The sequence below is a fragment of the Equus przewalskii genome, chromosome 8, assembly GCF_037783145.1.
Source record: "Equus przewalskii isolate Varuska chromosome 8, EquPr2, whole genome shotgun sequence".
NCBI classification, from domain to species: domain Eukaryota; kingdom Metazoa; phylum Chordata; class Mammalia; order Perissodactyla; family Equidae; genus Equus; species Equus przewalskii.
In genome coordinates, this window is record NC_091838.1 from 40,606,214 (window position 1) to 40,750,392 (window position 144,179).

Consider the following 144,179-nt stretch of genomic DNA (forward strand, 5'->3'; position numbering starts at 1 on the left):
CTACATTTGATTTGTGACCCTGATGGCATGACTGGCCTTAGTGTCACCCTTCATGCTGAAGCAACAGAGCCAGACACTGTTAACTGTCCTCGTTGGAGGGGATTTGAGGGCTGACTTTCACTCACTCCAGTTAGGAGGAAGCCAGTGAATGGAGGAAAAGATGGTCTGGAGAGATTAACTGAATACTTTATACTCAAAGAAAAGACCAGTTTAGACACATAACCAGAGATGTAGACATGAGTCCAGTCACAAATATGGGTTCCAAGAAAGCAAAGAGACCTGCGAGACACAAGCCAAACACATTTCGGAAAGCTGTGTGCTTTGGATGCGGAAATACACCTTCCCACATGGATGGCAAGGCGCTCTCAGGCATAGAAAGAGTGATTGTCACCACCTAGGCTTTGACTCTTTGAACACCGGTGGAGAGCCCAGAAAAGGAGTTGAGAGCTGTGTTGGAAGGGGCCCTCTACTGGTTTGCTAGGGCTGCCAGAACAAAGTACCACAAACTGGGAGGCTTACATAACAGAAATGTATTGACTCATAGTTCTGGAGGCTGGAAGTCTGAAATCGAGGTGTTCACAGGATTGGTCCTTCTAAAAGCTGTGAGACAAGGATCTGTTCCAGGCCTCTCTCCTCAGCTTGTAGATGACCATGTTCATGTGCACATGGCATTCTCCACGTATGTGAATCTATCTCCAAATTTCCCCCTTTTTTGAGGATACCAGTCACATGGCACTAGAGCCCACCCTAAGAACCGCATTCTAACTTCATTATCTCTACAAAAACCCTACCTCCAAATAAGGTCACATTCTAAGGCACTGGGGACTTGAACATATTAATTTGGGGGAACATAATGTGACCCATAGTATGTGCCTAAAGGAATTTACCTAACCAAGTGTATATGGAAAGAAAAAGTTCTCACTAGTCAGAGGGGAAATGATCGGGTGTTGCTGCAATGGAGGGAGGTTAGGTCAGAAAGATCTGGTGTGAGGCAGACCGCCAGTCTTTGAGGCAGGTGTAGGTATGAGGTCACAGGCATAATGAAGACCAGGCATGAGGGGCACAAACTGCTGGCAGAGCTGAAGTAAAAGCAGGCAACAGAATGAAGGGCCACCAACTGAGAAGACAGACTTTGGGGTCCCAGACAACATCAGTGGACAGCGTGGAGCTAGGCTCTGAAGTGACACAGAAAGACATGGGAATCTTTTTTGATGGAAATCAGAGCATTTTAATACCCTTTGGTTTACCCGGCTCAGATCTCCATTAGTCAACCCCTTAAAGGACAGGGTTGGTCATACGTGCCCTGACCCTGCATGGGGGCAGCAGTCCCTACCCACCCAGAGTCTTCAGGGTTAGTGCCTCTGCAGGTTAGGCATTTTACCAGGAGGATCTGATTTTCCATAAACTGGGTAGGAAGCTCCTTCAAATCCTCAAGATTAGACTCCTGGAGGTACTTCTCTGGAAAGCCTCTGGCTTTCCTGGGCAGAAGGCAAAAGACTGGGACATGGATCCTTGGACGAGATTTTGACAGTACCATTACAAATTAGGGGTGATATCGTCGTAGAAATATTTGACACTCTTACTCTGGAGATAATTTAGAAACCCTGAATTATGGGAGAGAGGAGGAGGAAGATGGGGAAAAACAGAACAACTTTGCAAGGAAAGGAAGGAAAATGCAATCACCTCCTAGGGTTTGTCCCCTTCCATCCCTAATAATTAAATTTGAATAAAATAGTATATTTTCAGTTATTTTTTCTGAAATATTGTCTTGATAACTCACTAGGAAAATAGAGATATAACACATATCTCACCTTCAAACTAGAGACTTCTCAACAACTGTTTTCTAGATAAGGAAAATATGCCAAAGGAGTTTTTTTTTTTTTCCCAGAAAATGAATGATCCTGTTTTCATTAACTTGTAACTTTTTTAAACGTCCTTTAGGACTTAAAAGTGCTTATTGTTGCCTCTTCCCAAAGGTGTTTTGGGAGTTTGAAGTTGAGATTTGAGCTTAAATCATTTCAGCCGTTAAATGTTAAAGAGAAATATAATTCCTGCTTTTGGTATAAAGCATTTTTTTTAGTAGCTCAAGTAACTAAAGCATCTAAATTTGAGAACCTGGAACCTTGCTTGTCTATGGTACTTCATGAAAAAGAAATTCTACTCAAGTTTGAAGGTATCGGAGTGGACATTTTTATGATTGAAATATTATAAGGTGAATGACTGAGCATGTGAGTCAAGCATTTCTCTAAGCTTTACGTATTTTTTACTCTGGGATAGATTCAGGGCACACATGTGGCCTGCAACCAAGCTCTTATTTCTTTGAACAGGAAATTAATAGAACGGGAAATACATTAATTGGAAAAGAAAAATCATGGGCAAAAGTACGATTATTTGGCAAAATGATTCATCCCACCAGAAAAAAAAACTCTAGATATAAATCCACAAATAAATTCTCATTTATGTATTAATTCAACTTACTGCTGCTACATTTTAATATCGTTATTATTAGGCACCTAATGTGGGCTTAATAAGCTTGGTAAGCATACTGATAAACTTGATAAACCCTGTCACATAACATTATTCCAAATTTTCTTTACAACCACCCTACAAGGTAGATAGTATCATTCCCAATTTGAAGATATGATTGAGGCCCAAAGGGGCTCTGTGGCATGACCAGGAGTGTCTCACAGGTATGCAACCTGCACAGTCACGCTGGGCCCTGCACTGAAAAGAACCCTGTGCTTGGTTCAGTGATCTGATGCTACCATCTTAAAATTTCTACTAAATTTTGAAAAATAGCTCATTTTGCACTGGGCCCCACAAATTATACAGCTGGTCTTAACCAAGGTCCCACAAGTCTTAGGGGAGTGAAATCAGGATTCAAAACCAAGTCGGCATGACACCAGAGTACTCCAGCATTCTGCTTTTATCTTGCTGTGTTAGATCTTCTTACCATTATCATTTTTCCAGGCAGGACTTAGTGATAGAGTGATTTGCTGGAAATGAATAAAGGTTTCATTCATATGTATAAAACAATTTGAATGCCAAGTTATAAGTGTTATGACAAATTGTATTTTCCACAGATGCCCACAACAATACTTCTCGTTCCACATATTCTTCTGCAGTGACCTTGCCACTCCCTTATCATGGAGTGCAATCTAATTTTCCTCCCCTTAAATTTAGGTTGACCTTACTGACTTGTCTTTGACCAATAAAATGCAGCAAAAATGACATCCTGAGACTGAAGTGAGGTGAGGTCAGGAGGAGATTTGCAGCTACAATCCTTGAAATGCTAGCTCTTGGGGTGCTTCTTTCGGGAGTCCAACTTCCAAGGCTGTGAGAAACTCAAACCACATGGAGAGGCCACTAGAACATGTGTGGGTGCTCCAGTTGACAAATCCAAGCTTGTAGCCGAGGGACACCATCAACTGCCAACCACATGAGTGAGTCAACCTGGTCATGCCTTTAGATGAGAAAAACTCAAGAGCAGACCATTCAACTGAGCCCAGTCAACCCACAGAACCGTGAGAGAGAATAATAAATTATCTTGGGGGTGGTTGGTACATAACATCAGACAACCAGAACAAGTATTAGGACTCAAACAAATGATGTGATTCGTGATTTGTTATTCGTGTTTTTATTGACTGGACTTTTTTCCACTGACTCACGAGTAGTCAGTCTGTGGATAGCAAGTCAGTTTATTGAGCAATAAAAGGAGTTATTTTAACTCCTCCAGGCCATTAAGTTTCCATTTAGATGCTATTAACTTAGTACTAGATAAACGTGTTCACTGCTAACCACTCATCTGAAAGAGCTAACATATTTCTAAAGGTTCCTAACATAGTCTTCAAGTAACACAATCTGGGAAGAGATATTCCACCAGTAAACCCAGTTAAGTTCTAGTTCTCAAAATTTGACTTAACAACATCACCCATCTAAGAGTTGTCTCTCACAATTTCATTTCTTTAGACTCATTCTAAGAATTAAGACATCTCTTCAAACTCTTTGTAGTCCTCAGAGAAGCACAGACGTATTTGTCGCACAATTATATGCATGTATCTGCCCACTTGAGAAGTTGTTTCCACAGAGAAATTAACAGCAAAAAAGCTGATGAAAGGATGGTAATGCACACAATCGATTACTAGGCATTAGTATTATTTTTCCTGTGTTCTTTTTGAATCCTTACTTAGCAAACAAGCAGCAAATCCACATAAGATATTAAAATAGCCAGTTCCCATCTATCCACCTAACTCCACAAATTACCATCTGTGCCACACACACATGTACAAACTCATATACATGAAAGTAGTGTGTACATGGTATCTGGGATAAAGTCAGGCTCTACAAAATATGTATTGAACAGATAAAGAACAAAAAGTCATTGATGCTTCCAAAAGGAAAAAATCCTTAGAAAATAATCTGATCATAAACCAAAAATGTTCATCTGATGTTCTATAACACAAAATAAACAAAACCAATCTGTAAATTCTGGTAAATTTTATCAACTCTCCTATATCTTATGTTTGCCCACCCTGTTTCTCTCAATTATCAAAAGGTATACGTTGGTCTTTTGGTAGAGCATGCTATGTTTTGGTAGAATTTCCTGTGAGGTTCAGTTATGTTCTGTGTTAGGAAAATCATTAGAGCTCATTTTTCTAAGCTACCTTCCTTCCAACTTAGCCGTCTTTTTCCCTGCTTTTTTTTTTCTCCCCAAATCCCCCCAAGTACATAGTTGTATATTTTAGTTGTGGGTCCCTCTAGTTGTGGCATGAGGGATGCCGCCTCAACATGGCCTAATGAGCAGTGCCATGTCTGCTCCCAGGATGGGAAGCCTGGGCGGCCGAAGAGGAGCACGCGAACTCAACCACTCGGCCATGGGGCCAGCCCCCCAACATAACCATCTTTATAAAATATTCCATTTAGAGGTTATCCAGATTCTACTAACCTCGATTATTTTTACATCACATACACTCTCCTTCTCTCTGTCTCTATCATATGCACACACACACATATTTCACAAATAACCTTTCAATGCATTTTCTTTACATTTCTGGTTTCTTACTGTCTATGGGAATTTGTGTCTGGTATTAGGACCATTCACCATGAACTCACAAACAGCTTACAAGTTCCCCAAGTCAGCAACTATGAGATTTGTTGCAGAAATCCTACCAGACATGATTTTTCTGGAGGACAGCCAAGAGGGCTGAGAATCTGTTGTTAGTTAGCCAGACTGTTTCCACTGAGCACATCTGACTCTGCTAACATTTAAGATCATGTATCTCCCTAACCCAGAGCTTGTGACATGCCAGCAGGCATAAATAGGACAGCACAGGCCCTGAGCCTGGGCCCAAGGGTTATGGTTTCTGAACAGAATCAAATCATGGACTTGGCCTTTCCTTCCTCCTAAGGGATAAAAATGATTCAGACCGAAGGAGCTGAGACATATGGAAATCACTGGCAGTCTACACTGTACACAACAACCAAAGTATTAAGAACTCTTAGTAAACAAAATGACAAGCATTTCTGATCCCCCAAGGTCCCCGAACTGAGAAACATGGCTGAGAGGACACTTAGCCATCCCCCGATCCTGTTCTCTCCTTCTGTAGGTCAGGAGGAGAGCACTCCAGCGACCCACCACAAACGAGATCCGGATCTCCTCCCCCTTGCCCAGCGATGTCTCCACCACTAAATGCTCATTCCTCTCTTCCAACTGCTTCCCAAAGCACCACTTCTGGCCTTTTTTCCCCTGTTGTCTTGGATTCTACCCACAGCATAATACCAGAGATAAGGATGACCATGTGTTAAATTGGGCGAGAGGAGAACTACTGTTTTCTTACTGTCTTTTCTTCTTTTCTGACTGCTTTGCTTCATAAAGCCATTTTAACATTAATAGGGGCTGCTATATCCATACTAGCCTTCCAATTAATTGATTAATATGGAAAAGAGGATTTATCAGTCCACTGATCTCTAGAGATCATCTGCTCTTCTCCATGGGGGCTACTAACCCTCCCCAAAAGGTGACCATCAGACATGAATAGGAACATTTCATTGGTTGCCACAATGACTAGGAAACACTACCAGCATTTTGTGGGTGAGACCATGAGTGCCAGACATTTTGCAATGCTCAGGACAGTTCCCCGCAGCAAGTCATCCCACCTAAAACGTCAATAACACGCCACTGAGAAACACTGACACTGCTGGCTAGCTAAGTACAAAGCTCTTCTCCCTCTCTGCTGAATGCCTTGGTCAGACTGGGGAGGCAGTATGGAAGGGAAAAAGCATGAGAGTCTGGGTAGAGGGCAAAGGTTCCCAACACAGCTCCCCCAGCGACAAATGGACTTGGACAAATCATAACATTTCTGAGTCTGTTTTTTCATCATAAAATGAGGACAAAACATCAAATTCATAGAGTGATTGTAAGGATTAAATGACAATGTACATAAAACTGTTAAGCCCCTATTAGTGTAGAAATGTACAAGATTTTATTCCCAGATTTCCAAAGAAAGAAAAACAGAGGAGAATGATGCCACTTCACGGGGAAGCTGCAAGAAGAAGGTATCCCAGTGGGGGTTCACACTTGGACTTTTAGAAGACGTCCTGAGTGTGTGTGATGTTAGGTGTCTGGGGCTAGGGAGCAGTGGAAGGGGAAAGTGAGTTTGAGGGCCAACTGCTAACAAGATACTAGCAAAATATTGTTAATTGTGCAATGTGACCCCCAAACCTTTAGGATGAGTACTAGAAAAACATGCTATTGTGAGGTTAGATATCTTGTAGAAACTTGCAGGGGGTAAATTTTGCATCAAGTCAGCTCAGAAACAGAATCTTCGTGGAGGCAGGATGTGAAAACTTGGGGTCGGAAGAGATATTAGCCAGGTTGTAGAGCTGGTGATTCCAAACTTGTTGATCCAGATTTCAAAGATATAGAGAAATGGCAAGTCACAGTTGGATCAAGCAGGTACTGAAAATATATATATACATTTTGTGTGTGTGAGGGAGATTGGCCCTGACCTAACATTTGTTGCCAATCTTCCTCCTTTTGCTTGAGGAAGATAGTTGCTGAGTTGATACCTGTGCCAACCTTCCTCTATTTTACACGGGATGTCACCACAGTGTGGCCTGATGGGTGAGCAGTGCTAGGTCTGGGCCTGTGAACCCGCAGCTGCCAAAGCAGAGCATACCAACTAAACTACTACGCCACCAGGCTGGCCCAAAAGCTATTTTTAAATCTGAATTAAAGCGCAACCGTCCCATTCCCCATCCCACTCTGCCACAGAGCCTCAAACTTATAATTGACCAGTACATGTTTATTGAAAACTTAACCATGGACAAAACATTGCAGGGACTATAAACAAGTAAAAAATGGAGTCATGCCCTCAGGTATAGTGGTTTAAAGAATGTGCTCTGTGGTCAAATACACCTGCATGCAATCTAGTTCTGTCATTTCCTTGCAGCCTCAGCTTGGGCATGTCATTTTCACTCGTGACTCCCATTATCCTCATCTGTAAAATGGCAACAAATATAGTACCTACCTCAGAGGAATGTAATGAGAAGGACAGAAGATAATCCGTGCAAATGTACACTATTGTTAACGGTACTTCATGGAGCATGTGACTAAATGTGTCCACTAAAGTAAAAGGAATAAAAGTGAATCAAAACTTTCATGTGTTTGTCCCTTTGGAGCAATTGCAGTTGCATACAGCAGTCACCTATGACGTAGCTAAGTCAGAGTAGATCATGAGACACGAAAGCCTGGTTTTGTAAGCTCATCACTTCCTTGATTTTTTTACTGAAATCCCAACATAACATTTTTTGGAAATGAGAAACAGGATCCCATTAGAAGAATTTTTTGTGATCATGTAAATTCACAGAACCATACTACTCTCAAGCTACCGAAAACAGTCTCCTCCTGGGGAATCAAGCAGGTTCAATGCTTCCAAAATCCTGCCAGTATCTGAAGTAACATGGGTGCCGCATGAATGTTTGCAGAATGAACACTTTAAATGGCTACTCGAGCTACTGAGATACTCGATGCTGATGAGTCTGCTTCCTGGTGTTTATATGCTGAGATGTATCCGTTCTATTTTGAAGCAGGTATGACAGAAAAGTCCAGATAAAATGAGCTGACAGTTTGTGGGACTGAAATATGTGATAATATGACCTTAAAGACTCCTCCTTCCTCTAATGGATGGAATTGTGTCGTCAAACATGAATCCAGCCATTAAATTACTTAACATGAACATAGAAAATTCCCTTTGCATGATGAGAATAGAAAAGTAAAGAGAAGCTTTGGCACCTAAAAAACAAATGTTCTCTCAACCCATTTATCCATCCCTGTAGGCTTCATCAACAGTGGTCTCTTAGTGAGAAAAACGATTTTGTGGAGATGACCACTATCATATAAACAGGGCACTAAAACATCCCCCATTCTTAGTCATCGGGCAACTTGCTTAGACTGTCAACTCCATGAGGGTCGCTGTATATGGTATCTCTTTTGTCCATTATTGTATCCTCAATGGCCAGCACAGTGTCTGGAAAGTAGGAGGTATGCAATAAGTATTTTTAGAATAACTAGTTCCAGAACTCCAGCGTAATTAGTTTGAAAAGCACCTAAGCAGACAATTTAGGTGGGGACATAGCCTCCTCACCAGAGTTTTCAGGCAGCTGCCACCTAATGTCACTGTCAAGGTGTTTAGCACTTTGGCTTTCGGGAAAGGAAGAGCAATGACTATTTTCAAACCCCACCCTCAAGAAGCCTTGATATGTTTGAAAGATGAAAAGGAAGATGCCAAGCAGTAAAAAGCAGTAATAATGCCAGGCAGTCACTTTTCTTTCTGAGCAGGGATCTTCATTTAATTTACGTCAGTGAAGGCTGAGTAATTTGTGCAGAGGAACTCCATTCAGACTTTCAGCTGCATTTCAGACTGAAAGGGTGCTGCAGGGTCATGAAGACCCTAACGTGGACAGTTGCGAGAGAATAGTCAACATGTTTTGTGCTCTTTATTGCTTAGAGCATTACCCCATGAATACCAATAATAATAGTATGAAACAATAATGACAATGAACACACAGAGCACTCCGCTACTTTTTTCACACGTACTGTTCCGCTTAATACTCACTAAGAACTACTATCCCCATTTTTTCAATTGCAAAATCTCACCATTCGGAGAGCATAATGGCTCCAGGAAGGTCTCACATGTGCTAAGAGATGGAGTCAGGATTGACATCCAGTCTGCCTGATTCCAAAAGGTCTTGTCCACTAGATGAATTTCTAGTCAAGTAATATCTCAGGATTTGTCTCCATCTTCTTTCTGCAAACTTAGATGAAGACTTAGAAAATGATAAGAGCAATCTGGATTTTGCTGTGTCTGTTTTTCTTTATTCATTTCTACCATAAGTATTAGCATAATCTAGACCATGAGAAGTTCCAGCTGCAGTGATGTCCCAGGACCCATCTCACACCACATCTCAGGGTGGGCAGACCAGAGTGGGATAGCCGTGTTCAAAAAGTAAAAGCTTTCCTGGGCCGGCCCGGTGGCACAGCGGTTAAATTCCAACGTTCCACTTCTCGGCAGCCGGGGATTCACCAGTTCAGATCCCGGGTGTGGACATGGCACCGCTTGGCAAAAGCTATGTCCCCACCTAAATTGTCTGCTTAGGTGCTTTTCAAACTAATTGAAAAGCACGTGGTTGGCATCCCATATATAAAGTAGAGGAAGATGGGCACGGATGTTAGCTCAGGGCCAGTCTTCCTCAGCAAAAAGAAGAGGATTGGTAGCAGTTAGCTCAGGGCTAATCTTCCTCAAAAAAAAAAAAAAAAAAGGTAAGCACTTTCCTTCATCTGCCAGCTGACAAACTGTTAAGCTGTTAATTCATTTGCTATTGGAAGACTTAGGAAAGTTATTCCCCTCTCTCAGCCTCCTTCAGGAGAAAGAGCACAAGCTTTGGATTCACACAGACAGATGGAAGGACTCCTGGGAATCCACCAGAAACAGAGCCAGTAAGCTATAATTCTTTGACCACTCCGTCTACTACAATGGAGTCATCAGGTGTTCCTATATTCATTCGTGTTGTGCAGAGAAGGTCTAGATCTTTGCTGTCCAATGCAAAAGCCACTAATCACATGCGGCTATTTAAATTTAAATTAAAAGTAAATAAAAGTAAAAATTCAGTTCCCCAGTTGCACCAGCCGCTTTATAAGTGCTCAGTAGTGCATATGGCTAATGGCTACTGTATTAGACAGTGCAGACCTTGACCATTTCTTGAACATCCCAATCATCACAGAAAGTACTATTGGACAGCACTAGTCTAAATAAAACAAAAAAGAGAGCAAACCCTGGCTGGTCAAATGATTGTTGTTTAAGGGGAGAGGGACTATGTGCTTTGATTTTAGCGTTAGTTTGATGGTTTTTTTTTTTTTTTTTCTTGTAGGTTGTATTAGTCAGGACTCATTCAGTTACAAGGGGAAAAATCCAACACAAAAATAGCTTGAGCAAAAATAGAGAATTTATTTGTTCTTATACCTAAAAGATCGAGGAATAAAGGTCAGCTGGATCCAGGAGTTCAAATCTCTCGTTAAACCTGTGTCTCCGCATCTCTCAGCCCTGCTCTCTTCTATGTTGGCTGTCTTCTTGGGCTGGCTGGACTCATATGGGGCAAAGGTGGGCCCAGGCGGATTCAGGCTCATATAATTCTTAGTATGTACAATCTCAAATTTGACCTTCCGTATCAGTCTCTGATTGGCTTGACCCTGATCTATCCCTAAGGCCAATCGTATGGCATATCCGACTTGGCAAAGACTTGGTACCAGGGTTAGGGTAAGGGGGCAAGGGGAAGGTCACACTAACCCCAATCACATAGACTAAGAGTGGAAATAGGGTGGTTCCTCCAAAGACATCTGAAGCAAGCAAGCAAACAGACAGATACACCCCACTTACCTACTACAGCTACCTAATCATTTGGAGTTCCTATCATTCCTAACAATAATAGTGGTATTAGGTGGTAGTATTAAGGTGGAAGTGCCTCCAGAGTAGTTTTTGGTGAAACATAGGAATGTTTATTAGGGACTACTATTCATCACAGAGAGTTTACTGACTACTGTCCCATCATAATAGGAGAAGAGACGTTGTCTTTACATACATACATACGTAAGTGTCCAAACACACCTGGTTCCAGTCCAGACTCTGACTCATGAGCTGTATGACCTTGGGCAAACACTAACCCTAATTTCTCTATGCCTTAATTTTCTCATCCTAAAATGTGGATAATAATGTCAACCTTATGAGGTCCATTTTGAGGATAAATGGGACAATCCATATACATTCATACACCTCATAACGACGTTTCAGTCAGTGATGGACTGCATACACCATGGTGGTCCCATAAGATTAGTACCATATAGCCTAGGTGTGTAGTAGGCTATACCATCTAAGTTTGTGTAAGAGTACCCTATGATGTTTACACAACAACGAAATCGCCAAATGATGCATTTCTCAGAATATATCCCTGTTGTTAAGTGATGCAGGACTGTAAAGTGCTGAGCACAGTGTGAAACAAATAATCACACTAGACATGCTAGCTATTGTTATCACTGTTATTAACCATCCAGGGCAGTATAGGATAAATGTCCAATGAATAGTGAAAACACCTCATGTTCCAGGAACTAGGAAAGCAAGCAATCCCTGTGAGCTGGTGTGTCCCAGGAGGGTGTCACAGAGAGTATGGGACATGACTGAGTTTTTAAGTATGGGCACACAGGCAGAGGGAAGGATGTAGAGCATTTCTCATTGCAGTGCCCAAAAAACTCATGCCTATGTCTCTGAAGTTGTTTATCACTAGGATAGGGTGCAGGTAGGAGTTTTTCTTTAACCATCATCTGCAGACAAAATTGAAACGCAGCATGATTTTTTTTAACATTAATAAAAAGAGTACAGCAGAACTGAATCAGAGAAGCCTGACGTGTCCCCTGTGCCATTATTGTACTGAGCTCTCCGTGCTGCAATGGCTGATGGTGATGAGGTCTTCCCGGAAGGACAAGCCTGAGCAGACTGTCTGGTAGGGCTTGGTGCATCTTCTGAATGCCTCTGTCTATCCAGAGGGGTGGAGGCTTCCAAACAGCTGCTGCACTGCTTTGTAAACAAGTGGGGGACATACTTCTTTAACCTGGAGTGCTGCAGCTGAAAAATATGTTTACCTCTCCAAGGATTTGGTTGGAAATGCTTCAAAGATTTCTGCTCATCCCAGAAAGCTGGAGCTCAGTATAAAGTGATGAGCTTCATCTCTGAGAACAGTGCTTTCCTTGGGTGAGAAGAATGGTATTTTCCAGTTTGACAGTAAATAACTTTCTGACTTGGGCAAGAGCACAGGACCAGATTGCCTCAGAGGTAGACGAATGAAGTTTAGCTCATGTGCAAAGTAACTGTGAAGAAAAAGTTCCCATCAGAGGTGGGGCCAGCACTGCGCAGGAGAAAGCCACATGGGGAGACATTTCCAGGGCATGCTGTGAGGACTGGATCATTTCCAGAGACCAATGCCAAGGCAGGCCTCTGGGCAGCTGCAGCTTTAGTACAGCTTTATCATTCCCCTCGCCCTCTCCCCCAACCCCACAGCCTTGTATGAGTATGCTTATGTGTGTGTGTGTGTGTGTGCAAGCATGCACCAGCCAAAAACTGTGCTTTTGTGTATTACACCTTAAAAGCCATCAGGGCAGCTGTTGTCTAGAAGCCAGGGAACTAAATTCAAGTCACAGCTCTGTCATTTGGCCAGACTACCTCTGCCAGTTCACCTCACCCCTCTGAGCTTCAATTTCTTCATTTGTAAATGCAGATGATACTATCTGAACCAATTAACTCAGGGTTTTGATGAAGAGCCAAACTGAAACAAGATGAGGCATAGGAAATTCTTCTGCAAGGTCTAAAGACCTGCTTTTCCAGTTCTAGAGCACAGAAGAGCAGCACTGACTTCACCTGGGAGCTTGTTAGAAATGCAGCTTCACGGGCTCCACCTCAAACCTGCTGAATCAGAACCTGCATTTTAACACGATCCCCAAGGTAATTAATATGCGCATTCAAATTTGAGAAACACTGCTCTAAAACACTATAAAAATGGATATACAGCATAGTTGCAAAATTGATTGAAACCCATCCCATTCTTGGCTACCAAAATTCAGCCACACAACTGACTTCCTGAGTCAGCCCTGCTTCCTCGGTGGATCACACATTCCCAGAGAGCAGCAACACTGTCATTTATCAATTCTCAGAGATACCCTGTGCAATGTGCATAAGGCTTCCCTCGTAATAGCATGACAAACAGCATTCTTATACAAGATTTATGACTGTATATCTTACATATTGAAAAAAAAAAACTTACCCTGTCTTGAAAAGCCCTACGGAATCATCTGGCCTCCATTACTGACTGCATCTACTACCCCCGCCCCCACAGCTTGCTCCTTTCACTGCCACCATAGTGGCCTCGCTGCTGGTCTTCAACCATGGCTTTGCACTGCTATTCCCTCTGCCTGGAATGCTCTTCCCATTGATAGCCACAGAGCTCAGACCCTAGTCTCCTTGAAGTCTGTGCTCAAATGTCACCTCCTTGATGATGCCTTCCCCAACCCTTCTGTTTGAAATTGCAACACCTCCTTTTACCTGGATTTATTTTTCTCCATTGCATTTATCACTTCCTAGCACACTATATAAATTACTTACTTATTATGTTTTATTATCTTACCCTTTTCCATACCAAAATAGAATATAAGTTCACAAAGCAGGGATTTTTGTCCATTTTATTCACTGCTATATCCCCAGCTCCTGGAATACTCCTGGCACACAACTGCTTGACACTTCTTGAGTGGATGAATGAACATGCAGGACAATGGCCTTGAACACGGGCTCTCTACAGATTGACCTGGGCTTGAATTTCAGTTTGTCACCATTAGCTGTCTGATGCTAAGCAAATAGTGCACGTTAACAGTCCTGGTACTGTATCCAGCATATATGAAAAAGGTCTATATGTATTAACTATCATCATTAAAACATAATTATGTTTATTATCTTTGAATATAAGCCTACTTCTCCCAAGAGAATGATTAAAAATTATCATTTATTTTAACAAATATCAAACTTTCAAAGAACGTATCACATCAACCAAACAGAGCTAAGGACTGGAACTCATTTCTCAGCTGTGAATTCTTCTTGCATCAATAAAAAAATAAAAATTTGCCTGGATGAACATACATCGCTTAAAAAATAAAGCCCCCTATCTTCTTTTGAGGGGCAGGTCAGGAAATATTGGTTTCTATTATGCAGTCATGCAGCCGCATAACAACATTTTGTCATCGACAGTGTTCCCATAGGATTACTACTATATAGCCCAGGTGTATAGCAGGCCACACCATCTAGGCTTGTGTAAGTACACTCTATGATGTTCATACAACCACAGAATCACCTAACGATGTGCTTCTCAGAATGTATCCCTGTCGTTAACAATGTGTGGCTGCATTTCCAAAAGAAATACAACATCTGACATTGGACAAGTGAAAATTTGGGCTGACTTTCAAGGAACCATTTTACAGTGTCATTAGACCGTGAAACTGAGCAGATGAGGAGGTGTCTCTCCCAACTGATGAACCCCTTAAACATACAAGAAAAGGAACTGAAAACCTTTTCCTACATTCTACATCTTTTTCCTACATCCTACAATATTTTACAAATATTGCAAATATTTATAAAGTAAATGGCAAGTTCCTCATAATAGTTATTCCAAGTATTTCTCTTAGAGGTAAGAATTAAATATAAATAGATTATAGTTAATTCCATTGGTTCATCCTCTGGCCTTGAATAGCATTCATTTATTTACCTATAGTAAAGCAACTATTTGTGTGGGTAAATCATCTCACCTCTTGAAACCTCAGTTCCGTTTTCTCTAAAATGGGGAGTTGAACCAGGTAGCATCTAAGGTTCCTTCTGGCTCTAACAGAGACTCAATGACTTACAGCATCTCATTTTCCTACATCCCTCACCCCAGCTCCATCCAACCCACCACTAAGTCCTACGATCTGGCTCTAAAATATACTTTAAATCTATTCACCTCTACAGGGACCACCCTGATATTTTCTCACCTGGACTAACTTGAGACTTTCCTAATTGGTCCTTCACTCTTCTAGCTCTCCAACCTGTTGCTCCCACAGAATAGCTAGAGTAATCCTTTTAAGATAAAAATTTGATTCTATTTATTCCTCTGCTTAAAATCCTTTAATAGTTTCGCTTTTCACTTAAAATAACATCTCAAATCCCTAACGTAGACAATAAGATGATGTACCACCCGGCAGGGACCCTCCCTGGCTCCTTCCTCTGCTAATTTTGCAACACTCTCCCCTCTCACTACCATCAAGCCGCCCCCTCTGCTTTGCAGGTTCTCAGCGGCATTCTAGTCATTCACATGTGTTGATTCATCAGCCTAACTCACACGCTTCAATACCGCAACAAATGTCTCTTTCTCAAAGAGGCCTCCTTGGATTCCTCATTGTAAACTGTGTCCCTCTCAATACTTTTGCTTCATAACACTTAGCATAATCTGCAGGTATGCATCCCTTTATGTGTGTCTTGGCTTTATGTCTGCATCTTGTTTTAAACTCTAAGTTCCTTGAGGAAAAAGACTTCGATTTGTTCATACAATATGCTCAGCACCCAGCGGAGCTCCTGTCATACAGCTGTCAATCAACAAATATTTGTGGAATAAATGAATGGATGAATGAAGCGTATTATCAACTCCATCCATGAAGGGAAAGACAAGAATATCAGTGTTCTTTTCCTTACCATCTTACGAAGTTACTTAAAATCATACATACAAAGCAATTTGAATCCATAAGGAAATAATTTTCAAAATTCAAGGCATTATTTTTTGCCATTATATTCTTAAGATAATTGTTCATAGATTTACTCATTGGTAGGGTCTTACTTGGGAAAAATACCTTAAGTTATACTTAAATTTTTACACAACAATAGATTTATAGACCAAATAAAAACTTAGTATCAAAAATATGGATTCATGTTCTAACAACTCACATACTATGATCACAATATTATTGAACCTGTGACTTTAACCAAATCACTTAATAAATAACTATGTGTTTAATATCCGTCTTGTGTAATTTGATAAACAGTGATTGAGAATATATTTAAAACATGTATATTTCCTGTTTTATTGGAGTTAGCAGCCAACAGAAGAGAGTAGGTTGGGCTGTCTGAAATGAACACAATACCAAAAGGGAAACTTGAAATTGCAGTAGCTTTAAATATCTGTTATGGGAAAAGAGTTAACTAGCATTATGATTATTATCAGGAAACTGACCTAAAATTCAGTTTTTATAGTTTTTTACCTTTTTTATTCCATTTTGGTTAGGTTCTCTGAATTCCTGGGGCAATGAGTTATACAATGAATAAGTTACAAAATTTTCTTATATAAGATTGGGAATGTGACGTGACTAGTAGAAGGGAAGAAAACTAAGCAAAGGCTTGGAGACTGAAAAAACTGAGGAAGGAGTAGGAATGCACTTAGACATGAAGATGCAGCCATAGGGTGTGGCATGACAAAGAGGATAAACAGGTAGGCACATTTCCATGCCCAGGTAGCTGAAAAATAGAGATAATGATCTTTTGGCCCTAGCAGCCAATGAGGAATATTGTGAGAATAAATTAGATACAGGTTTCCTTTGGAGGAAAAGCACTATATAATTTATGATATTGTTATTATAATCATTAGTCATCTTTGTCTAGATTTATGGGATGACTCATCCTAAATTAAGCCTTTGGAACAATGAGAAGAGGGAAATTTATGAGACCTACAATGATTTTCTAGTCTCATAAAAGATTGTAGCACTTTATTCTTGAGATGTTGAAATATCTCTGCCTCTTAACATGAGGCTACAGGGACCATCCTTTGATTCATTATTTGATAAGTCTTTCAGGTTTCCATCCTCTTGCTCCTCGGGGACTAATAATTCAGCAAGCATTTTAACAGTCACCTTGGCTGTCAATAAATTATTTTAACTTACCTTTAGAGTGTCTGTTATTTCTATCCCCTTCCTGTGAGAATAATAATTGTTACTTTATTTCCCATAATTTCTCTGTATATTCATTTAATATTTTTGAGCACCTATAACATCCAAAACAATGAGCTAGATGTAAAGACATAAGGGAAATAAGATGCAGTCCATCCCTCAAAGAGTTTGTAATCTTGTAGGGGAATATACCCAAGAGGAGCAGATCTGAGGGCTAAATTAAGGAAGAATGATCAGGCCACAGGGATTGGACACAGTGTGAAAAAGAGGGGAGAGGACAGAAAAGGCCAAGTTTTCTCTGTTGGAAGACTGGGTGGAAAATGATGCCACTAGCCAACTAGGGAGCAGATTTGGGAAGAGACTATCAGCTTTGTTTTAGGCACATTGAGGTGAGGATGAGTAAGATATCCAGCTAGAAGCTTGACCCATGGATCTGGAGCTTGAGAAAGAGGCCAAGACCAGAGACTCAGGTTTGGATTTCACTCAAAGACAAATCCTGAGAATGAGGGAGATACTTAGTGAGAGAATATGAAACCAAGGAACACAAGGGAGTTTGCCAGATAAAAATGAAAGAAGGAAAGAGATGACTAAGCAATTTTTTGGAAGAGATAAACAGGATCAGAAGGGCTAATGAAAAGAAAATAAAGGAGAGGAAAAGATAGAAAATGGCAGAGAGAAGAGGGAGGAAGAGGAGTCGCAATGAGGAGCACAGATTGGAAGAGTGATCCTTGAAAAGGAGGCTCCTTCTCTGTCTAAGCAGGAGTCAGTGAAAAGTGGAGAAATGCAGACATATTTTGAGATAGGATATAGTAGACTCCAAAGAGGGAGAAACTGTTGATTGAAAAATCAAAGGCTGAATTAAAAAAGGTTGTGATGCTGAGAGAAAAATGACAACATAGAGAGAAAAGAGCATTGACTTTGGAATCAACCAGACCTGGATTCAAATCCCAGCTCTTACACTTACTATCATGAGACTTTGTGCCTCAGTTTTGTGTTCTGTGGAAAGGGCAAGTAACAAAGAAATATTCCATAAGGTTGTTCTGAGGATTAAGAAGGAGAATGTGTGTGAAAGCATCTAACTCTGGCCTGGGCTTCAGGGCAAAATGAATGGTGGGGATAATCTGGACCAAAAGACAGAGCGGGAGTACTCACACTTGAATGTGCATCAGAATCGGCTGGAGGGCTCATCCAAACACAGATTTCTAGGCCTCGTGCAGTTTCTGATTCAGTAGGTCTGGGATGGGGCTTGAAAAACGTGCATTTCTAATAAGTTCCCAGGTAAGGCTGATGCTGCCGGTGCAGGAACTGCACTTCAAAGACCCCTGAGGTACAGAAAATATCGATGGAGTGGGAGACTTTGTTGGCACCAGAGCACAGGTTTCAGAAGAAGATGACTACATCTCTTTTTAGAGTTTATTTTCCATTAATGCACTTCATCATTTTGTCTCCAGAACCTTGGCCATCCTGTCTTAAGTAGGCACTTTCTTTCACCTCAGATTCCCAAGAGCTGGGCACAGTACCTGAAGTTAACAGGAACTCATCCATCTGAGTGGCTGGAGTGGTGGATGCAGAGAGAAAGGGTAACTCTAGGTTGCCTAAAGAGAGAGGTAAAGGAACAGCTGGCGATTCTCATGTTTCCTCCAAGGGCTTCGATCAAGGGCCACCGGGAAGGTGGCAGTAGTTTGGGAGCCAGTCTGAGGCAACATGGCTTTTAAAAGAAGTGGAAACTGTCAAAGTTTATATATTATTTTAATTTTGCTCTGTCTTTTCAATATTACATGGCCCAAGTGTTTAATATTTCACGTTTCTCTTTTTCCCTCTTAAAGTACTTTTTATTTTTCTTATTCTTTTCCCAGGCCCCAAAGTACCTTTATTGCTAAAAATGGTAGTTTATAACCCTTTGCCATGGATCAGATTATCTCTGAGCACTTTCTTTTCCCTTTATTTGCTCCTAATTTCTTCTCATTGTATTATTCAGTTATTCCATTCTATTGCATCCATTATTCACTACTTTTTTTTTGCAAAAATTGATTCTGCAGAAATCGAACACCCTCATTTTTCATTTCTTGGTTGGAGTTACTTTGTAGAAACTCAACTAGATTATGGCTCCTAATGCACTAATGCTCTGCTGAGCGCACGTTGCCTGGCATTTTTATAAGTTCCGAATACAAAGTCAAGTCAAACCCTATTCCTTTTCAAGATTCTTCTTTCATATATCATTTAAGAAAATTGCTCAACCATCTAGCTCGCTTCTACTTAGTCCCTGACTCATTTCCTCACTGCTGAATGCCCCATCATCTTTCCTACATTTATATTTTCTGTCAAGGAAAGAGCAAAGTTAACCTGACATTTAGTTGCAGAGTGTCACTTAAGCTGTGTTCTGCAGCTGGGGTCTGGGAATAGCAGGGCCATGAGGACAATGCTGGTCAGGACATTAGTCAGGTGTCTTTCTGATCCTTTTCTCCTCTCTTCATCCACTGTCACACCACCTCAGCTGTAGATCTCTTTCATCAACAAACTTTTGAAATTATTCTCAGCTTCCTTAAACATATAGTGCTTAATCTCTTGCTTTGTGCATGGTAAACACTCTAACCCTGAATGGATGAATGATTGAATTACAAATGAATGAAACACAGACCCAATACAGCCTGGTCCTGTCTACTTGTTTAGCTACTATCTTATCATTATCTGCCTTTTCTGGAGATATGCTATTCTGAACTCCTTGCGGTTCCCTAAATGTTCCATGCTGCTCGAATCTCAAAATCATTGCATGGGTCACTCCCTTCCCACCCTGCTTTCTCTGACTATCTTGGCATCCCTTCCTTCTCCAGAAAATCACCCCAAACCTCTGCCTGCATTGGTAGGCCTACCTATGTGTGCTGAAAATGTCTTGGCTTCTTTGCTCTAAAATGGTACTTACATGGTCAGCTTGCTTGTCCTGCTCCATAACTAGACTAAGGCCAACTTAAAAGCAGGGACTGTGTCTCATGCATAGTTGCAATCCCAGCTCCTCCCTTAATGCTCAAATGGTGGTGTTTGGAATGAAGGAGGATATGCTGACGTCCAGGAGAAAGGCAGGGGGATTTCAGTATGGACAGTTGTCATGGGCATGGAGAGGAGTAGAAACGTATGAGAACAACTCATGAGATGCAAGGCAATGGGAAGGGAAAAGCAAAACATGGCAGCTGAGAGACTGGGAGGGTATGTTCCCATCTGCCACAAAGGATTTCAGTTGCCCGTAACAGAGGCCTAAAAATTTAAATTTCCTTAACCAGACAATGGTAGCTCTACACCATACAGCCTATTTACTAGTGTTTTTAATAGGGAAGTGTATTATTTACTGGAACAAGACAAGAAAGTAGCTAAGTTAACTTTTAAAAATTCTAAATACTACAAAGCAATTTATGGGTAGTTTAAAAATAGTGTTCTCAAACCAAAGAGGGAGGACAAGTGATGCCATTCACAATAGCGTTATATCCTCATTTTCTCTTTTCTTTACCTTCTTTCTTTCAAGCTGTAGTCCAGTACAGGTACTCCTTTTCCAGGCTTCTTTCCAGCTGTTAAGCAGGTGAATTTACACCTATTAAACACTGTTGTAACATTTTCTTAAGCCTTCTAAGAGCAACTCAAAGTCCCAAGACTTATTTTCTCCTTTTTGGAGTAATTAGCACTCCCCACATCCTCATCGATCTGTCTCATTCTCTCCCTCCTCTCCTTCTCTCATTTCATATTTGTTCCTACCATCTGAGATGTCTTCACATGGATGGAAATATATTATATAGTAACACCTCCTAGTTCTCATCCCTTCCTATTCTGTTTGGTGAAAGATACCCTGTGACTTAGTACTGGTTCCTAACTGCAACAGCATACGATAGGGGCTGGAAGATTTTGAACTCTTTGCCTGTCTCATGATTCTTCCTTCTCTGAATCAATGTAAATCATACTTTTCCTTCCAGTTCTGGCATCTAATTCACGTCACTCAGCTAAGGAATCCTCCCCTTAATTCTTAGTGCACATATTTTCCGTAACAATAAAAAATAAGTGCTTGTCTCCTACATCTTCCATGGATGGTTCCTTGGAGCTAGCGCTGGCTTTCCCCTGGCAGTGTCCGGGATGAGATAGCGCTCAGTAGACTCAATAACTTCTTGTTGCAGTTGAAAGACTGCCTCTGTGTTTCAAGCAACAACTTCACTCTAGTTTGGAATAAATATTTGGCAATGTTTCTGAGAACATTCCACAAGAAATAGAAGTTAGTCCCCGTACAAGAAAGGTGCTTCCTACCGTATAGTTTTGACTTGGATTCTGGTCCTACCTAGCTAGAGAGCTAAGTGGTCTGTGTTTTCTCATCTTGCTGTGTAAGATAGCCCATTACTCTTCATATAAGAAGACGTCATGCACTCCCAGGAGCCCAGTATATTAGAAGGCAACAGCACAATGATAAGCAAAGACTCAGTCTCCTGCCCTTTTCTCCCGAGTCCCTCACAGAACACTCTCATGTGGGAAGTAAGCAGCCTAGCCTGCTGCTGAGCTATGTAAGCGGCCCAAGCTAGCGGTGAGCTGGGAGGAGCTAGAGCCGAGGGTTAGTGCCCGCTGCCTCTGCCGCTCCACGCACTGCCGCGCTGGAGCCAAGTGCAGATGCTGGAGGACTGGCGCCTGCGAGGGTGATTACCTTCATCATGGAACCTGCCAGGCAACTTCAGCACATTCTATGGCCCATAAACTGCCAAGAAAGAACACTGCCAGCAGTGTCATTTCTAGCGAAGGGGGAAACAATGTATGAAGCAGAATAAAAAGACAGAAACCCAGCCACCCAGGCTGTACCCTAAATATACTGGAAGAAGTCTGTGCCTTTTCTCCCCTCCTCACTCCTTGTGGCAGCAAGACGTCCCAGAGGGGCCCTGATATTAGCACAGATTGACATTGGAGGCCAAGGATTAGAAAAAGTAGAAACCACATAATTGTCAAACCCTGGAAAGCTAGATAGATGCTACTCAACTCCATCTACTTCCTGACTGCCATTATTTTTTGTCCATAATTTTCATATAAATATATGAAAATTTATATAGAGATTATATATAATTTATATTAATATACATACAAAATTTATCCTGAGAGTATCAGGTACCACATTCAGTTATTTTTTTTTCTTTTTTGGTTTGTTTGTTTTAATTCACCTATTTTATGATCAAAAACATCTTGGCAAAAGGAATTTTATAGCCTTTGCAAATATTTTGAGATAGTGGAAAGTTAATTTTTTAAATAAAGTTGGTAAAGTAGTAAGGACATGGCAACACATACTGGTTATATGTGGTTATATGTGTGGTTATAATACATATATTGGCAACATATATATTGGCACACATATATTGCAACATATATTGGAATGTGGCATGTGGCAAATAATAAAGCAAAATGCATTCTATGGTGTAGCTGCTCCCTCTGGAAGCCCTACCCGTGGTAACAAACACCCTTCTCTCCTAAACTTCCTCACTGAACACCCCTCTGCCTGCCCATCTTCATTGAAATCCGGCTCTCACATGAGGCCACCCCATCCCCTGGTGCCTTTTCAGATGAGTGTGTTCATTCTCCTACATTCCACACGCTTTAGAGGATTCAGGAAGTGGGCTTCATATCCTCCCTGTCCCCCAACTGTCCCTCACTCTCTGTCAGCAAAACTGCCCCATGTTAATAGCACTTCTGGAACAAGACATGTTTTCTGCTTATGTTTCTGCTTATGTTGGGGTGGAATGGGAAACCTTCCTCTCCTCCATAATTCTCATTCTTTAACAATTCTCAATTATTCCAGTTCTTGGATTTATGAACTTTGTCTTTCTTCCCTAAACGTATTAGTCTGTTTTTAATCTTATAGTACTGTTATGTTTATTCTAGTAACCGAAGCAAGCCCCCCTTTAAAAAGATGACACATTCATTGTCTATGCAAAGGCATGCAAGTTTCTTGTATGCAGCTTTCAGATTGCTATTTGAATATGGTCAAAAAGAAATGGGATTTTCTGTGTATGCCTGATTTCCTTGCATGCATACTTTTGTCAAAATTTTTTTCTTTTAAAGATTTTATTTTACTTTTTCCTTTTTCTCCCCAAAGCCTCCCAGCACATAGTTGTATATTCTTCTTTGCGGGTCCTTCTAGTTGTGGCATGTGGGACGCTGCCTCACCATGGTTTGATGAGCAGTGCCATGTCCACGCCCAGGATTCGAACCAACGAAACACTGGGCCACCTGCAGCGGAGCACGCGAACTTAACCACTCAGCCACGGGGCCAACCCCTGTCAAAATTTTGACACAGTAAATACAGACTTCCTCCATATGAACCCCAATTGATTAATTGAAAGGGAGATTCTTTGCAAAACTGCCAGCAGCTGTCGGCTGGAACAGAGGCTGGGGAGTCACACACCAAAAAGGCTAGCAATGGAACAGGACCATTTCTAGAGGATGTGTCAGAATTTTGTAGAAAGTGAGTTCTACTTCCCAATCAGAGCCTTATTTTATTCCAAGGACTATTTACAATATTTAATTTATTTTCCATTTAAAAACAAGCAATTCACATTAAACTTTTTCCCCCATTTTCTTTATTTCTCTTTTTTAGACCAAGGATAAGGAAATGCATGGCAAGATACATCGTTCAATACCACGACTTTTCATCAGCATTGAAAGGCACGTGCAAGACGTGCAATTCACTCAGTACAAGACCTTGGTCAAGTCTACAGAGGGAGAGAAAGCTAAGACAACCCATTTGCAAGCTCTCTGAGCCATGCAATCGCATACTCTGAGTTCTGCCATTGTGGGGGACTGGAATTGGCCACCCCAAGATATGTCTCTTGGCATGAGGATTATTTTTGGCTGGTTACCTTTAAAAACCGCAGACAAGGGCTGGCCCTGTGGCGCAGCAGTTAAGTTCGCACATTCGGCTATTCCGCGGCCCAGGGTTCGCTGGTTCGGATCCCAGGTGTGGACATGGCACCACTTGGCAAAAGCTATGCTGTGGTAGGCATCCCACATATAAAGTAGAGGAAGATGAGCATGGATGTTAGCTCAGGGCCGGTCTTCATCAGCAAAAAGAGGAGGATTAGCAGTAGTTCGCTCAGGGCTAATTTCCTCAAAAATAAATAAATAAATAAAAATAAAAACTGCAGACAGGAGAGAAACTCTGAAAAGTAGAATTTACTTACCCTTTATAAGAGACATTTGCATTTGTAAGGGAACTCTCCATCTGTAAAAGTGTCTCCCTGTCTGTACCAGGAAGAAGGGAGAATGACCTTACCTCTAAATTCTTATCAATGCAGAAGGCAAGGGCTTAAATCTGCATAATAACCTTACTCTTGTTTACTGTGCTTTTCTGGTAACCTCCCATAGCTGACTCCCCTGACCCCCAACATCCTCCTTTGTCTTTAGCTGAGGATGGTATTTAAGGTGAGAGCTTCCGCCATTTTGGTGAGCTGCTCAGTTTTCCTGGATCTCTCCCGTGTATACGTGTTATAAAGCTTTGTTTAATTTTCTCCTGTTATTCTGTCTCGTGTCAATTTAATTCATTGTCCAGCCAAAAGGACTTCTGCTTCTAACAAATATCAAAAGCAAAGGATATCAACAATAAGGGTTCAGTCCACAGGCATAATTAGAGATTGTGGCAAGGCAGAAGGGGAAGAAGTCAGCAGCAGTGCTGAGCTTCACAGGAGAAATGGTTCAGAAGTGTAAACTCTCTAATAAGTCACGGCAGTAACAATTCCTAAAGGTACTTCCTGATCCTCTCACAAAAGCTAAAGTTGAAATTTTCTCCATCTGCACTCTACCTTGCCAAGAGCTCGTAAATCTGGGCTTTGACCTAACCATGATGGAGAACTCAGCTGGGAGAACAGACTATCCCTTGAGCTGCTGCACACGGCACCAGGGGCCACCTGTGAGTCACAGCCTGTGGGAGGTTGGGGAACATCTGGTCAAGTTCATCTCCCACCACCACCACGGGTCTGCCTCTATGTTACTTGTTTCTGTTTTAAATGTACCTCTCTCTCCAACACAGCATCTTTGGAACATCAGGATGTTGCATAATGACCGAGTGGAATCCAAGAACCAAGCCACACATGCAGAACTATGAGAAACCACATGTGGGAGAGAAAAATAACCTCAGCTTGAATATTATTTTTCTTCTCAAAGCAGTAAATGTATTGGAGGCCACAGTGAATATTTGATACAGACTGACAAAGGACGTGCATGTGCTGTGCTTATAAGCGTCTGTACTAACGGGACTTGGAGTGTATTTTCAAAATAGTCTTAATAGCTACAATTCATTGAGTGCCTACTAAGTGTCAGACACCTAATAAACACTATCTCTGATTATCCAATGTGGCCACAAAGTGGTTATTATGATGCTCATTTTTCTAATTAGAAAACTAACTGCTGAAATAATAAATGACTCATCAAGTTTCCATAACGGGTAAAGTGAAAAGATAGATTCAGATATTTTCTTTTGTCTCCAATGCCTATAGTCCTCCTACTCATTATGCTGTCTTACCTACTGATCTAGAAATGCTAAAAGTGACAAGCACATTGACTCCCAAATTAGCTCAACTCCATTCGTGGGGCAGAATGTAGCCAGGGGCTGTGTCATTCACTGTATCTTATGTGCCACCAATGCACGCCCACTCCCTGGGAAGAGAGGATCTGAATCCTTTCCATTAGACAAGCCTATTTTGATGCAGGTCTATGATAAAGCACAGAGAATTTCCATATCGTGAGTCCATTTTTATGTGAATGAAATAAGGTTAAAATAAACATTTGTGACTCTCCTTAAAAGACCTAAGCCCCAGGGGCCAGCCCAGTGGCACGACAGTTAAGTTTGCACGTTCCGCTTCGGTGGCCCGGGGTTCACCAGTTCAGACCCCAGGTATGGACATGGCACCACTTGGCAAGCCATGCTGGGGTAGGTGTCCCACATATAAAGTAGAGGAAGATGGGCACGGATGTTAGCTTAGGGCCACTCTTCCTCAGCAAAGAGACAAGGATTGGCAGCAGATGTTAGCTCAGGGCTAATATTCCTCAAAAAAAAAAAAAAACACTTAAGCCCTAAAGAACAAAAGTGGAGATCGAGAGGCAGAGGGAAGACTATAGCATCCACCTTGCCTTGATGCTGTAGGGGATCTCATGGGGTGACTATAAATATGGTAAGAGTAACTACTAAGAGTCAGAAAGACCTGGGTTCCTTATTAATTGTTAATAGTAAATAGCAATTCCATTCCTGATTAATTGGGTAACTTTGAAATGAGTGCCTTGTCTCTCTGTACCCCCATTTCTACATACAATTTATACGTATAATAATAGTATCTACTCTGTACCTACCCTGCCCATGTGCTTTTTGATGTAAGAATTTTATGTTTAATTTTTGCCCACTTATTGTTAAAATTTTCAAAAGTGTGGGAAAATTGAAAGAATAGTACAATATATGTTTCACCTAGGTTTGCCAATTAACATTTTGACACATTTGCTTTCATTCTGTGTGTGCATGTGTGTGTATTATTTTGGAAAACCATTTGAAAGATGCAGATATCATGACACTTTGATACCGGCCCTGATATCAGTTTCCCTACATTAAACCCAGCATATGTGGGGTTAAAACTAAAGCACTCTTTCCCTGCTTACTCCCTGGCTTCCTGGCTCCAGAATCCACTATCCTCCATGGAGACAAATGGCCAAGGACAACCACCTGGATTTGTTATCTTCTCCCCACAAGGAAACACAGGCTGTTGGGAAAGCTGCTGACCAGCAAGGTCACAGGCTCCCTCTTCTCTGCAAGTAGTCTCAAGGCCAAAGACAGGCTGATGGGAAAGCTCTGACCAGCAAGGCCATTTCCTCCCCCTACCCTATCTAAAACCCCAAATAAAAACCCTTCCTTTTAGCTTTTTGGGGAGTTTGGGATTTCAGTGTCAGTTGCCCTTTCTCCTTGCTCAGCACTGTGCAATAAGAAAATTCCTACTTTCTCCCACTACCCCTGGTGTCAGAGATTGGCTTGCTGCATAGCAGGTGAGCTAATTCACTTCAGGTTCGATATCAACTTCACCCTTAAATACTTCAGCAAGTAACTCCTAAAAATGAGGTGTTGTGAGGCAGCAATATTTCACATCAAGAGGCAATTAATGTCAGGTTGTCCCACTCTTGTAGATGCCTACCCTTCTCACTTTTAAAATGCTGAATTGTGCTTTAGCCAGAGCATTGAGTGACTATTGTTTCCAAACCACACAGCAAATCCAAGTCCGAGACATCAATAAGGATTCCTTTTCTTCATGGAGCTCATTGATTCTTAACCACGGTGGGTAATAATTCACAAAACTTGTAGCAGCAGCATCTGCTGTCAAAAAATTACCTCAACTTACTCTTAAGCAGTCTACTAAATCCTATAGGAAAACTAAGAAGCGACAGCACCATCAGCTTGAATCTTTCCCGCCTCCCTTCCTCTTCTTCTTTTTACCTTGTTCCAACCCTCAAGGGCTCAGAAATCACAGCTGGCAAGACTAGGGAGAATAAACAGGTATGCAAAGGAAAGAAAACAGAGGCCAATCAAAACCCCTACCTAGTCATAAACTTTGGGCCTCCAATCTGAAAGAGACCCAGGCTCCAGCTCCACATTTTGAGGAGAAAGAAGTTAACATTAAACCAAGGTCAGAGTTTTTTTATTATTATAACGCTATACTTGATATATTATGAATTTGTTTAATACTATGTTTGGGACCGAATAGGACTAACGGAACTTCTATTACCCAAAATTGACTGGAAACTATAAATACTGAAGTGGATACATGGGATGTGAACTCTCCACAAACGATTTGGTCAATACCAAAGAAGACTGAATGGGAGAATATTCCAGGCCAAATAAGCGTGATTGGACTCCTTTTTACCTCTTAGCCAAGAGTTCTTAACTTGAGGCCTACAGTGCTCTAAAAAGAACAAGCAACATTTTATGTATGTATGTACACATGCCTTTTTCTGAAGAAAGAATCCACAGCTTTTATCAGAGTCACAAAAAAAGTTTAAATTATTCCCAAATCAGAGAACTTCTAGAAGCCCAGGACTTTGAAACTTAGCTTTGAAACTTAGCTTTGAAACTTAGGATGCATTTTTCTAGGTTGTAGAAACTTATGTCTTTTGAGACCTTGGTAGCTTATTGAGGCCACCTATGCTCTGACTACAGTTTGACTCTTTTCAGTGAGTTGTGATATACATGTTTTTTGAATCTGTGTTTTGACATAAAGTGCATTCCCAAGTAGTTTGCTTTCCTGATGTTCAGTCCTTGGCTACTGGCCTTCTAAGTTCTTGGCCTCTATCTAGTGTCCACAATTGGATTAGGTGATGCCTGTTCTAGCAGCTTCCTGGAAGGTAATCCTAGCTCAAAGCATCACGTATTAACCAAGCTAGTAGCCCTACTACCCCTACTTACCCAAATCATAGGTACTTTCCCCCCATTTGAGAGGCTATCTCATTGGTGTCCCTAGCCATCACAACACCAGCCAGCTAACACAGAAAGTGAGTTATCAGCATCTCAAGCTAGAATTTAAGAAATGCTTTCATAGAACATCATAGGATATGGTTAATTAGATACATGGCAAAGTAATTGGAAAAACATTAACTTTCTTTTAAGAATTAAGCAGAAATAATAAAAGTTAAATTGATCTATAGAGGAAATCAATTAGCTGCTAGAAATAGTATTTTACAGTCAGTTCTCAACTATTCATATTTATAAAAAGTGGCGCAGATAATCAAAGACAGAGATAATTTTTAAATAATTCGTTTGTGGCTTTAGAACCCTTTATTTATTTATTTGCATAAAGTTACCTTTCTAATAATGTTTTGATTATATTAACATTTAAATGAGGATGCAGCTCCCTAGCAAGCAGCAACTGAATGCAGAAGGAGACAACCCATATCCATGCTTGGTAAGGGTAGAAAGTCAAATGAGAGATTACTCTGCATTAAATTTTCCAAACTCAAACAATTGAGAATGAGCTCTAATCTTCTAGAATGTGATCTCTTCAGAAACTGCTGTCTCATCTTCCAGTTAAACACTCCCTTGTGTGCTTCTCAATACTCTGTAGTTCTTCATAACACTTACCAAACCTTCACATACAATTATTTGTTCAATCTCTGTTGTCCACACTAAAGTGTGAACTCCAAGGAGGTAGGAACACTCTGTCCTGTTCTACATTTCTTCCCAACATCTAGAAAATTCATTTGTACATTTTATGTGTTCAACAAATGTTCATTCAAGGAATGAATAGAATCTGCATCATTCTTCTAAATTATCCATGAAGGATGAGAAAGATTTATTTAATGTTACACAGAATATGTGATAAGGTCTCCAAGAGAAAGCTTGATCCAGGGATGGAAGCTCCATGAGCCATGGACCCCATTAGTCCTGCTGACTGCTGTACATCACCTTTGGGTGCAGTACTTGATATATTGTGGGTTCTCAGCAAATTTAATCAAGCTAGTAGCCCTACCACTCTCACTGACTGAAATCATAGGTGCTTTTTACCCATTCGAGAGGCTATCTCCATTGTGTCTCCATTGCAGCATCAGCCAGCTAACAGTCACAGAAACTGCCTGGGACAATGAATAAGAATAACCAAGAAAAAGTTACAAGCCTCTGACTATGCATAGCTTTCCCAACAAGCTGCAGAGAGACAAAAGGGAGATGTGACAGTTTGAACTTTAGAGAGCGCTGGTAGGTCTGAGAGTTAGTATAGCTTTGCCCAACCGGGAACAGAACCTAGGGTTTCTGATGTTATCTCTATGGTAAAGACATTAGCCTTTCTCTCACTCTCTCACTCTCCGCTCTCTCTCTCTCTCTCTCCCCCTCTCCCTCTCCTCCCCCACCCCTCTTTCTTTCTCTCTCTCCAGTTGGCCTAATCTCTGTTCATCTACACTTCAGCCATCTTCCTTGGGTACATCAGGACTTCTGAATCTGTGCAGCCAATCTATAAAGTATTCTTTTTAAAAAATATTTTGTTACTATCCCACTCTAATGTTTCCTCACGTGGAGTGTTCAGAACCGTAACTTTGACATCAGAATAAGGATAGTTTGCGTATACATACTTTTGCTTTGGAATTTAGGGATGGAGGAAACAGTGGGGAACCTGGAAACAAGTCAATACAGGGCCCACAACACAGGCTTACAGAGCAAAATGAATGGGCATGCATCATAACTTTGAAGACCACCTAGTGCAGAGACCTCAATTCATAAATAAGGGAAACCGAGGCCTGGAGAGGCAAAATGACCATAAAATCTCAGAGTTCACATGAGATCCTAAGAGTCTTCTGGGTAGCAAGGGAAACATTTTCTCTTTGTGCCTATACTCTAACTCAACAGATGGCTCCTTTCTCTCAGCGTGTAAATAAGCAAATGTCTACCCAATATTGAAAAAGTAAAGTACAAAAAGACGAAAACCTTAACCTAGCTTCTGCCTCTAGTTACCATCCTCTGAAATCTAACTTTCATAACCAAACTTCCAGAAATAGAATTTCGCATTTATTGATTTTATTCTCTCCCTTCCATCTGTGCCCCTATACAGGAATGCCTATTCGGAATCTACCCTCCTCTCCCAACTCTTGTCCAGCTGCTCAGCGATTTGCTCCAGATCCTGGTGTGTAATTTATTCCCTGTCCTTCAAGATATGTGAATTCACTATTCTTCTTGGGGTGTTTGCCAAAAGCCTAAGTAACAATCCTAACAATTAACTATTATCTTAATCCTCTCATTAAGATAATAGTTATGGCTCCTAACCTAAAGGACCCTTATTTCAACAGGAATACAGATGGGGCCCAAGTGACAGCGGACTCAGCAGATTGGTGGAGTCTTGACAAATCATCTTCTTCTTTGTGGTGTTTGAACAGCCCCATTCTCCTGCCATTTGCAGCCAAGAAAGCTAAGTCAGAGCCTGGTGCCCTAGTGATGAGCTGGCATATTGATCTTGAGTTCTCGTTCCCAAAATGAATAGCAATTTCTTTACTCAAGTCAGCTTTATAACTTTTGCAGAGCAGACAAGATGTCAGTCTAAATGAATCCTGGCCCACTATTCATGTCATTCAAATCGTGTGACATGTTTGCCTTATCAATTGCCATGAAGTTGGGAGGGAGAGGACAGGTCAGCTATTAACTAGAAAAGTCTGGGCTTTGCTATTGATAGTGCCATGATCACCAGCATCCTAAGTAGACATGGAAGATAAACAAATGTCTCAGCTTGGGTTCTGTTGAAAGCAGAGCTGGGACAGGTGCTTATTTGAAGGTGGAGTCTCAAGGCAGTAAGAGCTAATGAAAGGAGAAGTGTGACAGGGAAGGTTGAAGAGCCATAGCATGTCATTGCAATGGCCACTGCTTTACCAAGAGCCTCAAAGACACACATCTGGTCACTCAGCAGGTGCAGCCACTTAGCCACCTGGGATGTCTCCAGACGGGCTGTTCAGAGAATCTGCTCAAAGCAGTCCCTTCAAGGAGGAAGGAGGAGGAACCTATCTGCATGGCTCCTTCCCATCTCCAGTCTCCCAGGCTCACCACATAGGTAGCTCCTTTCCCCAAATTCCAAGTCATGTTACCCAACTCCCTCAATAGGTGCTGAAGAAGCCCATCCCAGGGCTGCAGTGTCCAGCTGCATCCAAGCCTGAAAGTGGCTGGAGGAGCCGAAGACCCAGGAGTACACTGGGTCAGCCTCAGGTGGCAAAATTGCCCACAGAGGACAAATTAGTCTCTGTGGCAGCTGAGGGCCTGGAAAGTAGGTGAGGCTTTGAGCATCTAATGAGGTGTATAAGATTATAGCATACAACAGGAGTTAGGATTAAAATCATATCCAAAGCACAGAAGTATATCCTCTTTCTTCAACTTTTCCCAAATATCTTTGTGCTGAGAACCTGGACTATGTCCCTTACAACAAAAGTATAGTAGACATGCCAACCCAGGAATTCCAAAGTCTTCAGGCAGAATTATATGGTATTTATCTGGTGTGGGAAAGTGTTTGTGTGCATGCTAACTCCTTGAAAAAGACCCGTGATCTACTACAAAGGCCATCAGTGAGCTCCTAAGCACCCAATCCAGTGAGTCCCTTTCAAAGTTTACTCAACTTGACAGCTTTACAATACTTCCCACAGTGGAATATTTCTTAATCTGAAACTTTTTCCTCCCTTGGATTCCAAACATGGATCTCTTCTGATTCTCCTCCTCCTTTTCAGGCTCCTTTGGTGGGTACTTTTCCTCTGCTAACCCTGTGAAGGCTGATCTTCCCGGGGCTCGTTTCTCAGCCTGATGCCCTTTTTAGTCTACACGTTCTTCCTGGGGACCTTCATCTCTATCGCTGCCTAAAACCCTTCCTCTGTGCTGAGGATTCCCAAAGCTCCAGACTTATGAATAAGACATGATCCTGGCCCTCTGTGGGAACAAGGCAAAAGTATCAACTGTGATGACAGAGTGTAGGAAATGCTATGCTGAAAGTGCTATGATAGCATTTGCACATGGAGCACACTCAGCCTGAAGAATTTGCTTAAACTAATTCTGAAAGAATCGAGTTGCTTTGAAAGATGAAAAAAGAGAGAAAATTCCAGGAAAAAAAAAACCCAAGGAACGGAAGCCTAAGAAAGCATGGGATCAGAGAATAAGCAGTGGATCTGAAAGGACAGCATGAACAATCTATAGAGATGTGACTGGAAAGGCAGGCGAGGGAGGTCATAAAAGGCCTTACAAGCCAGGCCACAGCATCTGGACTTCATCCTGATGGCAGGATCAAGACAGGGTCAGCATTCCATTTTATAAATATTCCTTTGTGGAGACTGTGGTTTGGAGGTTATGCCACTGGAGGATGGAAACCAATTAGGAGGTTGTTGCCACAACCCAAGCAAGACACTGTAAACCGTTAAGAGTTTGGTAACAATGACCTTTGGTGTTCCCATCTAAAGTAACTTGCACAAGTTAAATCCTGAGCTAATTCCAATATTTTTGTCTATATATTTATGGAACAATGAATTGCTTTCTTTTTTTTATTGCAGTAACATTGGATTATAACATTATATAGCTTTCAGATGTACATCGTAATATATTTTGAATTCTCTGTAGATTACATCATGTTCACCACCCAAAAACTAATTATAGTCCATCCCCTCACATGTGAGCCGAATCACCCCTTTTGCCCTCCCCTCTCCCCGCTTTCCCTATGGTAACCACCAATCCAATCTCTGTTGCTACGTGTTTGTTTGTCATTGTTTTTATCTTCTACTTATGAGTGAGATCATACAGTATTTGACTTTCTCCCTCTAACTTATTTCACTTAGCATAATACCCTCAAGGTTCATCCATGTTGTCACAAATGGCAGGATTTCATAATTTCTTATGGTTGAGTAGTATTCCATTGTGTATATATACCACATCTTCTTTATCCATTTGTCCCTTGATGGGCACCAAGGTTGCTTCCAAGTCTTGGCTATTGTTTATAAAGCTTCAATGAACATAGGTGTGCATGTATCTTTATGCATTTGTGTTTCCAAGTTCTTTGGATAAATAGCCAGCAGTGGAATAGCTGGATTGTATGGTAGATCTATTCTTAATTTTCTGGGGATACTCCATACTGCTTTCCATAGTGGCTGCACCAGTTTACACTCCCATCAGCAGTGTACAAGGGTTCCCTTCTCTCCACATCCTCTCCAACACTTGTTTCCTGTCTTGTTAATTATAGCCATTCAGACCAGAGTGAGGTGATACCTCATTGTAGTTTTGATTTGCATTTCCCTGATAGCTAATGATGTTGAGCATCTTTTCATATGCCTGTTGGCCATCCGTATATCTTCTTTGGAGAAACCTCTGTTCAGACTTTTTGCCCATTTTTTAATTGGGTTGTTGGTTTATTTGTTGTTGAGCTATATGAGTTCTTTGTATATTTTGGATATTAACCCCTTATTGTTAGGTTGTCTTTTCGTTTTGTTGATGGTTTCCTTTGCTGTGCAGAAGGTTTTAGTTTCATGTAATCCCATTTGTTCATTTTTTCTTGTTTCCCTTGCCCGGTCAGAGATGGTACTTGAAAATATGCTGCTCAGACCAATGTCAAAGAGCGTACTGCCTATGTTTTCTTCTAAAAGTTTCGTGGTTTCATGTCTTATATTCAAGTCTTTAATCCATTTTGAGTTGATTTTTGTGTGTGGTATAAGGTAATGGTCTACTTTCATTCTTCTGTACGTGGCTGACAAGTTTTCCCAATACTATTTATTGAAGAGACTCTCCTTTCTCCATCGTATGCTCTTAGCTCCCTTGTCGAATATTAGCTGTCCCTAAATGTGTGGGTTTATTTCTGGGCTCTTGATTCTGTTCCATTGATCTCTGTATCTGCTTTTGTGCCAGTATCGCTCTGTTTTGGTTACTATAGCTTTGTAGTATATTTTGAAATCAGGGAGTGTGATACCTCCAGCTTTGTTCTTTTTTCTCAGGAATCCTTTGGCTATTTGGGGTCTTCTGTTGTTCCATATAAATTTTAGGATTCTTTGTTCTATTTCTGTGAACAATGTTGTTGGAAGTTTGATAGGGATTGTGTTGAATCTATACATTGCTTTAGGAAGTATGGACATTTTAACAATGTTAATTCTTCCAATCCAAGAGCACGGAATATCTTTCGATTTATTTGTGTCTTCTTCGATTTCTTTCAACAATGTTTTATAGTTTTCGGTGTACAGATCTTTCACTTCCTTGGTTAAGTTTTTTCTTGGGTATTTTATTCTTTTTGTTGTAATTGTAAATGAGATTGTATTCTTAATTTCTCTTTCTGCTACTTTGTTGTTAGTATATAGAAACGCAACTGATTTTTGTATGTTGATTTTGTATCTGCGACCGGACTGTATTCATTTATGATTTCTAAAAGTTTTTTAGTGGATTCTTTAGGGTTTTCTAGAAATAAAATCATGTTGTCTGCAAAGAGTGACAGTTTCACTTCTTCTTTTCCAATATGGATCCCTTTTATTTCCTTTTCCTTGCCTGATTGCTCTGTCTAGGACTTTCAATACTATGTTAAATAAGAGTGGTGACAGTGGGCATCCTTGTCTGGTTCCTGTTCTTAGAGGGATAGCTTTCGATTTTTCTCCATTGAGAATGATATTTGCTGTGGGTTTGTCATGTATGGCCTTTATTATGTTGAGGTCTTATCCTTCTACACCCATTTTATTTAGAATTTTTATCATAAATGGATGCTGTATCTTGTCCAATGCTTTCTCTGCATCTATTGAGATGATCCTGTGATTTTTACTCTTCATTTTGTTAAATGTGGTGTATCACGTTGATAGATTGGGTTGATAGATAGGGCTGTTGAACCATCCCTGCATCCCTGGAATGAAACCCACTTGATCATAACGTATGGTCTTTTTAATGTATTGTTGTATTCGATTTGCTAGTATTTTCTTGAGGATTTTTGCATCAATGTTCATTAGTGATATTGGCCTATAATTTTCTTTTTTTGTGTTGTCCTTGTCTTGTTTTGGTATCAAGATAATGTTGGCTTCATAGAATGAGTTAGGAAGCCTCCCCTCCTCTTGAATTTTTTGAAAGAGTTTGAGAAGGATAGGTGTTAAGGCTTCTTTGAATGTTTGGCAGAATTCACCAGGGAAGCCATCTGGTCCTGGACTTTTATTTTTGGGGAGGCTTTTGATTTCTGTTTCGATCTCCTTACTGGTGATTGGTCTATTCAAATTCTCTACTTCTTCTTGATCCAGTTTTGGAAAGTTGGATGTTTCTAAGAATTTATCCATTTCCTGTACATTATCCAATTTGTTGGCGTATAGCTTTTCGTAGTATTCTCTTTTTATCTTTTGTACTTCTGAAGTATCCATTGTAATCTCTCCTCTTTCATTTCTGATTTTATTTATTTGAACCTTCTCTCTTTTTTTCTTGGTGAGTCTAGCTAACGGTTCGTCAATGTTGTTTATCTTTCAAAGAACCAGCTCTTGGTTTCATTAATTTTTTCTATTTTTTTAGTCTTTATTTCATTTATTTCTGCTTTGATTTTTATTATTTCCTTCCTTCTGCTGATTTTGGGCTTTGTTAGTTCTTCTTTTTCCAGTACCTTTAGATACGCTGTTAGATTATTTATTTGGGATTTTTCTTCTCTGTTGAGGTAGGCCTGAATTGCTATAAACTTCCCTCCTAGAACCACTTTTGCTATATTCCATAGCTTTTGACATGTCATATTTTCATTTTCATTTGTCTCCAGGAATTTTTTTATTTCTCCTTTGATTTCTTCATTGACCCAATCGTTGTTCAGTAGCATTTTGTTTAATCTCCACATTTTTGTGGCTTTTCCGATTTCTTTCTGTAGTTGATTTCTAGTTTCATACCTTTGTGGTCAGAAAAGATGCATGGTATTATTTCAGTCTTCTTAAATTTATTGAGACTTGTTTTGTGGCCTAATATGTGGTCAATCCTGGGGAATGTTCCATGTGCATTTGAAGTCCATCAACTAAGTCCAGCTGGTCAAATGTGTTGTTTAAGGCCAATGTTTCCTTATTGATCTTCTGTTTGGATGATCTACCTGTTGATGTAAGTTGAGTGTTAAAGTCCCCTACTATTATTCTGTTACTGTCTATTTCTCCTTTTCTGTCTGTTAATAATTGCTTTTATATACTTAGGTGCTCCTATGTAGGTGCATAGGTGTTTACAAGTGTTATATCTTCTTGTTAGTTTGTTCCCTTTATCATTATGTATTGCCCTTCTTTGTCTCTTGTTGCAGTTTTTGTTTTCAAGGCTATTTTGTAGATATAAGTATTGCTACCCCCACTTTCTTTTCTTTGCCATTTGCATGGAATATCTTTTTCCATCCTTTCACTTTCAGTTTGTGAGTGTCTTTAGATCTAAACTGTGTCTCTTGTATGCGGCATATATATGGGTCTTGTTTTTTGTCCAATTGGCCACCCTATGACTTTTGATTGGAGCATTTAGTTCATTGACATTTAAAGTAGCTATTAATAAATGTATGTTTATTGCCATTTTGTTACTTTTTTTTCCGGGTGTTTTAATAGTTCTTCTCTGTTCCTTTCTTCTTCTCTTGCTCTCTTCCCTTGTAGTTTGACAGCTTTCTTTAGTAATACATTTCATTTCTTTTGTCTTACTTATTTGCTTACTTATTATAACTTTCTGAGTTGTGATTACATGAGGATCCTATATAATATTCTATGTATATAATAGTCAATATTGAGTTGAGAGACTCTTTAGCTTGACCTCTTTCTAAATGCTCTACTTTTTCACTCCCCTCTTCCCACATTTTATGTTTTTGAAATCATATCTAATCTCTTGTTTTGTGTGTGTCTATCCATTACCCTCTTATCATTGAAATAGGTAATTTTAGTCCTTTTGTCTTTTAACCTTCATATTATCTTCACAGGTGGTTGATTTGCTACCTTTACTATATTTTTCCCTTTACCAGTGATTTTATTGCCTGGTTTTTTGGGGGGTTTTGCTGATAATTTTTTATTCCTATTTATGGTCATTGCTTTCCCACTTAAATAAGTCCCTTCAGCATTTCTTGTAGAACTGGTTTCTTAGTGATAAACTCCTTTAATTTTTGCTTGTCTGGGAAGCTCTTTGTCTCTCCTTCCATTCTGAATGACAACATTGATGGATAGAATATTCTTGGCTGTAGGTTTTTTCCTTTTAGCACTGTGAATATGTCATGCCATTCGCTTCTCACCTGTAGGGTTTCAGCTGAGAAGTCCGCTGATAGCCTTATGGGCTTTCCTTTGTATGTCATTGTTGCCTTCCTTTACTCCTTTTAGGATTCTCTCTTTATCTTTAATTTTGGACATTTTAATTATATCATGTCTTGGTATGGCCCTCTTTGTGTTTATCTTGTTTGCTGCTCTCTGTACTTCTTATACTTGGATGTCTGTTTCCTTCCTTAGGTTAGGAAAATTTTCCACTTTTATTTCTTCAAATAAATTTTCTGCCCATTTATCTCTCTCTTCTCCTTCTGGGACACCTATAATATGAATGTTAGTGCACTTAATATTGTCCCAGAGTTCCCTTAGACTGTTCTTCTTTTATCTAATTCTTTTTTCTTTTGTCTGTTCAGCTTGGATGATTTCCTCTAGCCTTTAGTTTAGCTTGTTGATCCATTCTTCTGCATCACTCTGCTATTGAGTCCTCTAGTGAATTTTTCATTTCCAGCATTGTATTCTTCGTTTCTGATTGGTTCTTTTTTATATTTTCTAGTTCTTTGTCAATGGGCTCATTATGTTCATCCAGTCTTCTCCCAATATCTGTGAGCATCCTTATGAGTTTTTGTTTGAACTCTCTCTCAGGTAGGTCACTTATTTCTATTTCATTTAGTTCTTTTTCTGGGGTTTTGTCCTGTTCCTTTGCTTGGAATGTATTCCTTTGTCTCCTCATTATGCCTCTTTCTCTGTGCTTATTTCTATGTATTAGGTGAGTCAGCTATGTGTCCTATCTTGGAGAAGTGGCCTTATGTAAGAGATGCCTTTTGAGACCCAGCAGTGTGCTTCCCTCTCATCACTAGTCCAAAAGATCCAAGAGTGACCCCTTTATGGGTTACTTGGGTCCTTCTGCTATGGCAGGGGTGCTCTTAATGCAGGTACCCAGGGAGTCTAGTCTTTCCTTCCCTGGCCAGCTGTTTGTAAATCCAGTTTGGGGAGCCTCAGCACTGTTTTCAGTCTATCAGCACACTCCTATTGCAGTTTTCCTCTTAATTGGGTAGGTACCCAGTGCAGCTGGTTGCTAGGCTCAGGGGCTTACAGTTGCTATAGGCCTCAGGCCTACAAGGCTGTAGTCAGTTCTCTTAGGAGTGCAGCTGAGTGTGACTGGCCCTAGGCAAAGGGAGCACTCAATTGTTTCAGGTTTTAGAAAGTGGGGCTGATCCTTTTTATGACTATTTGTGAAACACAGGTCTTCTGCCACTGATAAGCCTCCCCCCCCCCGCCCCCCCCCCACAGGACCACACACACGGTCAACACAGTCCTGGTCCATGTACACTTCCCAAACCCCTGGCGTATACCCCAACGCCCCACTGCAGAGGCTCCTACCTCTCCACCAATGCTCCCCACAGTTCACCTGGTCCTCACACAGGCCCTGCCCCACAGAGGTGGATCCTCCCGCCTGCCTGTAGAGGATCAAGGCACCCAGTCAATGCAGGCCGACAAGTAGCCTAAGGGCTTGCTGTTGGGTGGGGCCAGTCTCTAGGGTGGGCTGCAAGCCCTGGCTGAATTGGATTAAATCTGTGCTCTAGTGGATGTGGCAGACCCCTAGGCTGCTGGGGGTCTGTATCAGCATGCTTGGACTAGGTGACAACAATGGCCACCACCAATGGCTCAGTCTCCGGAGAAGTCTCTCCCTCATGGAGATGCACCCAGAGCCCACCAGGTGAGTTTCTTTTCACCAAAGGACTGTCAGCCTTCTCTATGGTTATTTTAGTTTGCTGAGACAGGTGAGTTTATGCATGGGCCCTTTAAGACCCGGGTCTTTTTGGCTTTCATACAATAGCTTTTCTGGGGGTATTCCCCACTGCAGTTAATAACCAGCAGAGCCGGATAGTAAGACCCTTATCTCTGTCGTGCTGAGTCTGAAGGATGCTTATAGCAGTAACTGGCCCCCGCTCCAGACCTCACTCCTCCAGGGAGGGCTGCGTACCTTAGGGAGGCTCCCGCCCTGCTGGCTGAGGAAATCTGCTGCTCCTGAAGGTGGCTTTTTTTCTCTCCAGAAGGAATTTCTGCCTCTTCTGCCTTAGTCAGGACTGTCCCTTGTTGTGGGGGTTCTTTTTATCCAGTTTTCAGTTTTCTTTCCAGGGTAATTTTTCCAACACTAGTTGTAACCTGGCTGTGTTCATGGGAGGAGATGAGTTCAGAGTCTGCTTATGCCGCCATCTTGACACTGAATTGCTTTCTTGATTCTCAAATATTTAATTGATTTCTGGGTGTTCCAGGCAACTATTCATTCAGTGTTTTCCAGCAAATCTGGGAAATTAAAATTATTTTGTAAATGTCCAAATCAACTTTTTCTCTAGAAGGTCCTCATGATGTTTTTTTTATTAATTAAATAATGTTTATTGAAAAGCTAAAAGAGAAAAAGTCTCCAATCAGTTACCATGAGTTGTACAAAGATGACTAAGACATAAGTCCCCAGTAAGTCACAGTCCAGTGGGAGACAGTCAGAAAAGCATCAGGTGTGAAACAAGACAAATGAAACAGGGACAAGATAGAGGCTCCAGCAGTATGATATGCATGACTGCAGAGGAAGAAGTAGGTAACTGTGTTTGGGAATTCTGGGTTAGGCAGGGCCTTGAAATGACTAGGATCTCAGTTAGGCAGGGATGAGAGGACAGTCATCTCTAACAAAGTCTCAGGGGCTTCATATCACTGTTGAGTGGCTAGGCTTCGTCAAAGTTGCAGCTGTGTAGAGGGATATTTCAGAGGAAAGAAAAATGGTGGACAGATCAGGAAGATCTTAAGATCCAGGTTGAGGCAGTAGCAGCTGAGCCGTTTAAGCAGACATCTTCTGGGGCATCTGCGAGTCACCTTGAGGGCATTACCCAAAGCCATTTGAAGTGTACTGACTTAGCAAATTATGCCTACAACTGCAAACTGAATCCATCTTCACTTCAACAGCACTGCCTTCCTCTTATTAACCCAAAGAAGATGAGTTTCCTCACAAGTAGCAGCTTTCTGAGCAAGTACCTTGGTGCATCCTCAAACATTACCAATTCCCTCATGGTACCTGGATACGAGCCAGTTCAAGTGAGCTGGCAGTGTCGTCTAGATATTTATTTCTTTTCACTTAGCTTTAGACTCTAGAGGAAAGGGCTGCTATTTTATGAAGCCTGTGTGCAGTCAAACTTCCCTGATAACACGTCAATATGTAATCTACTTAGATCCCTGGGATCAAAAGCTAAAATGCACTAGTTAAGAGGCAAGTTAAGTTGAACTAACTTCCTAAATTGAATTTACTGAGAAGACCCAGAAATAAGAGCAAGAAGGCTCATTCCCTTTAAGAAAACCCTGAGGAAGCCCACCTCCAACGTATGGCTAAAGAGACAAAAAGAGAGAGAAAGAGAACTAGGGACCAAGAACAAAGTCTCTGACTTCGATAAGGGTCAAAGCACTATCTTATACTCCAAACAGTTCCAGACAGAAAAATAATCTGTCCAAAATTAAATGATGTTATGCAGTCATTGTTGTGTATCTTTATACAGCAACTTTGGCAAGACACAGAGAGAAATACTTTATCTCCTAATTTGATGGTATAATCTATCTAATTCAACAAATGTTAAGGTTGTGAAAAAGGTCACATTACTCTTTCACTGTTGGTTTATATCTCTGCTGACTTTGTGTCTGTTCTTTTGGTTTTGTTCATGTGTTTGTTTTTCAAGGTTTCTTAATCTATACACCATAATTGTACATTCTTGTCAAATAAGAGTTCTCACTACTTTCAGTTTATTCCTTGCTTCCAATTCCTTCCTGTGTCTCTCTTGTCCTCTTCCCAAGGCCAAAATGGTGCACAAAAGGCAAGTAAAGAGGAAGCAAGGAGACAGATTGTGGGGAGCACGTGACTAGAAATGGTTCCCATTTCTCCTCACCCAAAAACTAAAGATAGCTTAATAATCTGGCATTTGGAGTTAGAACTACCCTCTCCATCTTTGCTGTCACCTCCAATGTGTTATTATCACCTCACTTGAGTGCAGAATGAGACACAGAGGATGAGCAGGTCTAGACCGTGTTCTGCATAGCGCACAGCTTTGTTCTTTCATATGTAGGAGCCATAGGAGTTAAAGGTTCCTGTATTAGTGTCCTGTGGCTACTGCAACAAATTACCACAAACTGGTTGGCTTAAAAGAATAGGAAATTCTTCTCTCACAGTTCTAGAAGCCAGAAGTCCCAAATCAAGGTGTCCGCCAAGTCACACCGCCTCAAAGGCTCTCGGGGAGCCTCTTCTACCTTCTGGCGGCTGCTGGTGTTTCTTGGCTTCCTGGGCTTGTAGCCACATCATTCCAATCTCTTCTTTGTCTTCACATTGCCTTAATCTCTGTGTCTTCTCTTCTGTTTGTCTCAAATCTCCCTCTGGCCTTCTCTTAAAGGATATTCATCATTGGCCCTTGGGCCCACCAGATAGTCCAAGATGATCTTTTCATCGCAAGATCCTTAGTTTACTTACATCTGCAAGGATCCTTTTTCCAAATAAGGTAATATCCACAGGTTCTAGGAATTCGGAAGTGAGCATATCTTTTGGAGGACCACCGTTCAAAGGACTACAGTGCCCACATAAATAGAGATAACCTTCATGATGGCTACCAGAACCCTGCCTCAGAAAATCAACCGCTCTCCCAAGCCAACCAGGGCCCACGAATATTATTCCAAGTCTGAGTCAAAACACCAAACTTGTTGGGGCTGGCCTGGTAGCACAGCAGTTAAGTACGCACGTTCTGCTTCTTGGTGGCCCGGGGCTCATGGGTTGGGATCCCAGGTGGGGACATGGCACCACGTGGCAAGCCATGCTGTCGTAGGCATCCCATGTATAAAGTAGAGGAAGATGGGCATGGATGCGAGCTCAGGGCCAGTCCTCCTCAGAAAACAGAGGAGGATTAGCAGATGTTAGCGTAGGGCTAATCTTCCTCGGGGGGGAAAAAGAAACACCAAACTTGTTAAATGTGTTTCCAAGAAAAAACAAATGGCAATCTGGTCCTATGTGAGAATTTAGACACAGGCTGTGAAACATCTGATGAGCTATTCTTTCAGCAGAAGGTAAAAACACTGTTGAACTCTAAGTTTTGGGTACTTTATTTACATGTCACTTATAAACTATTTTAATATGTACAGACTATTGTTGATGTGAAGTATTTTGGAACAAAATATGCTCAAAATGGTAACATTTTACCTTAGAAATCACATAGAACCCTTTGCCTTCATGTACATTACATTTGGAAGGAAGGTAAATATTATGCTGTCTTGTAACAAATGCCCTTAAGATTTTTTTTTTTTTTTGAGGAAGACTAGCCCTGAGCTAACTGCTGCCAATCCTCCTCTTTTTGCTGAGGAAGACTGGCCCTGAGCTAACATCCCTGCCCATCTTCCTCTACTTTATATGTGGGATGCCTACCACAGCATGGCGTGCAAGCGGTGCCATGTCCGCACCTGGGATCTGAACCGGGCAACCCCAAGCCGCCAAAGTGGAACGTGTGCACTTAACCGCTGCACCACTGGGCTGGCCCCAAGGTTTTTTGTTTTTTTAAACTGTAATATAAAACATCTTTTTCTCTGGCTCTAATCCAATTTCTTTGAGTGATGTGTAAACCTTAAAATGGTTTGTAGTTCTGTGTCAGTATCCATTACTTTTGAAATGACCCCTACATTTCACACGCTATATAACATTTTCCTGTCTTCTCTGGGATTTGCAGAAGATCCTTCATACACACTAATTGCTTGTGACACCCGCAGTCTTTTTGAACACTGGCTTTTTCTTGGTGAATCAGTAAATACTCTGTTATTTGGAGGGGACATCGTTGCAAAACACTTTCCCTGAATCTCGCTTTCTACTTAAACATCATAATCACACAGGGCTGAGTTACAGTTTCGCTGCTGCCCGTGCATATTGTACTCAGTATGGATTTGGTGTTACAGTAGCTTCAGAAACCACTCAGTCCATCAAGGTCCCAGTAATGATTCCTTTTGTGGGTATATTAATCTCGCAGAAACTGAGCACTACATTGTAGACAATAAAGCTTGCAGAAGACCTGTCAAATCTATATATTTTTAAATGCTCTGCATTATGTTCTTCCAAAACACACCCGACTCCACTGACCTTTAAGCACATTAACCTCGGCAGGGAAATTTCTTAAATCCACATTGTGTGCATAAACTCTCTCATTCAGTATTTAGTGAGGAAAATAGATTGTAGTTAGCACTAAAATGTCAGCACATCATCCACATCTGACAGTAGATTTGCTGAATGACAAAGAATAGCTTTAAACTTGTCTTGAAAGAAAATGCAGCGTGGCTAAAAACACTGATAGATCCAAGGCAAATGTTCAAAGAATAGGTACACTTCAACACACAATATCTGATTCACAAAGATTCCCAACTATAAGTCACAGGTTGCGATCTGTCACCAGCATCAAGCACTATCACTCTGCTCAGTGCTGTTTGCCCCCAACCTGGCCGCAGTCTTCTGGTTTCTCCTTCCTGCCCATGAGATAAACACCTTTATTTCCCCAACCTTTTCTCCCCACTCTCCTGTTTCTTGCATTTCACCCCTCACAACTTGGTGGATTTCAGACAGATCTTCTTTCGGTTTTTTTTGTTGAAATAAATTTGACACATAACGTGTAAGTTTAAGGTGTATGACTCATTGGTTTGATACATATATAGACAGCAATACGATTGCCCTGGTAGCATTAGCTAACACCTCCATCACGTCACATAATTATCATTTCTTTCTTGTGGTGGGAATACACCTGGTCTCTTAGCAAGTTTGATGTTTATAACACAATATTGTTGTCTATAATCACTATGCTGTACATTAGATCTCCAGGACTTACCTATCTACTAGTCGCATGCCAAGTCTTCTTTCTGAAGTGTCCACACACCCCATCTCCCTCAACTCCCTCCTTCTTCCCAACCCATCTCCAACTCTTTCTCTATTACTTCAGAAGATGCTCATGTTCTTTTTTCTCCTCTTTACTTTGTCCCGTTTATGAGTCAAATAAAATGAGGATAGTCATAACTGAGCAGCATAAGCATAGCATTCACACTATGGGTAAACCAAGGGAAAGGACAGCTATACGCTTAGAAGTGAAATATGGCGTAATAACGGACTGTCACCTCCATCCCTGAGCCCTTCAAAACACCGGCAAAAGCTTCTCTCTCTGACTCAGCATCGTGTGTTCCTCTGGTTTAACCAATTTGCTTCAGGCACTGACATTCAAAATAAATTCAGAACTATTTCTAACTTATTTTTAAGTTTTGAGTTTTGTTTATTTACTAGCCTTGTACAAGTATTGTTTTCTCTCTTTTGTCTTAATTTTAAATATATAGTGACTAGTTTCATTTCACTAATAAGGCTATGAGAGCTTTCAAATTAGTTCCATCACATTTGAGATCTTTTCCTAACAATATACTCAATCAAGATACAAATGAATGTCTAAATTGTGACCCACTGTAAGTATATAACTATATCCTCCAGCGTTTCCCCCATGTACAAACCTCATCTGTTTGATGCTATATCTAACACCAAGAATTGCTCATTTTTGTGTCTAGATTTTCTGCCCTCAAAATTGAAGGAGTTAACGATTTCAAAGATTCAGAATTTTCTAAGCCCCTTTCCATTCATTTTCTCTTCCTCGTTTCCATGAGGGAAACCAAATGCTCCAAACCTACTTAAAAGATGATACTAAATCAGAAATCTTGGCATTTGGGGGAAAGAAAATGTATGGGTAATTTGGTGAACCTAAAGTTTCCCATTTTATAACCCACGTCTCTATTCAACATCTCTCTTAGTCATTTATCTGCTTCGTTGTTGCCTCTCCCACTAAGCAGTGAGCCCCAGAAGAGCAGGATCCTGTCTGTTTGTTTCCCTCAGTGTCCCCAGTGCCTAGACCTGGCATCATGTTGATATTCAAGAAACAGTTGTTGAATGGATAAAATTCTTAATTAATCAGTTAATTATTTTGATTATTTAGGTTCTGGTTGGTTTTGCTTTTACTTATTCATCATTCAAAAAGGAAAAAGAAAAGCTGAGCATGTGTGTATCATAGATTTAGAATCCTAGAAATTAGAGCTGGAAAAGATCCTAGAAATTACATTATTGAAAATATTAATTTTATAGCTGAGGAAACTAGGGTTCCAACAATCTAAGTAATATGATGCTCAAGGTCCATCACAGCTGGTGTCCTAACCCTTTAACCACTCATATCTCGGAGAATTAGGCTCCTTGGGTGAGACAAAACTTACCCTGCCTATATAAGGAGCTCTTTGGGGGATCCTTAGTGCGCTCTTGTTGGCTACACGTATACACAAATTATAGAATATAAATAGCTTATAGAATATAAATAGATCTCTACCTATAAAACAAAACAAACAAAAAAATGAGATAAAGGATTGCATGACAGAAACAGAAGAATATTATCTTGCATTATTTTCATTTAGCCAACAAACTTTTATTGCCTGGGGACAGTGGCTTATGGGACAATTGGAACAAAGAGCACAAGCACCGCCGTGTTTGCTAGCCTTGACCTGTCCGGACCTTAGACACATTGGAGCTTGTGAGAGAACTTGGGGCTCAAACACATGTGCATAGCATATTCCAGTAGACAAAGTGTTTTCACTGTCATTGTTTCACTTCATCTTCACGACTACCCTGTAAGGAATCAGAGAAGATATTATGCTAATTTTACAAATAAGGAAACTGAAGGTGAAAATAGTTTGGTAAACTGCTCAAAGTCATACAGGTAGTTGGTGACAAGAGACAGAATTAAGTCCTCCTACTGCATGACAACTCAATGTATTGTTTTCACCACTCAAAGGCATGTACTTTCTTGGCCTCAAATTGTCTCTTTTTCTGTGAATTAGTGGGATTTATACCTCCTTTTTCCTGCCTATCCCTCCTGTCCCCAGATCAGGACCTGAGCTCTTGGCTAAGATGTTTATATGTTAACTCTTCATTTTTTGTCTGAAAAAAATAATTTCTTCTCCTGTGTGCTCCACACAGGGAATGCAGTTTTCTTTTTACGAGTCTTTGAATGGTTGAGAAGTATCATAAACCCTAGAAGAACATGCAGCCTCAAGATTCTGTAGTGTCAAGATATCCATTGAGGAATATGAATTGTGCTTTCCCCTCCTCTTTCCTCCCTCTGCTACCCACAACCACGTATATACACAGTGTGATGACACTACATTCTCCTTCCACCTGAAATTTTCATCATCAAAAGCACTAGTGGATTAGACTAAGGCAAAGAGAACAGATGCCATGTGTGGGACTGAAGTGGAAGATCATCAGAGATAACGCCACAAGAAAAAACCTGAATGGGTGGTGGAGAGGATGGAGGTATTGTGTGATGGCTGAATCACGAAGTGGGGACATTGCCAGACAAGGAATACGCAAATAGGAGAGGCCATAGGAGATGCTAAAATAAGGAACAAGTTGCTGAAACCAGAACTAAGGTAGAATAAATGGGGGGATTATCCCTTGTTGATTCTGATAATCTTAGCAGTAAAATGTCAAGTGAGTGTTTTAGTTTCTGAAGAAAACAGAAAATTGGCGAGAAGGCAAATTGCATTTCCAGTGCATTTTGTTAGGGACCCAGACACAGCTCCATCTCCTGGTGTGGCCATGACCATGGTTAGCTGCAGCAGCTTAGCAAGCCAATGGGTAAAAGAGTACAAATAGAGGCTCCCTAACTGTGTGGCCAGCTTCAGTTTTCCCAGCTGCTTCCCTATCATTTGGCCCCCTGAGAGGCCTGAGTATATGCCACATGTCTAAGCTCCATTCACCCCCAGTGTTTACTCCCCCTCCATAAACAGCCACCCACTATATATCCCCTCAGATCATGGGTACACGTACCCATAGCACTATATTCCACTCTTGTAGGACAAACTGTAGCCTTGAAAGCCAGCTCACAGGTTTAAGCAGGAATTTTGAGGTCCCATGTCCCCAGAGCATGGTCTAGAAGAAAAGTCTAGGCTCTGGTTGGGCGCATCCCCTTGACCATCTCCCCACTGTCTCCTCTCCCCAGGAAGAGCACCAGAATATGTCCATGAGCAATGTGGGACCAAGGCATGACCCTGGCTGCTTGGGTCTAGGAGTGACATTGAAGCTTGAAGCCATATGGGCAATAAGAAACCAGTAGGAAATCCTGATGCCATCTTCACAAAACCAGTAGTTGTGACTGCAGGATTTCTGACCCTGCCCGGCTTCCTTCTGATATGATGAGAAAAAGCATCATAAAAATTGTATAGGGTATGCTAAACCTATGAACAGCACACGTCTTTTGGACGTAGACATGGAATAGGGCATGAATATATCCCCAAAATTAAAATAGATGTTTTAGACAATCATAGCCTGAATTAAATAATCTCCCCAGCTTTATTATTGCATGCTTCTATTTCATATTAATTTGAAGAGAAACTTTCAACTTTGCATTGTAGAACAATCACGAGGACAGTGGATGCTTCCCTTGGTTTTTCCCTGGAGGTAAAAGCACAAAGGCATAGCTTTAAAAAGTCTATTTAATTTGTTTGTTAGTGGGGGGAAATAGAGGTTAATTAATCTAGTTTTGGGAATGCTAGATAATATCTATGTTCAGTTGCTTGTACATTACGCTGTCCAATTAATTCCTCCTAAGGACTTTTATACAAGACTATTCAGCTCAAAACTTCTGGTTTAAAACTTTTCAAGGTCTTTGGGGTGACCATTAGAGAACTTGCTTAAGAAACTTCACCTTCTTTTATTCTTTCACCCCAGTTGGAAGCTGTGATCTTCTCAAAGGTTAACGAGGATGCAAAACCTTCAGGGAGTGTGGCCAAGACACCCATTTCAATTGCTCTCACATGCTTCTCTTGTTTAATTCTTGGAAGCACAGTCTGGAGCTTCTGTTCCAAGATGCCTGCCGTTCAGCCCACCAGGGCCTCCTTCAGAAGCTGGCTGGGCCCAGAAACAGTCAGATGCCCATGGAATCTTTAAACGCTTTTCTGACAGAAGATTTAGCCATTTCTTCTCCCGGTGCTCATTTTTTAAAGTTAAACACATGAATACACATTTTTTTGAATTCCGAAGAAGACGCTTAATTGATTCCCCAAATATTTTAAGGTCTATTAATTCCATTGATGTTGCAAACGCTGCAATTCATTCCAGCTGCTGTTCTAATCACATTCATTAACAGGCTTATTTTTACCTGCCAGCTAATATTTTACATTGCATCAATAAATCTTCAGCTTTCTAGCCAAGTTGTGTACAAAATAAAATGAATTGCCCAATCTCCTAATTATTCCACAGGGTTTGGGTTAGCCAACATCTCTCCTTCTGAGGAGGGCTAATCAGGCATGAATTTAAAATTTATAAGCTAAAGAATGCATGTGCTATTCATTTGTGATATTACAAATATAACATTGGATTATTTCAAGTACAAATTTTTCTTGTATAATCTACCCATTTAATTTTTTACTTTCTATTATGTAAAATAAAAAAGGAACATAATTGGTCACTCAGATGTAAACAAAAGATCTTATAGTAGGTTAAAATAACTCATATACCAATGTCCTGTATGGGATATGATTTTTCTTTTAATAATGATATTTAATTTGGATTTATCCATCCATGGTGTCTTTCTCCATCTGTGTGGACTGGCAATAGGCGTTTATGAAAAAAATGGCCCAGAATTGGATGTGTAACAAGTGTCAATAAAGCATAGAATAGGTAAATGATCTACCTGACAAGCCAACCAAGTCTCTTGGCATCATTTGCTGCTGCTGTGCATAGTGAAAAAAGAGGAAGTAGAAAATCCCGTCTACAGAGTTCAGAGTTATATCTCTCCAGATGAATTGGTAAGTTTTCTGTCACTAGATGACAAGAGCCAGAAAAATATAGATTTATAGTAAAGACATCACATAGACTTTACTCCTAGCTTGTGAGCTGTGAGCTTAAGTAAGTTAACTAATCTGTGTGAAATCTACATTCTTCTTATACATTGAATATGAAATAAAATCTTGCATGTAAGATGTTTAATACAGTGCCTGGCATATCACAAGCCCTCTAATAATGTAAGCTAAAAGAAAAAAACGTTATATTTTGCATTCAACTACTATCACTTCTCTTAAATTGGGTTTTGTGTCATAATAATAAGCTCAAAATCCTCCTACACAATCCTGGCAGCATTACTCTACTCTCACCTCACTACCTCACTATAAAGACTTTACTACCCCTCTGATATCATCCACTTCTGCTCTCCCACATCATTAAACGCCGGTCACAGCAGCCCTGCCTGATCTTAGAACACGTCAGGTACAATCCTACATCAGGGCCTTTTTGTTTATGGTTCCCTGTGCCTGGAAATATTCTTCTGCCACATTTCTTCATGGCTTGCCCCTTGGACTCCTGTAGGTCTTTGCTCAAACCTCAGTTGTTTGGGGAGGTCTTCCCTGATCACTTTCATTTAAAAATCCAGCCCTGCTTCCCAACATGCCATGTCCTCCTTCCCCGCTTTGTTTTTCTTTGAAATACTTATTACCACCGGACATACTAAAATAACCATGTTAGTTATTTATTTGTGTGTTAACTGTCTCCCCAACAGGAATACAACTTCTGTAAAGATAGAGCTTTTTTCTGATTTTGAAAGTAAAGCAAGAAGAAAATAATAAACATGAAACACAGAAAGGCAAAAGAGCAGTGCATAGAACTGAGATACAAGACAAAAAATAGCACACAAGTTGAGAGGGGAATAAGTAGAGTTAAAGCATTTTAAGACCATTATAATGTCAAGAAAATGGATAAAAGAACCAAGCAGTATTAGTCTTTGATAATTTAAAGATAGACATTGTATTCTCCAGGATAATCACTGAAAGAATAACAATTGTATAGCTACCAAGTCTATGTTAAGGTGGGGGTAGGGGGGCGGGTGGGGGACGATATTAACAGATAATCTATCAAAAAACAAGGCAAGAAAGAAGAAAAACGGGAGCCTAAAAAAGGTTAGGTAAATTGAAAACAAGTACAAAATGGGAAATTTAAACACAAATATATGAGTAATTATACGCTCCTATTAAAAGACAAAAATGGCCATATTGAACTTTTAAAATGTACTATATGCTAATTATAAATATATCTCAAAATAAGGAAACAAAATGTTGAAAATAAAAAGAAAGAAAATATACAAAATACAAACATTAAACAAATAGCTGATTAAGCTATACTAATATCAGATAAAGTAGATAAACACATAACTAGAGACAAAGACGAAAACATCACATGAAAGTGTCAACCATATTAATCCATTCTTAATTTGCATTTACCCAATATCTTAATCTCAAAATATAGAAAGATAACACAGAAGTACAAGTAGAAATAGAAAAGTCAATAATCACGTGGAAAACACAATCGCAATTTACTCAGTAAGCAATAGAAGTAGAGAAAAGATCAGTAAATATTAGAAGGTATGAGCACCATGATTGACAGACTTAAACTAATTGACTTGTAGAAAACAGTACCCACAATTGCAGAATACAAACTCTTCTCAGTTACACACTATGTATTGATAGAAATTAGCCATGTGCTGAACTATCAAGGAAAACTCCACATGTGTTAGAGGATTTAAATGATCAGAATATGTCCTAGTAAGCTTGAAATCACACCAAAAAAACTCCTAGAAAATCCCCATATATGTTTGAATTAATAAGCATACTTATTATTTCATTAACTAACAATACTCAAAATACCACGGAATGCAGCCAGGCCCATTCTCAGAGGAAAATGTTCAGTACATGTTGCTTCATTACAAAAGATGAAATCAATAAGCTAAACATCCCTCTCACAAAGTTAGAAATAGAACAATAAAATAAACCTAAATAAAGTCAATGGAACTAAAAAGATAAGAATAAGAACTAAGAAAATAGAAAACAAATATAAAATAGAGAGAATTGACAAGATCAAAAGTTATTTCAATATAAAAATCAATAAATTTGGTAAACTTCTGCATGAAATAGATCAAGACAAAAAGAGAGAAGGCACAAATAACCAAAATTAGGTATGAAATGGAGTACATCACAAGACATTAAAAAGATTATAAGAAGATATTATGAAAAAAGATCTCAAGAAGATATTGTTGAAAATGTAATGAAATGCTTACCACTCATTTTAAACATTAACTGGCAGTCTGTGCTAACGCAACAAGGCAAGAAAGGCAAATAAAAGGTATAGAGATTGGTAGGGAAGACCTAAAACAGCCGTTGTCCACAGATGATTATCCACGTAGAAAATCTCAGAGGACCAACAAAAACACTCCTGAAAGTAATAAAAAGTTACAGCAAGGTTGCAGGATACAAGGCTAATATACAAAAGTCAATTGCTTTTCTATATGCCAACAATAAATAAGTGAAATTTGAAATTAAAACACAATACCATTTATATTAGCACCCCTCAAAAATGAAATACTTATGTATAAATCTAACAAAATATGTGCAAAATCTATATGAGGTAAAGCACATAGCTCTGATAAATGAAATCAAAGGACTAAATAACAGGAGAAATATTCTGCATTCATTGATAGTAAGACTCAATATTGTCAAGATGTCAGTTCTTCACAATTTATCTATAGATTCAATTCAAAATCAAATCAAAATCCCAGCAAGTTATTTTATGGGTATCAACAAACTGATTCTAAAGCTTTTATGGACAAAAGCCCCAGAATACCAACACAATGTTGAGGAGAACAAAGTTGGAAGACTCATGCTACTCAACTTCAAGGCTTACTATAAAGTTATAATAGTCAAGACAGTGAGGTATCGACTATAAAATGCACAAATAAATCAATGGCACAGAGTAGAGACCCCAGAAATAGATTCTCATAAACATAGTCATCTGGTCTTTGACAAAGGAGCAAATGGTGCAGAGATAGTCTCTTCAGCAAATGCTGCTAGAACAACTGGAGGTTCACATTCAAGAGAATGGACCTAGACACAGACCTTACTCCTTTCACAAAAATTAACTCAAAATGGTTCATAGACAAAAACGTAAAATGCAAAACTATAAAACTCCTGGAAGATAACATAAGAGAAAACCTAGATGACCTTGGGTATGATGATGCATTTTCTTTCTTTCTTTCTTTTAATTTTTTTTTTTAAGGAAGATTAGCCCTGAGCTAACATCTGCCGCCAATCCTCCTCTTTTTGCTGAGGAAGACTGGCCCTGAGCTAACATCCGTGCCCATCTTCCTCTACTTTATATGTGGGACGCCTACCTCAGCATGGCTTGCCAAGCAGTGCCGTGTCCGCACCCGGAATCTGAACCGGCAAACTGCAGGCTGCCGAAGCGGAACGTGCGAACTTAACTGCTGCACCACCCAGCCGGCCCCGATGATGTGTTTTCTGATACAACCACCCAATGCATGATCCATGAAAGAAATAATGGATAGGCTGGACTTCGTTAAAATTAAAAACTTCTGTTCTGCAAAAGACAATGTCAAGAGACTTAGAAGACAAGCCACAGACTGGGAGAAAATACTTGTAAAAGAATATCTGATAAAGGACTGTTAACCAAAGTATACAAAGAACTCTTACAACAATAAAAAAACAAACAACCAGAATGAAAAATGGGCCAAAGACTTTAAGAGACACTGCATCAAAGAAGATATACAGATGAAAAATAAATATTTAAAAACATCTACCTCATATGTTATTAGGGAAATGTAAATTAAAACAATAAGATACCACACACCTGTTAGAATGGCCAAAGTCTGGAACACTGACAACATCAAATACTGGCAAGGATGTCAAGCAACAGAAACTCTCATTTATTTCTGGTGGGAATGCAAAATGGTACAGCCACTTTAGAAGACATTTTGGCAATTTCTTACAAGACTAAATGTACTCTTGCCATGCAATCCAGCAATCACACTCCTTGGTATTTACCCAAAGAAGTTGAAAACTTATGTCCACACAAAAACCTGCACACGGATGTATATAGCAGCTTTATTGATAATTGCGAAAACTTGAAAGCAACCAAGTTGTCCTTTAGTAGGTGAGTGGATAAACTATAGTACATCCAGACAATGGAATTTTACTCAGGGCTAAAAAGAAATGAGCTACCAAGCCATGAAAAGACATGGAGGAAACTTAAATGCATATTACTAAGTGAAAGAAACCAATCTGAAAAGGATACATACTGTATGATTCCAATTTTTAACATTCCGGGAAAGGCAAAACCATGGAGACAATGAAGAGTTCAATGGCTGCCAGGGGTTAGGAGTGAAGGGAGGAATGAATAGGCAGAGCCTAGAGGACTGTTAGGGCAGTAAAAACACTCTCTGTGATATTACCTGATGACCATACTTGTCCAGACCCGTAGAGTGTACACCAAGAGTGCACTCTAAGGTAAACTGTGGACTCTGGGTGATTACGATGTGTCAGTGTAGGTTTATCCTTGGTAACAAATGTTCCATTCTGCAGAGTAATATTGATCATGGGGGAGGCTATGCATGTGTGGAGGCAGAGGGTATATGGGAAATTTCTGTCCCTTACTCTTAATTTTGTTATGAAACTAAAACTGCCTTAAAAAAATAAATTATTTTAAATACATATATAATGAAATGCACAAATCCTAAAATAAAGTTAATAAAGAAAAATCAGAAGAGTCTTATAATTCTTAAATCAGTAAAAACCTTCCTACCAAGAAAATTCCAGATCCAGGTTTTATGGTGAGGAAATAACTGTGATTCTACACAAACTCTTCAGAGAATATAAAAATAGTTCATTTTTATGAGATTAGCATAATCTCGATGCCAAAACCTGATGAAACTATGATAAGAAAGAAGAATTATGGACCAATCTCGCTCATGAACACGGGATTCTAGTAACGGACACAGATAGCAAGACTCAGTATTACAAAAATATTGATTTCCCCTCAGATTTTCTCAGACTCAAAGAAACCATATTAAAAACCCCAACACTCATCTCTGAGGAAATTGACAGGCCGTTTCTAAAATTACATGGACTGCAAGTAGCCAAGAATACGCAAGCTCTTTTGAAGAAGGAGATGAGAGAATTTGCTCCACCAGATAACAAGACACTATAAAGCCACTATAATTAAGAAATGTGATATTGATGAAGGTTTGACAAATAGTTCAATGAAATAAAATAGAAAGTCCAGAAGTGGGTTCACAAATATTTAGACACTTGATTTATGACAACATAACAATGCAATTCAGAGGTAAATGAATAATCTATTCAATATATGGTGCTGAATCAGTTGGATACCCTTATAGGAACAAAGAAACTTGACTCCTACTTCACATTACACTCAAAAATCAATTCCAGGTAAATAAAGGCAAACAATGACACCTTAGTATATGATAATAGGAGAATATCTTCACTGAAGTAAGACTGTTTTTTTTTTTTTTTTTGGTGGGGAAGATTGTCCCTGAGCTAACATCTATGCCAGTCTTCCTCTATTTTGTATGTGGAATGCCGCCACAGCATGGCTTGATGAGTGGTGTGCAGCTCTGCACCCAGGATCCAAACCCCCGAAGCCCAGGGCACGGAAGCAGAGCATGTGAACTTAACCACTGCACCACCAGGTGGTCCCAGGAAGTGCTTTTTTTAAGCAACACATGTGCCACAAATAAAAGAAAAATCGTCATAAAGGGAAAGTCTTTGAATTGAACTACATTAAAACTGGAAATTTTTTTATTGAAAGACAACAATAAAAAAGTGAAAAAGCAAACCACAGACTGGGAAAAAATGTTATATATATATATATATATATATCTCCAACAAACGGCTGGTATCAAGAATATATAAAATGCTCTGAGAGCTCTTAAAGTTCAAAAGAAAAATGGACAAGAGACTTTGACAGGCACCACATGAAGAGAATATCTAAACAAGGAAACATACTCAACTTCCTTAGTAATCGGGAAAATATGAATTAAAAACCCAATGATATGTCACTGTGCAATCACCAGAATGCCTAAAATAACATAAATAAATAGTGACATTACCAACTATTTGCAAGAATGTGGAGCAATGGGAATTTTTACACCTGCTGATATGAATATAATTTTGGAAAACAGTTTGGCATTATATACTAAAGTTGAACATACATAGAACTCATGATATGACAACCCCACTCCTAGGGAATATACCCAATGGTAGTGTATGCATAGCAGCATTATTCAAAATAGCCAAATTTGAAGAGAACCCAAATGTCTACCAACAGAAGAATGGATAAATAAATTGTGGTGTATTCGTTCAGTGGACTAACACACGTCAATAAAAATGACCTATCTATAGTTACGTGGAACAATGAAGATAACCCTCACAAACGCAATGAGCACAGAATCTAGACACAAAAATTGTATACTATGTGTCTTAGTACATTCAGGCTGCCATAACAGAAATACCACAGACTGGGTGGCTTAAACAACAAACACTTATTGCTCACAGTTCTAGAGCCTGGGAAGTCCAAGGTCAAGGTGCCAGCATATTCAGTGTCTGATGAAAGCCCGCTTCCTGGTTCCTAGATGGCCAATTTCTTGCCGTGTCCTCACATGGCTGAAGGGTTTAGGGAGCCTTTTATAAGGGTCTCTTTTACCAGGGAACTAACCCCAATCCTGAGGGCTCCACCCTCATGACCTCATCATCTCCCATAGGACTTGCCTCCTAATACCATCACATTGGTGGTTAGGTTTCAACATATTTAGTCTATAGCACTGTGTAAATCAATTATATAAAATTCAAAAGCAAGAAAAACTATAGTATTAAAAGTTAAGGAAGTGGAGAAGGGAAACAGGTGAGAAATGGAAGGGACCAGGAAGGGGCCCTCTGAGATGGTGGCAGCAGTCTCTTTTTTGACCGACGCAGTGGTTACACAGGCATTCCATTGGTGATGATTCACTGAGCTACACATATTTTTGAGCCCTTTTCTTGAGTAGTTTACCTCATACAAAAAGAAGTTGGAGTTTTTTAATAATATCCTTAAAATTTTATTTCTTGGAATTTTATATTTTAGAAATAATGCACATGTACTGAAAATTAGATTCAAGCATTACAGAATGTACGAAAGAAAAAGACTGAAAACAGTTTAAATATCCATCAGTAGATGACAGACTCAATCAATTATAACACATCCAGGAACAATTGGAAACTTTAAAAAGATTGAGGCATCTTTCTGTGTACTAATATGAGACAGTCTCCAACATATATTTAAGCAAACAATAAGCAGGAGGTATAGAACAGTATGCAGAGTATGCTACTGTTTCATTTGTGTTTTAAAATGAGATGGAGGATACATGTATATGTGCTTTATATAGGCATCCAATATTTCTGGAAGAATTCGTAAAAAAATAACACCTGGTAAAAATGCTTGTCTCTGAAGTGGGGAATTGGAGCACCGGAGGTCATGGACGGAAAGGAAACTTTCTTTTCAATTTAACTGTTGGCATCATGTGTACTTAATCACATATACGTTCTTTTCAAAATAATAAAAAGATGAGATGCATATATTTTTTAATAATTTTGCAAGCCCAGTTCCTAACTGTTATTACATGTGGACATTTGTATGTATCAAAATGCCCTTTCTTTTGGGAACTGAGATGACTTGGAGTGGAGGCTGGGAAACAAGTGTCTGTGAGGGGCAGCAAGGGAGGCTGAAAGCCAAGAGGCAAGCAGAGAAGGGTTCAAGAAGCCAAGGGGGGTGAAGAAGTTCATCAGCCTGAATAAGGCCAGGTGCAGGGATGATAAGGCCAGAGAAGAAGCCAAGATGCTCAGGTCAGGGACACTACCCATGAGCAAATGCATAAGATGCAAAGGCACTGCTGCAGGGAGAGTGCAGGGGAGGGGCAAATGCTGATGAAATTCACTGCCTGCTCTCATGAGCCTGACATCGCTGGCAGCGTTTAACAGGTCAAAGACAGGAAGACACCATGCTCTCACCTGTTTACTTGAACTGATCCAAAACATGATCAGCCCCAGAATGAGGTCTTTGTCTCCTCCGCAATACCTGTTTATAGCGCTGTACACACAATGGTCTTAGATAGGAACTATTGATTCTCCCCATTTCCTAAAGCATAAAAACATAACCTTTCCTCTGAGTGGTTTAGCAGGTTTTCACACTGTCAGCCTGGCAGTGAGCCTGAGCCACTGGCTGATGGGCAAACGAGTACATAAAAAGATACCAGCCTTGCACTTTCTTTGCTTTGTGTCCCTGATCTGATCATTCCACTGAGGTTTCAATCACATATTCCACACTATTTCTATTAAAAAGATTCACCGTTAACCAACATGTCAACATTTTACCTTTAAAATTTGTTGAAGGGATTTAGGTTTTGAAGAATATATTCAGGGTATCAGATGCCACACTAAGTGCTCTGTTGCATCCGTCTCCAGGACCTTACTGACTCCCGTGAAGGGAGAAAAGTATGTAAGGGAAACAAACTGAACGGAGCAACAGTGCCAAGGCCACAACGCAAAGGAGATCCATCTTCCGAGTTACCTTCTAGCCAATAAGGTCCTTTTGCCATTTAACACATCTATACTTTCTGGATAGTAATGCCTAGTTTATTCTCGGTGCCATTTTTTGTAAATCACATCCAAAATATGATTTGGAAAAACATGCACCTTCTTATGAGCCCACTGTGCACTTGAAAGACACAGTGCACAAATCATTTGCACCTGTACCATTTCCTTCCAGTTCTAAGCTAATTTTAAAAAGGCTCTGAAAGCCTGCCAACTGCACATGTGCACACAAGATAAAATGTAATAGCAATTAATCCAATCATCTTTGATTTAATGTTAATTTAACCCAGTGGATTATGCCTTGTTTTGTGTGCAACTGTGTTGATCCTGCTACATTTCAGAAAGCCCCCAAATCAATCAAGTCACAATCCCTAATTGCAGTCAAAATGGGGAATTCCACTCAGCAGGGCCCCTTCTCCAGAGTATCTATTCGTCCAAAGGAAGAAAGGGAAGTCAAAGAAAGAGGCGTTGCTAATAGCAGGCTGCTAACATCACAGCTGATGGTGTCAGGACTAGCTAGGAAGAGTGGCCTCGTGTCTGCTGGCATATTCAATTGCACTGGGGCTTCTTGCCAGAATGAACAGAAAAGGGCCATCAGAGAAAAGCCAATGGAAGCATAGTTGCTGTTTAAACTAGAAACAAACAGCAACGACAAAAATAAAGTTCTTGGGAAATAATGCTTTCCTTTCCCTTTATTTGCAATATGGATTGAATGACTATAGCAGCTAAAGATCTGAATTAGGACAGTTATAATTGAAAACTAACACCATGCTACCCGCCTGGGTCTGATTTAACTGGGTTAGAGTATAGATCTGCCTTCTTGGAACCAAGGCTGATTGTGAGAACACTGGATTATCATGTGCAAGGAAAAGAGAAAGTTTCAGGTTGCTAATTCTTCCTGTTTGGGTTTTATTGAGAATTAAAATAATAAAAAGTGTTACCTGGGCTTAGAGATTGCCCCAGAAGTTCAATTGTAGTTCAACCTTAGTTAAGGATTAGTTAATAGATACTTCACATAAAGTGCTACCATTTTCTTTTTCATAATTTTTCTCTACACTCCTCCCCTCCTTTGCAGCTGAGAATAATTAACTGTTCTTTTGTGAGTGTCATTTGTTCTCAAGGAATTAAATGCCACCTTATTTCCCAGAACAAGAATTCAACTGTCATAATTATAGCTTCATTTCAGAAGCAAAAAAAAAAAAAATCATAATTTACTACAGATTGTTCAGCATGTGAGATAGGTTTAAATGTCATTGGAAGTAAATTGTGGCATGTCATGAAGGGGTTTTACCCACCACTGTAATTGATTTATAATTTCACATTTAAAATGAACGACATTCACCCATTGTTCTCGTATTATAGAACCCTGACAGCAGTCCCTTGAGAATGAGGCATTCAACTTGGTCAATACACAATAATAATAATGACAATAATAATAACAATGATATACCAATTTTAAAGATAAGCAGTGAAATTAGCATGAGCACTAAGAACATATGTGTTAAAAATGGGAGCTCAATCTCTATAACACAAGGTAAAAATCTATTTCAGAGGGAATGCATTTGGATATTAGCATTGAACTCCACAAAATTAAATGACTCTCAGGGGTTTTAATGAAACTCATAAAATTAAGGACCATCAGAATTAAGGTTTAAACTAGTTCTAAGGAAAGATACGATAATAGCAGAAGGTGGAGATAAATTTTTCTATTTCTTTTTTTTTCTTTAAAGATTGGCACCTGAGCTAACAACCGTTGCCAATCTTTTTTTTTTTTAATTGCTCTTTCTCTTCAAATCCCCCTGGCACATAGTTGTGTATTTTAGTTGTGGGTCCTTCTAGTTGTGGCATGCGGAATGCCACCTCAGCATGGCCTGATGAGCGCTGCCATGTCCGTGCCCAGGATCCCAACCAGCAAAAGCCTGGTCCACTGAAGCAGAGCGCACAAACTTAACCACTGGACCATGGGGCCGGCCCTGAATTTTTCTATTTCTAATTTCAAGCAGATTTAGAATCAATTCCACCTTAAACAGTAATTTACTAGGTTTGCAGTGTGACTCTAGCTCCACAGGATTACAGTGACAACAGGTGGCATGGTGATGGACTATGTAAATACCTGACTAGGCCATAAGTGCCTACAGATCTGTTTTGTGCAAGACAAAGTGAGTCCTGTGATGGTTCTCAGACGTCAAAATCACACCAATGGATTTGTGCCACTTAGATTTGGATATAGAGGTAAACACAAATACACAATGACAGGAATAAATCGCACTGTTGGTAGCGAAACCACATGGACCACACTTTAGAGGCAAAATCAGAACCTTCCCCATGTACACCCTACTCCCCAATCTTTTGAAATGCCGTATCTTTTCCTTCTGGGAAAGCCAGTACTTTCTTCTTTGTTTTTAGAAAAGTCAATATGATAGTCTGAATACAGAAAAGCTTTGAAAGGCAAGGTGTGGTGGGCTGAATAACGGCCCTCCGAGACGTCCACGTCCTAATCCCCAGGACCTGTGAATGTTCCATGCTGTGGCAAAAGGACTTTGCAGGTGTGATTACATTTAAGAATTTTGAGACAGGAAGATTATTCTGGATTGTCCACGCGGCCCGAAATGTAATCACAATGTCTTTATAAGAAGGAAGTAGAGCTGGGGCTGGCCCCGTGGCCAAGTGGTTAAGTCTGTGCGCTCCGCTGCAGGCGGCCCAGTGTTTCGTTGGTTCGAATCCTGGTCGCGGACATGGCACTGCTCGTCAAACCACGCTGAGGCAGCGTCCCACATGCCACAACTAGAAGGACCCACAGCGAAGAATACGCAACTACGTACCGGGAGGCTTTGGGGAGAAAAAGGAAAAAAATAAAATCTTTAAAAAAAAAAAAAAGAAGGAGGTAGAGGCAGTTTTGACTACAGTACAGTAGTCACCCCTTATCCATGGAGGATGCGTTCCAAGCCCCCCAGCGGATACCTGACACTTCATGTAGTACTGAAGCCTAGATATACTATGTTTTTTCCTATAAATGCATACCTATGATAAAGCTTAATTTATAAATTAGTCGCAATAAGAGATTAACAACAATAACTAATAGTAAAATAGAACAATTATAACAATAGACTAATAAAAGTTACTGTAGCTCTTAGCAACCTCAGTGTATGCCTTTTTTTCTTTCCTTATTAAGATGAGAAGTTTCACCTTTTCACCTAAAATAAGCACTTTAAGGCTTCTATTTGGCGTGTCCCAATTGTCAGCATCACTACTCTTGCATTTGGGGGCCATTATTAAGTAAAATAAGAGTTACCTGAACACAAGCCCTGCGATACCAGGACAGTCAGTCTGATAACCAAGACAACTACATACTAAGTGAGTAGCAGGAGGGTAGTGTATACAGAGTGGATACTCGGAAAAAGGAATGATTCATATCCCGGGTGGGACGGAGCAGGGCAGCACGAGATTTCATCACACTACTCAGAATGGTGCCGCAATTTAAAATTTATGAATTGTTTATTCCTGGAATTTTCCATTTAATATTTTCCAACTGCAGTTGACTGCAGATAACTGACACCACGGGAAGCAAAATGGCAGATAAAGGGCGACACTGTAGAGGAGACGGTAGTGTGACCACAAAAGCCATTGCCATTTAACACATCTTAACACATAACAAATCAGAGGTTGGAGAGATACAGCCAGGAGCCAAGGAATGTCAGTGGCCTCTAGAAATTAAAGAAGCAAGGAACAGATTCTTCCCTGGAGCCTCCAGTAGGACAAAGCCCTGTCAACACCTTGATTTTAGCCCCATAAGATTCATTCCAGACTTCTGATCTCCAGAACTATAAGAGAACAAATTTGTGTTGTTTTAAGCCACTAAGTTTATGTAATTTGTCACAGTGGCAACAAGAATTAATACACAGGAACAGGATCTGATTCACTAAAACGTTTGTCCCAGGATCAACTTATCTCCATATTCAGGACCAACAAAGTGGCCAAGCCCCACTCTGGCTTTGAGTTGAGGCTTCTGCCTTCATCAGGACCCGGACTTCTCCTTTGTTGGTGCTCAGGCAGTTCCTGTAGTTGTCCTTATTGGGGGACAATAATCCAAAAATTTTACCTCCTTGCCAATTTAAGAAAGAAGAACATTTAGCTTGACTTAAAAGAGTCACTTTTTGGAGAGTTAATTCATGTAGTGCTCTAAAATGAGCTGTGACATTATTTATGGCTTATAAAAGAGAAATGGCATTTATTTGAAAGTACTGATGTATTACAAGATTTCTAAGATATATAGCTTGTGATTTTTCCAAACAACATTCTCTTGACCTGGTAAATGATTGCTTTGGAGTTGCCACTTAGCATTCGATAAATGTTTGCAGTATGTCAAGAATTTACAATGCAAATTTAAGACCTAGTTTTTGAAATAATTATTTATTCAGTCTGTCATAATGAGATGAAGAAGAAATAACACACTTTTAATAAACCATTGGGATGATACATAAATCAGTCATTTTATCTGGGGTCACTGGACAGTAATTTCTTACTGCAAATATGTTAGGAGAATATTTCATTCCACTTTCTTTGATCCTCCACCAGGGAACAATTGCCAAGTGTTTTTGTAACTGTTTCCATCATTCTCCTCACCCTACCATGGATCTGGGATAGCTACCACTAGACCTAAGGTATTAAAAATCCAGGCAAGCTCAGCCTCAGGGGAAAGCAGCAAGACTCGGTCTAGCATCATTAGTATTACTGAAAGGTGAGCCTTCGTGGCCTTCTTTTTAACATCGTTCCATTCATTCATTCATTCATTCATTCAGCAAACCTCTATATTGTACCTATTCTGTGAAATGTCACTGAGGGAGATAGGTGAAGTAAAGAAATTCTACCCAGTAAACATACGTCATTTGGTGATAGATCACAGAGGGCCTTAACACTAGCTATGGGATGTGCTATGGAAAACTAGTGCCAAGCAATTGGTCAAGACCAGCTGAGGAAACAGGACATACTTCTGTGGATGACATAGACTTCTGTTGCAAGCAACCAATTAACATATTCAAATTCATATCAAGAATTAAATTAAACTTCAGTGGAATAAAATAATAAAGGCTTTTAAATAATTAGTATTATATAAACTAAAACATAAGAGATGAAAAAATAGGATAGTATTCTAAATAAGTCTTTGTTATTTCCAAAGCATACAACCTCTGCTCTTTATTTCAAAAAAACAAGTAATATGCTTTGGCAAGGTTGCAGGCTTGTGAGTCAGAGCGCACACAAACTCCTGCCCTCCAGGAGTCCACAGTCCAGTCGGGGTGAAGGTGGTGAAAAGGTGCAAACAAACCTTCAGTTGTCAAATATACATCCTGGAGGTGTAATGTACAGCATGGTGAGTGCAGATAATAATACTGTCTTGTATATTTGAAAGTTGCTAGGAGAGTAGAGCTTAAACGTTCTCATCACAAGAAAAAACATTTCTAACTATGTGTGGTGACGCACGTCAACTAGACTTATTGTGGTGATCGTTTCACTATGTTTACACATATATCAAATCATTATGTTGTATGCCTGAAACTAATGTAATGTTATATGTCAATTATATCTCAATAAAAAAAAAGCCAGATGTGCACTTAGCCATGATTTCTCTTTCTCCTCTGCCATGAGCCCAGCAACATCCCAGAGAGAGATAGGGGTTGCTCTTCATTAGCCTGGGTCCTGACAAGGAGCAGAGCCAGGGCCAACTCATGACGGAAATGTAACATGAGCAAGTAGTCAACCTTTGTTGTTGGAGGCCAGTGAGATACTGAGGTTGCTTGTTACTACAGCATAACAATGGAAGCTGGCTGATACAATGAACTAAGATGACAGCATACATAACCACAATATTAGGTCATATCCATAAGAGAAATATGAGCTTTCGAAGACGGAAGAGAGCATTTATGCCTACTTCACATCATCATCAGCCGAGCCGAAGACAAGCCCAGCTTTCTCTCCAGTGGCTTTTTGTTTTGTTTTGCTTGGCTTTGCTTTAGATTTAGCACTGAGTAAAACAAAGACCTGACAACTAACTAATCAGCCGACCTCAGCAGACCAACTATCCTTCCCTCATTCTCTCCTTCGTACTTGCCCCTCATTCTCTCCTGTGCACCTTGACACACTTTAAAGGTCTGTCGTCAAGAACTAGATGAAGTGCTGCCAAGCAGTGAGTGAGCCACTTATTCACTCAACACACACTCATTAAGCATCTACTCTGTGCAGGTTATATGAGTGTCAGAGACTCAGAGATGGAAGAAGAGTGCCCGAAGGTGTTCAACATCTGGTGAAAGCTCAGACCAGAGCCACTTAATCACAGTAGAGTTACCTGAGTACTCTGAGCTACCACAGAGTACATGGAGCATGAAAGAGAGATGTCCCCAGGGACCCACTCACACCATGGTGGAGGCATGGTTATCAGGAAACACTCCCTGGATGAAGTGAAACCTGAGCTCCAGGTTGAAGGAAGAAAAGGAGTTAGCCAGACAAAGGAAAGTAGAGAGGATCACTTTGCAAAAGCTTGGAGCAGTGGGGCAGCTCGGCTTCCAGAGCTGCTGTGTTTGGCCAGAGAGAGTAAGACATTAGGGTGGAGCAACAGAGACTGGTGAGATCGAGAAAGGCCTTATAAGCCACACTAGGAAGTTTGGATTTTGTCCTAAAGGCAATCAGATGCGATTAAAGGCTTTTAAAGTGGAGTGTGGCATGATCAGATTTGCCAGATTCCCCTGGCAGCTCCAGGAAGGAGGGGTCTGAGAGGAGGCTGGCTGCTCTTGGATCAAGGAAGTTAGTTGGAAAGTTCTTGCCATAATCCAAGTGAGAAATTGTAAGGGTCTGAACTGAGATAGGGCCTGTTTCCTGCTCTGAAATATGGGGGGGAATAGAGCTTCTCAAAGACATTTAAGAAGGGAATTAGCTCACAGCTAATGAACAGCAAGAAAGTACTGAAGGTTTTCCGATTCCACTCTGCCTCATTGAAGAGCTTTGAATTTTTTTTTTTTTTTTTTTTTTTTTTGAGGAGGAGGATTAGCCCTGAGCTAACATCTGGCACCAATCCTCCTATTTTTGTTGAGGAAGATTGGCCCTGAACTAACGTCCATGCCCAGCTTCCTCTACTTTATATGTGGGATGCCTGCCACAACATGGCTTGATAAGTGGTGCATGTGTCTGTGCCCGAGATCCGAACCAGGGAACCCCAGGCCGCTGAAGTGGAGTGCACAAACTTAATGGCTGCATCACTGGGCCAGCCCACCAGCTCTGCATTTTTTGCATTCATATTTTATCTTTTGTAATTAAGTTCCAAATTCATAACCCGATTAGTTATAAAATTACTGTCCTAGTCTTTTCTTTTTCCTAGGCCCCTTTCTCCATTCACACTGGCATGTAAATATGTTCCTAACAAGCGTGCTCATTCATTCATTCATCCCACAAATGTTTATTGAATACCCATTATGTAGCAGGCACTGTGCTAGATGCAGGGTGCATAAGAAGAAGAAACCAAAGTCCTTGCCTCATGGAACTGGCAGTCTAATGGGGAGACACATGATAAATACATAAACAAATAAATAATTACAAAATGCAAATCTCTATGAACTAACAGCAGCAGAATCCTGAACTCTAGGATGGCAGCTATGCAAGTCTACTCACAGAAATGTCCTAGAGGCTCACCCGGAAGTCAGTCTGTTGAGAAGGGAGCATTAATGTATTTACATTTAATTAATTTCAGTATCATTCTAGAAAAGAAGCATTAGTACATCTAGGCTGGTATTATTAACCAAAAACACCAGCATTTAAAATACAAGGTCATATTCTTCACACAGCAGGCAAGGCCTACAATCACAGGGGCAAGGAGTAGGAGGTTGAGAATGGGAAACTCTGGTCTACAGGGAACTATGTTTCCCATCTCTGGACGTACTGAGGTCATAAAGCTCCAGGAGAGGCTCATTGGAGCATATCAGTATTGATTCAGCACCTCAAGCCGGTCTTACATTAGGCTATGGCAAGGCTGGACCTGGTAGGGGTGATGCACTTAGGGCTGAGTTCTCACATTGGATTGACTTGCCCAATCACAGCTCATTTTCATCAAATGGAACCAAACTTCTTACTAATGCTTTCTTTTTAAAATGTTACCAGTTACAGGGAAATTAAGTGAGTTCTGCATTCCCCTTGTTGATAGCTCAAAGATTGAAATCCCCAGATCACCCACTCAATAGCATTAGTGTTGGGCCATTTTGAAGCAGCCTTTTCACAGAGTAGCTCTTGTCACCTGAAGAAAAGGAGCGTCTGCTAGACAGTTAAGCCCCATTCTGACTAAGGGCCCTCTGGGCTCAGAGCTTTTCTGCAGACTATAGAACCAGCTGACAACTCGGTTCTGGCCACCAGCCTACAGCCAGCAGTCCAGTAATCACTTTCAGCCACTGGCCAACAAGGTTGGATTTAAACCACTGACCAATAGGTAAAAGGCCTCTACTTCATCTGGGCTCCTCCACGCCACCCTTTCATCTGTCACCATTTCCCCAGGCCCAATAATTTGATAAAAAGAGATTTGATGCAGTACAAAATTTCTGAGGTTCCACATTGAGACAAATTATAAATTCAATATAAGCCCATTCTAGAAAAAGGGCTAGAATATGAACCAAATTCTTATTCCTTTATCTACACCTCTACACACATACACACACACACACATGCACACACACATACCCACACATACTGTTTGGCCACTTGTCATTGGGAAAGACAAATGATAATTATTCACTTTGGGCATTTGGCAGATATAATGGGGCACTACTTCGGCAGTGATCAAAATTGTCTTCCTTTATGGCTCTTAATCAAAAATTTATTTCCCACTGACTAACACCAGGAAAAGGTTATCATCTACTTCAGTCTGTACTTATTTCACTACTAACAAGAGATTCTTTTTTCTCCTATCCTCAGCAATGCAGAATTACCATCATTCCCAAGACCTCTTTGGGTTCCTTGACCAGAAGAGGCATTTAGCTATGTCAACCATGATGTATTGCACATTTAATTGCACCATGCAGCTATTCAAAAAGCATTCAGAACTAATCATTTAGCATTAATATCCAAGGGCAATCCAAGGTCACAGTACATTAAAAACTAATTCACAGTGGTTCGAGAATGCATTTTTCATATATGGAACGACATAATTCTTTCACAATAAAAATGATAGTGATGTTACAGAATGATGAGATACAAGATATTCTGAATATCCATCATTGGATCTACTGTACAAATGGCAAAATCAGACCTTTGTTCTTCTCATAACTCAACATACCACTAATCTGTATTAAACACTACTGACCATGTTAACCTTTTATATGACTGACCATGTTTTAAGGAGCAACAGCTCCTTATTTATTATTGTAGAAAATACACGTGTTTAATATTTATTGTGATAATTTTACTCAAATTTTATTATCTCATTTTCTATGGTCATTCTAACAACTAAAATCACAACATCTGTAAGAGTACCTAAAAGCTTTTTAGTGAAAAATTATAAACACACATCTGTGTTTGTGTGTATCCTATCAACCTCCTTCCAGGAATGCTGTGGAAGATAAAATTATTATAACTTGTGTCAAACATCTATCATGCTAAAATCACAGTGTCCTGAGGCAATGCTCCCTCTCCACAATGTAGAATGAACAGGCTCCATTCTCCAGAACCTATCATCTCTCCCACCCTACACCATTAGCAGTGCTGTATCACAATTTGCTGCCATTCAGCAGGCAACATCTCAGGAATTATTTCAGCACTTCACAGGCTCCGTTGTCATTTGATAATATGCTAAACTCTGCATTCAAAGATATCATATTACATTGCCAACCACTGTTTTTTTTCTATTTCTTTATATTTCACATGGCAAAATTCATTTTCCCAATCAGTTCATATAGACTAGACAGAAGTCAGAAGTTTTGTCCTATTCAGAGGGTCATTCAAAATGATCAACAAGTATTATCATAACCTTGTGTTTAGGGCACTGTTTTGGGTGCTGGGCATGAGTTGAGGTTGTGCATACCTCTAATGGAGAAAAGATATTGGATCATAAAGCCTATATCAAATATATGTGGCCAGCGATAGCAGAAAGTTGGGACGGGCATTACATGGCTAACGGTCACTGAACAGTGCAGATGGCCAACTGCGGAGTTTGGAAGCAGTGATATCACTGGTTTCCACCTGTCCTTTCTCTCAGCCTCCAGGGCAGCCATGCTGTAGCTCCTGGAACATGTGTTCATGGTTCACCACCTAAGCTGCCTTTCTCTAGACCCTTGAGAAGTTCTTTTCCCAGCACTGCAAGGGAAAGGGGGAGTCCTAAGGATCTGAGGAAAGAAGAAAAATGTATGGGATCCGGGAAACTATCCCCAGGGTGAGCAAGGGGATAGATTATTTAAACTATTAGAAATCTCTATTTTCAAACAATTTTTAACACAAAAAGCATCCTTTGGATGAATTAGGGAAACCAGTCGTTCTGATTGCAAGTACTTTTAAATAGAAAGCTCTCTGCATCTGTAATTGACTATCAGCTTTCCTAGCTATAGTCCAGAAATCCACAGGCCGATGGAAGCTGGGGAATTCTTCAAACCCACTTGTAAACAAGGAGCTTCGGCTTCTCAGCCTCTTTTTGCTGAGGACGGCAGCATTTCCCCCTCCCTCCCATTCCTCCTTCCTTTCTTTCTCCCTTTTCTCTTCTTCTTATCCAAGTTTCTAAGAGCGTAAGGCTTTGCAGACTGGAAAGATAATACCAAATTCAGAAAGGAAGATGTTAGAAGAAGTGGAATAAAAGATGAGTGGCATCCTGAAAATCTCTCAAAGGAGGCAGTGCTACATCAGATCAATCTCCTACATTATTTCCAAGGAGCCAGCCTCTCCCCTGCGGATCTTTGGGAAGCCAATAAGATTGACTGATAGAGAATCGTATAAATCTAAGATTAGCATTGATTGGAGTCTATATTTTAACATTCCTCATTAGAAGAGTATCTTAAATGTGCTTACCCTGGCCTTTCCCACCCTCCTGTGGAGCAGCAGTCTTAGATAAATCTCAGAGTCTTAAACATATATTGGCCTCCCTCATGAACAGAGCAATGGAAGGACTTCCTAATAAAATAAGTTCCTTCTAAAATGAAGTAACTCTTCTTTAACTTCCTCAGACACACATTGTTACCTTCACCCCCACCAACAGCACTATCATCATCGACATCTCCATGTGTCTCTATCCCTAGCAAATGATGCAGAGAGGTGAGAGAAGATGAGAGATGAGCTGGATAAAGTTGCCAATCTTGAGTTCTAGTGTCTGTCACTATTGAGCTTTCTAACAGTATACAGTCACTTAAACACTCCAGGCCTTGTTTTCATTATCTCTAGGATGAAAGTGTTGAATAAACTCTCCTGTGGCCTTTCTAGATCTGATTTTCTAGAATCTTTTATTCTGATTTAAAACATCATCAGTGGACAAAACCTACCCACTTGGACAAAGCTGATCATGGAAAAATTGATCCAGACACAAATTCTTAAAGAATAAGAAGTTATTGTTAGTCTCACCTTAAAGATGATGAAACTGGAGTCTAAATGGTGAAATTACTTGCTAAAAGTCAGTAAGTTTATGAGCAGTGGCATCAGTAATGAAGTTTTGATATGGTTGAACAGAGCCTATGGGTCAGATCTGGAGTTTAATTTTGGTCATACTACTTGCTGTGTGACTTCAGGCAAGTTGCTTAAGCTCTCTGAGCATTGATTTTCTCATTACTACAAGTGGGAATAATGTATCACTTAATCTCAGGATTGCTATGACTTAACATATGTGAAAAATACCTAGTTAGTGCTTGACACACAGTAGGGGTGCAGAAAGCGTTCGTTTCTTTTTTAAGCTATACCATGCTGCCCACGGTAAGCCAAAGGGAAGGTGAGTATTTGGTCTTACACTCAGTAGCTGTGAGCAGCCGTTGTTTGTTGTAGTGTCTGAGTGACCGGGGTTTAATCTCTGTGTCCTACTGCCCTCTTCTGGATATCAAACATCAGATCTGCTTGTGAAGTCACTGATTGGGCTAACTCATTGAGCAAACCCTGGATGTGACTCAATAATCTTACTCCAGAGATGCGATGGAAGCAGTTACTGGTGAACAAGTGTATGTCTCCAACAGAACAGGAGCTAGAAATGATCAAGTGACACTAACTGCCACGCTTGGTAGGTCTAAGCTATGATGAAGTGGCTTAAAGTACAGTTTCTTTCATGTGTGTCCACTTAGTGTAACTCTATTTGACAGTTCCAAGTTAGTCGCACACACTGACCAGACGTATGGGTAACGGACACGAGTAACGCAAGTCCCCGTGAGATGGACTTGGAAGGAATCCTACCCTATTTGAGGTTAGTCCCACTTCCTATACTGTCTGTTCAGACATTCAGTTTTAGCAGATATTCTTCTCCAATTTTTTAAACCTCTAATTGTATTTAGAAATACAACAGAAATAACATCCATCTGTTTTGAATTCGTTTACATCTTTTGTAACAAACTGATGTTTTGTACCAAGCTGATGTCCAGAAAGTTAAAGACATCCTGATAAGTGTTCAGATCTTTAGAAGTTTTTCTTAGGTAAACATGGTGAAATGTATCAAGTAAATTACAAAATTTTAAAGGTCCAAGTATTAGGCATATCAAAGGATAATTTATAGAGATTTGAAATATTGGAGTGTAACTCTTTTTTCAGGCAAATAGTGAAATTCAAATTTCTACCTAAAAATTAACTGAAAAGAAATAATCTTTTGTGGTACCTGATGATTTATCAAAGGTATAAGTATATGGGTGATCCAAATTTTATTTTTGAGAAAAATGTAGAAACAACCAGACAATATTTTAGGCTTTTCAACACTCAAGATTAATTTTTAAGTTGGTTGTACTCAATATCATTACAATTTTAAGAAAAAATTAATAGCTCTTGACTTAAATAGATGAATGGGTTAGTGGGTGGATGGATGGATGGATGAATGGTTTAACACAGGGAATACCCTTAGAATTTTAAAACTTTAATATATTTTTTCCAGTTGCTTCCATGATCTGTACATTCCAAACGCAAATCATTTTCCCCCGTTACTTCGAATATTTATTTTATGATCAATAGCATTTAAATGGTAGTTTAAAAAGCAAGATATAACAAAAAAATTGTCAAATTTCATTTGAAATGTGCTAAAGAGAAATTATGAAAATTCTGAAAATAAACCCTTCTATAAAAGGAAGAATGATTGTATGTGTCTAATCACAACCTTATTTGTCTTGTTATCTCTAGCATCACACATTGAATGTTTTAAAGTGGAATTTACAAAGCAGTATTATTTATTAGAAAACACTAAGAACTGCCTTTGTTCAGACTTGACAGTCATAGACAAGAAATCATATTTCAACATCACCTAGAAAACGAGGGATGAAGTAGGAGCCAATCTCAGGACTACAGGATACTAGGTATCTGCTATGTTCCCTTCAGGAGCACATGCACACCTTCAAGCACGCAAACACACACACACACACACACAATTCATATGCCCATTTATTCATTCAGCAAACACTAAAGGTCTATAATCAAGACCCAGTTCAAAAGTCATCTTCTTAGCAAATCCCCAACATGCCCCAACAGAATGAATGGTCCTTTTCTCTGTCACCATGAACACATGTTCATTCTTCTATTACTGCCTTTATTACATGGTGTTATAATTACTGTTTACATGTCTGTCACTTATCTAGACTGTGAACTCAACAAAAGTATGGTCTCTATGTCTTATTTAGATTTTTATCCTCAGCACCTAACCTGATTCCTGGAACACAGTAGAAGCTTCAATAAATGTTGTTGTAAACATGGATAACTTGTTTAAAATTCTCTGGTTGTTTTGTGTATGTGTTGGACACTAAATATCCAAGTCTGACTTTAAAAACACTTCCCTGACTACAGACCACAGCCACCTCTCAGTTAATTCAGTAAAGTAGTGAGTTTTCAGTCACAGATGACATTCAGCCAGATACAACTTGGAAACTGAAACATGAAATGGATATTTGGGCTAGACAGCCTTTCAGGTTCCTTCCTGACGTGACTTCCTGTGATTCTGATGTGGGATGCTTCCTTTCTCATCTGCTCATCTACCTTCCTCTTACTTTGTGAGAACCTGCTGAGACAATGACACTGAATTCCTGAATACCTGAGATGTCTTGAAATACAAGGGAGGATGAAATGTACTAGTAAGGTGGATGCTGGCCCTACAAGTCACCCAGGAAACTTGTTCAGACTATCTCCTCTCTCCTGGCATCTCCTATATTCTAAGATTGCTCATCATTTTTTAATGATTTTGACTCAGACTCCTTTTCACATTTTGCAGTTGGGGCTCATTCCCTTGCACTTATGCTAGCATTCCCTAGCCACATTGACTCTTCCACCAGTTCTAACCACAGCTGACACAAGCACCACTATGTGTAAGGTGCTTGGCAGAAACTTGCCCAGTTCCTACTGCTAAAAAGTAGTGGAGCTGCAATTCAAGCCCATGGCCTGTTTACTCCAGAGTGCATGTTATTAACCACTAAGCCAGCACTTCTTAAACTTTACTGTGGACACAGATCATTTGGGGATCGTTATTAAAAGCATATGCTAATTCAGTCAATCTGGGTTGGGGCTTGAGATTCCACATTTCAAACTCCCAGAAGATGGATCTGCTTGCCCTCTGATTACTCTTTGAGGAGCAAGGAACTATGCCATCCACCCTTCCTAAATTCTCCCTTGCCTTCAGGCTTTGAACAACTAGTCCTTCTTGGCTCTACCCAAATTCAGAGCCAACCAACAAGACAATATGAGAGTATGGTGAGTGGGCTATTTCTGGCACGTGCACTCTTGTCCATGCAGTCACCTACCCACAGGGCTAATAAGCACTATGACTGACCACACAGAGGTGCCATACAAGAATCTTCCATCCACTAAAGAATGGAAAGAAAGCCTTGTAACTCATTCTCTTCCAACCTAAACCCACCAGAATTTAAATTTAACTGTCAAAAGCAAAGACATTAATAAGGCATTGAGCTATTTAACAACATATTTCCATAAATAGCTACTTTTTAAAGTACTTGATATTAAAATATAAGGTTTTTTGTTAATTTAAACAAGAATACCAACAGTGAAGAAAGATCAAGACAAGCAAATTTAATGACTTAATATTGCACGATAAAAAGTCATTCCGCTTGAATGACTTTTAATTCCTTACAGTGCATATATGCAATTACGCCAGATTTACTAAGAGAAGCTCAGCAGCACTGGATCCTGACGTATAATATGGTCACCATGACATCCAGCCTTCACAAGGACATCTGAAGGATCACGATGATCGTGTCAAGGTGATAAGTTTGACATTCCATGGGTTTAATGATAGATGGTAATACTGTTGGGTTGTCCCATCAATGAAAATACCTCAGACACAGGCAGAAGCATGAAGGTTTGACACTTATACAACTTCTTATTTAATTGGAGATAATTTAAAAGCAGCCAGGAGGAAACTGTGTCACTTAAACACAAGATTGTGTGTGTGCATGTGTGTATACACACATGTATACTTTCACAGTTACATATTCATATAACACATGTACATATGTACGTTTAGTTGACCATTCCATTCACCATTATATTTAATTAAAAATTGAATCTTGGGGAAGGGAAGAACAGGTGAAGCACAGGGTTTTCCAGGCAGTATAACTCTTCTGTATGATACTGTCATGGCGGATGCATGACATTATACATTTGCCAAAACCCATATAACTATGCAAAACAAAGAGTGAAACTTAATACAAACCATGGGCTCCAGTTAATAATAATGTATCAATGTCAGTGCACTAATTGTAACAAACATACCTCACTAACACAAGATGTTAATAGTAGAGGAACTCCGGGTGGCGGCCCGGGTGGATATGTATGTGTGAATCTCTGTACTACTTGATCAATTTTTCTGTAAATTTAAAACCATTCTAAAAAATAAAATTTAAGGTTCTGGCCTGGTGCCGTAGTGGTTGGGTTCACAAGCTCCACTTTGGTGGCCCGAGGTTCACTGGTTCAGATCCCAGGCACGAACCTGCTCACTGCTTATCAAGCCATGCTGTGGCAGGCATCTCAAATATAAAACAGAGGAAGATGGGCACAGATATTAGCTCAGGGCCAATCTTCCTCAGCAAAAGCAGGAAGATTGGGGGTGGATATTAGCTCAGGGCTAATCTTCCTCAAAAAAAATAAATAAGTAAAAGATAAAGTTAAAAAAATACACACACACAGATACATAAATCCTAGAGGAACCACTAGAGATATGTTCATGAAGTAAGGTGGCATGGTCAACACATAAGTGGTACTACCAGGTAAGAAATTTAAAAATTGTGATGTAGAAAATATCTGTCTCACAATCTCTCCCCTTTTCATCACTCATTCTCCATCCCCTTTCTGTATTCCCAACATGCACATGCGCGCACACGTTGTGTACTCATGCAGCCCTGTGCTTGACTGGAGCCTTTGACCATCCTCACCGGGTCCTGACAGGAGTCCACCCATATTCCAGGCCTCAGCTTATCCATCAAAACCTGCCCACCCTGTGTTCCACTTCCCCAGGGCTGCTCTCCTCACAAAGGTGATGTCAAAGAGGGGAAGAAAGTATTCTGATAGCATTGTACTTAACATATGCATTCGTTCCCACCAGATAACACTATGGCTCCACGGCTTGGCACAAAGATGCATGTCTTCAGCAGGCTCCCAAGAAATAATTTTAATGGTACAAAAAGTCTCTCAGATTCTGAGAACAAATTCAGAAAAAGAATATTTTGAAGGATGTGAATCATTTGATAGTTTCAAACCCACCACAACCACCTCAGGAGCTGCTCTTTCTGCCTTTCAGTAAAAAAAGGAAGGAAGGTCTACGTTCTGTGCCAAGCCTAGTACATGTCAATGAAGATTATCACATGAAGAGAAGACAGCCACTCTAAATATGTATTTATTTCATTACAGCTGTCCTGTCTTCATCATCGCCATTCCTCTGCTAGTTTTGCAAAATTATCACGTGCTCCTAGAGGCAGTTCTGGTTTTAGTCTTTGCCCAGGGATAGTTACTGGGGTTGTTGGGGTTCGGGAGATAGAAGCAGGAGAGGGTTTGATGCTGAAGTTGGAGAAAAAGAAGGAAAAGTAAAGAAGTAAATTGTAGCTCTTCATGAGTTAATGAATTGCTTAATACACTTCCTGTAAGGTCTTCTTACCCTTTAAAAAAAAACCTTCTCTTGGATATGTTCTTTCTGTCCACATTTCCTTTCTCTTGAGTCCCAGTTGACTGTCTCTGAAGTTAACAGGGAGCATCAGCCCCAGGGTTGCACAGTATTGTTCTGTTCCACTTCAGGACGCTGGGAACCGTGATCTCTGAAAGAATGATCCTCTGTCTTCAATTATTGTTATAAATGTTCCTCTGGGACTCACTAGTGGCTGTATGGTCTTTAGCTTTATTTGAGAACATTCTCGGCTTATTTTCCGTTAAAGGGAATGAAGGTAGAGAGCATAGCAAATGAAAATATATTTCCAGCCGTGTTCTCAGTGAGATTTACTTTTCAGTAAATAAAGTACTCCTGGGAATAAACTGTTCATCCTTTGAGATGTATTACTATAGTTCCTATCCTATCTGTCAATTCAGGAAAAGAGACAATTGCTAAGTATCCTGTTTCCCTGGAAATTAATTCTCATGTGAACTGCTTCAACCACTTTGTCCTTTTACCTCCCAGATCAAATATAGACTCTTGGCCTCCTCTTTAGAGCCACCCACCACTCCAGCTCCTCTCTCACAGGCTCTTTCACCATCTTGAAGGGCTGTGTTGTGGTTAGCCCATCAGCCTCTTTCTGGCTTTCCTGACTGTGCACATGACAGCCTCAGACTTATTGAAAATACCACTGCCCCATCCATTAACTGATTCCATTCTAGAAGATGACCCAAAGTGATTAAACCAAGATGTTTATTCTTTTCTGGAATACCCCACTATCTTCTTCTTGTCTGCCTTAAGAGCAAGCAGATTATTGTCCATTTTAATACACAAGAACAGTCTTCTGTACTAAATGTGAACTAGCAATGAGATCTACTTGAACTAGCAATTTGTACCTGCCCCAGTCTTGCCCACCAGCAGGTACTGAAGTCAGCAGATTTAGCCTTCAGTGTTTCCCAGTGTTGGGGTTGTTATACAATCATCTTTCCCTTTCTCTGTTTTTAACCCTTTGGAGCAGACAAGAGCAGCCAGAGGAGAATCAGAATGCCTGATTAGCTTTATTGTTTTGAAAGCCAGATTGGAGAATGTGGCAAGGCTTCTGTCCTCCTTCCCTGAAAACTGAGTCCTAACTGACTCTGACCAAAGCAGCCTGTGACCAAGTGGAGAAGCTAGAACCAAGTGAGAAGAAATCTGGTTGGGCCTGATAGAAATCAGTGCTTCTTGGTCTGTTTACTGCTGGAGACTGGAAGCTCCATGATCTCTGGGATCTGGAAGGTCCAGCAAATCAAAGCACAAAAACAGGAGAGGCAGATTCCAACTACTTCATCCATAAGCTGATCCCATCCTAGAAGTAATACTGTGGTAACAAACAATCCCCAAATCTCAGGGGTTTACCAACACCAAGGTTTATTTCTTGCTCATGTTCCACGGCTGTGTTAAGTCAGCTGCAACTCGGCTCCACAACATCTTCCCTCCAGATCCAGGCTAATTCACCTGGGATATTGCCAGTCAGATGGCAGAAGAGAAAGAAATATAGCAAATCCTATCCTGGTGTTTAAAGCTGCTGCTCAGTAGTGATCTACTTCACTTTTGTGAAGTAAAGACTCTGGTTGGCTCTGCCCAAAGGAAGATGTGCCCTTTACCCTTGGCTTCTGGAAGGTAATCTATGTCCTACCTGAAAGAAATGTCTTCATTTAGGGCACAGGCTGGCCACATGAACCTTAGGGAGGGGCCAGCCACACCTGAGAGTTTTAGGGTGGGGCTGGCCATGCCTGAAAGACAATCATGTGACTTAGGGTAGGTACTTTGGGCAATCAATCAATTAATCATGCCTATGTAATAGAGCCTTAATAAAAACTCTGGACTCAAAGCTCAGGTGAACTTTCCTGGTTGGCAATACTCCATGCACACTATTTCATGTTGGTGCTGGGAGGGTGACACATCCCGAGCACGATGGAAGCTTTGCATTTGGAATCCTCCCAGACACTCTGCTCTATGCCTGTCTTCCTTTTGGCTTATTTTTCATCTGTATATTTCTCTTGTAATAAATTTTAACCATGAGTTCAATAGCTTTCAGTGAGTTCTGTGAGTCTCTAGCAAACAACAAAACTGAGAGCGGTTTGGTGAAGGCCTGAACTTGCCTAGGTGTGTGAGGGTGGTACTGTGTAGACTCTTCCTTCTAACTTTGTAGTTGGACCCTAACTCTTGGCAGTTGCTGGAAGAAGTTTTAAGCAGAATTGGCTGTCTGCTTAAAAGGGTTTTAAGGATTTGGAGGATTATGCTCTCAAACTCTTCAGTTTGGCTAACCGAATAACTTCCATTCACATTTCCTCAGCCAAAGTAAATCCTAGACCACACTGCCTGAATTCATTCCTACGAGAAGGGTCATCACAGGGAAGGGAACAGTAGGGAAGCGTTGTAAAGGCCTTGAACGATAATAAGATCTACCAAAGTAGTTCAGGTGAAGAATTATAAAGACTTGAACTAAAGTGGAATCAGAGTGATGATGAGGAAAGACTAGATATGATAGAACAAAACCAAAATCAGGATTTGATGGTTGATTAGATATGAGAGCAATTGAGTTAAAAGAAGTAAGAATCACTTCCACGTTCGTAGGTAGTTAGTGAAATCATTCACAAGAGGGACAGGATTGGAGATAAAAGCTTTAACATTGAACATTTTAAGTTTGAGGATCATCCAAGAAGAGGTGTTTAGTTAAATTATATTGATCTAGAACTCAACAGAAAAAGGATAGCTAACGATAGAGATCTAGAATTCATCTCCCTATAAGAAATAACTGAGTGAGTGAGATCACTAGGAGTATCTAAAATACACAATGGAGAGGGCTGAGGATGATATTCCGGGCAATGCATCCGAGCCTTTTTCATGTCAGAACACATATACAGTTGTGCAGTCCACTGGGGTAAACAGACAGGCAGCTCAAGTTTGCAGGCAACCAGCCTGGGGGCTCTGGCCACAGCAAGGACTGAGGGCATCACTATTTCATGTTGGCTGGGAAGCTCAGTCCTACAGGGTAAATACATGTAGGCAGATAGGAAAGAACAAAGGAAACTGAGGAGTAGCTACAAAGGAGGAAAATCAGAACAAATGCCATCATGGACGCCAGAAGAGAAAAGAATGGTTAAAAGGAGCTTCAGAGAGGTTGCATAAAATGAAAACTAAAAAGTATGAGCCAGTTTGGGCAAAGAGTAAGTCACTGATGAACTGAGAGAAAGAGGTTTTGTGGAGAGGTGGTGTGGAATCATGATTTTAGGGGGATGAAGAAGGAAAGTAAGAGAACAAGGACAGAGCATGAATAGAGACAACTCTAGGTCTGAGCTGTGAAAGAGAAGAAAGATATTGGTAACAGCTAGAGTTTGTCATCAGGTTTAGGGGGAGTTGTTTTAAGATGGGCAAGAGTTGAGTCTTTCTAAAAGCTGAAGACAAAGAACCAATGGAAGAGAAGAAGTTTACAATAAAGAGAGAGGGCAGGTGATTTATAAACAAGGACATTCAAAGGATGGGTCCCAGAGACAAAACTGGCAAGAAAAAGGACAAGTCTTGCCTTGAGGAATAAAGGAAGGAGGATTCTTTAGAACAGATACAGTTACATCATGGGTGGTGGGTGACAGTCCTGTTAGACTCTTCTCTTTCTGAGGTGGAAGTTTCTGTCACCTATAGAGCATGAAAGGTATGAGGCTGGCCTTCAGGAAATACTATAAGCAAAGGTGCACATAGTACTTCAGAGTGCTGCTCCATTAAACAGGGAGTATACAAAACCTTGTATAACAGACTCTTTCCTTGTACCTTCTACGTATCTATGACCAAGTGAAACAAACAGGGCTTACCTTCAGAAAATTAATCAGTCTAGAAAAAAAAAATCTGTCCTTTTCTACTCCATCACAAGGCCATTCTTTCATTCATCTCCCTCATTTCCTCCCTATCTCACTCCATTTCAAATAAATTAGCCTTCTTGTTGTTCTTTGAGTATGATAAGCATGCTCCTTGTTCAGGGCCTTCGCACAAGCTATTCTCTCTGTGAAGAATCCTCTGTCCAGCTATTGGCATGGCATCTTTCCTCAATTGCTTTATATCTCTACTAAAACTTCATCTTATTTTAGAAGATTCCCTGTTCAATTATTTTAAATAATGCACTTCCGTTACTCTCTTTATTCCTATCTTGTTTTATGTTTATTTGTAAGACTGATCCCCACTGACATATTTTTCATTTGATTGTTTGCTCAACGTCTGTTCCTTCCTTTAACTAACCCTGACCCTAGAGCACAGGGATTTAGTCTGTTCTATAACTTGCTGTACATCCACACCTAGGAGAGTGCTGGAAAATACAGAGTGCTAGATACATACTGATCAAATTCTGTCTCTTTTCTACCCTGTGTCTTCTTCAGTGAAGATCTTTCCCCCTTTCTGGTGTCCAGGCCTTTTAACTGCCCTTTCTTTCCATCAGATCAGGAAAGGGTCTGCTATTAGCTGATTGTTCCATAATTGCTTGATTACTCTTCAGAGTGATGACTTTTGGTCAATGTATTTCCTTAAATATCAATTTACAATTCAAACTTTTATTACTAATTGTGGAATAAAAGGTTTTGTTCCATATTAAAATAAATTCCAGCAAATAAGTAAATATTCAGAAATACATTTAAATGTAGGAATTTTAGGTTGGCTAAGGGATGGGGGAGTAATGGGGAAAAGGTCTCTACTAACTAAGCCCTCCCCAGTGTGCATTATTTCAGACCCCTTTGGTGTCCCTTGTTCCAGTCATCAGTGCAGCAACCAGCTCTACATGGGGTCCAAACAATTTCATATAGGTACAACCTCACAGAGCCTTGCCTCATGCCACACTGTGGGTCTCTCACCTCACATCCAGGGCTTCCCTCTAGATACTGGCAAACCCCACTGGGCACCCAGAAATGCACAATCCAGAAGTTGAGAGGATTTTATAGCCTGGAGCTATAACTTTGAACAAAGAGAGATTGGTGCCTATGGAAATTCTTCCCTGCTTCTGCCTCTGCTGTAGAATTTTGTCTTGGATGAATCACACCTTAAATCTCACCTATAACTGATTTAGATGGTATTTAGATGAGACTTTGGACTTTAGACTTTAAAGTTGATGCTAGAATGGGTTACGATTGGGAGTTGTTGGAATAGAAAAAAAGTATATTGTATGCAAGAAGGACATAAATTTTGGCGACTCAGGGCAGAATGCTCTGGACCGAATCACGTCCCCCTAAAACTCATATGTTGAAGCTCTCACCCCAATGTGACTCCACTTGGAGGTAGGGCCTGTGAGGAGGTAATTAAGGTTAAACGAGCTCGTAAGAACGGGGCCCTAATCTAAGAGGACTAGTGTCCTTATCAGAAGAAGAAGAGACACCAGAGTGCTCTCTCTGCCATGTGAGGACACAGCAAGAAGATAGCCAGAGAACTCTTACCAGAACCTGACCCATGTTGGCACCCTTATCTCAGACTTCCAGCCTCCGGAACTGTGAGAAAATAAGGTCCTGTTGTTTAAGCCACCCAATCTATGGTATTTTGTTATGGCAGCTTGAGATAACTAATACAGCTCCCTCAGCAAATTGTCCTGAAATGTGCTTTACACAACTTCTTGTATGACAGCCCCATGAGATCAAGCAGTCAATCTCATCCAGAGGCAAACAGATTGATAACACACCTCCTTTTAGCACTCACTCCTTCCCCACCTCATTTCCTTCGGCCCTCATTTTACTCTCTGTGATTATACCTCCTACTAGCATCAGGGTCTGCTCTCTGGGAAACCCAGGCTGAGACACCATCTATATGCCAATGACATTCAAATTTGTATCTAAAACCCAGACCTCTCTCAAGAACTCCAGATTTGTATATCCAACTGCTACTCAACAATGCCATTGGATGTCTAATAGACATCACAAACTCAGTATGTCTGAAACTGCATTCTTGGTCTTCCCCAAAAAAACTTTCTCCACCCACAGACTTCCTCATCTCAGTGCCTAGATCTTTCTACTTATAGATGCTGAGGCCAAAATCCTTCAAATTATCTTTAACTCCCTTCTTTCTCTGACATCCTACATCAAATCCATCAGAAAATCTCATTGGTTTTACTTTAAAATATATCCAAAATCCAATCAATTCCCACTACCATCATCTTGATCTGAGCCATCATCACGCACCGTCTAGATTGTTACAACAGACTCCCTGTTTTTGCCCCGGTTCCCATCCCTTACAGTTTATTTTTAACACATCAGCCATAGAAATTCTGTTAAAGCAAAAGTTAATATGTCGCTCCTCTGCTCAAAATCCTGCACTAGTTCTTCACTTCATTTTGAGTAAAAGCCAAGTAAAATATTACCAAGGCCCTTTAGAATATGACACCCAGGACAAGAAAGCTAGGAAATACCATAGAAGGAGGAGCCCTTTGTGTATATGGTTATTACAAAAGGGCTCACTTATAAAGTGATGTTTGAACAGAGACCTGAAGAAAGTGAAGGAAAAGTATCCCAGGCACAGAGACATCAAGTACAAAGGTCTTGATGCAGGACGTTGCTTGACGTTCACAGAAGCACAGAGACACCAGCATGACTGGAGGGAGTCAACAGGGTAGAAAATATCAGGAAATGAAGTCAGCGGAACATCAGGGAGCCAGATCATATAGACTTCATTGTAGAACCTTGTAGATCAATGTAAGGATTTTGGCTTTTGCTCTGAGACATCACCTTTGGAAGGTTTTGAACAATTGAGTGACAGAACTGATTTGGGATTTCCCAAAGGGTTTAAAAGGATCACTCTTAGCGCTGTGATGAGAATGGACCATGGAGGACAAGGGTAAAAGCAGGAGACCAATTAGGAGACTGCTGCTATGATCTAGACAAGAGATGCTGACTTGAGCCAAGATAGCACAGTGGAAATGGGTTTTTAAAAAACTAGTGTTCAGATTCTTAATTTATTTTGAAGAAAGACCAACAGGATTTGTGGGAAAAGACCATGTCTACCTTGCTCACCATGGAATTCCCAATGCCTTGCATATGTAAGTCATCCATCAAACTGGGCACCTCTCTGTGCAGTCTAGAATTTTGTGTAGGATCAGTGTCAGCCTTACCAGGCCATGTTGTCTTTCTGACTATCCAGGCAACTTTTGTTAATCTCTGGCATTCTGCCATTTCCTTCATATTTTATTTAATTCCTCTTGGATTACTGGCAGCCAATCTGAGAACACATCTAAACATCTAAGCTTACATGTCTATAAGAAAACATTTGCAGATATAATTTCTCTGTGTTGTCAAGAATTGAATTTCTTTTAAATGTAGGTAATTTCATTCTATTTTCCTTATTTATCTTGAACTTCTGGTTACTCTTAAAGGTATTTTTTACTTTTTCTGCTTGCATTGAGAATGAAAACCATCTGCAATACTGTCTACATTAACATGACTTTACCTGTCTGCATTAATATGAGCTTAATATTCCATGAACATTTTGCCAGAAGGATTTTGAAGAAAATGAAGCTGGATTGTTTTTTGTTTCAGGAACTTTCTGACAATCCATTTCTCCAAACAATGAACAAGTCTGCTACCCTCAGAAAAGTTAATAGTCCCTTCCCCAGATAATAGACTTCCTGACCAGACCCATTACATGACTGTTTATCCTTCAAAATCCACCTTCCCATCAATCCTAAACAATTACATCATGATCTTTGCCTGGTCCCAAACAGGCCTGCATTGAGGTCTTAAAACCTTGAAAAACCTGCCTTAAATCAGAGCCCTAAAAACCTCATAGATATCCCATTTGTGCCATATCTCCTCTAGAAGAGTTGTCTCCCTTACTGCTTTGCTTTATCAAAGGTATCTTTTGGTGTCTTTTCAGGGAATTGACAGTCAATGGATTTTTTATTCTTTTTTAGAGAATATAGAAGCCAAATAGGAATATAATAATTTCTATTTCCCTCCATCATTTTAACATTAAATTTTCCAGTAATGGGCCTTTTTGTTCTCCCTTTTGTTCCAAACATAGAAGAGATTTTTTTTGTTTTCTTTAGCACGTTTTTCCCCAATCTTAGTGCATTTAGGGCTTTTTAGTCTTCCACAAATTGCTGCTTCTTTCAGCTCTAAGCCTCCATCTCCTCACCTTCCAATGAGAAAGAATGCTGCCTGCATCACAGGAAAATGAGAAGATTAAGCAATATAATGTTTGTGAACACATTTCACTATGCAAATATCAGGGACAGAGTCCTCCTTCATTTTCCCATAGCTCTTAGCATTTGTCTCTATTTTAGTACTCCATGTGGCTCTCTCTCTCTTTCACTATAAACCTCAAAAAAGTAAGAGTTGCTATCTTTTTATCTATCTCAAAACTTTGCACTGTATATGATTCAAAGCTGGTTCTCTGCAATGCAGGGCAGAGAGGAAGGAGGCGGAGTGGGCAAAGGCATGGCAGACAGGCTAAAGAACAGGCAGACGAGTGTTAACAAACCTGACTAAAGCTGGAGACCTGAAGGCAAGTAGTCAGGTGCTAAACCAAGGTTAGAAGAAAAAGTTCAAGTCCACAGATGGAAGCAAGTGGCACTAATTGACTTTTGGTCAGGACTATCTTTATCTTAAAGGGCCATGTCCCCACAAAGGACAGAGGTGTTCCTGGATTGCCCTACAATGGTCATGGTCCATATCTCATTTTTACAGCTTCCTTCCCCTCTTGAGTACTATTTCCTTCTGTGGTATCTGACTACCAGAAACCATTATGTAAACTCTTTAAAATTCTCTTTCCATCCTCAGCACCAAGGCTGGCTCTCTCCAACATTTTCTTCCTTTACTATTAGGTACTCCAAGACAACCAAGTCATTTTCTCAAAATATTGCACAGTAGGTGATTGGAAAAGAAATCAGACTTACCCAGGGCCACTGGAGACCAAAATGACTCTGTCTAACTTGTACTTAATGGACAAGTGTCTACATAATATGTCTGAGCCTCATCATTCAGCCAGAGGACATTACCTTACTCTGGCTAGTGTTCAAAATTCTCTGGACAGGAAAATGTTCTGCTCTTTCCCTAAGGAGCATTATAGTACCCTCAGATAAGAAGAGCAAATTCATATAACAGAAAGATGCACACACTTTCAGAGGAGTATGAGCTTTTTGTGAGCTGATGCCCTCTGACTTTTATTTTTGCACATAGAAAATAGTAAGAAGACTACACTATTAAAAAGAAAAAACTCAGAGAGGAGGGAAATTTTTTTTCACTACCAGACACAGAGAAATGTACTACAGAATTTGCCTTAAGTTCTTTTTAGTTGGGATGCTTTATTTAACTACATTATTTTGAAATCAGAACCTAGCAGCAAAACTAATTATTTACCTATATAGGCCTACACACACACACAAACATACACATATCCAAGACCCTTAAAACACCTTTCTAATGATTTTTCAACAGTGTTTCTAATCAAGGGTTACAAATTAAAATGCATCTAGAGATAAGGCAGATAAATGTTAAGCAACAGGGAGTAGAGAAGACTAAGGCAAACCTGAAAGTATATGCCCTGCCCAAAAATATTCAAATTTCTTTTTCACCAATATGCTCTTTGCTAATTAAAGCTATCACTGGCCACATTCAACTATGGGGCCCCAGGTGTCTCCAACTGATCCATCAAGACTTCACATAGAAGCATGTTACATTTCTCTACTCTCTTAGTTGCTCTAAATGAATCACAAACCTTCCTTTTGGTCTTATAGCAAAACCTTATTGGAGACACATCATCACAATCCACATTCTAATCTCTAGTGTATTCTCTAGTTGGTCCCACAAAGAGTCAGAAATAGCATTCTATTAGCTGGCCTCCATAATATACTTTGGAGGCACATTCAAGTTAATCAAGTGGCTAATAATAATAATAGGTAACTGTTATTAAGTGCTCATTACATGCTAAACATGAAATCGTTGCTCTCCCTACATTTAGTAAATAATAGTCAATAAAGGCAAGAGCTGGTGTATAAGTCAGACTTCAACTGACTCATATTATGAAAATACATACTATCTTGCATGGGCAACCATCACTACTGTCTATAGAGTGATCAGTTTGGACCTCAGGTGTTGAATGTGTGTGTGCCAGAGAGAAAGCATGATACAATCTCCAGGCAACTTTATCTTCCAACGTGTGAATGGGTGTCTGAACAAACAGTGACTAGCGTGTAGTTCCACCTACTACATACTCAGTTCTCATTATCATTCCAGATCTCTCAAAGTGCTTTGCAAAGTCATTAATATCTTATCATTTTTATGTTAACATAATGTTTAAAATTTCTTTCTCAGCTTAATGAAGTAACTAATGAAAGTCATTTCTTCCTGAATGAATGATTCTAATTGTGTGATAACATGTAGCCCTGGCAAGTGAGAAGTGAGGCACAAGACTCTAAAGTGTCAGCACTGCCGTGAAAAGTTCATTCAGGCTGCAATGTGCTTATCAGGAAGGACTGACTATTTGAAACAAACGTGTTTAGTAACAAGTGGCTGTGAAGCTGTGATGTCAGAAAGTTGGTATTAAGGTCCTAGAACTCCTTTTAAAATTCTAGGGAGATGTGTGGATATGAGCATAAAAACTCACCTTCCAAAGCAAGGGTGGACAAATTTTGTTGTAAAGGACAGATATTTACAGATTGCAAATATTTTAGGCTTTTCAGGCCATACAGTCTCCATCTCAAACACTGAACTCTGTCATTGTAGTAGCGACGTAGCCACTGACAACAGCCAGAGATAGCATGTAAGTGAATGAGCATGGCTGTGTTCCAATAAATCCTGAAGGACACTGAAATTTAAATTTCATATAATTTTAATGTGTCACAAAATAATACTTTTCTTTTGATATTTTGCAAACATTTAAAAATATAAAAACATTCTTAGCTCATGGGCTGTCCCAAAACATGCAGGGGGACAAATTTGTCCCACAGGCCGTATTTTCCTGTTCTAAGAACGCTAAAACCTAAACTTAGAAAGGGTGATTGAATGAGTGCTGCCAAGGAATAAGAAATGCGAGTAAGAGACAATTAAGTTAGTATGGCTTCACACCTTGCCCTCTCAGCATCATTTTATATTAACTTCCCAGGATAACTTAAGGGGAGAGGGGCCACCTCCCTCCTCTCAACACTAGGCACTTCCACTTGACCTTTTGGACCCTACAGATACCCTCTCCACCCGTCTTATTCACTATCTCCCTCCTCATATAAGAAGGCTAAAATGTGACCTGTATTCATCCAGTTTCATTGTAAAGTTAGACAAGTGTTTTTGAGGAATAATTAGTACCTTGAGAAAAAAAGTTCACAACATGTTAAGTAAAAAGATCAGAAAACCACACCATATCCAAAATATGATCCCAATCCTGGGAGGAGAGTTACCTTTGGTTAACTAATTTTGAAGGTGGTTTGAATTTTATCTAGATTATTCTCAGTCTTTTCAAAAGCTTGACAAGTAAAAATGGCAAGTAATAGGATATGTTGGAGTATACGAGGAAGCCATTTTGTGTAAACCTAATTCGGCCTGACCTTGTCTTTCCAAAAGGGCCTGACCGTGGCGTTGAGCATGCATTGTATATCTGCTTTAGAGATTCCCTATGGCAAGAACAAAGGCCCTTGAGATAAAGGTGCAACTTCTCTTCCCCTCCCAATATTGGCATTTCTTTAAGGATTAAGCATCTTTCCTTGGGCTAGGAACTGATTGCTTGTGGCACCCGCCTGTGACCACCCAGCTCAAGACAATAGACTTGCCTCCTGCTTCCCTCTGAGATAGCAGACCACTACCTACTGTGTCCATCAAGTGCGGTGCCGACAGGGCAATCTTGTGACTATTGTGGGAGGGACATTTCAATCATATGTGAAACACCATCTTTGAGGGTATATAACCATCCTGTGTACCCCCACTTCTTTGGAGTGCTCTGTTCCTTTGTGGAAAGACTCTCCCGGGTTATAATCCTCAGATTTCAGCTCAGAATAAACTCACCCAAATTTTCATTTATAGATTGGTTATTTTCGTCGACAAGCTTAATTAATTATTTACGAATAAAACACATTGTGTTCTTCATTTCCTTTCTAAATACCCTCCAAACCCTTGAAGCTCTTCTTCCTCCCTTGTGTGGCTTCCACTAACTCTGATTTGTATCTTCTGATCTTACATCCCCATCTTGAATTCTCCTCCTCCATCTAAAAATAGAATCTAAAAAGGGCCACTGTAAATGAAAAGGTATGGTTCTAAAGGCTGCTAGACTGTTCCTAGGGAAGAGAGGCCTTGTTAAAGAGAGTCTTTTAAAATCACTTTGTCCTTGTCTGTGAATGGCTTTATTATTTAGCCAAGTTACCTGATAGTTAACACAAATTGATCAATTAGGCTAACATTAGTGTCACCTGATGCTTGCTCTGAATCCTGGTTTTTCCACTTAGTGCAAATTAAAGCCTACTAACCAAATAAATTGAATGCCAATAGATAAAGCATGGTAAGAATTGATTAAAAAAATACTACATTCTGCGGATTTATTAATGCTTTCTTCCTAAATTGATATGAACTCAAAAGGAAGGGGAGGGCATCAAATTTAGTTACCTATATGATAAAAAGTTAGAACAGGTTAGAATTTGCAGAACTCCAGTAAAAGTAAGAAACACATTCTACTACGTAAAGGGCCCTAATCCCATGATCACTTCTTAGGTAATGTAAGTATTCTATAGACTGGACGGAGTTCAGATGCATTGGCTTGTTGCATTTGCTGGGAATTCATTTCACACGCCCAGTCTTCTTGGGAGCAGGTGTCAGATAGCAGGGAGGGTCAGAGCATAGAATGTGACACTTGCATGATGAGCTAGTTTTAAACCTGTGAGTAAAATTCATTTGATGTGTTTCAGATTAAGGTTTCGAGCTCTATGCTGCTTTGTTTAGCCTGAGTTGAATGGACAAAAGGAAATTTTAACCCCAAAACCCTTCCATGCTCTCTTTTGTATTTATTCTTTCTTTCTGGTTCTATAAACAGCATCCTCTTGACTTGACTTTAGCTACCAGCTCATTGGCCTCTGTAACTTTGGTCTTTTCTCTCATCTAATCCAAACTCTGTACTACCTGCACAGCTCTGATCATGTGACTTCCCTGCTCGAAAATCCTTCATGGCCTTCCCTCTGCCTACTAAGTAAGTTTTTTAAAATAAATTCAAGGCTTTTTACAATTAGTCCCAACTTTTCCAAAATTGTTTTCTACTACCTTCATATGCATAGCTCAAGCTTCAGTCTTTCCCAGAATATGCCCTGAGCTTTCTTTCCATTCTCTTCTCTGTTGTGTTAGCCTATCCTCATTGTAACAAATGATAATAATAGCCAGCATCTACTGAGTCTTTACTATATCCATATAATTTTTCTAACCACCTTACATAATCTCATTTTATCCTTACAGCAATCTTAATAAAGTAGGTATCGTATCCCCATTTAATAGGTGATATTTGGAGAAGTTAAACACCTCACCCATGATTATCTACACAATTTTAAGTGGTGGAATTAGGCTTCACCTAATTCAGACCTCTGAATTATATACCCATTCCCTCAACTTCTTTATTATGCTATCTCCTTCACCTTGCTCTATTCCAAATATCCTCCTCACCCATCTCCACATAACTGCACACACACACACGAAAATTCTACCCATTCTTCAAGACCCACCCAATGCCAGCTGCCTTCTGCATAGAGTCTTTCCTGCTCTCTCCTCTCCTCCTTAGGTTCTCCCCTTTTTCCATAGCCCAAGAATATGTCCTTCCTGCTTAGGAATCCAATATGCCCCCAGGTTTCAACAGCTAGTAATCTCAAAGATCTCAAAGCAAAGATTTATTCTTTAACTTTAAAATTATAATGACTCTGAATCCTGTCCCATGAATCACAGAAAGTCTATTATTCTGCCAGTTTCCCTCCATCTATAACTTCTGGGAAGCCCTGTAGAATACCTGCATGCTCCAAATCTATCTTGTGACTTCTCCTCATCACCCAAGTTCTGAATTACTGCTATATCAGAACTCTTCTGGAGTCTTTTCAGAGTGTTCTCTCTTCCTGTAGTGATTTGTTTTAAGACTGAACACCTGTCCACTTTGTTGACTATCAACTTCCCCAAAATGACCACCAGGAAAACCTGTTGATTGAGCAAAGCTAAGTTTATCAAATTTACTGCAGTAATAGAGAACAACACTTTGACAGCATCTAAGTATTATCTCACAGACGGAGATCAGAAAAGGATGTTTATAGGATTCTGGGATCTGGTTTAAGGTGGAGTCTTTCAAAGTGGAGAATTAATTGAGATTAGACAAAGTTTATGACAGTAATTTAGAATTGATGAATACAGCAACACTTCATGTCATGAAGCAAGTATTGATAAATAAAGTGTCTGATAAGTGAAGTGTTGCCTAAATGAACAATCTATCATCCTGATAGAATTGTTTGCCCACGCTACCAAACTCTTTGCCCAGATAAACTAATTAGCAAGAATTTCCTGAAGCAAACAGTAAATTTATTTTATCATTTACACTTTTATCTTATTGAGGAAGAATTTTCTAGAACAATTAGGTCATGTTGACACAGGCTGTCTCATTTCCAAACTTCTTACAGAAGTTTGGAAGTTTCCTAATTCACAGTGAGACTCAGGCTATGTTGTACAGCAAAACTTTCTTGAATTCTTGTAAGATAATGGAGGTACACTGCAGAGATCCCCCTTTTTTGCTGCTAATAGCAGTTACTCTTGAAGTCCACAGACCCTAAAGCCAACTGGAGAGTCACTGTTTAACCCCCAGAATAAAAGATAGAATGATGAGAATGCAAAGGTGGAAACTGAAGACTAATGGACAAGGTAGCAGATCGGGGGAAACTAAAGAGAAATCATCGATTTGGGGACATCAATCATAGATTGCCATGATTTGGGTTGTTGAAGATTTTGTTTTCTGTTTGAAGGAAGCTCTTTAATAGCGTTTCCCAACTGAGATCTCAAGGTTCACACTCATTTATGAGTGAAGCCCCCAATAGGCTGAAAAGGGATACTGAGGTCATGTGATCTGGTCAAACTGTGATGATTTTAGAATTTTAATTGTAATCACGAGGTAATTCCCATTCCCCTTTCCACTCTCAGCCTCCTGCATGTAACTCGATATGGTGCATTTTGAACTTATCCACTGAAGTGTCCCTAACGACAGAGAGCAAACTTTCACCATACTGCTGGTAATATTACTAATTCAGGGAAAAGAGCCATGCTTAAACTACTGTTTCCAAAAACCACCCCCATGGCCAATAAGTTTGAGAGACACAGCCTTATGTTTATTGATTTATTTGTTATTACTCTGACAGGTTAAGACGCTGTTTTTATAGCTGCTGACATATTAATTGCCTCCCAAAGCAGAGTTTGTGAGAACATGCTTTATGGAAGAATCGCCTCCCTATATGGTCGAGGTTCAACAACAGCTTGTTTTTATTTTCTCTCTTTATTTTGCAACATCTCTCACTGCCATAAACGCAGGCAAACATGGGTGCGCACACACACCCCTTTCAGGTTCTGTGGCCTCAGGGGGGCCAGGCTGACTGAAAAGTGATCCTCCTCCCCATGGAGCAGCACAAACAGACACCACCTTTTGCCCTGTGCCTCCCAACACATCCTCAGGGGCACACAGAGGTGAGCAAGGTGAGGATGAGGAAGCTTTAGGTGGAGGAAAGGGAATCCCAGACCTACTCACTAGAGGCCACCTACTCAGAGACCCTCAAAATCTGTCCAAACTGTGAGATTAGACCAAGCCTCATGTTTCAGAGTATAATGAAGGCTGCAGAAGTAACAGAAACATACTTACCACTGTCAAAACTAATCTGTTAATGGGGAAGTTTGTGGCAAGCATTGGGTGGCTCATATCTGTGAGGAAACTGGTTTCTTATTTAGAGAAAATGGAGCTGCTATTCTTAAGCAGTGAGATGCCTATTGTGTGGGTGATTACAAGGAGCCCTGGCTGACCTGGCAATGAGGTAGTGTAGCTAAATACCTGACGGCAAGGGAAGCGACTGCAATGAAAGCAGAGGCCCCATCTGCCAGGCTGTAATGATTGTGCCATTTGGAGACAGAAAGGTTTGTCTGGAGCAGCTGGTTTCTCTCCAAGTGACCTTTTAGCATTTCTGCTTTTGCCGTCTGACAGATGTGTCAACTCAATAATTTCAAAAGCCCCTGAGTAAATAACCAATTGTGAGCAAGGATGACCCAAAGCGATGACAAAATGGCTGCACATGGCACATTATGGAGCATAATACCGACTGACGGAATCGGGAACATTATCAGAAAGAAAAAACATTTTAGTCTTTATTTTTGACTAAATGGCTTTCCTGCCCACACATCAGTTGTTTTTGAAGCGGGGAAGAAAGGGAAATGTGGCCTGGATGGAAGGGCTTTGTGGTGGCTCTGCCCTTGGGAGGCCTGCATTAGCTGCGCGCAGGACTCAAGCGGTATCTGGGTGCTGAAAACGGACTCCCGCCCTCCCACCGTCAGGCGGCTGGGAGGAAGGACTGAAGGCCAGAACTAACTGGCATTGGGAAGGACTCGGGGGCCGCAGTGAGGCAGTGAAATCAGGCCAGGTCTGATGGGCTTAAAGTTCTGCGAAGCGTTTTCACAGGCAATGCGGGTGCTGTTCAGCCACTTTTATCTGGGAACAAAGGGGTGGGAGGTGGTTGGGAAGCCAAAGCAGAAAGGACCTGATGCAGCAGGAGCTGAGCTTCACCAGAAGACTATTGCCTCTGATTCCTCCAGGGGCATGCAAGCATCTTTGCATGGAAACCTGAGTTAATCAACATATTCATATTTCTTCCCAGGCTTTCTAAACCCTTAACTGCTCTGCTGGAAACACGATCAAACTAAGGTGAAAAGAGCTCTGCCCAATCAAACCAGGGCTCCTCCCTCAGTGGAAGATGCTTTTGGAATCTCATTTTTAAGACATGGATGTTCAAATGCTCTTTCAATTTTGAAAGTATCAGGGATTTTCTTCTCCCTCTTGCCACTCCACTTCTAATGAGTTACATAAATTTAGATTCAACTGAACATTGACCTTCAAAGGCAAATCTTCCATGTCTTAAGGCCAATCTTTCCAGAGACAAACCATTATTATGAAAGAAACAGTAAAGGAAACACAAGCAGTGGTGTGTTGGACCCAGGTCATAGCAGTGCACGAGAGCCAACATCAAATTTACAGGAGTTTTGTAAATGGATTTTTAAACCATTGGTAGCTTGAAATTGGTCATAGTGGTAGTATTTACACCACTGAAATTGGCAAACACTGTAAATCAGAGCTTTTCCCCCCTAGAGAGCTGGTGGTTACACATTTACCAGCACATCACTGACACACTTCCATTTGGTCATGAGATCCAGCTTCCTATCTCCTTTTCCAAGTTTCTGTTCAGATTCTAAACTCAATTAATAGGAACTCTGAGGTTGATCAGTGACATAGGATATTTGCTAATTTGAAAGAGGTTTGAGAACTGTTTAAGGATTATGGTTATGCTCTTTAAAAAAGACAAAAATGTGCTGCTCACACTTTAAAGATACCTCAAAATAGCATAGAAATCTCCATATTTGGGCCTTACCTCCATAACCTTAGTTTGAAAGCTGCTCTAAATAAAACTTCTGCTTGATTGTGGCCGATCTGTCCCATAAAATGTCCATACTCCTCAATCCTTCCTGAAAAGAAGCCTTGGCTCCCTCGTGTACTCACTGCCAGCACTGCACGTTGCTGCCCTGCTACCCCTCCGATCCTGTGCAGTCTTCAAAGTCCAGCTTAAACCTGTCTTCCCTAACTCTTCTCTCACGACTCTAGCCCATGATTTGTCTCCTTTAACCTATAACTTCCATGGTATTTTTTTGCCTCCACCTCTCATTTTGGTTCTTAATCATACAATACACTAACTTGCATTTTCACTTTGTTCTTTTCCATGAGAAGGCCTTGTCTGCTCAAAGTGCAACCTCTTGCAGAGCAGAAACTTTATTTTGTATAGCATAGTGTATATCGTCCTCAGCCCCTGGCACAGCATCCTCTAAACACCTAGTGAGTGCTTAAGACAGTGATTCACAACTGTCTGAATATGGAGTCATCAAGGGAGCTTTTAATACATACTCTCCACTGGGCCTCAACCTTAAGAGATCCTGATTGAGATGATTTGTTGGGTTATCAAAGTTTCCAAATAATTACAAATCTACCTACTTCATTGCTACCTAGTCCAGATCCCTGGGTGATTCTAACATACAATATGGTTGAGAAGCATGACTTAACAGATAGATGGATGGGTAGATGGATGGATATAAAACTAAATCAGGGGCTGGCCCAGTGGCATCGTAGTTAAGTTGGTATGCTGTGCTTCAGCAGCCCAGGATTCACAAGTTCAGATCCAAGGTACAGACCTACACACTGTTTGTCAAGCCATGCTGCGGCGGCATCCCACACACAAAATAGAGGAGGATTGGCAAAGATGTTAGCTCAGTGACAATCTTCCTCAAGCATAAAGGGGAAGATTGGCAGCAGATGTTGGCTTAGGGCCAATCTTCCTCACCAAAAAAGGAAAAACTAAATCATACAATATAACTATCAGCACTTCTTTTTTTTTTTTTTTTTTTTTTACCAAGTTTGATGCACAGCTAACTGAAATAAAGTGCTATGGTCTTTAACACTCCCTATTGAACCAAGATCTCCTTAAGAACAGGGAATAAATTATATTTGTAGCAAGATGTTCATCTATCACAATGTCTGGCACCAAGCAGGTCTTGAATACATACGTATGACTGCTGTTTCCTTATCCACTTATGTTCCTCCTGCCACACCAACCTGGCTCATAAAACCTTCCAGATCTCAACTTAGATGAGACCAACATAAAAATGTTGTTGTTGTTGTGTTTTAAAGCTATGTTTTTAATAATGAGATAAAAGAATGTATAACTTAACTGGTTGATAAAGATGGTGAAAGAAAGAAAGCAGAACAATTCTATTTCTGGTTTGCTTCCACTTCTACCCAATGAAGGAGAATGATATTCAGGCTTTAAAGGATAGAACACAAATCTAGTAGGGGACATAGTAAGAGAATGTCTAGCAACCTTAAAATGCGTTCAAGTCCAGATGCATTACATCTAAGACAATTAAAGCAATTTGCAGCTGTTATCGCAGATGCTGGTGTTCTGGGGAAAAAAAAATCAGAGGAAATGGGAAAATTGCCAGAAGATCAGAGCTAAGTAAATGCCTCAGATTTCAAAAAGGGGGATTTCATAACCTGAAGTCAGATGAGTTCAACTTGCATAGCCAGCAACATTCTAAAGTGTATTCATCCCTGGATAATTTTATGTACTTAGTAGGGGAAGAAGTGATCACCAGAGGCCAGCATGAGGTTGCCCAAAACAATTCGGTGAAAACTATTTTTATATGGTTACTATATTAGAAGGAGAGGAGATGGAAAGAATATCACAGGAAAAATTCATTCAAACATCAGCCAGGACTGATTCCAAAAAAATGTATTGAATCCCTACCATGTGCTGGTTACCAGATAGGCCTTGGGGATAAAATACCCAATAAGCCACAGTCATTGCCTTCAAGAGGATTTCAGTATAGAGAGAAAACAAGGTCAGTCTTCCTGGGATTAAACATGGGTGTAACAGGGAAAGATGAGAGGATGAGGGAAAATAGTCTAAGAGCTTGACATCTCAGTGAAGATCAGAAGGACAAAGAGAAATGAGCCAGGCCAAAAGAGCTGGGGACCAAGAATATGCCAGTTGAAGAAATCAGGAGGTAAAAGGCTTCAAGCTGATAGAATGTGCAATGGCTTAGGGAGCTGCAAGGAGTTCAGGAAGACTAGAACATAGAACTCCAAGTGGAGAGTGAGGAATGAAGAGAGGAAGGAGAAAAAAGCAGAAGTCAGACCTGAAAACCACGTTAAAGAGTTTGCACTTTATTCGGAGAATAATGGAGAACCTTTGAAAGATTCGAAGCCAAAAAATGCACACTGATTTCACCAAGACATTTGACAGTCTGTAGTAATATCATTGTGGATACAATGGAGGACTATGGACGGGTAGTCAGGGACTAGGTAGATTTGAAACTATCTAGAAAATTGTCCTATAAAATGTCAATGCATACGATTGTTACCAAGTAGGAAGCGCTTGGCTAGCATTTTTCTACACCCTTTCCTTGATCCTATTTTATTCAACGAATGTATCAAGAACCGAGGCAAAATCTTTTTACAGATGACACAAAGCTGGGAAGAAGGCAAATATATTGTTCAACATCATCAAGATTTGGGAAGCTCTCAACAGGATAGGATGAAGGCCCTAAGTCAGCAAGACAAAATTTTAAACTGCATTTCTGTTTGAAAATGATCTATTAGGGGCTGGCCCAGTGGCACAGAAGTTAAGTTCACATGTTGGGCTTTGGCAGCTGGGGGTTTGCCAGTTCGGATCCCGGGTGCTGACCTACACACTGCTTATCAAGCCATGCTGTGGCAGGCATGCCACATATAAAGCAGAGGAAGATGGGCACGGATGTTAGCTCAGGCCCAGTCTTCCTCAGCAAAAAACAAAAAGAAAAGAAAAAAGAGGAGGATTGGCAGCAGACTTTAGCTCAGGGCTAATTTTCCTCAACAACAACAACAAAAAGATCTATTGAAGAATAAAATGAGTAATCCCCACTTTATAGCACTTTATGTAAAAATATAAATTCTAAGGTCAAAACACTTATAAAAGAGAGCCCTGTGACACCCCCAACCCCCGCTAGACTCTGTTGGTGATATCATTGTGTTTGCATCAAGACGGGTAATGATTCCACTAAACATCACCAGCTCATATTTGGAAAACTGTGTCCAGGTCTAGATCCTGATACCCAATATCAAGGTATTTGAAGACCTGGAAGCTACATGATATAAAATATGGTAGAAAGATATATGTGAAAAAGGATAAAGGCCCTTAAACTTTTACAAGAGTCACTCCAGAGGATTAAAATAGGACCACTGAGTGAAACCTCTATATAAGGAAGACAGTTTGGGGAATTGTGGGGCAATGGATGACAAGGAATATAGAATTTATAAATGGAATGGATGGGCTTACAACTTTTGATCTTCTTACCATTGGAGATGTTTGCACCATCTCTCCGAGATGCTCACTAAAGTTGAATTTGTCTAGTAATGAACCTGAGGTACTGAAGATACAGTCACCCAGTTTGTTGGAGACATTTGAAAGGGAATTTTTAAATTGGAAGAAAGGTTCGACTCTCCCCACTTTGAGACTTTGTTAAATAATTCATCATAACCGTACCTACCTCTATGTCACTGGAGAACTGAAGGAGAGTAACTTTACCCAATGCCAATTTTGCCACTTTAGATTCATCCTTGCCTTCTTTCATTCCATAGTTATCCTACAGTTTCAGGAATTTATTCCTCCTTCTATTGGATATTCTTTTAAAGGGTCCCAAACATCTCTTGATTGCTTTTGGTGTTTTCCTAAAACTTTAGACACTTGCATTATCACAAGATGCTGTGGCATAAGTAAACAAGGATATCAAAGCTTTTTGGATGAGTTTCTCCTAAGGAATTCTGACATAGGAACCAGTAGTTCCTTTTTGTCCATCTTAGTCCTGAACCTTGAGTAGCCTTCTCTTTACAAGATCCATGCCACTCTGTTATAAACTTTTTGAGAAACAAGTCTAAAAGTGGTTCTCCAGTCACCTCTGACCGCTGATATGGATGGCAAGTTCAAGCCCAGCCACTAATGTCCTCCATACATTTTTCAGAGCCAGTCACTTCCTATAACCCCACCCCTACTATTTCAAACTATACCTATGCCACCTCTATAGCCTGTTGCCTCCAAAGTCCTCTGTCTTGGAAAATTTGTCAGTGCTCAAAGCTACTGACAAATTTTACTTTGGGTTCTGAGGGTGACATTTCCATATCTATGACCTTGGAATTCCATTGTGATACAGACTACAATCTTCACCACTATATTTAAAGAGCTTCACTCCATAACCTCAGTCCAACCTCCAGCCCCTTGCATTCCTCCTTTTGTTTATTTACTTGTACTCCATGTTCTTCAAAGAAAATTTTTTGAATAGTCTTGCAGCTAAACTACCCACTGCCATGTTCTGTCAAATTGTATGTTCTTGATAAAATCCCAAACCTAGCCCCAACACAGATCACAGTAGACTTTTCTTTCAATCATTACAACATTCTTGAAACTTTCTTTCGCCTTGAAATCTTAATGTACAGCCCCTCTCCCACACGTGCAGTACTGCAACTTCATTGAAGAAAATTTGGTTTCTTTAAATGGAAAGTAGTATTTGCTCTTTCTGTTTGTTCTTTTCCTATTTACTCCTCAATCTATTGCAATCTGGGTTTCTGCCACAACTGTCCCACAAAACTGGCTCTCACAAGGGTCAGAAACATCCTACTGGTTGACAAATGCAATGGACACATTCCAGTTCAATTATTATTTTGTCTCTCTGCAGCATTTTTCACTGATGACCATTGACTCCTTTTTCAAATTCTCTTCTGCCTTAACCTTCAAGATTTTCCCATGACCGACTGACTTTTTTTTTTTTTTCAGTTTCCTTGTCTCTCTCCAACAGCCACTTAAAAATTGATCTTTACCAAGATTTTCCTCTCAGCATTTTACTTATCTCATTCCTCGTGCTCTCCCTTGGGCACTCTCATCCATACACAAACTTCAACTAATGCTTACAGATGCTGACATCTGGCCTCTAGGCTCACATCTCTGCTTGCGTATGCTATAAGCATATGACTTCAAACAGACCAAAACTAACCTCATCATTTTCCTTATCCCCAACTCGTCAAAAAAATTGAGAGGAAAAGTCCTTTTATAAACCTAAATTGTCTTGTTTTCTTATTTGGCCTCACCTTTCCACCACCACTTTGATTCTGATGACAGATGACTAAGATGCCAAATAACAGAATATCGAGAACACTTAGCAGATAGAGAGTAGAAGTGCTGTTCCCAAAAAGTGATCAAAAACTAAGTTAGTATTTCTTAAGATTCCTACCATTATTAAAGAAATGTAATTGAAGGCTTGCTATAATCACGTGCAGTTGCCAGTCCATAATGCATTTTTTTCAACAAGCAAAGACTCAGACTCCAAATTGGAACAGACACAAAAACCTCTCAGAACTCAGATGTTCAGTTTAGAAAAGGATTTTGTGAACAAGTCTTGCACACTGAAGCTCACTAAATTCCTTCTTCTTTCTTGGCAGTTTACATGACAAAACAACATAAGCTGCTATGTTTCAAGAAAAAAATCTTTAAATCTCTCCTAAACACAGGTGAACTTGTTGTCTGAGGTACACTTCTTCCCTTCATGAGTGAGGCTAAAGTCTTTACTGACAAGGTCAGCATCTTTTTTCTGCTGTGAATGCTCAGATTGAGGCTGCCATCACAAAAATGAAGTCAGAAAAAGGAAACCCCAAACCAAGGCTGTGCACACCAAAGTATCATGCAGCCCAGCATATGTACAGAGTGCAAGCCTGTCAATCCACACCTGGTGCTATGCCAGTGCAGATTCTAGAAGCACAGAAATAAACAGTTATTTTGATAAAGCAGTATTATTGGCTGGCATGCAGTAAATTTGCCTGAAATTCTAACAACTTCCCTGTATAGAATATCCACCCACCTAACATTCTTTCTTTAGATGAAATCTTATAATAGCAATCTGTAATTACATTTCCTATTTTCATTTTTTTCCAAGAACACTCTTGGCCTCTACTGTATAAGAACTATAGTGCATCCATCTCCATTAGCATTGTCACATGGGTTTTATAAAATCATATTACAAAATGTGGGTCAGTGATCACTGAGTCATGTAATTTATCAAGACAATACCCAGATGCACTGTTTGACATTCGTTTTGCAGGGATGCAATCTACTGGTATAAACAACTCTACAGTGCTTACCATTCTTCAGAAGCAAAAGACATTTACAACTGGGGGGAAAATCAATACCCAGAGTTCCACTATCAAATATTTAATGTCTCAATGTTTTATAAGAGAATATATCAGTGAAAGCTGACAGGACACCTCCTTTTGATAATACATCATCTCTTCAGTTCAACCTGCTTATTATACCTCCAAATTTAGAGTTTTAGAACCAAAAAGGATTTTGTCTCTTAGCCCAGTGCCCTGATTTTACTAAGGAGGATGCTGAAGTACATAGTACAAGTACAGGATTGAAGGACAAGTAACTTGACCAGCAGTTGATGACAAAGTCTAGAATTAAAGTTTCCCTGATCACAAATTCAGTAAATATCAAGTTTGATTCTTTTCAAATTTTGTGTATTATGTTGTGTCTCTATTTCCTTCATCACACTATTAGGATAGAATTAATTTCTTAATCCTTATGTTACATTTAGCTAAGTAAACATGTTTTTAGTACCTGCTCTATACGTGGCACCAAAATAAATATTGGAAATAATACAGGTACTTCTTCCCTATGTACAACCAAAGCAGGACTTTCAAAAGTGACAGGAGATATGATACAAACGTTCCTCTCTTATCTCTCTGAGAGTTCCTTCTCAGTCTTATTTGTTGACATCTCTTCCTCTGTTGCCCCTTAAAATTTTCTTCTCTATTTGCCCATTTTCTCTTATGGCACCACCACTTCACCCTCATGATCTCATCACTCACAAGATCTTGGCTGTGACCTCAACCCTGATTACTCCTGAGTATGTGTTTCTGAGTCTTGGTCCCATATAACTAGGTGTCTATTGCATCTCTATTGGATGTCTTGCAAGTTTCTTAAGCTCAGCATGTCCATAAGTGAAGACATCATCTACAACCCTTTGTTGGGGTCCTTATTGGAGGTGGCAGTCAAAACTCCTTGATGTAAGTGCCCTAATTCACTTGTCAATTATGGTGTCTGTCTCTCCTGTAAAGTTCCAATTCCTTGAAGGCAGATCCTATGTCTTTTCATCTAGGTATTCTCAGCACTCACTACTTTTCTTGGAACCTAGTAGATAAATAATAAATATTTATTGAATAAATAAATAAAACCATTGTCTATTCAACATTGGAACCGAAATCTTGAATTATCTTAGAAGACACATTCTATAACGAATTACTTAATAAGTCCTATACATTTTATTCTCTTAAATCTCTCCCAAAACCATACCTTCCTCTTTATCAAAACACTGCCTTGGTCTAGGATTAATTATTTTTTGCTGAGGCTGTTGTCACATCCCTCAAATGTTCTCCCTGCTTCCAGAATATCCCTTTCCCACTCAATCTTATACATAGAACATTTTTAAATTCAACTCGGACTTTATGTATTCTTTGATTACAATCCTTCTTTGGCTCCTCATTATCCAAAGGAAGAACCATGATGTCCAGCACCTATTGTGATCTTGCTCCTGCCTACTTATTCATCTCTTGCTTGTTTCCAGTCTTGCAACTCACACTCCATCCACACTAAACATCTGGCATTTCCACTTGTACATGGTGCTCCCTTTGCCTAGCATGCCCTTGGTCCATCTCCACCATACAAACTTTCACAATTTTCAACTAAAAACTTATCTCTTGACTCCTCCAAGCAAACTTCAGAGCTCCTTCTTGACATGCTCAATTGTGCCTTATATACAATTATATTTCTATTGCAATTGTGACATTGAAATCCCTGTGTGTATATTTTTCCCCCACTGGACAATGAGCTACTTGAGGGCAGGAACTGAGTCTTTTCTATTGTGTAGTCTCAGTGCTTAACAAAGTTTCTGACATGTAGAAAGCATTCCTTGATAATAGTCATAATAATGATTATTGTGTACAGAGCCCCACAATCTTTAAATTTTTCCCACATATGTTGTAAGACCCTACTTCATATTGTTTTGTCCACTTTAGTATTGCTAGAGGCAATTTATGCCCTCAAGATGTATATAAGACTGAAAAATAGTGGGCAAAGAAAATGTTCAAGAAACAGGACCATGGTACATACTCAGATCTATCTTTCCATTTGGAGAAGGGTGAGAAGTGGAGAGAAATAGAATGAAAGGGAAACAGGGTGTAGGGGTGAGGTGGAGAGAGAGGGAAAAGGAGAAGGAGAGAGAGAGGTTATTTGAGTTAATACTGACACAATCCATTCTCCCTCATCTCTATCGTGGTGATCCTCATCATCACTTGCCTGGTCCTCTTTAATGTCCTGCAACTTGTCACCCTTCCTACAATTGCCACAGATAAGCCAAATCCATGGGTAATCTCAAAAACTTCTTTTTAACAAGCAGTTTCAACGTTCTTCTCACCAAGTTATAAGAAGTGTCTAAAAGGAAGTCCAACACAACCATTAAACGTGGTCTCTGCCCTCCCTTCCTACCCCATCACATTTAAGCATAACTTCTAGCAAATAGTGAAATGTCAACAACCTATGTCAAAAGGTCTTGACTCAAGTGCTGGTGGTACACAAATATTAAAATTTTGCATCTCAAAATTATTTTTAGGAAACAAAGACTACACTGATGTTGTCATGATTAAAAGAAAAAAATGTGTTTTGAGTCTTGAGAATCATGCACGAAATAAATCTTTCATGAGTCACAAGGAAGCTGTAGGTTCTGTATTTTAAAAAGCCAGTAATGTAAATATTATGATACCAGAACACTCATCTTTATCATTTTAACTATGTCAAGGATTCTGAGGAGATAGTGGAGTAGGAAGCACCAAGAATCTATCTCCCAGTCTATACAATAATTGTATTGGCGGAATCTGTCTTATGTAACTATTTTTGGAACTCTGGAGTCTGCTGAAGGCTTGCAACTTCCAGAGGAAGGCTTAGATAGTAAACTGTGGTCAACTTTGGTCAAGCCCAGCTCTTAGTGTAGTAGCAGCTGCCCATCTTCCACACCTAACTCCATGGCAGGCCACTGTGCACATGTTCCTGGAGCAACCTACACACAGCTTGTGGGAACCAGGATAGGCAAAAAGAATCCCTTCCTTCAAATATTGGAGATCTGTGCTTCTGATCATAGAGGTGCAGACAAAAAGGAGGGTGACCATTGTTGCTGCACTTCCCTCCATTGTTGCAAGCTCCTCCTCCTCCTCATGCTGAAGTGACTTCCAGGGGATTTAAAGGGCCAGCACTCTTTTTTTCTCCCCACTTAATTTTTCTCTCATTCTCCTTTTTGGAAGACAGATATTAAAGCCTAGGACACTCAAAAGCAACTGCATATATGGAGAAAATTAGAAAGTGACCACACATGCTCAGGGAAAGGTGCAGGCCCAGAAAAGACCTGAGAAAACCTTAAGTTTACATCTCAGGCCGATCCTTGGTACAGAAACAAGGCTACAACAATCAGAAAAAAACAAAGCAATAACAAAAAACAGCAATCCCTGGGAAAGGGGGAGAATCTGAATTCCAGAGTTATCACATTATTAGATTAAAATATCCAGAGTCCAACAAAAAAATTTCAAGGCGTACAAAGAAACAGAAAAGTGTGACTCATTCAAAGGAAAAAAAATAAATAAATCAACAGAACTGTCCCCAAAGAAGACCTGATGGTAGATATACTAGACAAAGACTTTAAAACAACCATCCTAAAGATGCTTATAGAACTAAAGGAAGATGTGGAGAACATCAAGAAAACAATGCATGAACAAAACGGAAAAATCAATAAAGAGATAGAAAACCTAAATAGAAACTGAAAAGAAATTCTACTGCTGAAAAGTACAATAACTGAAATGGAAAATTTAATAGAGGGATTCAAAAGCAGATTTCAGCAGGCAAAAGAAAGAAGGAAGATAGGATAATAGAAGTTATCAAGTCTGAGAAACAGAAAAAAAAGACTGAAGTTAACAGAGCCTAAGGGACTAGTGGAACACCAAAAGCAGACCAATATACATGTTGTGAGAGTTCTAGAAGGAGAAGAGAGAGAGAAAGAAGCAGAGAGAATATTTGAAGAAATAATGGCTGAAAACTTCCTATATTTGATGAAAGATGTAAATATAAACATCCAAGAAGATAAATGAACTCCAAGTAAAATGAAGTGAAAGAGACTTACACTGAGACATATTATAAGCAAACTCTTGAAAGACAAGGACAAAGAGAGACTCTTGAAAGCAGCAAGAGGGAAGCAAGTTGTCACATACAAAGGGTCCTCAATAAGATTATCAGCACATTTGTCAACTGAAACTTGGAAGGCCAGAAGGCAGTAGGCCAATATATTCAAAGTTCTAAAAGAAAAAAAAAACTGTAAACCAAGAATCCAATATCCAACAAAACGGTCCTTTTCTTGAAGGGAGAAATTAAGACTTTCCCAGGTAAACAAAAGCTGAGCAAGTTTATTACCACTAGAGCTGCCATGCAAGAAATGCTCAAGAAAGTCCTGCAGAGTGAAGTAAAAGGACACTAGGCAGTAATTTGAAGCCATATGAAGAAATAAAGATCCCAATAAAGGTAAATACATGGGGAATTATAAAAGCTAGTATTATTGTAACATGGCTTGTAAACTCACTTTTAGTTTTCTATATGATTTAAGAGAAAATATGTTTTTTTAATTATTAGTCTAAAAACTGGTATTAGTGTAACTTTGGATTGCAACTTCACATTTTGTTTTCTATATAATTTAAGAGATTAATGTATTTAATAGAGTTATTAGTTTGTATTTATGTTAACACACCATATTAACAGAATGAAGGAGAAAGGCATGATCATCACATGATCATCTCAACTGATGCAGGAAAAGCATTTGCCAAAATTCAACACCTTTTCATGATAAAAACGCTCATCAAACTAGGAATAGAAGGAAACTACCTCAGTGTAATACAAGCTATATATGAAAATCCCACAACAAACAACATAATTAATGGTGAAAGACTGAAAGCTTTTCCTCTAAGATCAGGAATAAGGCCAGGATGTCCCCTTTTACCACTTCTACTCAACAATGTACTGAAAATTCTTACCAGAGCAAGTAAGCAAGAAAAAGAAACAAAAGATATGCAAATTGGAAAGGAAGAGGTAAAATTATTTCTGTACATAGATATGCTCTTACATGTAGAAAACCCTAAAGATTCCACAAAAATAAATAACTAAAACTGCTGGAGCTAATAAATGAATTCAGCAAAGTAGTAAGATACAAATTCAAAACACAAAAATCAGTTGTATTTCTTTTTTTATATACATAATTTGGACATATTAAAATGCTTTATTAAATTTATTTATTTTTAATTTTTATTTTTTTAGATGTACATCATATTTCGAATTCTGTGTACATTACATCATGTTCACCATCCGAACACTAATTACAGTGCATCCCCTCACACGTGACCCTAATCACCCCTTTTGCCCTCCCTCCTCCCCCCTTCCGCAATGGTAACCACCAGTCCAATCTCCAATGCTATGTGCTTTTTTTTTTTGTCGTTTATATCTCCTACTTATGAGTGAGATCATATGGTATTTGACTTTCTCCCTCTGACTTATTTCACTCAGCATAATACCCTCAAGGTCCATCCATGTTGTCACAAATGGCCAGATTTCGTCATTTTTAATGGCTAAGTAGTAGTCCATTGTGTATAAATACCACATCTTCTTTATCCATTCGTCCCTTGAGGGGCACCTAGGTTGCTTCCAAGTCTTGGCTATTGTGTATAATGCCACAATGGACATAGGAGTGCAAGTATCTATATGCCTTTGTGTTTTCAACTTCTTTGGATAAATACCCAGGAGTGGGATAGCTGGATCATATGGTAGATCTATCCTGAATTTTCTGAGGATACTCCATACTGCTTTCCATAGTGGCTCCACCAGTTTGCACTGCCACAAGCAGTGAACAAGTGTTCCCTTCTCTCCACACCCTCTCCAACATTTGTTGCTTCCTGTCTTGTTAATTATAGCCATTCTGACCGGAGTGAGGTGATACCTCATTGTAGTTTTGATTTGCATTTCCCTGATAGCTAATGATGTTGAGCATATTTTCATATGCCTGTTGGCCATCTGTATATCTTCTTTGAAGAAATCTCTGTTCAGATCTTTTGCCCATTTTCTAATTGGATTGTTGGTCTTTTTGTTGTCGAGCTGTATGAGTTCTTTGTATATTTTGGATATTAACCCCTTATCTGACATGTGGTTTGCAAATATCTTCTCCCAATTGTTAGGTTGCCTTTTCGTTTTGTTGATGGTTTCCTTTGTTGTGCAAAAGCTTTTTAGTTTGATGTAGTCCCATTTGTTCATTTTTTCTTTTGTTTCCCTTGCCCGGTCAGACATGGTACTTGAAAATATGCTGCTCAAACCAATGTCATAGAGTGTACTGCCTATGTTTTCTTCTAGAATTCTCATGGTTTTGGGTCTTACATTCAAGTCTTTAATCCATTTTGAGCTGATTTTTGTGCATGGTGTAAGGGAATAGTCTACTTTCATTCTTTTGCATGTAGCTGTCCAGTTTTCCCAACACCATTTATTGAAGAGGCTCTCCTTTCTCCATTGTATGCTCTTGACTCCTTTGGTAAATATTAGCTGTCCATAAACATGTGGGTTTACTTCTGGGCTCTCAATTTTGTTCCATTGATCTGTGTGTTTGTTTTTGTGCCAGTACCATGCTGTTTTGGTTACTATGGCTTTGTAGCAGAATTTGAAATTGGGGAGTGTGATACCTCCAGCTTTGTTCTTTTTTCTGAGGAATCCTTTGGCTATTCGGGGTCTTTTGTTGTTCCATATAAATTTTAGGATTCTTTGTTCTATTTCTGTAAAAAATGTTGTTGGAACTTTGATAGGGATTGTGTTGAATCTATAAATTGCTTTAGGAAGTATGGACATTTTAACAATGTTAATTCTTCCAATCCAAGAGCACGGAATATCATTCCATTTATTTGTGTCTTTGATTTCTTTCAACAATGTTTTATAGTTTTCCATGTACAGATCTTTCACTTCCTTGGTTAAGTTTTTTCTTGGGTATTTTATTCTTTTTGTTGCAATTGTAAATGGGATTGTATTCTTAACTTCTCTTTCTGCTACTTTGTTGTTAGTGTATGGAAACACAACTGATTTTTGTACATTGATTTTGTATCGCACAACTTGACTGTATTCCTTTATTACTTCTAAAAGTTTTTTAGTGGACTCTTTAGGGTTTTCTAGATATAAAATCATGTCATCTGCAAAGAGTGACAGTTTCACTTCTCCTTTTCCAATGTGGATCCCTTTTATTTCTTTTTCTTGCCTGATTGCTCTGGCTAGGACTTCCAATACTATGTTAAATAAGAGTGGTGACAGTGGGCATCCTTGTCCGGTTCCTGTTCTTAGAGGGATAGCTTTCAGTTTTTCTCCATTGAGAATGATATTTGCTGTGGGTTTGTCATATATGGCCTTTATTATGTTGAGGTATTTTCCTTCTATACCCATTTTATTTAGAGTTTTTATCATAAATAGATACCGTATCTTGTCAAATGCTTTCTCTGCATCTATTGAGATGATCATGTGATTTTTATTCTTCATTTTGTTAATGTGGTGTATCACGTTGATAGATTTGCAGATGTTGAACCATCCCTGCATCCCTGGAATGAAACCCACTTGATCATGATGTATGATCTTTTTAATGTATTGCTGTGTACGATTTGCTAGTATTTTGTCGAGGATTTTTGCATCGATGTTCATCAGTGATATTGGCCTGTAATTTTCTTTTTTTGTGTTGTCCTTGTCTGGTTTTGGTATCAGGATAACGTTGGCTTCATAGAAGGAGTTAGGAAGCCTCCTCTCCTCTTCAATTTTTTGAGAGTTTGAGAAGGATAGGTATTAAGTCTTCTTTGAATGTTTGGTAGAATTCACCAGGGAAGCCATCTGGTCCTGGACTTTTATTTTTTGGGAGGTTTTTGATTGCTGTTCGATCTCCTTACTGGTGATTGGTCTATTCAAATTTTCTACATCTTCTTGGTCCAGTTTTAGAAGGTTGTATGTTTCTAAGAATTTATCCATTTCTTCTAGATTATCCAATTTGTTGGCGTATAGTTTTTCATAGTATTCTCTTATTATCTTTTGTATTTCTGAGGTGTCTGTTGTAATCTCGCCTCTTTCATTTCTGATTTTATTTATTGGAGCCTTCTCTCTTTTTTTCTTGGTGAGTCTAGCTAAGGGTTTGTCAATTTTGTTTACCTTTTCACAGAACCATCTCTTGGTTTCATTAATTTTTTCTGGTTTTTTTTTTAGTCTCTATTTCATTTATTTCTGCTCCGATTTTTATTATTTCCTTCCTTCTGCTGATTTTGGGCTTCGTTTGTCGTTCTTTTTCCAGTACCTTTAGGTGCCCTTTTAGATTGTCTATTTGGGATTTTTCTTCTTTGTTGAGGTAGGCCAAAATTGCTATAAACTTCCCTCATAGAACTGCTTTTGCTGTATCCCACAGATTTTACCATGTTGTGTTTTCATTTTCATTTGTCTCCAGGAATTTTTTTATTTCTTCTTTGATTTCTCCATTGACCCAATCATTGTTCAGTAGCATTTTGTTCAATCTTCACATTTTTGTGGCTTTTCTGGTTTTCTTTCTGTAGTTGATTTCCAGTTTCATACCTTTGTGGTCAGAAAAGATGCATGGTATTATTTCAATCTTCTTAAATTTATTCAGACTTGTTTTGTGGCCTAATATGTGATCAATCCTGGAGAATGTTCCATGGGCATTTGAAAAGAATGTGTATTCTGTCGTTTTTTGGATGGAATGTTCTGTACATATCTACTACGTCCATCTGGTCTAATGTGTCCTTTAAGGCGAGTGTTTCCTTATTGATCTTCTGTTTGGATGATCTATCCATTGGTGTAAGTGGAGTGTTAAAGTCCCCTACTATTATTGTGTTACTGTCTATTTCTCCTCTTATGTCTGTTAATAACTGCTTTATATATTTAGGTGCTCCTATGTTGGGTGCGTAGATATTTACAAGTGTTATATTTTCTTGTTGGATTGTTCCCTTTATCATTATGTAGTGCCCATCTTTGTCTCTTATTACAATTTTTGATTTAAAGTCTATTTTGTCTGATATAAGTATTGCTACCCCGCTTTCGTTTCTTTGCCATTTGCATGGAATATCTTTTTCCATCCTTTCACTTTCTGTTTGTGAATGTCTGTAGGTCTGAAGTGTGTCTCTTGTATGCAGCATATACATGGATCTTGTTTTTTTATCCATTTGGCCATCCTATGGCATTTGATTGGAGCATTTAGTCCATTGACATTTAAAGTAGCTATTGATAAATATGTATTTATTGCCATTTTGTCACTTTTTATTTTTTGGGGGTGTTTTGGTAGTTCTTCTCAGTTTCTTTCTTTTTCTCTTGCTCTCTTCCCTTGTGGTTTGATGGCTATCTTCAGTAATATGTTTGATTTCTTTTGTCTTACTTTTTTTCCTGCTTGTTATAGGTTTCTGGTTTGTGGTTACCATGACGATCCTATTTAATATACTATGCATATAACAGTCTATATTGAGTTGATAGACTCTTTAGCTTGACCTCTTACTAAAAGCTCTACTTTTTCACTCCCCTCCTCCCACATTATATGTTTTTCACATCATATATAGTCTTTTGTTTAGTGTGTGTCTATCCATTACCCTCTTGTCATTGAAATAGGTAGTTTTAGTACCTTTGCCTTTTAACCTTCATATTATCTTCAGAGGTAGTTGATCTGCTGCCTTTACTATACTTTTACCTTACAGGTGATTTTATTACCTGTTTTTTCTTGTTGTTGTTATTTTGGGTTTTTTTGATAATTTTTTTTCTGTTATCTCTATTTGTGGTCATTGCTTTCCCACTTAAATAAGTCCCTTCAGCATTTCTTGTAGAACTGGTTTCTTGGTGATAAACTCCTTTAATTTTTGCTTGTCTGGGAAGCTCTTTGTCTCTCCTTCCATTCTGAATGACAGCCTTGATGGAAAGAATATTCTTGGTTGTAGGTTTTTTCCTTTTAGCACTTTAAATATGTCGTGCCATTCTCTTCTTGCCTGTAGGGTCTTGACTGAGAAGTCCACTAACAGCCTGATGGGCTTCCCTTTATATGTCACTTGTGGCCTTTCTCTTGCTGCTTTTAGGATTCTCTCTTTGCCTTTAATTTTAGCCATTTTGATTATAATATGTCTTGGTGTGGGCCTCTTTTGGCTTCTCTTGTTTGGAGCTCTCTGTGCTTCCTGAACTTGGATGTCTGTTTCCTTCCTCAGGTTAGGAAAATTTTGCTGTATTATTTCGACAAATAAATTTTCTGCCCCTTTGTCTCTCTCTTCTCCTTCTGGGACCCCTATAATCCGAATGTTAGCATGCTTGATATTGTCCCAGAATTCCCTTACACTGTTCTCCTTCTGTCTAATTCTTTTTTCTCTTTTCTGTTCTGCTTGGGTGATTTCCTCTAATCTTTCATCTAGCTCACTGATCCGTTCTTCTGCTTCCTCTACTCTGCTATTGAGTCCCTCTAGTGAATTTCTCATTACAGGTATTGAATTCTTCATTTCTGATTGGTTTTTTTTTCTATCTTCCAGTTCTTTGCTGATGTGCTCACTGTGTTCATCCATTCTTCTCCTCATATTTGTGAGCATCCTCGTTATATTTTGTTTGAATTCTTTGTCGAGGAGGTTGCTAGTTTCTGTTTCACTTAGTTCTTTTTCTGGGGTTTTGTACTGTTCCCTTGCTTGGAAAGTATTCCTTTGCCTCCTCATTATGCCTCTTTCTCTGTGCTATTTTCTTTGTACTAGGTGAGTCGGCTATGTCTCCTGATCTTGGAGAAGTGGCCTTATGTATGAGATGTCTTATGAGGCCCAGCAGTGTGCTTCCCTCTTGTCACCAGACCATAAAAACCAGGGGTGACCCCTTTGTGGGCTACTTGTGTTCTTCTGCTGTGGCAGTGTTGGTCCCACTGCAGGAACCCAGGGAGTCTGATCTTTCCTTCCCTGGCCAGCTGTTTGTAAATCCAGTTTGGGGGGGCCTCAGCACTGTTGGCTACAAAGTCTATCAGCACACTCTTATTGCAATTGTCCTCTTAATTGGGTTGGTACCCAGTGTAGCTGGTTGCTAGGCTCAGGGGCGTACAGTTGTGATAGGCCTGAGGCCAACAAGGCTGTTGTCATTTCTCTTAGGAGTGCAGCTGAGTGGGGCTAGCCCTTGGCATGGAGGCACTCAGTTGTTTCAGGCTTTGGAAGGAGGGGCTGATCCTTTTTATGGCTATTTGTGAAGCACAAGTCTTCAGTCGCTGATAAGCCTCATCCCCCACTGGACCACATACACTGTCAACACATGGACACTTCTCAAACCCCTGGAGCGTACCCCAATGCCACACTGCAGAGGCCCCCACCTCTGCCCCAATGCCCCCCACAGTTCACCTGGTCCTCACACAGGCCCTGCCCCACAGAGGCAGACACTCTTGCCTGCCTGTAGAGGATCAAGTCACTCAGTCAATGCAGGCTGAAAAGTAGCCTGAGGGCTTGCTGTTAGGTGGGGCCAGTCCCTAGGGTGGGTTGCCTGCCCTGGCTGAACTGGATTAAATCTGTGCTCTAGTGGGTGTGGCAGACCCCTGAGCTAACAGCCCAAGGGATGCACCTCAATGACCCCCACTGGTGTCTGTATCAGCACACCTGGACCAGCTCAGAACAATGGCCTCCACCAATATCTCCATTTCTGGAGAGGACCCTCCTCTCACCAAGATGCCCCCAGAGCCCACCAGGTGAGTCTTGTTTCACCAAAGGACAGTCAGCCTTCTCTCTGGTGATTTTAGGTTGCTGCAATGAGTGAGTTTGTGTGTGGGCCCTTTAAGACCCGGATCTTTTCAGCTTTTGGCCGATAGCTTTTCTGGGGGTGTCCTCACTGCAGTTAATAGCCAGAAAAGCCAGATAGTAAGACCCCCTTCTCAGTTGGGCTGAGTCTGAAGTCTGGTTATAGCAGTATTGCCCCCGCTCCGGACCTCACTCCTCCAGGGAGGGCTTGTACCTTAGGGTGGCTCCCGCCTGGCCAGCTGAGAAGCTCCGCTGCTCCCAAAGGTGGCTTTTTTCCTCTCCGGCTGGAGTTACTGCCTCTTCTGCTTTTGTCAGGACTGTCCCTTGTCATGAGGGTTCTTTTTATCCAGTTTTCAGTTTTCAATCCAGGGTGATTGTTCCCAAAATTGTTGTAACCTGGTTGTGTTCGTGGGAGGAGGTGAGTTCAACGTCTGCTCACAGCGCCATTTTGACGAGATCTCCCTCAGTTGTATTTCTTTACATTAACAATGAACAATCTTCAAAGGAAATTACAGGGACTGGCCCAGTTGCCTAGTGGTTAGGTTCACGCACTTCGCTTCGGTGGTCCGGAGTTCACAAGTTTGTATCTCCGGTGCAGACCTACACACCACTCATCAAGGCATGCTGTGGTGGCATCCCATATACAAAGTAGCGGAATATTGGCACAGATGTTAGCTCAGGGCCAGTCTTCCTCAGCAAAAAAAGAGGAGGATTGGCAGCAAATGTTTGCTAAGGGCTAATCTTCCTCAACAAACAAACAAACTAAAAGAATAAACTACTCAAGAATTAACTTAAACAAGGAGACAAAAGACTTGTACAATGTAGACTACAGACCATTGCTGAAAGAAATTAAAGAAGACATAAATGGAAACAAACCCCATGTTCATGAATTGGAAGACTTAATGTTATTAAAATGTCAATACCACCCACAGCAATCTACAAACTTAATGCAATCCCTATCAAAGTCCCAATGACAATTTTTTTCAGAAATATGAAAACTCTCATAAAATTCACATGGAATCACATGTACCTTGAATAACCAAAAAGATCTTGAAAAAGAACAAAGCCAGAGAACAGACATTTCAAAATTTCCTGGTTTCAAAATTTACTACACACCTACAATAATCAAGACAGTGTGGTTCTGGCATAAAGACAGACATATAGACTAATGGAATAGAATAGGGAGCCCAGAAATAAGTCCTCACATATTTGTCAAATGATTTTTGAAAAGCATACTAATCATTCAATGGGAAAGGACAATCTTTTCAACAAATGGTGCAAGAAAACTGGATATTCACATACAAAAGAATGAAGTTGGACTCTTATCTGACACCATATACAAAAATTAACTCAAAATAGATCAAAGACTTAAATGTAAGACCTAAAACTATAAAACTCTCAAAAGAAAACATAGAGTAAAAGCTTCATGACATTGCATTTGGCAATGATTTCATGGACATGACAGCAAAGACACAAGAAACCAAAGAAAAAATAGACAAATTAGACTTCCTAAAAATTAAAAAATTTTGTGCCTCAGACAACCTCAACAGAGAAATAAGGCAACCCACAGAATATAAAAAAATATTTACAAATCATATATCTGATAAGGGATTAATATCCAGAATATATAGAGAACTCCTAAAACCAACAAAAAACCCCTAAACAACCCAATTTAAAAATGGGCAAAGGACTTGAATAGATATCCCTCCAAAGAAAATATACAAATGGTCAATAAGCACATGAAAAGATGCTCAACATATCTAATCATCAGGAAAATGCAAATCAAAACAACAATGAGATACCACCTCCTACCCATTAGGATGGCAACTATCAAAAAACCTCAGAAAATAACAAATGTTGGTGAGGATTTGGAGAAATGGAACCCTTGTGTACTGTTTGTGAGAATGTAAAACGGTACAGCCACTATGGAAAACAGTATGGTGGTTCCTCAAAAAATTAAAAATAGAACTACCATATGATCCAGCCATTCCACTTATGGATAGATACTGAAAAGAATTGAAAGCAGGGTCTCAAAGAGATATTTGTACACCCATGTTCATAGCAGCATTATTCACAGTAGCTAAAACATGGAAGCAACTCAAGTGTCCATCAGTGGATGAATGAATAAGCAAAATGTGGAATATACACACAATGGAATATTATTTGGCCTTAAAAAGAAAGAGAATTCTGATATATGGTACAACATGGATGAACCTTGAGGACATAATGCTAAGTGAAATAAGCCAGTCACACAAAGACAATATAGTGATTCCACTTATATGAGTTACTTAGAGTAGTCAAAATCATAGTGATACAAAGTAGACAAGTGGTTGCCAGGGGCTGGGGCAGGGGTAGATAATGAGGAATTATTGTTTATTGAGTATCGAGTTTCAGTTTTACAAGATAGAAAGAGTAATGGAGGTGGATGGTGGTGATGGTTGCACAACTTTATCAACGTATTTCATGCTACTGAGCTGTACGCTTAAAAGTGAATAAGATGGTAAATTTGATGTTGTGTATTTTACCACAATGAAAAAACTTCTTTAAAGAAAGACAAAAAAGAAGCTATATTAAATTAGATCGTAATCCAATTTCAAGCTGAAGAATGTAAATCACTTCCAAAGATATATTTTGTGTGCCTTGATTGGGGACCTAGGGTTTAGAGGTTTTGTGCAAACAAATCAGAGGTTCAAAGCAGTGGTCTAAGCAGGATGTGTATGTTCTGCATCCATCACGTAATAAGATGAATTTCCCAGGCTGACTTCCTGGCTCTGATTCTCTTATATTGGCATGCAAAAGGTTTAAGATGGACCTCCAACCAACGCTGCAGTGAACCACAGAGTGAATGTTTAATCAAGGTCTACAGTAGATAATCCATTTGCCTGTCTCCTATGGGGACTCTATTAACTAAAGATGTTTTCCCTCTGGGCTTAAAACTGTGCCATTTTGAGAGCTAGGTAAACTCTGTAGCTCTAATCTCTAGACAGCATCCACTGTGACCTCAGCCACTAACCAACTCGTTTCATTAATGCATTATTGGTTATACTTGTCAGATTGTTCTTCTATTAAACACAAATTAAGACCAAAGAGGAAAGGATAGTTTTGCTTCCTGTGGCCTTCTCTTCTTCAGACGGAGGGAAAGGAAAACAACTAATTAAGAGAGAAAATAGGAAGCAGTTGCATCTTGCAGCCCTCCAGTGCACGTGTAGCCAAATGTACATTCTTCGAGAAATGCACTCAATGGTTTTCAGATCGGGCCAAACAACTGGCCCCATGCCAGAAAAGAGACAGCAAATGCTCAAAGGCTATGGAATATTCAGGAAGATTATTCACTGGGGTATACCCTGTCTATCCCCACAGATGGAGACAAGCATGGCTCTCAACCCTCAACCCTTTCTTTGGCTCTTACTAAGACATGGATTTCTCAACGGAGAAACTGCTAGGCATGTGTGAAGTTTGTTTTCCTTCATGAAAAGCGTCACTGCTCCTCTCCTGAGAGTGTATTACTTCTGCTGCATCTGCCTTAGAGCTCTGTTCAGCCCTCTTTTTTTTTTTTTTTTTTTAAAGATTTTATTTTTTCCTTTTTCTCCCCAAAGCCTCCCGGTACATAGTTGTGTATTCTTCGTTGTGGGTTCTTCTAGTTGTGGCATGTGGGACGCTGCCTCAGCGTGGTCTGATGAGCAGTGCCATGTCCGCGCCCAGGATTCGAACTAACGAAACACTGGGCCGCCTGCAGCGGAGCGCGTGAACTTAACCACTCGGCCACGGGGCCAGCCCCCAGCCCTCTTTGTTGCTGAGACATCAGCTTGGAGTATTACTCTAACACACAAATTCCCCGCACCCAAACACACTCTCAGTGTATTTGAATGCTTCCTGGAAAAAGCCCCTTGGCTAGCAGATGGAGACACGTGTCCTCAGATGAATGAGCTATGTAAACCAAAGCTGTCATCAAAACTCCCAAAACTATAATGCTAGTGCCTGTCTCAGTTATTAATGTCTAAAACTATGTGGAAATGTGTGTGGCTGAAGCCCAGCAGAAATAAAAATCAATATACCTTCTTGTTACGTTTCTTGGAACAGCAGTCAGGGAAGTAAAGAATACGCAGTACAGATCTAGGTATATTTTTCCACATTCTTACAGATGCATGATGTTCAAGACAAAGTCATTAAATAAAAGAAATATGGTTGAGGCCATTCTTTGAGGAATAAGGCTAAAGAACTTTCTCAGCATTCAACAAACACATGAAAGTACTGTTTATTACAGCCAGACTGCCGCATCAAGACTGAACGTCCAGCACAGTGCTGGCCTTGGCGGCACAAGGTAAACAAGTAGCTTACAGGTTGGTAGCAAAGACACATAATAAAATGTGTAAATACAGTAAAGAGTGACTAAAGTTATGATAGAAAAAACAGAGTGCTGTGGCATCAGGGGGTCTAAACTAACAATAAAGGATCTTTCTGAAAAAGTGATGAGATCCAAATAATTTTAACTTAAGCTTCCTGTGAGAGCTGCTTTTTGAAATTTTAGTAGGGATGGATGGGTGAGTATGGATGGATGGATGGATGGATGAGCAGATTTATGTCTTCAGCAGGAAAAAAATGTATCAGTTTTCAGAGACAAAAAGAGAAATTCAAAAAAAGAAATTCAACCCAAGTCCACACAATTCCCTGAAAGAGGGGATTCACGCTCCACTCAGTCAATGTCAGGAATGTACAGCAACCCTTCTCCCCATAACCCACTCAACAATGCTGCCATTGCTCTGGGAGTTGTTGTTGCCTAAAGGGAGCTGGCAATACAGAGAGCATTACTCCCAACCCCTGAACAGAAGACATTCAACTGTGGCCTCCTTTGCTCACGTTTTCATGGAAAACCCATTCTACAGCCATAGTTTGCTCATCTGCACAAAGAACTGGGATTTCAAACCAGATTGAGTAAATTTATATGGAACTTGAAGGCTTAACTCTCATATATTTCTATATCGCTTTTTCTCATGTTAGTGGAATAAACATATTAAGTTGTGCTATAATATATAAGGTTATAATAGGGAAGTTATCAATTATTTAGAAAACTTTCTTCAGAAATTATTGTTGTTGCTTGGACCCTATCCATAAGAGGGGAAAATCAGGGCTAAAATTCACTGAATATGAGAAGAGTAAAGTTACCATGATTAGCAGAAATAAAATGACTCAAATTTGAAAGTACATGGGTCAGTAGACCTTATCAAAGAGACACAAACTAGGGAGAAGCTGCAGGCAGAACTAGGAAAATGTTTCATCCTAGTCACCAAAAATTAAGATAAGCCAAAATCAGTGTTCCAGTTTGATCAGGTAGAGGAGAAGCTCCAATGAAGCCCGAACAACCCCTACCCGACTCAAGTTATCTCAAAAGCAAGATCCTTCCCCCATGAGGGTGAGATTATTATAATGAAAAAATGTTAAATATCTGAAATAAATAGGACCTACAGCCAGGGCAACATAGGTTCTGGTTTTCTCTCCACCTTGAGGAAGTGTCCAATGGGGAACTTTGGAAGGAATTATGTGTTAACGATTGAGATCAACGGAGAAAAGAATTTGAGTTCCATATTCCAGAGCTTCTGAGCTAACTCAGTGTGGATAATAAATCATGTAGTTTCATAGGCATGAATTCTTGCCTACTACCCTCCCCAACAGTATTGCTGCTAAGAAGGAATCTTGGAAGAGTAGGAGGTGATAGAAAACTCATCTCCCTGGTACGTTGTAAACCTTTGTTTAGGATGGGAGCAATCCTAGCAGCCTGCTGCTCAGCTGCTTCTTCCTCCCTATTGTTACTGTCAACTGCTACTGCTATAATGGCAGCTTTCTTTTACTGAGCACTTACTGTGTATCAGACAGGAGGTAGGTTTTATCATTTCCATTTTCAGATGAGGAAAGTGAGATTAAGTAACTGGACCAAGGCTACACAAAGCAGTAGCTGGAAGGGTAGGATTGAGCCCCAAGCCTGCGAGCTGTATAAAGCCCATGTTCTCCAACTCTGTACTACAAACCCATGCCCATTAATGTAGCTGCCTCAATTCCCTTACGTCGTAGAAGCCCTGCACTGCTGACCTCCAAAGTGTGGGGGAAGACATCCACTGTTTCAAGGAAATGAAATATTGAAAACTTCTTTAAAAAATGTTAGAACATCTTTTTCTATTCATTTTCAATCATAAAATAAGAAATTGTTATGCCAATATTTAGTATACAGGTTGAGCCTACTGCATGAGTCAGTCTGTTTGCCAGGCACTCACACACAGAATGTGAGCATCCCGGAGGAAGAAAGGGGTTCACCCACTTGAGCAATTCACAGTGGAGGCTTCTCTAGTTCTTTTACTTCAATATATTAGAGTATGTTGCAGTTTACTCTATCTCGGTAGATACAGATGATGTTTTAACAATGAAGAAAAAGTAAATGCTTTTTTAAAAAAAAAAGAAAAAAAACACCTGCTTAGGGGAGCAATTTGAAACCGGTTATTTGAAATTGTTTGCATAGTTAATATGGTTTCTCTTGCCAAAGACATATTAATCACTTTTTTGGTGTCACTTTCACTCTCTGTCCCACCTGTCTCCTGTCCAGCCCCCGTGTGATGCATGGACTCTGACCTCCTTCAAGTAGACACAAGCTGACAGCACCCAGCCTTGTACCTGCTGGGGATGCTTCTTTCTTGCCTCCCACTCCAGGGTTTTCCTGTTGATTCGGCAGGGTGAAAGGCTACAGAACCCCCCTGAGTACCTACACAAGTGCAATCTCAAAGTGAACTTTTGAACTATGAGGATGGGAGCTAGAGGATACATTTTACCCATTTCTTTCCCCAGAGGGACTGTCCTGAGAAGCAGTCATTTATACAGCTAAAGGCCATCTCTGAATATCGAACAATCAGTTATGGTCCACGCAAGACAGTGGCCAACTCAATAATGCATTCTCAACGAGTTTCCCGCCTCCTTTCCTTCTCTCCTGCTCCCTGCCATTGCACACTTCTAAATAAAATCCAGCTTCTGCTTTCTGGGAAAACCAGGCTAAGGTGGGATGTCCCCTGTAAAATCTCCCTTATCTGTACACTGCCCAAAAATCAAAACAGAATATTGAAACTAGCTTCAAAATCTTCAAAATAATATATTAATTGGTTTTAATCGCATTTGTTAAAATATAAAAATGCACTCTCTTCCAAGGAGTTTGGAAGAGCAACCAGGAATGATAGGAACTTTTGTGCAGAATTTAAACAATAACAATTTAAAAAGCCTTTGTATAAAGTGTGGATGGTCGACAAACGCATATATCATAATTAAGGGTGGTTAATAATGTACTTCTCCATAAGAACCCAAGTATATTTGTGAGGCATCTTCTTCAGTTAAGAACTTAGAAACATCTTTGAATAGCTGAATCACGAAGTATAGGCCATGATTCAAACAAAAAATAATGAAGCATATTCAATCACATTTATGACATAAAAAAATTTTTGTAGTGTTAATAAAACTTGAAAATGATTTTTTTTTTAAAGATTGACACCTGAGCTAACAACTGTTGCCAATCTTCTTTTTCTTTTTTTTCTGCTTTTTCTCCCCAAATTCTCCCAGTACATAGCTGTATATTTTAGTCATGGGTCCTTCTAGTTGTGGCATGTGGGACACCACCTCAGCACGGCCTGATGAGCGGTGCCATGTCTGCGCCCAGGATCAGAACCTGCAAAACCCTGGGCCGCCAAAGCGGAGCGTGCGAACTTAAGCCCTCAGCCACGGGGCTGGCCCGAAAATGAATTTTTAAATGTTTCATCTTTAACTTTTAGTTTTATCTTCTATTATATGGATGTTTTTTAATGCATGCACTATTCTTATATAAGTTTATACATATAATTTTAAATCAATAAATAAACATATATTGGGATAAATGCTCAAAATTTTTTTATTAATGGAATGTCGTTCAAACAATGTTTGGAGACCACTCTGCCCCTTACCACCTGCATGACCTTGAACAGTTACTTAATCTCTCTGCCATTCGTAAAATAGGAATGATAACAATATCCACCTTGTAAGATTGCCAGGAGAACTATAGGTAAGAGGCTGAGAAATGCACCTGGCAAATAGCTAGTAACACACAAATGTTTGCTATTTTTATTAAGATGATGTTGGGGCTGGCCCCGTGGCCGAGTGGTTAAGTTCGCGCGCTCCGCGGCAGGCGGCCCAGTGTTTCGTTGGTTCGAATCCTGGGCGCGGACATGGCACTGCTCATCAGACCACGCTGAGGCAGCGTCCCACATGCCACAACTAAAAGGACCCACAACAAAGAATATACAACTATGTACCAGGCGGCTTTGGGGAGAAAAAGGGGAAAAAATAAAATCTTTGAAAAAAAAAAAAAAAGATGATGTTAATGCAAGTGTAATATGTTCTTTACTCGCCTGACAGAAAGGCCACTAAACAAAGTAGGCAAAGTACTGTGTACAGAGTGCTTTCAAAGGCCCAGGTAGTTGTCCCTGAAAATAAAAATCTCCCTAGGAAAAGTAAAGAGCCTTACAGAGAAGGAGCACTTCCATTTTGAAAGAGTTTTAAAGGTCTGCTCTGAGCCATTTATTTTGCAAATAAGGAAACTGAAGATCAAAGAGGTGGCTCAGTTCCCCAGGGCTCGGGCTGCATGTGAACGGCAGAGGGGCCAGCCGGAATGTGGCTGGAGCTCTGCCTTGACCCTCAGACACACATGCGCACTCGGCCCATAGAGGAGGTTCCCAATCCCCTGCAGAAGGGGACTCTGCCAACACCCTTCCCTCTCTAAAGCCTGCCAATCACAAGTCAGGAAAAATGACGTTAGTGCCTCCTCACACCAATTTAGGGATGACAGCTCAAAGATTTCCAGGGAGCATTCAAACATGGTACCAACTCCCGCCAGCCTCGATCCAAGTAGCTGGTGGGTGAGTAGAATCAGCGTACATTTTCTTCCAAAAGCATTATGTAAAATAGGCTATGGTAAGTTTGCAACTCCAACATTCCCTTACCCTCTTTCTGCTTTATTTTTCCTCTGTATGTTACTTATTTACCTTGTTTACTGACTGTCTATTCGGCTGCAGTGCAAGCCCCATGAGGGCAGGAATTTTCATGTTTTGTTCACTGCTGTATCCCCAGGGCAAATATTTCGAGTGAGGGGATATGATCTTTTAAGTCATTCCTGCCCCTTTGGTTATTAACCTTTGGCTTCTATCAATATACAGAGTTATTGATCTCGTAAATTAAAGTTTACATAAGCCCCCTAGACACCTGATCACATGGAATTAGTTATACTACAAATAAATACTTGATTTCAATGATTTGATGAAAATGTACTATCGCAAAACAACATGTGAGCTAACACATACTAATCCTACTAATGCCAGTTAAAATATCGTTTCCTAAGGAAAACCATCCATCACCCCTGAGACAAGGCACTTGCCATATTAATGTCTTCCGTTGCTCACTGTCATATTTCCCTTGGTGCACTTACCACAACTGTAATTAAATCATTATACATGTCACTTATTTGTTCAATGACTATCATCCTTCCTAACCTGTAAGTTCCATGAGGACAGGGACCATCTTGTCTGTCACCGTATTTCCAGGACCTAGTAGAACCTGGCATACAGTAGGCATTCAATCAGCACATACCAAATGAACCAACAAGCAGAAATCTAACACATATTCCAGCTTAAATAGATTCAGCAGAAAAGGATTTAACAGCACATGATACAAGCTGTATATTTGGTCCTTGAAGTCATTTAAGCAAACTCTAGAGAGCTGTGTAATTATTCCCACAAATGAAGCCAGTTCCTAGCTTTTTCATCTAAAATTGATGATACACAGCTACTTCTAGGAAGATATTTTCTTTCTTTTATATTCACCAAATCTTAATTTTGCAGGCTTAATGAGGAAAACTTTGATCTCATGGCAATTTCGCCTTTGACTCCCAAGTGAATTGTACTGTCCAGGCTCCTGGTTTCTTTCCAAAATCTATATCTGGTTTTAAGATAAATTTTCCCAAATAAGCCATAAACATGATTTTGATGATTGAAGAATATTTTCATTTTTGATGAATAAAACAGAAATAATTTGGACTTTTAAAATGCATGACCTATGTACCTACGCATACTTTCATTTCCAAGTTTCCATCACTGTTAGCTCTTAGAGTGAAATAATATCCTTTCTCCTCTTGAGTATTTTTCCTGGATCCTAGGAGAATAAATTGGAGCAAACTAAAGCAAGCTTCTTTCATGTTAAAGAGATATATAGGAGTGAGTATCACCCTCTACCCACATGCATACACATGATTCTCTGCCAAAATAATATTGTGTTCATCTTGCAAATATCCTTAGAGTTTAAGAATTCACAGAAGATTTAACATCTTGGCAGCGAGTACTTAGAGCTAGATAGTCAAGAAAGAAGGAATGATCCTGTGTAAGTAATTCTAGCGATTTACAAATTTACCTGAGTGTTTCAGAAACGTAGAGACACAGTAGAATAACATACTTGCTATGAGTGAAGGAAAAAAATCATGTTTCAATTTAATTTAACAACTATGTATTTGCCTCATACCACACACTAGGTTTGAAAGACTTTAAAGTTTCGTACCGGAACAGAAAGGACTTTCTGCTGGGAGAGGAGTGGTTTGACTATGAGCCACATACTTTGCATTTTAAGAGGAACTACTTTGTTCCTTGACTAACAGCCATGAGAAGGGAGAAATGAGATTCTTTTCACAAACAGGAAAAGTAGAAAAGAGAAAGAGTATCCTGAGAGGGCAGTCTCCTTATTGGTACAATGTGTATAATCTAGTCTTTTCAGTCCCAAGATCAGAGAGGCATGAAAGCTCAGGACATCCCAACTTACTGAGAGCAGAGAACTTCAAGTGTGACATGAGACAATGAACAGAGTAATGGCTTTCCACTCTGCTACATAATGAAACTACTCCAAGAGCTCTAAAAGTGCACTGATGCCTGCGTGTCCGGTCCTTTTGCCGTAAGCATCTTTGCCTCAAGCGGTTTTCCTGCAGACATTTCCACCACACAACTAATTGGCCATGAGGCAATTTTGCTGTAAAAGATAAAATAACTGGCTGACGGTTTTGCTTTTATTATGATTTCATTTGGTTACAAGTGGTTTTCATAATGAAACAAGAAAAAAGAATAACAAAATTTAAAAGATTTGACTGCACAAAATGAAAGTACAAAATATTTGAATACAAATATTTGAATGCTTAAATTTGTGTAGTTTCATAGCAATACTGTGCAAAGAACACAAAGATTTTCTTTTGTGAGTTGTTACCTAAGCATCTTTCTTTCAAGTCTCTCCTCCATAGTGGTATATGTTTTTTAGTTTGTTTGTTGATTCATCTTCTTTTTTCAGCATCGCACTTTTTTATTTTTTGCTAAAATGTCTTCCTTCATTAAAAGAGGTATCAGTTTCACCCAAATACTAGGTTGCATATTTGTAACCAAATGAAAACAGTCTCCTAGTATGTGTAAAGACTAAGCAGTTAAGCATGAAAGTATGTGGTTATATATGTTGTCATTAGTTTTATATAAGATAAACATACTTAAATAATTTGCATTACCAAACCATTTGTATTTCAACCCATTAGTCTTTGTCAAGTAATCTTTTTGCTACTAAGTCCAAAAAGATAAAGAAACTCACTAAGTCAGCAGTTTTCAAACTTTAGTAAGCATTAGGTTCTACTTCAATAGATCAGGTGTCTGTTGGACAGTAAAATTTGAGAACCACTATTTGTTTCTTCAAGTGGAAATACCTGGAACTGGCTGACTCCAGTCCATCTGCTGGGTAGAGTGTGACATGTAAGTGGAAGGCAGGCAGGCTGAGGGAGTTTTTAATTGTCTCTCTAGGCTTCAGGTTACACAGTTACACTTCATACTCAAACATGAGCAGTAGGTGATTGGGTGCAGCCAGGTGCGTGTTATCTATTGCCACAGTAATAATGTGTAACAAACCCAAAACCTCAGTAGCATTTCACAATAAGTGTTTATTGCTCACATGTCTGAAGTGGTTGGCTAGATGGCTAGATGACTCTGCTTATCTTGGCTGGACTCACTCACATATCTGAGTGTTGGCTGGCTGTGAGCTAATCTAGGATAGCCTCAGCTGCGATACCTGGAGCAATTCAGCTCTAATCACATCTCTGATCCTATCCCTGTGTCTCTAGCAGCTAGTCAGGCATATCCTCATAACCAGGACAGATGGGCAAGACTAAACAAGCCTGAGCACACGTGCGCTTTCCAAGCTTCATGTTTACTAACCTCCCATTGTCCTAAACAAGTCACATGGCGCAGGCCAGCATTTTTTACTGGGATGAGTAGAATGGAATAGCAGAATAGAACAAAACAGAACAGCACAGCACAGCACAGAATAGAATAGAAAGGATCAGAGTCCTTCATCCATAAGGTAAGTATTGTTTCATAAAACCTTTGATTGGAGTATGTGCATGTACACATATACACTAGATCCAACAAAAATATATTCTTACTCTAGCTTAAGACTGCCAGCCCTGGTGGTCTAGTGGTTAAGATTTGGCACTCTCACTGCAGTGGCCCAGGTTTGTTTCCGGTCAGGAAACCGCACCATTCTTCTGTTGGTTGTCAAACTGTGGCGGCTGCCTGTTGCTGTGATGCTGAAAGCTATGCCATTGGTATCTCAAATACCAGCAGGGGAACCGATGGTGGACAGGTTTCAGCAGAGCTTCCGGACTTAGACAGACTAGGAAGAAGGACCTGGCCACCCACTTCTGAAAAAACTTGGCCATGAAAACCCTGTGAATAGCAGCAGAGCTTTGTCTCATATAGCACCAGAAGGTGGGAGGATAATGCAAAAAGACCAGGCAGCGTTCTGCTCTGCTGTATACAGGGTTGCTAGGAGTCGGAATTGACTTGAAGGCACTAACAACAAACAAAAAGATTTCAGACAGAAATTTGAAAGCCACTGCTTTTCGGTTTTTTGGCTTTTGGTGAGGAAGATTGGCCCTGAGCTAACATCTGTGCCAATCTTCCTCCATTTTGTATGTGGGACGCCACCACAGTGTGGTTTGATGAGCTGTATGTAAGTCCACTCCCAGAATCAGACCCTATGAACCCTGGGCTGAAGAAGCAGAGCATACAAACTTAACCACTATGCTGACAGGTCAGCCCTTGAAAGCCACTGTTTTAAAGGATACTGATCTAAAGTAAAACTTTGATTTCACGTGTTCTTCATCCTTCATTCTTACTGCTGTCAGTGGAAAGCTCTGACTGCGGAGCACTTCAGCAAAAGAGTGAAAACTAGATCTTCACTAAGCAGTGTCCAATGAGCAAGGAGGCAATTTATGGAGCAGTGAACGTTTATCTTGCTTGTGTAAGGCAAGGTCTCAGACCTCAAAGAAACTTCCAGATTGCCGTAATAGCATAAATTAACACATAAAAAAAAAATTAGAAGTCAAATTACTAAGTCGAATGGGTTATAATCAGGCAATAATTGAATGATAGAGTTTGAAAACAGTGTTAAGATAAAATAACTCCCAAACACATACTGATAATCCACTCAGAAGCTAATTTTTTTTTTTTGAGCTTCTACTTTGCACCAGGGACTTAACAACAGCCCTGTGAAGTGGATATCATGGTTATCATCTACTAGCTATGTGACTTGGAGCATATTATTTAATCTCTTTAAGTCCCCATTTCCCTTTGTGTAAAAATGGTAACCATAATACTCATTTCACAGAATTCCTGTCAAGTGCTTGGTACAAAGTAGGAGCTCAAAGAGAAAGGCAGTATGCCCTTTATTTGTCTTTGTGACCCCCACAGCACTCAGCAGGGACCCAGCTGAGTGCTTAACTAGTCAGTTTGGAGAAAATGGACTGTACTCTCCAGAGCCAGGCATGTTTCCTTTGGATTACCTGGCCCCTTCTGTCAAGAAAGTCTCCTGTGAAGGCAGCAATTCTATTTCAATAGACAATTTATCTCCCCACGTCAAGACAGAACAGTTGATTATTCAGCTTCCTTGGAAAGTTTCTTATCTCCTTTACCACTGCTAATGTTGTCTGAGATAATCTCCTTTCTCTTCTTGCCTCAGAAAATAAGGCTTTATGACTTTTCTTAAGCTAGGGCTCTGTGCTTCTTGACTGGCCTTTGACATCAAACCTTAAGTAGATCATTTTCTATCTTCCATAGATGGTTCCAAACCAGTCCTTAATGAACAAGAGTCTCATTCCACCAACCCAATAATGTCTTTCCCCAAGACAAATTGATTCTTCTTGTGCATGTTTTCTGCCTTTTCATGAAAATATATTTATGGAATTGTTTGTTTCACTGTCTTCTTTTGCAGAATAATAGCACAATTTGGAAATGTTAAATTTCTTTAAGAATTCAAATGAAAATACTTAGCCTTGAATAATAAATAAAATATACCATGGTTGTTCAATAGAACCTATAGAAAAATAAACATACTTTTTAAAATGTTAAGAGATAAGGTAAGTCTCTTTACCTGTTTTTAAATATTAATTTAACAAGTTAATATATCATTTTCCTCATGTAGTTTTTATATCTCTTTAAGTATTACACTCTTCCAGATTCTTTTAAGAATGTAATCATTCTCTTTAAAAACAATCTGATACTGATTCTATCTATTTCAAATCAAATAGCCGTATATGTAAAGAGAAGTGTTTCCTTTGGTTTTGGGATTAATAATAACTCACATGCAGCTGGGTTCAAAATGAGGCAAACATTTTGGAAGCAAGAATGTATTTTTAAGAATTTTAGGATCCAAATAAATCTGGAGATGGGACTTCTTACACAAAATAAATGGTTCTGCTCACTAATAAGACAGATCAAGTATGCCTTAGATACATATATTACACAACCAAATTACATTTATATGTAGGAAATACATCATCCCACTTGCTATTATTTGCATTGCACATATTTGCTTTGTCTTTTAAAGGACATAATTTTACAAGAGACCTGCATGCAAGGATGGGAGATGACTCTTCCAAATGGAATTCATGGAAGATCTGAGCTACAAGATTGCTATGATTCTAGGGAAAACCATGCAATTGAAAATTTCAGCACAGAATCAAAATAATTTGCAATCACAACTCATTTCAGTAGAAACTTAACTGTGGCAAATATAACATTTATGGTCTTGAGCACTTCTGAGTGACCCTAAAATTCCAAAACATGTCATCATTTATAATGTTGGTTATATGTTAATTTGAACTGCACGTATTATAACATGGTCTTACCCAGAGCAACAACAAGAGAAAAGGGTATGAGGAATCAGGTGGCAGGGAGAAGAGCTTTGATGGAGCATGAGGGCACTGAGCTTGGCTTTGTTGTTCTCTTATCTTTGAATGTAAAGAGATCATTTAATTTTTTTTTAATTTTTTGTGTGTGAGAGAAAGATTGCTGAGCTAACATCTGTTGCCAATCCTCCTCTATTTTTTTTTTTTTTTTTTTTTTGCTTGAGGAAGATTAGCCCTGAGCTAACATCTGTGCCAATCTCCCCCTACTTTGTACGTGGGATGCCTCTACAGCATGGCTGATGAATGGAGTAGGTCCACACCGGGGATCTGAACCCACAAACCCCAGCCTCCAAAGTGGAACACTCAGAGCTTTAACTACTTGGCCAGGGAGCTGGCCCCGAGGTCATTTAATTTTGAGTAACACTTTATAATGTTTTATAAGGGAAATCATATTCCAGAGGAGTAGTAATGAGATTATAACCCTTGAGAATGTCAATAATCTAGTCTGTTAAATAACAACCTGAGAATCTTACGTTACATTTCTAATCAAGGGGTCCCATACCTGCAGAATATTGCCTCCCAGGTGGCACTTTAGCTGCACCTTCAATGAGCCAATCCAATAGTCTATTAGACTGACAGCTTCTGGATGGTGCAGCATGTGATACCACCAGTGAATCTCATGATAATGGGCCCACTCTTCCATTTCCTTCATTGTACAAATGCTATGGATCAGAGAAGCCTCCAGGTAGTGGTGCTGGCTGAAGTTCTGTGGGCAGGAAAGGCAAACTCATTTGGAATAAGTATTTATTCCTGTTAGAGCAAATCTTTGATCTTTAGCTCTTCCAGGATGAAAAGGGCCCAATGTAATCAACTTGTTACCAAGTGGCTGGTTGGTGTCTGCTACTTGTGAGGAATAGCGCCATGTCAGAGGCTCAGCCTTGAGATGTGTTCCTGGCGGATTGGACACTCAGAGCTGGCAATAGCAATATTTGCTTTCATAAGTGGGAATCCATAGGTAGCTTTCAGCTCTGCCTCTGTGACCTCTGCATTCATGTATCCAGTCTGCAGTTCTGAAGTGGCCAATGACAAAGGCTGACTAATGTCAAAGGCTGTCAAAAGGCTGTCAAATGTCTGAGTTGTATTGTCTACTTGATTGTTTTAGTGCCACTTCAATGGTATATGCTACCTGGTAAACATTAATTAACACATGATGCAAACATCACACTTCATACCAACTTCCTTCCGTATGTCCATCCACAGACTTCTACCTCAGACTCTATCTCTTTCCTTCCAGGCCCTTGATCAAACTGGCCAGGCCATTCATCACCCAGATGAATGGACCATTCCTTCTTACTCATAAAGTAGATGACTAGCTACACCGCTCAAATCTCTACTATACGAACATTTTTTTCTCAACATTATCTTCCAAGGCCACCCCTGCTTTTGGCTGTACTGCTTCTGCCATCCATTTTTGGCTTGAGGCCAATCCATGTGTAAATGAACATCAAGCTTATCCTCCTCTTTCAATTGGTTCTTTGCACCCCTCTTCCCAGCTCAATCTCCTCGCAGGTTTGAGCTGAGGGATAGGTAATGTGCAACCATGGCGGGTAATATGGGGGTCTAGGCCACCCATGCCCTCTGGTCCCCGATCTTGTATATACCATTTCCATCTTACTATGGATTGCTGCTGGGTCCGCACAACTTTATGACTTGATGTGTTCAACAGAATCCATCTCATGACAAGCAGTTCTTGATGCATGGTTACTAGGCCTATTGGACTGTATGACCCAAATGACAGAGCTGCTTACACCACAGTCTGAACCTGCTGCAGAACTCTTTCCTGTTCCAGGCCCTTCTCAAAACTGACAGCCTTCAGGATCACATGATATGTGGGCTGAAGCAGTATTCCTAGATGTGCAATGTGTTCCTCCAGTACCTGAATAGGCCTAGTAGGCATTGTGCTTCCTTCTTTGTGATAGTGGATGAAGATTAAAGCAAGTTGTCTTATATTTTGGAGGATATGCCCCAGCCTGCCCCTAGGACCACTGGACTCCTGAAAACTGTACCAAAGTGGCAGGTCCCCAAGTCTTGGTAGAGTTAATCTTCCACCCTCTCATCTTAGCACTGAGGTCTCCTCTTGCACACCCTGCCTGATCAGCATGATGTCAAGAATGTAATGAATCAATTAGGGTGTCCCAACAGTCTAGATATTTCAGACTATATTATGGAAGAGGGTAGGAGACTTAACCTAGTCCTGGGGCAAAACTATAAATGTATTTTATTTTCCTACCTGTGAATGCAAATCGTTTCCAACCTCTTCCCTGACAGGGAAAGAAAAGAATTCCATTACCAAATCAATGGCTGCATAATGTGTAACAAAGGCAAGTTATCTGCTCTAGTGACCTAGATCCACTCTGCCACAGTCTCTGCAAGCAAGGCTACAACTTGATTGAGCTTGTGATAGTCTACAGTCATTCTCCAGAATCCATTCAGTTCCTGCAGGGGCAGGGGCTGGTAAATTAAATGGAAATATGACGGGGACCACCACCCATACATCCTTGAAATCCTTAAAAGTGGCAGTAATCTTCACCCTCCCTCGCATAAATGTGATATTGCTTTTTATTTACTGTCTTGGCTAGGGATGTGGGTAGGCAATTTCAATGACTTCCTCTTGGCCTTCCCCATTCTCATAGCTATTACCCCACAGGCTAAGGATAAAACTTCCAAGTTTGTCAATTCCACTTATATATTCAGGAACTAGAGAACAGACCACCTGGTGAGTCCACAGACCCAGGGGATCCATGGAAAGCTGGACTTTGGCCAGGATTTCATTTATTATATGCTCTTCCTATACCCCGAATCTAACAGTGGGACCATAATGATGCTTCAGGTCTCCAAGTACAATGTTCAATCTGGTGTCTAACAATCCCTGAAACATCCTGGTGTTTCCTTTTCCCATTGTACAATCGCTCAAATAAATAGCCATAGGTCCCATTGTGTAAGTGATGCAGGCTCGGCAAGCTGAGGAGTTGAAAGATTTCTTGGACTCTCAAGTTCCGGTAGTAGTGCTCCTTTATTCAGAGACTAGCAAGGAATAGCATGGGGAGAGGACCCATAGGCAGTAAAGAGCTGCAATGGGTTGAGGGCTGGGCTAAATTTATAAGGCATAGGTATGTGAGTTACTTCTTTATCAGACAAAGGAAAGATTATGTTAAAAAAAAAGTCATTAAAATGGTATCAGTGCAGGTGGGGTCTGGTTATTGGGTGGTCCTATGACTTTGGATAAGAATCAGATCGGATCAGGTCAGGATGTCCTATGCTTCCCAGAGGTTGATATAGATCGGTATGTAGGGCAGGACGCCTTGGCCTTCTCTCCCTGGGGCATCCTTGATCCTCATCAGAAGGGCTAGGGGAATCATTACCATATATATTTATTGCGGTGATACAGAATCCTTCACACTGGAATGCCTCCACCTCTTCTGAAACTGGTTCTTGGTCTGAAAACTGGCTCAGGTCTGAGAACTGGAAAAGGGATTGTGACTTCTTACTGGGATGACCACACTCGGTTTCCTGCTCTTCCATAATTGTTTTCTGTGATTAAACGTATGCATTAAGCAATACCTTCTTTGACTCCTCTTCTATTTTAGCCCTAGCAATGTTATTTCTATTATATTAACTATCCCTCCACAACTTTCTGTAGATTAAGCCTACTTGGCTGCTACTCGATCCTGGCAATTATCCAAAAAATTGCAACTCCCCTCCCCACCCTCACCCCCTGGCTTCTGGCAGTTAAATGCTACCACATGGCCTCTAGAGCTTTGGAGACCCATAATCCTCATTAGTATCAATGAGCCAAGCTCTGTGACAACCTCTGCTACCATCACCTTTTGCCTACAGAGGATAGCCATGTGGAAACAGACGAAGACCACCCAAAGGATAAGAAAGAGAGGCTGTTTATTCAGAGCTCACTACAGCAAGGGAGATAGCCACCATCACTCATGTTTGGCATAGACTCAAAGGCAGGTAGGGGAGTGGAAAAGCTTTATAGTTGACAAATAAAAATGGCAAGCAATAGCATATATTGGAGAATATGAGGAAGCCATTTGGTATAAACCTAATTCGGCCTGACCTTGTCTTTCCAAAAGGGCCTGACCGTGGCGTTGAGCATGCATTGTATATCTGCTTTAGAGATTCCCCATGGCAAGAACAAAGGCCCTTGAGATAAAGGTGACTTTCCTCCCCACGTTGGCATTTCTTTAAGAGTTAAGCCTCTTTCCTTAGGCTAGGAACTGATTGCTGCGCTCAACTGTGACCACCCAGCTTAAGCCAATAGGCTTGCCTCCTGCTACACCCTCTGAGATAGCAGACCCACTACCTGCTGTGTCCATCAAGCACTGTGCCAACAGGGCAATCTTGTGACTATTGTGGGAGGGACATTTCAATCATATGTGAAATGTCCTGTATGGGGGTATATAACCACTCTGTATACCTCACTTCTTGGGTGCCCTTTCTTCCTTTGGGAAGAAAGGCCCCAGGCCATGGTCCTCAGATTTCAGCTCAGAATAAACTCACCCAAATTTTCGTTTATAGATTGGTTATGGATTATTTTCTTTGACATAGTGAAAATAGAGAGGGTTTCAGGTATGTTCTGATTGTAGGTTATTGGCATGGGGAAGCTGGAGGCAGGCTAACTAGAAGCAGGTCATCTTATGAGATCAGTTTGGGGAGGTTATTTGGCTTTCTGTGGTTGGTCTTGAGTTGGAATCAGGGGCAAAAATAAGGAAAATGCCCTTTATTGGCTAGTCCTGACAATTCTGGGCCAATTGCTGCAAAGTTGTGGTTTGGCTTCCCAGGCTGTTTGCAGCAGAGGTTGCAGTTGAGAATATTTGTATCTTTTGTCCCTCAGCCACCACTGAACTTCCCAGTGATGTTGATGTCTCTCTCACCTGGGCTTGGTGTGTTCCTTGGCCTTCCCTATGGAACATACTCCTCAGATGGGTTTTCTGGTCTTGCATAATTGATCTATTCTAGAATGCCCATTTCCCTAAGCCTTTTAGTCTCTTCTTCCATCATCTGCCACAGTAATTCAGGCATTTCAGCTGTGGCCCATTGTTTTTGGTGGGCTCTTAGGGTCTTTACCAAGGTATTAATTCCTATATCTTGAAAGAATGTCCTCAAGTTTATACACTCACTCTTATGCAGTCTTATTTCCAGACCTCTTGATGGAGCAACCTCAAATCCAGTCCCCTGGGTACTCCCCAGCTCCTATCAGTCAATGCTGGCTAAATCTTGCAGCTCCCTTTCTTCTCTTATCAGGCTCAGCATGTCCCCAGCTGGGTTTTGCTGCAACTTACCCCTAATTATCAACCCAGTAGTCAGGAGAAGTGGCAAGGGCAGATCCTAAGGGGAAGGGCTATTGCCCTGCAGAAAAGACATCTCCACAGTGTGTTCCCACTAGGAGGAGTTCTGTCTTTTAATAGGAATGGGTGGGCCATCGCTGAAACTCTGAGGGCTCAATGAAATATGGAGAGCCAAAATCTTTGGGGCTGTCAATCTACATGTCCCCATCTCACACGTCAGAGTTCCAGGCTTTCCCAACCAGAACCCTGGTCTTGGCATAACAGACCTTTCATTGATCATTCAATCATCTTAGTAGCTTGGCAACAATTAAATCTTGAGTTTAGTCTTCAGCTTGTTCTGCTCATGCACTGGGGGAAATAAAGGACTCTACAAACCACAAAGAGATTTTCTGGCAATATTCAATTGTTTGTTAACTGCCCCCAGCTTTACATTATGCCTCTGTAAGTCATCAGTGAATCTTAGTAACAACCGGAAGTTCCACTAGTTTTAGCAATTGGATGTCATTTTGTGCCAAAGTATCTGTGCCCCACGTCTCATTGGAACTAGTCCCCAAAACATATCTTACCTCCTGCTTTCCTGGACCACTCCTGCTACCAACAACGTCCATTGGGACTTCTGGGATGCAGATACCAAGATGGAGGTAAGAGTGTGAGAAGCTTATGGGATAAGGGTATGGAGCAAAGAGGGAAGGAAGAAAAAGTGGGCATGGAGGGCTAACTATGTTGCAGACCTGACAAAGTTTCAGCCAACCCAATTAGGAGCTCCACATTGGGCAGATAAGATCAGTCATTGGCTGGGGACTGCCTGGGAAGCTGAGGTGAATCTGAAGTTGCTAAGAGCTGGAGAATTGTCAGTTAATTGCACTTCTTACAGCTGAACAACAAGTTCTCTGTTCAGGCCGATCCAAGCAGCAGACCTCCACGCTGCACATCATCCAAGTCTCAGCATTTATATTTCTTTTCTTTTTCTTGACTTGCTTTGTTGACTATAACTTCCAGACAAATGTTAGTTAATAGCAGGTATCTTTCTCTGACTTTTTTAATTTGATGGGAGCACCTCAAGCATTTCCCCTTTAAAGATAAGCTTGCCTGTTGGTTTCAGGTATTCTTTGTCATGTTAAGGAAGTAATCTATTCGCAGATTCTTTTTTTGAGCTGTTGATGTAATAATACTAGAGTTCTTAGCTGTCTGGTTCTTGGTTCCTGCCTTTCAGTTTTCCTGATTTTACCCTGAGCATTCTCTAAGAAACTTCTCTCTCTCTCTCTCTCTCTCTCTCTCTCTCTTTTCCTAGTCAAGTTACCCTTCTGTAGCCCATAGCACACAGATCTCACTACCTTCCTACCTGGCCAGACTCCTGTCATTAAAGGAATTCAGTAACTGGTGCTCTTTCTTATTTTTTAGAACTCTTAGATTCACTCCATGGTTTAAGAACTTTCTCTAGCTCAAATTCAGGGCCCTGCTCATTAAACTTCATTCAAATAATGACTGTTTTGAACTGTGCAGCAAGGAGAGTTTTCCCACCACAAATCCTATTCTACATTGTAGGTGCCAATCCATTGCAACATTATTGACTTAATCACCTACAGTATAATTTCTACAAAATAGACCAAAAGAATAGTCTGCTATTAGTTAAAAAAAAAAAAAAACGAGGGGCAAGGGTAGCCTTATATCTTTTCTTACACCAAGGAATCTTCAGAATATCCTTTCAAAAAAATCCTTGTTCTTCTACACTGCATAGCTGGATGTCTCAATATAATATGCTGCAGGAAGAGCACAAACACTTTAGAGATAGCTTTTCTATTACGAACTATTGCTACCCTTTCCTTCTTCTACTTACAGAAAATGGTTAAAAATAATTTGAGACTTGTGGCATTTATTACTCTATTGTCAGTCTTTGATTTTACAGACAGAAACCATTTATGGGCCAAGTTGCATGATCTAGATATTGATCCCTGACTTAATTGTTCTTCAGAGCCTTTGCCATAATATCAAAAGGGATCAAAGGGTTGGGAAATGATCTCTTGACAGAGCATATTACAGCACCAAATGGTACAAATGTCCTATCTTACTGACTCGTTAATTTTCACCGAAACCATTTGACACATCTTTAGATAACCTGGATACATGACCTCCTGTCATAGCTTCCTCTTTATGCTGATGACATAATCCTATTCTCATTCTAAGAATGGCCTCAAGGCGCCACTAAGATTATAGGGCAATTACTACCATGAAGAACAGCTCAATATCAAACCAATATCAAGATTGCTGCTTTTGGCAAATACTCTTCAGCATTTTGATAGCAAACATACAGCACTCTATAAAAAGATTAACTCGTTTCAGTCTTTAAGTCCAGTTTTCAAAAGCCTCCTGTGAGAATCCGCTATCAAAATTGGAGTCTGGCACCAAGGCCAGATTGATGAGGAATGCTCTGGACAGAACTATGCAGCAGATGATGTCATTACTCCACCCAAATCCCCTTAAACTGTTCCCATCATTTCTGAACGCACCTTCTGTGTGCTTTGGCTCCCAATATCCAGCACTCACATATACTCCCTGGAGGACAACCCTCGTGGTACTGAAGTAGCTTTGCCCTGCATAAGCAGAGAGCCAGAGGTGCCTGGGAGTTTACGTCCCTGCTCCTAGCTCCACCACAAGGAGTCATTGTCAACCAATCTGAATATTGGGTGCAAGAATATGAAAGCCCAACTCTTCTGCCTCAAGGAGGAAACTTCTGAGGTATAAGTTACACTCCAGAGTTCTTTTGCAGATCATGTAAAGCTACCTATATTAGTCAGGGTTCTCCAGAGAAATAGAACCAATAGGATAGATAGATAGATAGATAGATTTATTATGAGGAAGTGGCTCATGTGATTATGAAAGCTGAGAAGTCCCACAATCTGCTGTCTGCAAGTTGGAGACTCAGGAAAGCCAGTCGTGTAATTCAGCCCAAGTCAGAAGGCATGAGAACCAGGGGAGCTGGTGGTGTAAATCCCAGTCCAAGGGCAGAGAAAATGAGCTGAGATGTCTCAGCTCAAGCAGTGGGGCAGGAAAAAAAGGGAGGAATTTATCCTTATTCTCCCTTTTGTTCCATTCAGGTCCTCAACGGACTGGGTGATGCCCAAATTGCGTGATGTGGGGAGACCAATCAACTTTAACAAGTCCAATGATTCAAATACTAATCTCATCTGGAAACATTCCTACAGACACACCCAGACAATGTTTAATCTGGGTTCCCTGTGTCCAGTCAAGTTGATGCATAAGAGTAACCATCACACTTCCTCCAAAGGACTCTGCCTAAGATCCTAGCCTTCCAGGGCTTCCTTCCCTTCCCTTCCTGCTTCTCCTCCCTTTCTTCTAGAGACACTTCCTTAATAAAGCACTTACACGCAAGCCCTCATCTTAGGGTCTGCTTCAGGAAAAGCTGCCTAAAGACAAACTGTGAAGAGTTTTCCACGTAGAGTCGGTTTGGCCCTGAAAAGCGGGAAGCTGAGGTCACAAGTAAGGGTCACATGGTACCAGCTGTTGGGAGAAAGAAGGAGAAAGAGGTTGGAAACCCAACTGAGCCTGAGGTATCTGATCAAAAGCCAAGAGAAGTGAGTTGGTATTGGAGAGGAAAATTAACCTCGTCTTCTGGATAGAAGGAATTCATACATTTCCTTGTCTTATGAAAAAAGGCCCATGAACTCAAAAATAAGCAGTGTAAAAAGGCTTCTAGATGGCTGACTGAACACATGTATTCACATGGCTTCTGCACAGTTTGGGCTATCCAGGAAGCAGACTCTGAAATGGAGGTTAGCATGGAGAAGGTTTATTAGGGAGTATTCTTGGGGTCAACACCTGTGGAAGGGAAGGGAAAAAAAACAAAAATAGACAGAGGGAGAAGCTGGGCTGAATGGATTCTCAATGAAGACCTCTGCCGACTCCAGAGGAAGCTCTGAGGCTGGATGGTCCTTCCGAGTTGTAGCAAGCCGGGAGAGAAGCTTGAGCCTTGAGTCAACAAGTCATTGGATAAAGGCTCTCCCAGGAAGGAGGCCAACCTTGGGCAGCTGAAGGAATATGCCCTTGAATCCCAAATGGCATCTCGACAGCACACACAGCATCCTCTACATCTTCCTCACAAACTCCTATCGAAGTGAAAGGCAAAATATAAAAATAAAAATGAATTTAAATAAAATAAAATGAATTTTACAGCTGCACTGGAATATCTGGAGAGATATCTCCAGGAAAACTGAACAGGGAAGACTTTCCGGAATAAATTGATGGGGAAAAATGCTTAGTAGAGCTAAGGAAGCTGAAGTGATATTCTGGTGTCAGAGAAATATCCCAAACAAGTCCCAAAATATCTCAGGCAGAACCCCAAATAATCCCAACATCAGAAGCAGCAGAGGCTGGATGAGGATGCATGCCACAGGCATAGAGCTGGATAATGAGTTGCAGAGTGAAACAATTGAGGCAGTCCCTGCACTCGGAGAACCAAACTCCAGCCTTCGTTGTGAAGAAAATCGGGAGAGTACAGTGTCAGAGAAATCAAGTGAAGAAAGCAGTTCCAAAAAAATGAATAGGGGCCAGGAGGTAATGGTGAGGAGTGAGTAATAATCTAAGTCAAATGCTGCTGGAGATTAAATAAGGACTAAAAATTCACCACCCCATTTTACAGATAAGGAAAGTGAAACAAAAAGGGATTCAATGACTCAGCCAAGGTCACACAGCTTTTTTCTTTTTAACCAACTTTATTGAAGTATATTTTACATATCATAAAATTCATCCATTTCATGTGTACAATTAAATAATTTTTAGTAACTTTACCAAATGATTGCAGCCATTACCATAAATTAGTTTAAGAACATCTTATCTCAAAAAGATTCCTCATGCCCATTCACAGTTAATCCATCCCACCCCTGGTCGCAAGCAACCACTAATCTACTTTCTTTCTGTATAAATTTACCTTTTCTGGACATTTCACATAAATGGAATCATACAATGTGTGGTTTTCTGTGAAGTGACTTCTTTCACTTAGCATACTGTTTTTGAGGTTCATCAGGAGGCAGCTAGCAGGTGTCAGTTGTGTCTTCCTTTTTATTGCGGAATAGTATTCAATGGCATTCTATTAATTTTGTCTATCTATTCACCAGTTGATGGACATTTAGGTTGTTTTCAGTTTGGGCTATTATCAATAATGCTGCTATGAACATCCACAGGTCACACAGATTTCCACTGGCATTACTGGAACACAAACCTCGACAGTCTGGAGAAAGTACACATTCCTTCCTTATGCATCTCATAGTGAAACAGCTTTCTCTGATTTATGTTCACAAAGCTGTCTTTCTGGGTCTCAGTCACCAGGTATTGGGATTGTGCCATGCTGAAACTCACCCCCAGCAGACCCACCACTAGGCCTCTATCCACAAGAGGACATGAATGAACTCCAGGTGCCACTTGGGTTTTCAAACTAAAATCCCTGGAGGCAAGAAAAACGGAACTGATGTAGGTAAAGTCCAAAGAACAAAACCAGACCATGTATAGTGCTCAATTAGTGGTGGTTATTATGATTAGTATGCATAAAATTATGGCTGACAATTCCATTTTATTTTTTGAGATTATAGCAAATGCGTTTTTTGCTCAGGTAAGAAAGACGTTTCTTATTTATGAAATTATAACAGTTAATAATTAACTATAAATCATAGTGAGTATGAAATCTATGCATTACTATTTTAACCTGCTATAGAAAAATTTGATAATAATATGTGGTTATAACTATAGACTGGTGAAGAATAAAACTGCTCAGCATGCTTCTTCTGAACCTTGTTCTCTTCCTAGATCTTCTGCATCAATTGTTGTCACTCCCATCCATCCAACCACCAAGCTAAAAGTCTGAGAAGCACCTATATACCTTCTTCATCTGTCTCATTCCCTCTGTCTACCCAGTCAGTCATCAAGTCTTCCCTCTCTCCCCTCCTTCCCATCCGACAGCACCTGCCATGTCCAGCCCTAGTTACATTTCTCCTGGACCACTGCACAGACACCAAGCTCATCATTTGACAAAGACTACATTGTAGATTCTAAGAGATCTGCCATGATCTGGCCCCATTTCACCTCTCCAGGCTCATCTCCCACCACTCCCTGCCTTGCATGTGTTGTTTCAGAAAGACTAAAGCACTTGCAATTTCTCATACACACTTGTTTTCACAAGTCATCCCTTCTGCCTAGAATCTCCAATAGTACCTCAATCTGCTATTTCAGGTCCATAGTTTAAAGTTAAACCCAAGAACCACTCTCTCCAAAATGCCTTTCCTGAATGCCTGAAGGTGGATTGAATCCCTCTTCTCTGATTCCTCAGTCCCCAGGCATGCCTCCATCATTGTATTTATCACTTTCTAGTGCAATAACCTCTTCATGGGAAGTTCCAGAGTAAGATGGTCCCAAGTTCAAATCCATCTCTATCATTTACTAGCTTTGTATATGATCTTGAGCAAGCCCCAAAGAGTTGCAGTTCCCTAACCTGAAAAATGGGATCACAAAGATTAAATGAAATGACGCATATATAGTACTTAGCACAATGCCTCGCAAATTGTAAACCTCAAAATTAAAGCTCATTATTGTGAGTGTCTTCCTTTGGTAGACTTATTCCAGTTTACACACAGGGCAACTATGCCTGACAAAGAGAAGACGCTTATCAACTGCATAGTGATTCAATGCATCTATGAACAGATGAATGAGTGGATGAATGAAAGAGAGTACCAGCCACTCTTTCACTGATTATAATGGAGATTCTAGGGTAGTGCCCAAAGGGTTAAGGGTTATTTTCTTGTTTCCCAGGCACATCAGATTCATCATTCTGTACCTGTCTGAACTATCTTCATTCCTCCCCAATGCCCAGGTTGCAGGCATCCTTGGCAGCCTCTCTAAACATTGGGCAGGAGTGGAGCAGAATGTACCACTTTACAGAGCGCTCAGCTACATTCATGTACGGTTTTCTGAACGTAAGAAACTTCTTAGAGAAATAATCTTAGTGTTTTGTTTTTCTTTTCTTTCTGTAACAAAGAACAAGAAATATAGATAATAGAGTTGGAGGAGGGAGAAACCATCTCTTTTCTCAGAGTTGAAAAGGACAAATGACTTAAAATGAGAACATTCAACCCCCAGCTGAGAAATAAAAATAGAGGGAAGGCCATTAGGCCCCAAGCTGTCACCTGTGTCCCTCCACTCTCTGGTTGCTTGTGTGCAGGATGGAGCTCAGAGGGAGCCTAATGGCTCTCCCCTCCACATGGAAGGACCCTTCTGCTGCCATCCTGCCCGTGTTTCCTAGTCACTGCCCTCTTCTCCTGACAGTGGCTCTGCAATGGGAGGGAAAGAAACCCAAGCTATATTAAGATCACATATTTACTCATTCCTTCCAAATGTAAAAAGCAAATAAATAATCCCTAGAATTTCCCTACCAATCAACATTCTTAGCAAACATGTTTTTAATAAGACAAAGTAGATTGTGCTATGTTCCTAATTTGTGTCTTCCTTTACCAGTCAGCCACCTGGGCCATTTTATACAGGGCATCAGACTCCCTCTCCCAGTGCGATGTCCTGGGCTCTCTTGGTGAGGTCTAAGTGTGTAACATAAAATATTATCACTAAAAAATATGTACACTGTACTGCAAAAATGGACAGATGTTTCCTAGTGATAAATGAGTACAGTTTTTCTCGAGGTTTCCTAACAAGCTGAGATTTAAAAAAACCACACATCTATGTGTACACTAGACCCATCTCAATAAAAGAATGTAACTGACAGTCCAAAAATTTTAGAGGTCAAGAAACAGACATTTTAATCTCTGTTTTATTGTCTTTTTATTTAGACAACATCCAAATTCTTCCTCTAAGGCACTTACCATTACTAAAATCTCAAAATACTCTAGCATATACATCTACACATATATATGCACTTATATGTGTATGTATGTATATGTGTATGTATGTATACACACACACATAATTTTGTAGGAAAAGTCAGTTTGTTTCATTAATTAACTTTGTACAAGACAGGTAAATTGAAGACAAAGAGGAAAGCTGGGGTGTTCTAATCCTGCCTTATATTCTTGCCCCATGCTTGAAATCGGGCCTCAGAGAACCACAGAGTGTCGGAGGCAGAAGTTCCTTCAAGATCAAAGGGCAAACTCCTTTCACCGCTAGAACCAGAGCCCAGAAAATAAAGTGACTTCTCAAAACCACAGAGCCTGATAGCAAAAGAGCTGTAAAAACACATTTATATGTTCTGATAAGACAACTCCTGGGAGACACGGGCTCATGAAATATTGGATAATGGTAAAGAAAGACAGCAATCAGCCTCTCATCTGGAACAAAGTTCCTTAAAACTGTCAAGACAGAAAGTTCCAAACTTAATAATCTTGGGACCTGACAATGACGTAGCAAGTAATACCAGCAATAATGCTGGCAGGGGTCAATAAGCAGGGTGTGTGTGTGTGTGTGTGTGTGCCTTGTGTGGGTGCAGGCACAGCTGTGCAAACGTGGGGATGGGTAATTCTGCTTCATGAATGTGGTCATAAAGAGCATGCATCACCACAGCTTTCTCCTACAGTCATGGGTCGATTAACAACGAGGGTATGTTCTGAGAAACGCTTCGTTGGGTGATTTTGTGGTTGTGCGAACATCATAGAGTGCACTTACACAAACCTAGATGGTACAGCCTACTACACACCTAGGCTACATGGTACTAATCTTATGGGACCACCATTGTATAGCGGTCCATCATTGACAGAAATGTCATTATGCAGTGCATTACCTTATTCTTCTCTTCTCTTCTTACACTTTTCCTCTTACTGCCACTTTTCTTTTTCTTCTTCTCTTCTCCTACCATGTACCTACACTGCTCCTCTATGCTCCCTGTCTGCACGTGGCCAGTCACAGTCTAGTGACTTCAGTGACTCCAACAACTAAATCATATCAACAGTTCAGTGATACAGTTCATGACCTAGTGGCCTAATGTTTAAAGACAGTACTTTCAGTCTCAATAAAAGGTGGAGGAGGGCAGGATCATTACATCATATCATATGATATTGTTCAGTTAATTGGCAATATTTTTGAGAATCCACTGTAATAGGGTGTCCTCATCAGTTGTAGAAAACAGCAAGTGGCAAGAGGCCACAGCAGGCACTTGGCTCACGCTTCTCGGGCCAGCCTACTTCACTCTGGAGCTCAGAGAGCCCTGATGGGCTAGGGCGGGGAGGCGGAGGGAGCAGGGGAGGGGAAGAGAAACCTTCATTGAAGAGCTTCCTTGCACAGGTGGGTGCTTTATATGTGCATCCCAAATGTTAATCTGAAGAAAGACCAGGAGTAAAACAGCACAACAAATCCCTCCATCTCATAAAAACACTGCTTATTATACACATGCAGTTAATAAAATTGTTTAAATGTATTTGATGTTTAAAGAAATTCAGTCACAAACTTCAATTTTTTCTATTCTATTGCAAGAACTTTAAAAGTGGATTAAACAGGTTCCAATGTAAAGAAAGGTTGGATTCTGTCACTAGCATATAAACGTTTTCAGAGAAAAAAAGACACCTCTCAAAACCTATCACGTCTATGAGTATATATTTGTTTGTCAAATCTGTACATTGTGAATAGATGCTCCTACTTTAATATTTCTGCGTGCAATATGTTTTTCACTTTAGTCCAGAAATTGTCATGAGATCATTGAATTTTATTTAGGGCTTCCAGAAATGATAGATGATAGATGATAGATAGATAGATAGATAGATAGATGATATAGAAGATAGACAGATAGATGGATAGATAGATGATGGATAGATAGATAGTCTTAGGTGTGAAGGGGAGACAAAGCGGCAGATTTTTATTAAATGGAGGGTGAACTAAATGTTTTTATTTGAAAAAAGATAGATGTTAGCCATATAGTAAAATCCTTGGACTTCTGATCTCAGTTACACTTAAATTCAATATCTTCGTTATAAGAACTTGGTAAAGATATTGGAGTCCTTGTTCTCTTAAAGTTCTATAATCCTAAGAAACGATTCCAAACAACCAAAGTTTAGATAGTGAATATTTCATTTTTCTACTTTTTACTGAAGAGGAGACGGGGGAAGAAGGCTAACATTCATTGAAAGCTGCAGGGTACCTGGCGTTAGACAATTTAAACCATTATTTATTTAATTTTAAAGAGACTCCTATTGAAATCAAAATTATGATCATTTTGCAATATCTCCAAATCACTGTTCAAATTACAGCAAACTTTGGAATTAGAAACGAATTTTAGTGGCTATTTCAATGCGAAAAAATGCACGCTGTGCAAAGCTTGTTCTCACTGTACCAACAATAGACCCACATTACACAGATGGAGTTCCCTTCCTTATTCACCTCGTAAACGTTAAGAGTAGCACACACAGCTTTTTCACTGTAGAGGAACACTTGGTAAACACTGTAATTGAGACCTTTAGCTTGTGTGTTTCCCTAGGCTTGGTGTGACTAAGTTTGCAGCCTCAGTGTGACAAGAGTAAAGATTTTTCATTGAATACATATATTCCCATAATTGTGGCACATTCTCAGTGGTTGTTCTCAGCACAAGGTTGGTTGTTAGTTTTTGTTTCTTCTTTTTTTTCTTTTTTGTTTTAATTTCAAGAACAACTAATGAGTTTCCAGAAGCAGTGTGAGTGCTTTGGGGCTGAATGTGATTTAAAACCAGCAGTAAAAGAAAAAGAAGACAGGGAAGGTAGCTGGTTAATTGACCTTTATTGTGCCTTCTGGTTCATTTAGAAATGGAAATTAAATTAACATGATAATTCAGTCCTACTGTGTTAAGGCTGCTATAAACCCATTAAATTTTATGGCCATTGATTTAGCTTTTTTTTCTATTAACTGGGTTTAATTTTCAAAATTGTCATGCAGGTTCTGAAAAGTGGTTCATCCACTCTGGTTCTTCCAAGTTACTAATGTGTAGCATTTTCTTAATAATACTCACTTAATTATTCAAGTGCAGAGGGACCAACTGCCCTCAAATGCCTGGATTAATTTCAAAACCAACCCCATTGAAAGTCTTTGTAAGAAGCAAAGAGAGTTCAGGATTGGAAAAAATCAGTGAAATTTCCTAGTGCATATGTCAAATTTCTTAAAATTAAATTAAACCTGACAAAAGGAAATATTTAGATATCTTTTTGTGAGATCAAGAGAAGACATTGTGTCAGTTGTCTCTTTCTGTAGTTTCTTGTTAACATGACAATCTTTTAAAATGCAACCATTTCTTGTATTTCAGGAAATATAATATATATGTGTAAATTTAACATATATATATATATATATATGTAAATTTAACAATTGCCAAACATCTCTTTAGCTACTAATTTGGAATTATGACCAGTCAAAATTTCAATTTTTGAACTTTTTAAAAGTATCAATTTTTACTTGAAGCTAAAACTGTTTTCTTGATTCCCTCTTTAGCAGACATAGGTCCTAAATGTATAGTTTTCAGCATAGCTATAAGTACATTTTTAATTACTAATTCAATATTAAAGCTTTGTTTTGAAACCTATTGACACTTGAGGTCTCAGAGAGTTTCAAAAAGATTCTCCAGGCCTAGTAACTTGGATCATTCTGTATTCATCCCTTGTCATTGCTCCCTTTCCTGCACAACTCCTGCGACCCCCACCCCTCACACCTGGCCCATCTTAAATCCCAGAATCCTGATCAGTCTTCATTCCCTGATTATGGAATCTAAAAAGGCTCCCTCAAGGAGCCTTTATAAAGGACTCAACTTTGTTAATACTTCAAAACTTGAAGCCTCCGATCTCTGCTCTGAGGGTAAGAGGCAGAATGAGAGTGGAAAAGCGAGGATGAGAGAGTGAGTATAAATGGGAGAGAGCATTTATATCCACTTCTAACTCTGAGGTGGTCTTCTTCACATGTCTCTTCATATAACTCATCCTCTTTCCCAATAACACAATAATTTCCAAACAATGTTCTAACTTTGCAGAAGCAGAATTCTAGAAATTTTTACAACCTGACCCAGCTTCCTGGCACAAAATATTTAATTTATCACTGTATAGAGACAGAATATATATTTTTCAGATAGAGTTAGATAATTATATTATAAGCTTCTCAAAACAGCCCAGAAAGAAAACCTTGTCTATATGTCCGATAGCATCTGGAGCAGCTATTTCAAGAGCTAGAGCAAGCTGAACACATTACTTCTTACATCATAATCTCTAATCAAGGAGAAAATGCAATAAAAGCATAACCAAGAAATAGAACCAAATTTGGAAGCCAGAAGAAAACAAATTATGCATCAAACTGGAGGACAAG